The sequence below is a fragment of the Panicum virgatum genome, chromosome 9K (genome assembly GCF_016808335.1).
Source record: "Panicum virgatum strain AP13 chromosome 9K, P.virgatum_v5, whole genome shotgun sequence".
NCBI lineage: Eukaryota > Viridiplantae > Streptophyta > Magnoliopsida > Poales > Poaceae > Panicum > Panicum virgatum.
The window spans coordinates 36,495,743-36,639,921 of NC_053144.1; the positions used below are offsets into that span (position 1 = coordinate 36,495,743).

Consider the following 144,179-nt stretch of genomic DNA (forward strand, 5'->3'; position numbering starts at 1 on the left):
GTTAGGAGCCTCAGCCGCTGACTCGGCCGTCACGTGGTTCACTCTGCCCTGTGCTGGCGCCCTGGGCTGAGCTGGGCGCCCCTGCTGTCCCGCCTGCGCCTTCCGGGGGCAGCGTTGGCGTAGTGCCCCGGCTGGCCGCAGTGAAGCAGGTGCGAGGGGGTCCCTGAGCCTGCTGTCCAGCAGGAGGAGCTGCCTGTCGTGGAGCCTGCGGTGCTGGCGGAGCTGGTGGAGCACGAGCCGGAGGTGCCGGTAACCTCAGGCCCTGACCTGCCTGTTGCTGCTGCTGTCGAGGCGGGTACTGCTGCGGCCTCGGCTGGTACTTCTGTGGCGGCTGAAGGCGAGGACGAGTGTTGCTGCCGGAAGCAACAGGGACAATCTTCCTCTTCTTGTCCTCCATCTCCAAGTGCTTGCGCTCCGTGTGGAGCGCGCTGTCAACCAGATGGTTGAAGTCGTCGAAGCGGAAGTTGAGCAGCGCGTACTGGAGGTAGTCCTCAAGACCCTCCATGAAGTGCTCCTGCTTCTTGCGGTCATCCGCAACATCGGCAGGGGCGTAGCGAGCAAGTTGCAGAAAGCGATCACGATACTCCGTGACCGACATAGTCCCCTGCTTCAGTGCAAGGAACTCCTTCTGCTTCATCTTCATAACGCCCACGGGGACGTTGTGACTGCGGAACTGCTCCCGGAACTGGAGCCAAGTGAGAGCCTCGCGGTCCTGAACTCGTGGGACTCCCACCAGTCCAAAGCTGCCCCTCGCAGCTGTCCTGCTGCGTACAAGACGCGCTCACGATCATCACATTGGGCGATGTCCAGCTGGCGCTCCACTACACGGAGCCAGTCGTCAGCCTGAAGAGGGTCGGACGTGTGAGAAAACATCGGCGGGTGACCCCTCAGGAACTCAGCACGCCTGTCGCGGGGCTGCGCGGTGGAGGAGGCGGAGGCTAAGTGTGAGCCTGCTGAAGAGCCTGAACAGTTGTTCAGGGTGGCCATCATCTGCATCTGGAGCTGGAAGTACTGCTCCGGAGTCAAAGGCGGAGGCATCGGGATCCGGTCCCCTGGGTGTTCTGACCCTGGTTGTTCTGCCCCTGCTGGTCAGAACCACGCCTGGTGTTCACCATCTGATTTTGGACAAAAGATTTCACGAGTAAGGATATTGCAGGAATAAATTCAGATGGATATCATAACTCTTTGCAGAAAAAGACTCAGTCATGATAAGGTAGACAGGATAGAGTAGACGGTTTTTACCCCCCAATGATCTAATCCATTTTATTAATTAGTTAACTTAACATAAGAGTGATTTTCTTTAAACAAATTTAAACTACTAAGCTATGCAATCATTCAAAAATCCAAATCAAACATGTAGCATAATAACAAGCATACAAATTTCACAACTTAGCCGAGTTTAACAAACGACTCGACTAACACATCGCGTCGCAGAACGTACTACCGTATTATTATAAAAGGGTCACCTAGCTGATACTCATGGTGGTCAGATGACTAATTCAGGCCAAAATCTACGGAACTATTCTTTAGAGAGAGAAATCAAGGTAGGACGAGTAAAAGTCATAGAAGTCAAGGGTATAATAGTAAAATAGTTTCAGCAGACAAGGATTGGAGAGAAGAAGTCCTACAACTCAACCAGTTCGATCTAGGCTTCGTCCTACAGTCGATACGGCTCTGATACCACTCTGTAACACCCGGTTTATAAAAGATCATAACCGAGCAATCATATAAGTGCCAGGATCAAGTCACACGTATACAAACAGAATGAACAGTATATCATAGCACATATCACGTAAAAGACATAATAAAGTGAATACGAATATTATTTATTACATTAATGACAAAATGTCTGATACAGCGGAAGCGAAGTACAAGTACGATAACTCTCCGAAGCTGAGCAGGGCGCCACAGGGACGTCGACTGGGAGACGAACGCCTAGAAGTCCTCGTAGTTCTGGTAGCTGAGCGAACTCCCTCGTGTCGGCAGGAATTGAGCAGCAGTAGCATATCCAAGGGGAAAAAGTAGAGAGAGGCAAGAGTGAGTACACAACTTGTACTCAACAAGTATAACACAAACTATGAGGCTCTAGGTTGCCTGACTGACTGCATTAGCTTTTAAGTCTTGGAAAATTTTTATTAAAGCTATTTACTACAAGTTGATGAATTACCATAAACCCAATTACATAGTAATTAATCAAGATTAATCATATTACTACTGAGTACCAAACCAAAACCACCAAGGTAACCCCGAGAGGCACCTCCCTCGTCGGAAGGAGATAACCCCACTAATCAAAAGGAGGATCTGGGCCGCTCATGACCGTGAGCACAGCTAGTATACCAATTTTATACTCTGCAGAGGTTGCACATCTTTACCCACAAGTCATGAGCTACGCTAGTTGTTCATAACACTTCCTTAGGTGAGATGGCTAGCAAACTCACTACGAGGCCGTTACAAAGGACACGTTGGTAAGGTGTAACCGCTAAGGATTCAGTCAATACAATGATAGGGCCCACCTCGAGGGGGTACAAGACCACACAGACCAGCCTCGTAGCGTAGGGACCATTGAAGCTCGATTCCCCTCTTGCCCCGCAGGTAAGTTACTCCCGAACTAAAATGGCCTAATTAGTAAGCCAAGACCGTCCCATTCCAGTCTTGTGGTAGCGCTGTTGTCCCAGGTTGTCGCTCTAAACCGGTCCTTATGGAGAGTGGCCAACCCAGCAGTAAGCACCGTGCTGGCCCCCTAAACCATGTTTCTAACAAAAACCAATTTTAACGAGACGTGAGCCACTCAAGCCACACAGAGGGCCACTCTCAGAATTAAGTTGCATATACCATTAATCAAATTAATTAAAAAGGACCATTATGTGTTATAGCGCGGCACCTAGCACAACTAACCAAAATGCAACCCAAAGGATATATAAAGGATATAAGTGGCTAGGAAATCCTTATAGGCATACAGTATTAAAATGCAGTATGAAATTGTATTTAAAAGTGATAGGTTGTTCATGTTATACTTGCCTTCCTCGTACTGCTCCTGCTGCTGCTCAAACTGGTCAGAAGACGGCTGCTCTGGGTACTGGGACTGGGGCTCCTCAGATGGATCAGCGTCTACTCACGAACACATGGCCAAAACAATGCACAACAATAAGCATACAAGCAAACACTAATAAAAACTAAGAAACAGTACATCAATACATAAAAACAGTAAGAAAAACTAAGCTAAAACTATTCTATGTGTTACAATGATCGCATGGACATAAAGAACGCCTAAAACGGAGCTAAAACGCATAATCTAGGCTAAAAACAAGTTCTAGGGGCTTATCTGCGAGAAAAACTAAGTTCCAGGGGGTTTTCTATGCAAAAACCGAGGGCCTAAACATAATTAACGTTAAATCTAAGGGCTAACAAGCAAAACCGAAGTCTCTGGACGGCGGGCGCTAAAACCAGGAAGGTCAGGGGGGTTTTGGTAAAAACCGGGCCTAATTGTAATTATTTTTGAATGGCTGTGGACCGTGGGTTGATAAAAGAAAACCTCAGGGTCTCTTTAACAAAAGTGCCAGGGCGAACCGTTATGTTTGATTCAAGATGCTTGGATCTGGATCTAACGGTTCAAGGCGGCTTGATCTCAGATCTAATTTAGGCCGTTGCTTACAGATCTGGCGGTCCAGGGCAAAGGGGAGCGCGGCGGCGGCGGGACTCGCCGGACTTGAGTCCCCGCGACGGCGCTTCGCCGGGAGCTCGTCGGAGAGGCGGCCTGGGCGCTACAGGCGGTATTTGGGCTGCGGTTTGGCCGTGGAGCTTGTGCGCGGCGCGGCTAATCCACCTAGGCACTCAGAACGGCCGATTAAGGGCTGGGCGTGGCTCGCCACGGCGAGGGGCGGCGCTGCGGCGAAGGTGCTCGCCGGGGCAAGTGTTCTGGGCAATGAAAAGGCTACGGGCTAAGAGATCTAGTGCAAACGAAACAAGAAGTCAGGCAGAGGCTCACCAAGGGGTTGGATCGAAGAACGAGTCCGGCGCAGGGGGTCGACGGCGATGTCCGACGGCGGAGCAGGGGCAGCACTCGCGGAGGGGGTTCTGTGGCAGTTCTCCGGGCGCCTAGACCCCGTAGTTTGGCTCGGGGTGCTCCAGCGATGGTCAGGGAGGTCCGAGAGTGGCCGACGGCGAGGTAATTTCTCGAACCTGATCTCACCTGCGGCGGCGGTTCCGGTGGAATTCCCGAGCGGGCGGGCTTCGGAGTCGTGAGCAGGGAACTCGGTGGGCTTCAGGGCGACTATGCGGAGTTAGACCGAGGGCCTTCCGGGGTGGAGCTGTAGCGGGACGGCCGGGCCACGGTGGCACAGCGCGCTGGGCACAGCGGAGCGGAGCAAGGCAGCAGCGCTGGTTCAAATCTGGCTAGGAAAGTGGGCAAGGTGCGGCGCAAAGGTTTGGGGAAGGGGAGAGGTTTAAAAAGAGGGGAGCCGGGGATCCTGGGTGTGCGTGCCCGGCGTGATCCCGGCGAGAATCGCGGGATTGACATCCGCGTGCGGTGAAGGCGGACGTGCCAATGGCCTGGCAGAAATCCCGGCTCAGGGCGTGTTTCTAGAAGGGAGGTGATGTGCTCGGGCTGGCCAACGTGTCCACGCGTGGCGTGGGGTGAAGCGGGGCCACGGGCAGGGAGGGTGCGGGGGCGAGCGGGTTTCGCGAGCAGAGGAACTCCGGCGCGGGAAGGAAGGAGGAGCTGACGAGGTGGGGCCGGCGTGTCAGCGAAGGGGGAAGAGAAGGCTTGTAGCGGGCCGAGCAGAGGGAGAGGCTGGGCCGGTGTGGGTCGTTGGGCCGCGGTGTGCTGGGTTGAGGCTATGGGTTTTTTGGGCTGGGCTAGTGCTAGGATTTGGGCTCCTTTTCTAATTCTTCTTCTCTTCTATTTCTAATTCAAACCAACTATTTGAATTCAAAACAAAACTTTGAATTCCACAACCTTATGCACACAAGCAAAATAAATGCTCCAGCATGAATGCAACACTAAAGTAAGCCTATGATAAAATTTTAATTACTTAAGGAACAAAATTTTAGATTAAATGCAAGTCTAACACAATAAACCTTAGAAAATTAAATAAAGCCAATTAATTTATTATTAAATGCTGGAATTTAAATTAGGTGTTTACACTTGTGTAGTCTATAGGCTTAGTTGAGTTTAGGAGAAGTTTAGTAGTCATCGAGTCGCTGGAGTTGCTCGGGAGTTCTGGTATGGGTTCATCTCTTGCTCTCTCTTGTAATACTCGGTCGTAGTTGTAATATAATTAGACTATGGTTACCGATATCTTCTTGAAGTAGGTTCTGAGTTATCGGATATATGCTTCATGATCTGGTTGTGTTATCATTCGATGCTTGCATTGCATGATCGTCCTGTGCTTGCGATGGTCAACAAATCGGCCTTAGAACTCTATCAACTGCTCCAATGTTCGTATGTTTTCTCTAGTGCGATGTCTATTCATCCGGAGGGTGGGGGCTCTGCGCGAGATACTAGAGTATCACTTACAAGTGTAGACATGGTGTCTAGATTAGCTAAGTGTTGCTGGATGTCAACTATACCCATGGTTTGTAGAGGTAGCCGGCAGGTGGTGACAGCCCTGTTCGAGCCCTAGTAATCCTCCACATTCGGTTTGGGGGGTAGGAGGTGCATAAAGCCGCCGGGGTGTATGGGCTTCTCCTGTTGCTTCAATTGCGGTCTCCCTATTGTGTAGTTTAATCTCTGATAATATAACCACAAGATAGCATAGATATAACTAGCCTAGCACAGTTGACTCAAGCTCTAACTTCTGCCTTGCTGCCGGCCTATAGCATCTTATTTTCTTTTATTTATCTTGAGGGTAGTTGTGTGCGTGTCACACTACCTCCTACCATGTTATCTATTTTACCCCTGTTTATGCAATCGAGATAAAGTTCATCAACTAGTCTATATCTCTTCATTCACCGCCTTCCCTGCGGAAATATAATGGCACCCCAGTATACTCCCGGGTAAAATGCTATAGCGGTATTCCGTGCGCTTGCCGATTTATTCGTGGTTCATGAAATACCTGTGTTGGCGCCTACCAGCTTCACCACAGGGAAAACAGCGATGATGCCCGCAGACGCCAATTTGGGGTGGCACAGAATACCGCTGTAGCATTTTACCCGGGAGTATGCCGGGGTGTCATTTATATTTTTGCAGGGAAGGTTGAGTAAGAGATATGGACTACTTGATGAACTTAATTTAGATTGGATATTCTCTTGCATAAATAGGGGTGTTGATGGCTACTAAGTACCAAATTTAGGCCGTCAACTCCTGCATAAATACATAAAATGTGAGCGTCAACCTAGTGGCAGGAGTTTATTACTGACCAATTCCACGAGTGTTGGTAAATATTTGTATGTAGATGAATTAAGAGAGAAAACACACATTATGAGCAAGGAAACACACTCCACAGATCAATGCAAAAGGCGCAACACCTCAGAGAACACGATTCAGGCTCAATTGGATCAAAAGGGGCCCATGCACCCAAGCAAACCAGTTTAGGACAGGCCGTGACCCATGGGATTAGGACAAGGGACACCAGGACAGCCCAAATACCAAGATTGGGGACGGTTGGTGACAGTGGGCCGTCGGCCGACCACCATGGTCGGCCGACCAGCCCACTGCACCAACCGACTTCAATCTTCGACGTGGCAGCTCCTCATTGGTCCTAGATGTCAGATCTTGAAGGATCACTAGCTAAAACTTACCTTGCTGCCCATGGCTTCCTCCTATAAATATGCGAGGAGGGGGTAAGAATCAAGACACACCACCAAGTTGGGTCTCACATCCATCAAGTGCTCACTTCAATCCTTCTCTTGGTTTAGAGTTGTCTTAGAGTAGGGAGAGGGTAGAGGTACTCAGGAGGGGCGCTGGTCTTCGGCACTCTTCTCCATTTTTTACCTCTACAAGAGTGAGGGAGTAGTTCAGGAGAAGTGCCGGGGTGTCGGCACTCTGCTCCCAGCTTGTACCTCTACGGATGCTGCTACATTCTTCGGGTTTAGTAAGTATTCGTGGTTCCTATGTCTAGTATTCTACTTGGTATAGTATATGCTAGTACTGCTTGTAGTTGAGTGAGATCAGTTGTCTTACTCGTGAGTTCGTCGCTCTGTATTCATACAGAGTGCTGTAGGCTGCTACGGGTCGACATACGTAGTTAGACTACAATAGTAATCAATAGCGTAGACGTGGTGTCTAGACTAGGGGTTATCCTTCGTTTGCCTTATATCCCACGGTTTGTTAGAGGTAGGCCGTAGGTGGTGACAGCCCTATTGGTCCTTCGTAATCCTCCACATTCGGATATAGTGTAGAGCTGTTGGCCAGAGTCGACTGGCAGACCAGTTGTAAGCCGGTGCCCGAAGTGAGTATTGTGCCCGAGAGATTGACCTTTAACTCAGCAGTAGCGCTATCTAGGAATCCTCTCTTGGCTTCTACCTATCTTGGTGTGTCCTTGGACCGACTAGAATAGAAGAGAGTGCACACACATTCCCTGTGGATTCGATAACCCTTGGAATACTCTGAGGTGAAAGCTACAACGGTATCCATGCGCTTGCGGATTTATTCGTGATGCTAAAATACCCAACAAGCTTTCTGGCGCCGTTGCCGGGGAATGGTTGCTGTATCTTTCTTTGAACCTAGTCGTCCTCGTATCCTTTGCTTTTCTTTTCTTCTACCTTGACCCCCGCTACCCATAGAGGAGCTATCCTTTAAAAGCTTCTCTACCCTACGGGACTTATCCCATATCATTTTTAATTTCCTTTCTGCTATCTCCACCCTCGCTACCCAGGGAGAAGCCATCCTTTCATAGCCTCTCTACCTCAAGGGGCGAGTTCAATGAGCTCCTCTTCCACATCTGGCTATGAACCTTGTCCCGACCTTATCGCTATGGTTCGGGAGCTTTCCTTCTTTGGATTAAGTAGCGAGAACCCAGACCACCATCTGCGAGAGTTCGAGCAGCTTTGTTCACGCTTTACCTCTGCAAGCATGAAACAAGATGTCCTCCGATGGAAGTTGTTTCCCCTCTCCCTTAAAGGGAAGGCAGAGCAATGGTACATGTCTTATACATATACCACCAAGGGCAGCTAGGACACCTTGAAGACGACATTCTCTATCGTCTTCTTCCAGCAGAATGAGAAGGAAACTTTAGGCGCAACCTGGGCCAGATTTTTTCTTCTAGTGAAGTCCGACCCTACCATGTCAACACTCGGTCCTTTAGTCCTTTGGAAATTGAAGAGGAGTCTCGATAAGGAATCTGCCAATCATCTCAACTCAATCACCGGAGGAGTACCCCTCCATAAGTATACCCCCTTGTCAGCCGAGTCTGATCCTCTGCAAGAGGAGTGTGAGTTGACCCATGAGGACTTTCTAGAAGCTGAACCCAATCCTTCATTTCCCATATCCTCAAATTCAGCTGTAGAACCCTTACCCAAACCAAGAACATCGGAGGAAGAAGAAATTCGACCCCCGAAGTTCCATTCCCGATTCGAGGATGATACGTCTGGAACCCATAAATACACCTCGAATCTCATAAATGCCCAAGTTGGGGAGGAACTTTCTTAAGTCCATGTCGATCAATCTTAAAATTCCTTAACAGAACCTTCCTTTAGGCCTATTGTACCTCCTTCTCCTCTTGATCCCCGTAATGAAGCACCTCTCGAGGAAGCCATGAAGGAGGAATGGTCAGATAGAGAGAAACATTTTTCTGAAGCAATTTGGATTACCTCACCCTCCGCGATCACTCCTTGCTCAGTAAGGGGAACCACCGTAGAATCCCACATTAACCCCATCATGGAGGTTAATGTTTTGCCATGGCACTAAGCGTACACTCTTCTAGGCAATGTTACGCTAAGACCATCCAACACGCTATTAAAGAGTTGTCCCTTGGGACAAATCCTTAAATGCAGGGGGATTGCAAGTGCCATGCTACTCACAATAGACAAAATCGAGGTCAACTTAGATTTCCATATCTTATAGACAAAATCGAGGTCAACTTAGATTTCCATATCTTCGATATCCTTGAGTTTGATCTTCTCCTAGGCTCCCCATTTAAAAAACTTCTCACATCTCAAGGGGTCTAGATAAAAAGCTTAGGAAAACCGCTTCTGCCACTATCTCTTGCTTAGGAAATTCTATGGTGAAGCATTTTCCCGAGTCAAACCCACTCAAGGAAATGATGCATGAATCTCCGTTAATAACATTCGAGTCCATTCTCTTCGAGGTTACAAAATCTGCTGCTTCCGAAGAGCACGACTCGGAAGTTACCCTTCACTTTTGTGAAGACGAACGATCATTATCCCTCTTGTGCGAGTTTGAGCCTCTTCCCTCTGGCCCCGAGAAATTTTTTCTCGACAACGATCGAGATCCAACTATGATTTGCCACGATGAATCTCTTGAGATGGAGAATCGATGGGCCATGGAATTTTGTGAGGCGCCGACTCTAGAGGCCAATAAAAAGGATTCCACAGATGAGCATGGGCCTGTCATCTTTGAAATACCATGCTCATTCAAGGCAACTCCAGAGTCAGGCATGCTTAGTGCATCGTGCACACATGAGGACTACAACCACCTTATGGTTCTCTTCTATAAAACTTTCAGGAGGTTGGTTGTAGATGCATTTGTTTATCGTAAACATTGCAGATTTCATGGGTGCACCATGGCACTAACCTTGTAGCTAGCTTCAATAATTGGTGGTGAAACAATGACCCATCACCAATGATGGCTGCAAGAGTTATCATGGTAGAGCTTATGACCATAAAAACAAAGCACTACCGGGAGATAGCCCAGACTATCAGATGCTTATTTATTTCCCTTTCAATAAAAGCAAGAGCATGCTCTAGGACATAGTTTTCCTTCGGGTATTTTTGGTCACTAACCATTCCTGGTGGAGACCAAAGAGAATGACGGATAGGCAATGCCTATGAACATGGGAGCAACACCAACTTCAACATCTTGATACATCTTTGCAAGGGAACAACTACAAAGGGAGCTTGAACTCCACACACTTGAAGTTTTGTTGCCCAGCAATGCAAACTCCAAGTGTGGGGGAGGTATGTGAGGACCCCAAGTAAGATCTCTCTTGCTAATTCTTATCTTGGTTTGGGAATGGTGTTAGTTCGTGCATCTTGCTCTATATATAAAAAATTTAAAAAAATTAGAGGAGTTTCCATGGTGACAATTTTGAGTTCTCATTAACAAAACATCATGGTAAGTACTCTCAGTGTCCTGCTTTTGACATTAAACAAAGCCCTTCCGGGAGGTTGCCCGAGAATCGCCAGAGTAAGTATCATGGTGAGATTAATATTTAGTTTGAATAAATTTTAGGGCTCCCTAGTTCTTAAAACTAGCAGAGCCATTATTTTGTTTCCACCATCACGTTGAATACAACACCATGTACAAGTACAAGTGTGGGGGAGACCTCTCAAGATTATCATTGTCATACACATTCGAGATCACCCACATATGTATTGCACAACATTGTCTGCACAAATAGGACAAGGGACAAGGCAAGGACACCAGAGTCAGTCAGTCACCTGATGGTTTGGCTGAATCACCACTGCCTTGATCCCCATCTTCTTCAAAAAAGTGATGGTTTATGCATCCTCTACCTCTCAACTCTCTTTGATTCAAGAGTTTGAATGGTTTTCAAATCTTACTCACTAAAACCAAACTCAAAGTGAATCAATGTGTTGCACCTGCTCTGCAAGTTTCCTATGGTTGGCTTGCATATGTTTTATTCCACGCTTATCACCTTGATGCTTGTGAACAAAAATCCTTAGGAAAACATGCTTATCTAAGTAGTTGACGTCTGAGATATGGTTTGAATGATATGATCTTCGCTCTTTATTGTTTAAGTGCTTGGCAAATTTATTTGAAAACCTTTGCAAAGCTCCTCTTTGATATGCCAAAGTCCTACCAAAGTCATATGATGATACTTCTTGCAAACCATATACACATATGCTGCTTGTTTTTGCATTGAGCTTTGTCAAATTGTTGTGACCCTTGAGAGAATTCTTTTCATGATTTCATGATCAAGATTCATGTGCACACCATATACCCCCTTGCTATGCTTCTTTGAGAAGTTAGCATTGTACCATCCACTCATTCTACAAAATAAATGCTCCACTATATGTGTTGGTCTCTCTCTCCAGTTTTTGTTAAAATAAGAAGAAAGAAGAGAGGCATGGGCTATCAAGAAAAAAAATATATGGACACATGAAAGTCCAAGTACTGAAAATAAAGAAAGAAAAAAACTGTGGGCACATGATGGTTCATGAAAAAAAAGATAGCGATGCTCTCAAAAGAATTTATATAGGGAGAGAGATCATACAAAAGGAGTTTCCATTCCATCCATCACAATCCATACACGTGCACATCTTGATCTGATCGTATGACTTGTTTTTCTCTTTGGATCCGGTCTTTGACTTTGCAATACATGTGATACAAGTATGCATTATCATTCCTACCCTACCTTGAGCACCACATATAACCATAACTAGAAGTAGGATGAAGAGAAGGCAAGTGAAATGCCTTGGTAAGGACACATACACATTAAGCGATCTGAGAGAATCAAATGAGGAGCTAAGCAAGGTTGGTTTTGAAACTTTATTGAAAAATCCTGAGCTACTTGACATGAGGAGCAGAAGTGACGATTCAATACCGTTCCATGCCTCAACTACCCAAGATGGCATGATAGACACTTCAAAGTCCACAAGTGCAAGGTATGGGTTGGAATATCTCTTATGCTCACTTCATATCTTTGGAAGTCATGTTCTACCTTAGTCCTTTCTGCTTTACTCGAGGACGAGCAAAGGCTAAGTGTGGGGGTGTTGTTGATGACTACTAAGTACCAAATTTAGGACGTCAACTCCTGCATAAATACATAAAATGTGAGTGTCAACCTAGTGGTAGGAGTTTATTACTGATCAATTCCACGAGTGTTGGTAAATATTTGCATGCAAGTGAATTAAGAGAGAAAACATACTTCACGAGCAGGGAAACACACTCCACAGATCAATGCAAAAGGCGCAACACCTCAGAGAACACGATTCAGGCTCAATTGGATCAAAAGAGGCCCATGCACCCAAGCAAACCAGTTTAGGACAGGACGTGACCCATGGGATTAGGACAAGGGACGCTAGGACAGCCCAAATACCAAGATTGGGCATGGTTGGCGGCAGTGGACCAGCGGCCGACCACCATGGTCGGCTGATCAGGCCACTGCACCAACCGACTTCAATCTTCGACGTTGCAGCTCGTCATTGGTCCTAGATGTCAGATCTTGGAGGATCACCAGCTGAAACCTACCTTGCTGCCCGTGGCTTCCTCCTATAAATATGAGAGGAGGGGGTAAGAATCAAAACACACCACCAAGTTGGGTTTCACATCCATCCAGTGCTCACTTGCCTTCTCTTGGTTTAGAGTTGTCTTAGAGTAGGGAGAGGGTAGAGGTACTCAGGAGGGGCACCGGTCTTCGGCGCTCTTCTCAATTTTGTACCTCTACGAGAGTGAGGGAGTAGTTCGAGAGAAGTGCTGGGGTGTCGGCACTCTATTCCCAGCTTGTACCTCTACGGATGCGGCTACATTCTTCGAGTTTAGTAAGTATTTGTGGTTCCTGTCTCTAGTATTCTACTTGGTATAGTATATGCTAGTAGTGCTTGTAGTTGAGTGAGATCAGTTGTATTACTCGCGGGTTCGTCGCTCTGTATTCATACAGAGTGCTGTAGTTTGCTATGGGTCGACATACGTAGTTAGACTATAGGCTAGGGGTGTGACACCTCAGGTGTCAGTACACTTAAATACAGATCACTGTACTCAATTAAAACTTAAAAGAAAAATGTGGGAAATTAATTCAAAGAGGAGAGGTCAAATAAAAGTCAAAGTATACAAAAGAAATTAAAAGAGAAATAAAAATGAGTGAAAAGCTACTCAAAATCCAATTAAAAAATGTGCACAAAAATTTAGTTGGCTCATGAGAGGTACTTTAAATGACATGTGCTCATTGAACTTCAGCCAAAAACCACCCAAAAACTGAATAAAACCAAAGCCCTTTTGTGCAATTTTGAAAATTTAAAAATAGTTCAAAATGTGAGTTTCAAATGAAAATTTGCATAACACAAAAGCTGTAGATCTTGAAAAGTTATGCAAAATTGGTATTCAACACTTTTTCATTTGAGCCCTCTAAGAAGGAGATATTTTTAGTTTACCGAGAGGTCCCTGAACTTTTAGAAATCACAGATAGGCCCTCACCTCCATCTCTCCCCTCTCTGCTGCTTTGTTTCGCCACACCGCCCCGCCATGCAGCTCGAAGCCTGCTCCCTCTGACAGCTCGCCGTCGAGTCGCCCCAGACCAAATCAACCTTCCCCAGACGCCGCTCCCCTTGCTCAGGACTCCTCTCGCCTATAAATAGCCCCAGAACCCCGTCGTCGCGCGACTTCCTCTCTTTCTCCCTTCTTCCACCGTCTGCCATGGCTGGCGAGATTTAGCTCCCGCGGACCGGCCACCACCGACCCACATTGCTCCATTCAACCACCCCAGCAGCTTCGCCACACTCCAGTTAAGCTCCACGTGCGCTGAATCGAGCCCAAACCCATCCCCGTCGCCGTTCCCCTTCCGCGCCGCCGCAGGCGAGCTTGGGCTCACCGCGGACCGGCCCACCCAGAGGGAGACCGTGCACGAAAGCTACCCCAAGAGCTTCCTCACGCTCTCGCGGTGCTCGTGCGCACGACATTCCTCTACCCCGAGCCCTGCTTCGCCTACACCACCGGCGACCGAACTTCTTCTCCGCCATTAGCGCCGATGAGTTCGTCTCCGGCCATCTTCCACTTGAACGTCTACAAGGGTGGGTGTTCCTCGAACTCCTCTCTATCACGTGCCTCCCCGTTGTAGCCCCGGTAAGCCCTGCCTACCAGAACACCACCGGCAAGATGCAACGGCGGAGAAGGCCGGCGAAGGACCCGATTGTAATTTATTTTTTTCGCTCGAGGATGTGTTTACAAGTTTTCCAGTGTTTGGCAGTGAACTTCTAAAATGCATAACAAATCACAGAAAAATCGTAAAAATGCAAACTCAACTGATATGGAATCCTTGTAACAAGATCTAAAAGTTTTGTAACAGTTAAATCTGCAGAAACTCTACCAAATTTAATCTATGAAAAAAATAAGAAAACCAACCCATGCATGTTTAGGAAGTTCCACTCAACAAAGGACATTGATTTTTGAATATGTTATCACTGATGGAATTTTAAGCTCACAGTAAAAATATGGCACCCAACTAAAACTTTTATCTTATTGGAACAATCAAGATTCTCAAATCTGTTAATAACTTTCAAGATTTAATACTGGAAAATATATACATGAACTTGCTTTGGAATTTCTACTACATGCATGTGTAACTGAAACCATGTTAATCCATAAATTTCAGAATTATTAGAGTTCATTTGCTATATACCATGATTAATGCTTGTTTAATCAACTTAATTCATCTTATATAATTGTTTTGCTCAGAAAATCTACAATTATTTCTGAAGTCTCATTTTGGTTCTGCAAGCATGTATGTCGAGTTTAAGCTCCAACTACTAAATATTTCTTTAGATAAAAATCATGTTTAGTATCTCTTGGTTAGAATTACCATTTTTGTTCCAAGCAAAATAGGCCATATCTGATCATGATTTTTGGACATGTTCTTAGTTATAGTATATTCTCGCTATAATAAAAAGTTCACATGCAGTACTGATCAAATGGACTTTGAAAAATTATGCTAACTCATGTTAAGTTAAATGCATAACTAATTTACCTGGTTGATATAAAGCTTGATAATTTTTATGGATTATGGTTAGCTCATGACTAGGCTCTGGTAAAAATTTGAGAACCATATCCCTAGTATAACTCTCTGTAGAATTAATCTTTTTTAATTGCTTGCTAAATTTGTTCATTTTGTCACCTCTGATGTATAAGTATATAAAATATGGAAAAATTACAGTACTGAGTAGAAGCTATGTAGATGCTTCCGTAAAATTTGTAGCACCACAACCTATGTAAAACGTTATGTGCAAAAAGGTGAAGCAACTAGAGTAATCTAATTACATGAATTGTTATGGTTAATTGCTTTATGATTAGATGCTAAAATTTATACCATAGATGCTAGAATATCTGATCTGTGTTACATTAATTTTTCATCACTAGCTCTTGAGTAAATTTGTTGTCATGAAATAGTGAAAGCATGCTATGTTTTAATGATAAAAATGAAGATCAAACCCCACACTCATTCATGAAGAAACATAGTTGTGATTACTACTCCATAAATGACTGCCCAAGGAATAAAATTTTGAGATCATCACTAAATTAACTTTTGTTGGACTACAACTTTATCGCGAAGGAAAGAAAAATCATATCCTGTCATAATAACACATCTTTGCATTCTCATATAGAATCGGTTAATCTCGCAGACGGTGAATACGAATTGGTGCCTAAGGACTCTTGTATTGATCAGGAGGTTAATTTGAACTGTGCTAACGTAGGTCAAGACCTGGTGTAAGGATCGATGGACCAAGAGGGGGGGTGAATTGGGCCTTTTTCAAAATTCTAAAGCAATAAAACAACCTTAACCTATGCAAGGCTAGTAAGGCTCAATTCACCAACCGGCTAAACAAAGCAAACTACACAAGCTAACAAAGATATGAAACTAAGCAAGGTAGAGCTAAGCTATGATCTCTAAGGTCAAGCACATGAAAGAAAGCATGAAAGTAAGTGCTTGAAATGAAAGAGAGTGCAAGAGACAACCGGATTTTTTCCCGTGGTGTCGATGTGTTGGCACACACCCCTAATCCACGTTGTGACACTCACTAAGAGTCTTGTCACCTCCCATGTCACCGAGACTTGGGCGCTCACTAAGAGTCTCCGTTCACCATCCCGGCGTGGTGGAGCTCAAGCCACGTACAATCTTCTTCTCCGGGCTCCCACAATCCTTGGCAAGCTCCGCGAGAAACACTTCGATCACCAAGATCGTCTAGGTGCTGCCAAACACCAAGAGTAACAAGTTCCTAAGCCTTCACTTGACCTACACTCAGTTGGCCCTAGCTCAAGCACACTTGCTACACTTGCAATGGATGAGTTCTTCAAGGTTGAAGCACAAACTAAGCACTAGATCTTCTCTCTTTTGCTCAAAGCTCTACTCTTCTTCTCAAGGGTGGCCTCAGGTTTTCAAGGTGTCAAAGGCAACTGAAATGAACCAGGGGGTACCCTTATATAGAGTGGAGGAGGTCACATAGCCGTTGGAGGTTTTCTGCAGAAAAACCGTGACCACCGGAAGAACCGACGGTATAGAAAATATGGGCATCGGTTCAACCGGTCTCTCTGTGTCAAAGAAGTAGCCGTTGGAGTTCTGACACAGTATCCACGCTTGCGTCATTGCACCGGTGCATGCTCCGTAGGGGCATCGGTTCAACCGGTGCTGAAGAGGTTCGCTGATCAACTCAAACAAGCGTTCTGGAACAAAGTACATCCAATGCACCGGTGCTTTGTTTCTGAACCATCGGTTCAACCGGTGCTGAAGAGAAGTTGGAGTCCATCAAACATGCTCTCTGGAACAAAGGACTTCCATTGCACCGGTGCTTTGATTTCGGAGCGTCGGTTCAACCGGTGCTGAAGAGAGGTTGAAATCCATCAAAACATGCTCTCTGGAACAAAGGACTTTCATTGCACCGGTGCTTATCTTCTTGACCATCGGTTCAACCGGTGCTTTACTTGATATCTGCCTTCATCCAGAGAAGATGGACCGACAGGGCATCGGTCCTTCCGCCATGCATCGGATGCTCCGATGCTTGTGCACCGGTTCAACCGGTGCTACTGATTTTCTTTGTTTTCAGCTGTTTTGACTTGGATTCGAATGTGACTTTGATTGTTTCTTCTTCCAAGAGTTGTGTTGACTTCTATTGACCATCTTTTGCTGTTTTTGAGTGAGTGTGTAATATGTCTAGGGCCAACTCAAGTTTGATCAAGCTACTAACTCATGAACCCCTCTTAATAGTGCGATCACTACAAAACTATAAAACCTATACTAACCTAAGTGTCCTTCTCAACCTTGTGACACTTAGGACTAGAAAGATCCTTAGCCTTGACAAATATAAGTTAAAAGCCGAGATCGCCTTTTTGAATGACCGAAATTGAGGGGCCTCTTTTGACATACGACCAAATGAGCGATAATGATCTATTAAGCTGCACAAACTCATTAGTCACAATAATGGTTGTCATTAATCACCGAAACATACCTTGAGGGCCTAGATGCTTACAATCTCCCCCTTTTTGGTGATTGATGACAACACAACCATAAATAACGAGAGAGCGAGAAAGATAAAGCAAGATAAACACAAGCGAACTCGAAAAGAAGGACCAAAGAGCTCAACGGCTCAAACGAAATTCATAGATATGTCTCAAAGCACGGCATACTCAAGCGACAAATGTACATATCCATGAATTAACACCAAATGTGATACAAAGAATCAAAGTCCTGATAACTACGAGCTCTCTCTCTAGCTCTACCCTCCCCCTAACTCTCTACCCTCCCCCTAACACCTCCCCCTTTGGCAACAAGGCACCAAAAAGGAAGGCGATCTAATCCTGAGCAGGAGAAGGCGGGGTCTTCCGGCTGGGTCCGGTGGAGAACTGAGCGGCGGAGTCGTCGGCGTCGTCGTCTGTCCAGTCGTCGTCGACCGAAGAAGACTTCTGCTCGACCGGAGTCGTCGGAGCAGCAGAAGTAGCTGGAGTAGCGGTAGAAGCTGGCGCGGCGACGATCGTGGAGTCCGTCGGAGGAGCAGACGTGACGGGAGTCAGGTCTGGCTGAGTGGGGCGCACGACAGACGGACGGAGCACCTCGGGCTGAGAAGGAGAGTCGAACGTGAGTGACTGAGCCGAGGGGTGCTGGAGCTGGTGTAGGATCTGCTGCTGTCTATGAAACTCTGCACGCTGCTCGGCTGTCCAGACACTAGGCTGTGGAGCAGGAACCGGGGCAGCAGTGGGGATAGGACTGGCAAACAACCCGGTCGGTAGAAGTGGTGACACTGGGAAAGATGACAAGGGTGTCTGCATGAAACCGCCAGCAGGTGGAGGAGGAGCAGTGGGGTCGAACTGGAGCTGCTGGGGTGTAGGGAGCTGAGGCTCAGGCAGTCCAGTGTGTCGGTACAGCTGACCGAAGCATCCCGAGAAGAAGGTAAACATCTGCTGCTGGATCTGGGACTGCTGCTGAAGCTGTAACCTCATGGCCTCCTGCTGCTGCCGAATCCCCTCAAGCACTAGAGTCTGGGCCTCCTGCTGGCGAGCCTGCTCGGCCTGCATGCTCAGCTGAGCTGCTGCAAATCTGTCCTGCTGATCTGAGAGCCGAGTAAGAATAGCAGCGAGTGCATCGGGCTGAGTGACCTGAGCGGTGGAGACTGGAGGAGCGGGGGCTCGTGCTGCACCAGAAGATCCTGCCTCATCATCATGAGCTCCTCGAGGGACGGTAACAGTGGGAATGAACTCCTCGTCATCCTCCGAGTCCTCTGAGTCAGTGATCAGGTAGTGTGGGAGCTGGGCCTCTGCAGCTGCTAGTGAAGCGTCCTCGGCTGCTGTCGGATCATCTGCAACTCTGCCCTTAGCCAAGAAACGCTCATCCAGAACCCGCTGTGCTCGGCGCTGGCCTCTCGAGCCACGACGACCGTCTCGAGGAGTAGCTGGTGAGTAAAAACTGAACTGTGTCCTCGAGTGCTCCAGCTCATCCATATGCTCATTCTGACTTAGCTGAGCCAGAATCCAACAGATCCAATGAGCAAACGGATGACGACGGTGAACTGTCATCCCATCCAGAATCACATCCTCTAGCTCGCAGATAAAAAAGTCGACTAGGTCAAAGTCACGACCTGTCATGATATAAAGTAGAAGCCACTGCTGCAGAGCTGTGATCCCCTCGTTGTATCCAATCCGAAACAACAAGCTCTTCCTCAAGGCTAGATGGATAGTGTGTGCCATGGGAGTCAGCCTATCTGGAGTCCTCGGTGTGCCAGGCAGGAAAGGCTGCTGAAACAGAACACTGATCTCCTCATCAGATGGAACGTGAGACTCGTGAGGACGACGAGGAGGTACCGTGCTGCCATAAGCCTGATAGTGTATGAAGTGTGGCTCCTCGGCAATCTGAACTCCAAGATAGGTAGCCAGTCGTGCTCGGGTCAAGCGATAGTGCCTTTCCTGGAACATGAAGTCTATAAACTGCCGGTCCTCCTCAATAAACAGAGTGGCGTAGAAGACTCGAACCCACTCTCGAATATACCTGGACCTCTCACTGAGTAGAGCAGGCAATCCAACATATCTCTCAAAGAGAGGAAGCACTGGAGTCCCACCTGCTGCTACACACATAGCTACCCAGTGGAGCATCTTGTGCTCACTAATCTTGATGTCCAACTGGCAGTAGGTGTGGTAAAAAGACTCCTGAAGCAGAGTGTAAAAACGACGATCAACTCCGACATCCCTCTGCTCGGGAAACCACTGCTCCGGGGTCACATAACGCAGTCTCTTGACCCTAGGTCCTGGAATACCCCTGAGATCGAACAACTCAACCTCGGGCAGCTCCTCACCACTGTCCTGACCACCTGCCTGAGTCTGACTGTCGGTGTGCTGCTGTGGTGCATGACCTGCTCCCCTCTGAGTGCCACCACCTTGAGTACGTGGACGTGAACGGGACTCAGGTGTGGCCTGAGCTGTCTGAGTACGTCCTGAGCGACGTAACTGCTGCTGTGGCTCCCCCTGAGCCTGAGGATCCCTGATCCTGAGTGAGCCCTGCCTGTCAGCTGCGTCTGCCACTGCCTCAGCCTGCTCTCGCTCGCGGTCCTCACGGGTGCGCTTCTTCTTCTTCTGCACAACCATCTTGCTCTTGCCCTTCTTGTCACTAGCCATCTGACATAGAGCCAAAACATGGATTCGTTTTGAGCTTATGATAAGAAATCTAGTGGATTAACCTTTAAAAGAACAAACTAATATAGATCATATCAAGTCAAGGTCCAAGATGTGTGAGTGAGAGGCAAGGGTCATATGTGAACATGTGTGTCAAGGATGAGAAAGCTAAGATACAACACATGCTTAAGAGTGTGTAGACATACCCTTGCAAAACAGGGGCGAAAACGACGAAAAGCCTAAGAGTCAATTCCTCGAACACCTTGAGGGCGCCTAAGCAAAAGGTGGAGGGATCAAATCGATCTTGAAAGCTTGAGCGTGGGAGGCTGATTGGAGCAGGGGAGGCTGCGCGTGTGTGGAGAGTGCGTGCTGGTGCTGCAGGCGGCGGCGCAGGTTGGATGGCGGCGGTCTGGTGGTCAGCGGCGCACAGGTGGCGCAGGCACGGCGTGGGCGCGCGAGCGACTGCGGAGCAGCAGCGCAGGAGAGGTGGGCTCGCGCGCGGGCGGTGGCGCAGTGGAGAGCTCAGGCGCGGCGGCGGCTTGGAGTGGCGAGCAGGCGGCGCGTGAGCGGCGGCGGCAGAGCGGTGTACGGGCGCGGGGTGCAGGGCGGCTGTTTCGCGAGGAGGAAGAGAAACAAGAGTGAGACTGACGCGTGGGCCCGCGGAAGGATTAAGTGAAAACAGAACGGACAGGCCCGCCAACCCTAAGCACCGGAAGGTCCGATGGTGCAGAGAAAAGACCGTCGGTGTAATCACCGGTGTAAGTTTGACCAGATCTGAACGAGATTGAAACGTGGTCAGAAGGGCACCGGAAGATCCGCCACTGAGGCACCGGAACATCCGATGGGCGTCGGTGTACCTGCAGGAGTAAGGTCCAGAGGCTATGCAAGGCCCATTTACTCCACGCAGTAGCACCGGTTGAACCGATGCTGAAGCGTCGGTTCATCCGCCATACATCGGAAGCACCGGTGATCCATCGGAGTAACGGCCGGAGGTTGTTCCAGAGGCGTTGCAGAAACCTAGCCACGAAGACTTAAGCACCGGTTGAACCGATGAGATGAAAAACACGGCGTCGGTTTAACCGGTGGTTAAAGAAATTTTCTGCTGAACTACAAGCTCTACTTCTGATCCAAAAACTCAAAGCCAAAGCCATAAACACTCAGTTTTGGATCATTTTCGAGAGACAACCTCACCCCTCAAACACTCAAACTAAATGCTCGCAAGCTTTTATATTAACTTAGGCAAATTAAGAACCAAGCGAGGTTTAAACACAAAAACCAAATGTATGAGCCACTTTGCCTATGAACTTAGAGATTTAAACTTTAAGTTCGATAGGACGTGACTCAATAGGCATGAAAGCACAACATTGATCTTATCACTCTTGTGGAGATGATATATCATATTTAGCATGAATATCTTTCTCGAAGTGTGATTTGCTCCCTTGTGATGCTACTAACGTGATGCAATGCCAATGCAAAGCGTGAAATTAAACATGGATGCATTCTATATGACAAGCACATGCATTGCAAAATTTAAATCTATCTTGTCAAGTTTGAACCCTCGTCAAGCTTCTTCATGATGAACCATTCTTCATGCCATGAGCAAAACCAAGACCACCGGCTCATGCAAGACCCATGTTCATCACTATCTTGACAAGGTTAGACAAGCCCCTAGCACATGTACATATGAAATGCATCTATATGACAAGGCAATTATATGACGTTAGAAGCATCTAGAACGTTAAGCTCACTCCTTAGCCTAACAAAAGTACTCTCGTCTAAAGGTTTTGTGAATATATCCGCCAATTGCTCCTCGGATCTCACACCTTGTAGAGATATATCTCCTTTGGCTTCGTGATCACGCAAGAAGTGATGGTGAATATCAATGTGCTTTGTGCGAGAGTGTTGAACCGGATTTTTGGCAATTTTTACGGCACTTTCATTATCACAAAGGAGCGGGATCCTATCTAGTTTCACACCAAAGTCCAAAAGGGTTTGCTTCATATATAGGATTTGGGCACAACATGCACCGGCCGCTATATATTCCGCTTCCGCGGTGGACAAAGCCACGGAATTTTGCTTCTTACTCGACCAAGAAACTAGAGAACGCCCAAGCAAGTGGCAACCCCCGGAGGTACTCTTGCGATCCACACGGCTTCCGGCAAAATCCGAATCCGAGTATCCCAAGAGATCTAAACTAGCGCCTTTGGGGTACCACAAGCCTATGCTAGGAGTGTGCTTGAGATACCGAAGGATCCTATTCACAGCCGAAAGGTGTGACTCCTTTGGGTTAGCTTGAAAGCGGGCACACAAGCACACACTAAACATTATATCGGGCCTAGATGCGGTAAGGTAAAGCAAAGACCCTATCATTGAACGATAGAGGGATTGATCAACCGGTTTACCGTCCACATCCAAGTCGAGATGCACATTGGTTGCCATGGGTGTCTTGATTGGCTTGCACTCATCCATCTTGAACTTCTTCAAGATATCTTTAGTATATTTTTCTTGATGGATGAATGTCCCTTCCTTCATTTGTTTGACTTGAAAACCAAGGAAGAAGGTCAATTCGCCAATCATGGACATCTCGAATTCCCTAGACATCATGGTAGCAAACACATGGCTTAGTAAATCATTAGTTGAGCCAAAGATAATATCGTCAACATAAATTTGACAAATGAAAAGATCCCCGTTGACGTCTTTTGTGAACAACGTGGTGTCCACCCTCCCGATCTTGAAGCCTTGCATGATTAGGAAGTCACGAAGCCTCTCATACCAAGCCCTTGGAGCTTGTTTTAGCCCATAGAGTGCCTTGTGCAACCTATAAACATGGTTAGGATTCCTCGGATCTTCAAACCCGGGAGGTTGCTCAACATAAACAAGTTCGTTAATAACGCCATTTAAGAATGCACTTTTCACATCCATTTGATACAACTTAATGTTATGATGTGAAGAGTAAGCAAGAAGGATACGGATAGCTTCAAGTCTTGCGACCGGAGCAAAGGTTTCACCAAAATCCAAACCTTCGACTTGAGAAAACCCTTTTGCCACAAGTCTTGCTTTGTTGCGTATCACCACCCCATGTTCATCTTGTTTGTTTCGAAAGACCCACTTGGTGCCGATGATGTTCTTGTCTTTTGGAGGAGCTTCGAGGACCCATACTTCATTGCGGGTGAAGTTGTTCAATTCTTCTTGCATGGCCATCACCCAATCCGAGTCCTCAAGCGCTTCCTCTATGCTAGTGGGTTCAATACAAGAAACAAACGAGTGATGTTCACAAAATGAAGCATGCTTAGAGCGAGTTCTTACTCCCTTGGAAGGACTACCAATGATTTGACCAATTGGATGATCCTTGGAGATGCGACCATGCTTCACTAGCGGTATTTGCGTGGATGCTTGTTGGGGTGGATCTTGTGTGACTTGTGCTTGTTGTGGAACACTTTGCTCTTCTTGTTCTTGAACTTGGGGTGTTGGCGTTGGCACATCTTCTTGAGGTTGTGTATCATCTTTTTCTTGATCTTCATCCATTTGGGGCGCCGTGGAGGTGCTTGGTGTGGATGAGGAAGGTCCTCCCCCTTGATCATTGCCTTCATGCACCTCTTCTGGCTTGATATCCCCAATGGACATCTTCTTCAAAGCTTCATCAATCTCCTCATCACCTACATTTTCATAGCCAACAACCTCCTCTTGGGAGCCATTAGATTCATCAAACTCCACATCACATGTTTCTTCAACTAACCCGGAGGTTTGATTGAATACTCTATATGCTTTGGAGTTTGATGCATAACCAAGAAAGAAACCTTCATCACATCTACTTTCAAACTTACCGAGCCTTTTCTTCTTGTAGATGAAGCATTTGCAACCAAAGACTCGAAAGTATGATATATTTGGTTTCTTCCCGGTGATGAGCTCATATGGAGTTTTCTTGAGGAGTCGGTGGGGATACACTCGGTTGGATGCATGACACGCCGTGTTGATTGCTTCCGCCCAAAACTTCTCGGACGTGCCATAATCATCCAACATTGCTCTTGCTAGGGTGATGAGTGTCTTGTTCTTTCTTTCCACCACTCCATTTTGTTGAGGCGTGTAGGTGGCGGAAAACTCATGCTTGATGCCCTCTTCATCGCACCATTCTTCAATCTTCATGTTCTTGAACTCGGTGCCGTTGTCACTCCGGATCTTCACAATTGGGGAGTTGTACTCCCTTTGAGCTCTTCTTGCAAATGTCTTGAAGATTTCCGGAGTTTCACCCTTATCGCCTAGAAACATAACCCAAGTGTAACGTGAAAAATCATCCACGATTACTAGGCAATAGAGGTTACCACCAATGCTCTTGTATGTAGTTGGACCAAAGAGATCCATGTGAAGTAGCTCGAGCGGCTTGGAGGTAGACAACATCGTCTTGATGGGATGATGTGTTGCAACTTGCTTCCCGGCTTGACATGCTTTACATAGCTTGTTCTTGTCAAAGGTGACGTCCTTCAAGCCGGTGATCATCCCTCTCTTGTGGGCTTTCTTGAGGTTGCTCATGCCAATATGAGCAATTCTTCTATGCCAAAGCCACCCAAGAGAAGACTTGGTGAAGAGGCATGTCATGGTGCTTGTTTGCTTTGAAGAGAAGTCCACTAAATAGATGTTGCCATGCCTAAATCCCGTGAATACCATTGACTTGTCTTCTTCAAGAGTTACTACAACACCATTCTTGTCAAAGGTACACGTTAGTCCAAGATCACATAATTGAGCAATAGAAATGAGATTAAAACTAAGTGCTTCTACAAACAAAACATTTGAAATAGATAAATCTTTAGAGATAGCTATTCTACCCAAACCTAAGACTTTCCCCCTTGAGTTATCACCATAGGTGACATGTTCATGATCGCCGGGGTCTTCAAGAGAGGTGAACATGCTATCATTGCCGGTCATGTGTTGAGAGCAACCGCTATCAAGTACCCAATGTTTTCCACCGGCTTTGTAGTTCACCTACACACATGAGAATTCACTTTTGAGTTTTGGGAACCCAAACAAGCTTTGGGCCTTGCAAATGTGTGACAAGAGCTTTTGGGACCCAAAGTTGCTTGGGGAGCTTTTTCTTTGACTCCTTAGTGAGTTTGCCAATAAACTTGGCCTTCACCTTGCCCTTCACTTTACTCAAGAGAAAATGGTTATTTTGAAACATTGAAGAGTAATTCTTGGGTAAATTAGGAAGAGGACGTGATGGTAAAGTGCACTCCCTAGTGTGGTGCCCGGTGACTTGGCAATGTTGGCAATATGATCCAACTTCCTTGATGAAGCTAATCTTGATCTCCGGAGAAGGAGTAGTGCCTTGATTTGGCTCCGGAAATGAACCAAGACCTCTCTTGCCATAGTCACGTGCATTGTTGAAGAGAATTTCCTTGTGGATGTATTCTCCTCTTGAGAGCTTCTCCACACTACTCTTGAGGCTTGCCACTTGATCCATCAATTCCTTTTCCCTAGAAGGTACAAGCTTGGGCAAAGCATTAGTGGCATTTGCATTAATGAGTAGGTCATCACATGAAGTAGAAGCATTGACCTTCTCAATAGTTTCATGAGCAAAGTTCTCAAGACTTGGGTCAATTGCTTCATAGGCAAATTCAAGTTCTTGATATTTGTGAGCCAACTCCCTATGCTCTTGTTTAAGCTTTTTGTGGCTCTCTTCAACTTGCTTAGCAAGTACAAGTGACTCATTGTGCTTTTTGAGCAAGTCATTGTACTTGCCAAGCAAGTCGGAGTGGGCAAGCTCTAACTTGGCATGAGTGCTCTCAAGAATCTTGACTTTGCCCTTTTCCCTCTTGATGACGGATGTGTACTCATTAATGAGATTAGTGAATTCATAAGGATCAAGCTCTTCATCACTTTCATCTTCACTATCTACCTCACATACCTTGGTGTTACCTTTTGCCATGAGGCACATTGGAGGTGGAGGTAGTGATGGTTCTTCATTTGTGAGGGCGATGGTGACTATGTCTTCTTCATCACTTGAATCTTCGCTTGATGAGACATCGGTCACCCATTCTTGTTTTTCCACCAAGAAGCTTCTCTTGGTGTGCCCTTTCTTCTTTGGGAAGAGCTTGGTCTTCTTGTCATGGCTCTTCTTCTTCCCAAGCTTCTTGTTCTTGTTCTTCTTCTCATCTTCTTCATCATCACTTGAATCATGGCGATGTTTGCCTTTGTTGTCCTTCTTCCTTTTGTCCGGCTTGGGGCAATCGGGAGAGATGTGGCCTTTTTCTCCACAATTATAGCAAGTTTTGTTCTTGACATCTCCCCATGGCCGGAACATTCTTCTTTTGGGGTCAAAGTTGAAACCCTTCTTGTTGATCTTGTCATTCAAGCGTGTGAACTTCCTCATCATGAGAGCAAGTTCTCCATCATCTTCTTCATCGGATGAGCTCTCATGATGATCCTCTTCTTCATTGCTTGAGCTTGATTCTTGCTTGACCATCTTGAGCTTGCGGGATTTGTTAAGCCTTGGTTTTGAGAGCAATTGACTTGCTTGTTGTTGGCTCTTCGGTTATACCAAGGATACTCATTTCATGAGCGCGAATTTCGCCCACAAGCTCTCCCACTTCCATTGTATCAAGATTCTCCTTTTGAAGCATAGCATTGATAATGTTGTACTTGGGCTTCGGAAGGAGCATGAGAATCTTGCGGTTGATGGAGCCACTGTCAATTTTGGAAACTTCAAGAGCATTAATGTCCTTGACAATGACATTCAAGCGGGAATACATATCATTGCAATTTTCATGAGCAAGCATTTTAAAAGAATCATATTTTGCTCTAAACAAGTGATATTTTTGTTCACGGACTTTTGTGGAGCCTTCATGAATTTCAATTAGCTCTTTCCATATATCACTTGCTAAGTCCATGCCATTTACTCTAGCAAAGACTTCCTCACTAATGGCTTCGAAAATTGCATTTCTAGCCTTTGCATTCCATTTTAATTGCTCCGTGGTGGGAGTTCCGGTGAACCCGGTCTTTGTTGCCAACCACACTTCGGGGGCAATCGCATCAAGGTATGCGGCCATACGAACTTTCCAATAGGCAAAGTTCTTGCCCTCGAAGTGAGGCGGCGAACCTCCCATCTTGGCCATAGCTCTAGGCGGTGAAGCCTAATGATCCAAATGAGCAACGAGGCTCTGATACCAATTGTAAGGATCGATGGACCAAGAGGGGGGGGTGAATTGGGCCTTTTTCAAAATTCTAAAGCAATAAAACAACCTTAACCTATGCAAGGCTAGTAAGGCTCAATTCACCAACCGGCTAAACAAAGCAAACTACACAAGCTAACAAAGATATGAAACTAAGCAAGGTAGAGCTAAGCTATGATCTCTAAGGTCAAGCACATGAAAGAAAGCATGAAAGTAAGTGCTTGAAATGAAAGAGAGTGCAAGAGACAACCGGATTTTTTCCCGTGGTGTCGATGTGTTGGCACACACCCCTAATCCACGTTGTGACACTCACTAAGAGTCTTGTCACCTCCCATGTCACCGAGACTTGGGCGCTCACTAAGAGTCTCCGTTCACCATCCCGGCGTGGTGGAGCTCAAGCCACGTACAATCTTCTTCTCCGGGCTCCCACAATCCTTGGCAAGCTCCGCGAGAAACACTTCGATCACCAAGATCGTCTAGGTGCTGCCAAACACCAAGAGTAACAAGTTCCTAAGCCTTCACTTGACCTACACTCAGTTGGCCCTAGCTCAAGCACACTTGCTACACTTGCAATGGATGAGTTCTTCAAGGTTGAAGCACAAACTAAGCACTAGATCTTCTCTCTTTTGCTCAAAGCTCTATCTCTTCTTCTCAAGGGTGGCCTCAGGTTTTCAAGGTGTCAAAGGCAACTGAAATGAACCAGGGGGTACCCTTATATATAGTGGAGGAGGTCACATAGTCGTTGGAGGTTTTCTGCAGAAAAACCGTGACCACCGGAAGAACCGACGGTATAGAAAATATGGGCATCGGTTCAACCGGTCTCTCTGTGTCAAAGAAGTAGCCGTTGGAGTTCTGACACAGTATCCACGCTTGCGTCATTGCACCGGTGCATGCTCCGTAGGGGCATCGGTTCAACCGGTGCTGAAGAGGTTCGCTGATCAACTCAAACAAGCGTTCTGGAACAAAGTACATCCAATGCACCGGTGCTTTGTTTCTGAACCATCGGTTCAACCGGTGCTGAAGAGAAGTTGGAGTCCATCAAACATGCTCTCTGGAACAAAGGACTTCCATTGCACCGGTGCTTTGATTTCGGAGCGTCGGTTCAACCGGTGCTGAAGAGATGTTGAAATCCATCAAAACATGCTCTCTGGAACAAAGGACTTTCATTGCACCGGTGCTTATCTTCTTGACCATCGGTTCAACCGGTGCTTTACTTGATATCTGCCTTCATCCAAAGAAGATGGACCGACAGGGCATCGGTCCTTCCGCCATGCATCGGATGCTCCGATGCTTGTGCACCGGTTCAACCGGTGCTACTGATTTTCTTTGTTTTCAGCTGTTTTGACTTGGATTCGAATGTGACTTTGATTGTTTCTTCTTCCAAGAGTTGTGTTGACTTCTATTGACCATCTTTTGCTGTTTTTGAGTGAGTGTGTAATATGTCTAGGGCCAACTCAAGTTTGATCAAGCTACTAACTCATGAACCCCTCTTAATAGTGCGATCACTACAAAACTATAAAACCTATACTAACCTAAGTGTCCTTCTCAACCTTGTGACACTTAGGACAAGAAAGATCCTTAGCCTTGACAAATATAAGTTAAAAGCCGAGATCGCCTTTTTGAATGACCGAAATTGAGGGGCCTCTTTTGACATACGACCAAATGAGCGATAATGATCTATTAAGCTGCACAAACTCATTAGTCACAATAATGGTTGTCATTAATCACCGAAACATACCTTGAGGGCCTAGATGCTTACACCTGGGCCAATGTAACACCCGGTTTATAAGAGGACATAACCGAGCAATCATATACGTGCCAGGATCAAGTCACACGTATATACAACAGAATGAACAGTATATCACAGCACATATCACGTAAAAAGATATAATAAAGCGAGTACGAATGTTATTTATTATAATCATGACAAAATGTCTGATACAGCGGAAGCGTAAAATACATATACAAGAAACTCTCGGAAGTAGGGCGCCACAGGGACATCGACTGGGAAACGAATGCCTAGAAGTCCTCGTACTCCTGGTAGCTCTGGGTGAACTCCCTTGCGTCGGCAGGAACTGAGCAGCAGTAGAGTATCCCCAAAAAGGACAAGAGGAAAAAGAGTAGAGAAGGCAAGTGTGAGTACACAACTTGTACTCAACAAGTATAACACAAACTATGAGGCTCTAAGGTTGGCTGACTCAACTGCATTAGCTTTTAATCTTGGCAAAATTTTATTAAAGCTATTTACTACAAGTGGATGAATTACCACAAACCCAGTTACATAGTAATTAATCAGAATTAACATGAACTACTGAGAACCAAACCAAACCAAGCCACCCGGGGAAACCTGCCTCGTCAAAGGAAGATAACCCCACTAATCAAAAGGAGGATCTAGGTCGCTCATGACCGTGAGCACGGCTAGTATACCAGTTTTACACTCAGCAGAGGTTGCACATCTTTACCCACAAGTCGTGAGCTACGCTAGTTGTTCATCACACTTCCTTAGGTGAGATGACTAGCAAACTCACTACGAGGCCGTTACAAAGGACCACGTTGGTAAGGGGTAACCGCTAAGGATTCAGGCAATGCAACGATGGGGCCCACCTCGAGGGGGTACAAGATAACACAGACCAAGCCTCATAGCGCAGGGACCATTGAAGCTCGACCCCCCTCTTGCCCTGTCGGTAAGTTACTCCCGAACCAAAATGACCTAATTAGTAAGCCAAGACCGTCCCATTCCAGTCTTGTGGTAGCTGCTGTTGTCCCAGGTTGTCGCTCTATGAATCGGTCCTTATGGAGAGTGGCCAACCCAGCACTAAGCACCGTGCTGGCCCCTAAACCATGTTTCTAGAAAAACTCATTTTAACGAGACGTGAGCCACTCAAACGGGCCACTCCCAGAATTAAGTTGCATATACCATTAATCAAATTAATTAAAAAGGACCATTATGTGTGAGAGCGCAGCAACCTAGCACAACTAATCAAAATGCAACCCAAGGGATATATATAAAGGATATAAAGTGGCTAGGAAAGTCCTTATAGGCATACAGTATTACAATGAAGTATGAAAATGTATTTAAAAGTGATGGGTATTGTTCATGTTATACTTGCCTTCCTCAAAGTTCTCTTGCTGCTCAAACTGTTGTGAAGACGGTGGCTACTCCGGGTACTGGTACTCTTCCGAAGGATCAACGTCTACTCACGATCGCAACGCCAAAACAAGTCCAGCACATACACATACATGCAAACAAAGGCAAACACTAAGAAATAGTACACAATACATCAAAACCGCAAACTAAACTAAGCTAGAACTATTCTACGTGTTACAATGATCGCGTGAGCGCAAGAACCAATAAAAACGGAGCTATAAATAAAAAGATATAAGCGTTATAAGATACAAGGGTTTATCTGAAATACTGCGCAAATAACAGGGATTAAACTGTAACAGGCGTACTGTAGCACAAACAGTACCCGAAAATAATACAAAACATGTACTGGGGTGTCTTGCATACAAGGTTTATGGTCAAAACAGTGATTAACAAGGTATTCAGGGGCTAGAAGGCAATATTAGCATGACACAGAAAAGTTGTGCCGCAATAACAACTAAGGGCAGGGACTGAAACGAAAAAGTGGCATGTGTACAACAGCCTTCACGTTGGGATATGGTTGTGTACTGTGCTGTGAACTCGGTCTACGGAATCTATGGACCAGAGAGCTATAACTGCAGTCTACGGTGAACCGGGTCCACGAAGGGGTATGAAACACATCTATTATGGACCATAGATTTCAGATCCAAGGGCTCATACTGCTTCTTCTACCTCTGGTCATCAGAACGTGATGAACAGGCACACACTCCATGAACGCACCTACAGAGGCTCTATGCTACAACCCGAGATCGATCTACGCTCCACGGAAAACGCCCGGAAGCGGCCAAACAGAAAGCTCTCGGCATGGGGATCTCACCTAGGGCACTGGGGAGAGCTGCGATGGCGCGGGCTGATCGCAGGACATGTAGAGCTCGAACTGGGAACTTCCTGGAATGGCGACAACGAGCGACGTCGAGCGGTGGCGGTTCCTTCTGGCGGCAAGGTCGACGCAGAGCTCGCGGAGGTGGTCGCTGCAGAGGCTCCCCGAGCTGCTGGACTCCACGGATCAACTCGTTGATGTCCGGTGGTGGTCCTGAGCAATTCCGGCAGCCGCAGGGGCTAGGAGTCGGGGTAGCGGGCTCAGGAAGATTCCTGGAGTCGCGGCAGAGCTAAGGCGGGGTCTGCGAGGGTGCAGGCGTAGTAGGGCATCGGGTCGGCGGTGGCGCAGGACCACATCACGGCGGGGCTACGCAGAGGCGGTGGAGCTGGGGTGCAGGAGTGGCGGCGTGGTGAGGTTCGGGGCACAGAGGTCTCAGGGAAAGGTTTAAAGGCATGCGGGGCAGTGATCGTGGCGTGTGGGCGAGGAAGGGATTCCCCGGTGATCTCGCCGGTGATTTCGAGTGTGGGCGGAGCGGATCGCGCCAACTACCCGGCGTGATCCGGGCTCGGGGGGTGGAGCTTCTAGAAGGTCTGGGGTGTGCACTGGCTGACGTGCGGGCCACGGGGCAGAGCTGGCCCATGGTGCAGCAGCGGGGTGAACTGGGCCGGCGTGCTGGGAAACTGGGCCGGTGCGAGGGGAGCGCGTCCGCGCGGGGCTTGCTGGCTGCCAGGTGGGGTTAGGCTGGCTGGGTGAAGGGCGCACGCGGTGGCTAAGCCACTGGCAGGTGGGCCTGCTCGGTTGGGTGAAGGGTGCGCTCGCTGGTTTCTGGTGCTTGTCGACTGCCGGTGGACCAAGGGTGCGTGGGACACTGAGTTGTGGGGCCAAAAGGGATGCGGGTAGTGAAGTTCGCGTGCGGTTGCTGCTGCGTCTGCGGGGAGGGGCGCTAACAGGTGGAGCCACTCGGTCAGGGAAGCAGGGCGCGCTGCGCGGGGGAAAGAAAGTGAGCAGCTGCAAATGGGACCGGCCGTAGGGAGGAGGGTGTTGCGCGTGCGCTTGGTGTGCTGGCACCAGGGAGCGGAGCGGGCTGCGGGAAGAGGGAGTGAGCTGGGTCCGCGTGGAAGAGGATTGGGCCAGCTGGGCTGCTTTGCTGCTGGGTTTAGGTTTTCTATTTCCTACCTATCCTTTCTTCCTTTCTATTTCTTTCTCCTTTCCTATTTCAAACTAACTCAAACTAAAACTATTTGAGTTCAAATTCAAATTTGAATTCAACCCTAGCACTCAAACAAAAAGAACAATGCACCAGCATGAATGCAACAATAAAACTTAAACTTAGACAAATTTTAATTACTTGTGAAACAAAAATTAGATTAAATGCAAGACTAAGCAAATTAAATCCTAGAAAATTAAATAAAGCCAATTAAATTTATTATTAAATAGGAAATTTAAATTAGGGTGTTACAAATCCTACCCCCTTACAGGAATCTCATCCCGAGATTCTGGGCTGGCTAGCAAAGAGATCCGGATATGTCTTCATCAACTACTCTTCCTTCTTCTGGCAAGTCCTCCGGAAAGACATCCGGGAATTCAGACACCACGCGAATAACATCCGTGGGTCTAGCCTCCATCTGATGAAGAAAACTAGAAGGCTCTGTAGCACTGACTGTCACCTCTTGGCCATCAGATGCTGACAAGTGAACTGTCCGCTGAGCACAATCAATACGGACTCCCCATCTGATAAGGGTCTCCATGCCCAAAATCACATCTATACCCTTGGTGTCTAGCACCATCAGATTTGCACTGAACTCTACGCCCCCTATGGAAACACTAACTCTGGGGCAGAAGATATGAGACCTCAATTGTCCTCCAGGTGAAGATACTAACATGCACCTCTTTAATGTGCTAGTACGAATACCATGATGCTCGACAAAAGGCTGTGTAATAAAGGCATGCATAGCACCAGTATCCAAAAGCACTGTAGCTGGATATGAGTTGACCATGAACGTACCAATAACCACGTTCGGAGACTCGGCCGCTGACTCGGCCGTCACATGGTTCACCTTCCCCTGTCGTGGGTTGGGCTGGGCGCCCCTGCTGTCCTGCCTGCCGTGGAGCCGGTGAAAGGCGCTTCTGTGGACAACTTTTGGCATAATGACCTTTTTGCCCGCACTTGTAACACTTGCGGTGGTGGTGAATGGCGCTACTTGGTTGACCTCCCTGTGAACTTAACATCACATCTTGCATTATTTCTGCTGCTTGCTTTCTTTGAACTCCTGGCGACCGCATGGCTGAATCACATTCATAGTGATAGTCAACCCATCAACATAATCATAGAGTGCTTGGTTCTTGACCTGTGTATCTCTAGAGCACTCAGGATCCTTTCTCTTCTGGATGGTCTGTAGCTCATCGACCGATGGGGAGTCAAGGAAAAGGGAATCCTCTGCTAGCTGCTCTTGATGAGACCACTTTCTCTTTGTACCGGAGAACAACCTCTGGTTCCTCCTAGTTATGGCTTCATCTTCAGTCACACGAACTTGACGATAGGGAACACCATAGAATTGGCAACACGGACAAGCTTTCTGACCATTCTTCGGGTGGTATGTTGTTTGCGAAGACTGATCTTGTAACGTCATCGGCTGCTCCACGGAAACTTTTGCATGAACACCATCACCCATTGCACTGTCTTCAAGGCCTTTTTGTTCTGCCGACATCTGAGCTGGGATAAAAGGAAGCATAGATTGGTAAGGTCAAAGAAGAGAGAAAACCTAACTATGTAAGGTTCTATCTTATTTGGACAACACTACCCATGCATCACTGCTGCTAACTCCAGATAGATGTCACATAAACCCGAAAAAGAGAACTATAGAATAACTCTTCTGCCTCATCTGAGAGATTCTCAAATTCTCCAGTACTATCTGTAGGCCGGGGTGTCACATCCCTACTCCCTTACAGAAACCGACGTCCTCGTCGGTGAATCTCTGGATATCACCTCCTCTTTGCGCTATCCTTCTTCTCAACAAAAGACAGATGCCCAAGGCATGATAAGGTAGAGAGGATAGAGTGGATGATTTTACCCCCAACGATCTAACTCATTTTATTATTTAATGAACTTTAACTTAAGACTGATTTTCATTAAACAATTTAACTACTAAGCTATGCAATCAACCAAAAATCCAAATCAAACATGTAGCATAATAACAAGCATGATGGTCAGACGACATACTCCAGGCCAGAATCTACGGATACTATTCTATAGAGAGAAATCAAGGCAAGACGAGTAAAAATCTTAAAGTTCAAGGAGTATAATATCAAAATAGTTTCAGTAGACAAGACTGAGAGAGAAGAAGTCTTAAAACTCGACCAGTTCTATTTAGTCTTTCATCCTACAGTCAAACCTGGCTCTGATACCACTCTGTAACACTCGGTTTATAAAAGGACATAAACCAAGCAATCATATACGTGCCAGGATCAAGTCACACGTATATACAACAGAATGAATAGTATATCATAGCACATATCACGTAAAAAGATATAATAAAGCGAATACGAATGTTATTTATTATAATCATGACAAAATGTCTGATACAGGGAAGCGTAAAATACATATACGAGAAACTCTCGAAAGCAGGGCGCTACAGGGACATCGACTAGGAGACGAATGCCTAGAAGTCCTCGTACTCCTAGTAGCTGCGGGTGAACTCCCTCGCGTCAGGCAGGAACTGAGCAGCAGTAGAGTATCCCCAAAAAGGACAAGAGGAAAAAGATTAGAGAAGGCAAGTGTGAGTACACAACTTGTACTCAACAAGTATAACACAAACTATGAGGCTCTAAGGTTGGCTGACTCAACTGCATTAGCTTTTAATCTTGGCAAAATTTTATTAAAGCTATTTACTACAAGTGGATAAATTACCATAAACCCAGTTACATAGTAATTAATCAGAATTAACATGAACTACTGAGAACCAAACCAAACCAAGCCACCCGGGGAAACCTGCCTCGTCAAAGGAAGATAACCCCACTAATCAAAAGGAGGATCTGGGCCACTCATGATCGTGAGCACGGCTAGTATACCAGTTTTACACTCTGCAGAGGTTGCACATCTTTACCCACAAGTCTTGAGCTACGCTAGTTGTTCATCACACTTCCTTAGGTGAGATGACTAGCAAACTCACTACGAGGCCGTTACAAAGGACCACGTTGGTAAGGGGTAACCGCTAAGGATTCAAGCAATGCAACGATGGGGCCCACCTCTAGGGGGTACAAGATAATACAGACCAAGCCTCGTAGAGCAGGGACCATTGAAGCTCGACCCCCCTCTTTCCCCGTCGGTAAGTTACTCCCGAACCAAAATGACCTAATTAGTAAGCCAAGACCGTCCCATTCTAGTCTTATGGTAGTGCTGTTGTCCCAGGTTGTCGCTCTATGAACCGGTCCTTATGGAGAGTGGCCAACCCAGCACTAAGCACCGTGCTGGCCCCTAAACCATTTTTCTAGAAAAACTCATTTTAACGAGACGTGAGCCACTTAAACGGGCCACTCCCAGAACTAAGTTGCATATACCATTAATCAAATTAATTAAAAAGGACCATTATGTGTGAGAGCGCAGCAACCTAGCACAACTAACCAAAATGCAACCCAAGGGATATATATAAAGGATATAAAGTGGCTGGGAAAGTCCTTATAGGCATATAGTATTACAATGAAGTTTGAAAATGTATTTAAAATTGATGGGTATTATTCATGTTATACTTGCCTTCCTCAAAGTTCTCCTGCTGCTCAAACTGTTGTGAAGACGGTGGCTGCGCAAATTGTTGTGAAGACGGTGGCTGCGCAAACAAAGGCAAACACGAAGAAACAGTACACAATACATCAAAACCGCAAACTAAACTAAGCTAGAACTATCCTATGCGTTACAACGATCGTGGGAGCGCAAGAACCAATAAAAACGGAGCTATAAATAAAAAGATATAAGCGTTATAATAAACAAGGGTTTATCTGAAATACTGCGCAAATAACAGGGATTAAACTGTAACAGGCGTACTGTAGCACGAACAGTACCTGAAAATAATACAAAACATGTACTGGGGTGTCTTGCATACAAGGTTTAGGGTCAAAACAGTGATTAACAAGGTATTTAGGGGCTAGAAGGCAATATTAGCATGACACAGAAAAGTTGTGCCGCAATAACAACTAAGGGCAGGGACTGAAACGCAAAAGTGGCATGTGTACAGCAGCCTTCACGTGGGGATATGGTTGTGTACTGTGCTGTGAACTCGGTCTATGGAATCTATGGACCAGAGAGCTATAACTGCAGTCCACGGTGAACCGGGTCCACACGAAGGAGTATGAAACACATCTATTATGGACCATAGATTTCAGATCCAAGGGCTCATACTGCTTCTTCTATCTCTGGTCATCAAAACTTGATGAACAGGCGCATACTCCATGAACGCACCAACAGAGGCTCTATGCTACAACCCGAGATCGATCTACGCTCCACGGAAAACGCCCAGAAGCGGCAAAACGGAAAGCTCTCGGCATGGGGATCTCACCTAGTCCACTGGGGAGAGTTGCGACGGCGCGGGCTGATCGCAGGACGTGTAGAGCTCGAACTGGGAACTTCCTGGAACGGAGACAACGAGCGACGTCGAGCGGCGGCGGTTCCATCTAGCGGCAAGGTCGATGCAGAGCTCGCGGAGGTGGTCGCTGCAGAGGCTCCCCGAGTTGCTGGACTCCACGGATCAACTCGTTGAAGTCCGGTAGTGGTCCTGAACAATTCTGGCAGCTGCAGCGGCTGGAAGTCGGGGCAGCGGGCTCGGGAAGATTCCTGGAGTCGCGGCAGAGCTAAGGCGGGGTCTGCGAGGGTGCAGGCGTAGCAGGGCGTCGGGTCGGCGGTGGCGCAGGACCACGGCACGGCGGGGCTACGCAGAGGCGGTGGAGTTGGGGTGCAGGAGCGACGGCGTGGCGAGGTTCCGGGCACAGAGGTCTCAAGGAAAGGTTTAAAGGCCTGCGGGGCGGTGATCGTGGCGTGTGGGCGAGGAAGGGGATCCCCGGTGATCTCGCCGGTGATTTCGGGCGTGGGTGGAGCGGATCGCGCCAACTGCTCGCTGTAATCCGGGCTCGGGGGGTGGAGCTTCTAGAAGGTCTGGGGTGAGCGCTGGCTGACGTGCGGGCCATGGGGCAGAGCTGGTCCATGGTGCAGCGGCGGGGCGAAATGGGCCGGCATGCTGGGAAACTGGGGCGGTGTGAGGGGAGCGCGTCCGCGCGGGGCTTGCTGGCTGCCAGGTGGGGTTAGGCCGGCTGGGTGAAGGGCGTGCGCGGTGGCTAAGCCGCTGGCAGGTGGGCCTGCTCGGTTGGGTGAAGGGTGCGCTCGCTGGTTTCTAGTGCTCGTCGACTGCCGGTGGACCAAGGGTGCGTCGGACACTGAGTTGTGGGGCCAAAAGGGACGCGGGTAGTGAAGTTCGTGTGCGGTTGCTGCTGCGTCCGCGGGGAGGGGCGCTAACAGGTGGAGCCACTCGGTCAGGGAAGCAGGGCGCGCTTCGCGGGGGAAAGAAAGTGAGTAGCTGCAAATGGGACCGGCCGTAGGGAGGAGGGTGCTGCGCGTGCGCTTGCTGGGCTGGCACCAGGGAGCGGAACGGGCCGCGGGGAGAGGGAGTGAGCTGCGCCCGCGTGGAAGAGGATTGGGCCAGCTGGGCTGCTTTGCTGTTGGGTTTGGGTTTTCTATTTCCTATCCTTTCTTCCTTTCTATTTCTTTCTCCTTTCCTATTTCAAACTAACTCAAACTAAAACTATTTGAATTCAAATTCAAATTTGAATTCAACCCTATCACTCAAACAAAAAGAACAATGCACCAGCATGAATGCAACAACAAAACTTAAACTTAGACAAATTTTAATTACTTGTGAAACAAAAATTAGATTAAATGCAAGACTAAGCAAATTAAATCCTAGAAAATTAAATAAGGCCAATTAAATTTATTATTAAAAAGGAAATTTAAATTAGGGTGTTACAGCCAAGCCCCAGAGGTTTCTCTGCCTGACAGTGTGTAACACCCTAATTTAAATTTCAGCATTTAATAATAAATTTAATTGGCTTTATTTAAATTTCTAAGGTTTTTTATGTATAGTCTTGCATTTAATCTAGTTTTTGTTTCACAAGTAATTAAAATTTTCTTAGGTTTAACTTTGTTGATGCATTCATGCTGGTGCATTGTTTCAATTGTTTGATTTCATAGGGGTTTGAATTCAAATTTCTTTTGAATTCAAATAGTTGAGCTTGAGTGAGAAATAGAATTAGAAAAGAGAAGTATAAAGGAAAACAAACCCAGTTTCCCAAACCCGACTGGGCCTAAACCCAGCACCCCAGGCGATCCAGCCCAGATGGCCCGCCACCCTTTCTTCCCCGCAGCCCAATCCCGCTCAGCCAGTTTGGCCCAGAAATCTCCACCTCGGCCCGTTCTCCTTTTTCATTTTTTTTTTCTTCCAGCGCCCGGCCCAGTCCAGCGCTCCGCTTCCCCCGCGGCCCGCTCGCCCCGCTCCCACGCTCCCAGGCCACCTCTCTCAGCTGCGTCCCCCCCCCCGTGACGGACAAGCCGGCCCCGCTTGTCGGCGCCACTTCCCCGCTCAGCCGCTCGCACGCCCCGCGTCCCCCTCTCCCACCGACGCCCCGGGCCCGCTGTCAGCCCCATCTTCCCCGCGACGCGCTCGCGCAACAGAAGCCGCTGACCTCGCCGTGATCCCCGTAGCCTCCCTTCCCGAGCCCGGATCCCGAGATCCTCGGCCCTGCCCCTTTTAACCACCCGCGCCGTACCCCTTCGCCCTGCACATTTTGCATAAGAGCCCCTGTTCTTTCCTGTTATCAACCCGCGGTCCAGCCTTAGTCAAAAATAATTACAGTTAGGTCCCGGTTTTTACCCAAACCCCCCTGACCTTCCTAGTATTAGTACCCGCCATCCAGAGCCGTCGGTTTTGCACGTTAGCCCTTAGATTTAATGGTTAATTACGTTTAGGCCCTCGGTTTTTGCAGAAAACCCCCTGGAACCTCAGTTTTCTTACAGATAGGTCCCTGAATCTTGTTTTTACCCTAGATTTTGCGTTTTAGCTCTGTTCTAGGCGTTCTTTATATCCACGCGATCGTTGTACCGCGTAGAATAGTTTTAGACTAGTTTAGTGTGCTGTTTTTATGTATTGATGTACTGTTCCTTAGTGTTAGCATTTGTTTACATGTATGCTTTTTGTTGTGCATTGTTTTGGCCATGTGTTCGTGAGTAGACGTTGAGTTACCGGAGGAGCCCCAGTACCAGTACCCGGAGCAGCCGTCTTCTGAGCACTTTGAGCAGCAGCAGGAGCAGTACGAGGAAGGCAAGTATAACATGAACAACCTATCATCTTTAAATACAATTTCATACTGCATTTAATACTGTATGCCTATAAGGACTGTCCTAGCCACTTTATATCCTTTATATATCCTTTGGGTTGCATTTTGTTTAGTTGTGCTAGGTTGCTGCGCTATAAAACACTCTTGTCCTTTTTAATTAATTTGATTAATGGTTTACTTGAACTTAATTCTGAGAGTGGCCCTCTGTGTGGCTTGAGTGGCTCACGTCTCGTTAAAATTGGTTTTTGTTAGAAACATGGTTTAGGGGGGCCAGCACGGTGCTTAGTGCTTGGTTGGCCACTCTGCATAAGGACCGGTTCATAGAGCGACAACCTGGGACAACAGCACTACCACAAGACTGGAATGGGACGGTCTTGGCGTAATAATTAGGTCTTTTTGGTTTGGAGTAACTTACCTGCGGGGCAGGGGCGGTAAGCTTCTATGGCCCTAGTGCTGAGTGGCCTCGTCTGTGCTTCGTGTCTTGACGCCCACTAGACCTGCTCCATAGTCGCCGATCCACCCTCGCGGTTACTCCCTACCAACGAGATTCGTTGTAAAGGCCTCGTAGTGTTCTTGCTAGCCATCTCACCTAAGGAAGTGTGATGAACAACTAGCGTAGCTCACGACTTGTGGGTAAAGATGTGCAACCTCTGTAGAGTGTAAAACTGGTATACTAGCCGTGCTCACGGTTATGAGCGGCCCAGATCCTCCTTTTGATTAGTGGGGTTATCTTCCTTTGACGAGGCAGGTTTCCCCGGGTGGCTTGGTTCTGGTTTGGTACTCAGTAGTTTCTGAATTAATTCTGATTAATTACTATGTAACTTGGGTTAATGGTAATTCATCAACTCATAGTAAATAGCTTTAATAAAATTTTGCCAACACTTAAAAGCTAATGCAGTTGAGTCAGCCAACCTTAGAGCCTCATAGTTTGTGTTATACTTGTTGAGTACAAGTTGTGTACTCACTCTTGCCTCTTCTCTACTTTTTCCTCTTGGCTACGCTACTGCTGCTCAGTTCCTGCCGACACGAGGGAGTTCGCTCAGCGCTACCAGGACTACGAGGACTTCTAGGCGTTCGTCTCCCAGTCGACGTCCCTGTGGCGCCCTGCTCAGCTTCGGAGAGTTTTTATCGTATTTATACTTCGCTTCCGCTGTATCAGACATTTTTGTCTTTAATGTAATAAATAACATTCGTATTTCGATTTATTATGTCTTATTCGTGATATGTGCTGTGATATACTATTCATTCTGTTGTATATACGTGTGACTTGATCCTGGCACGTATATGATTGCTCGGTTTATGTTCTTTTATAAACCGGGTGTTACAGAGTGGTATCAAAGCCGTATCGACTGTAGGACGAAGCCTAGATAGAACTGGTCGAGTTTTAGGACTTCTTCTCTCCAATCCTTGTCTGCTGAAACTATTTTACTATTATACCCCTTGAATTCTATGACTTTTACCCTTCTTGCCTTGATTTCTCTCTCTGAAGAATAGTTTTCGTAGATTTTGGCCTGAATCAGTCATCTGACCACCATGAGTATCAGCTAGGTGACCCTTTTATAATAATACGATAGCACGATCCGCGATGCGTTGTGTTAGTCGAGTCGTATGTTAAACTCGGCTAAGTCGTGAAAATTGTCTGCTTGTTATTATGCTACATGTTTGATTTGGATTTTTGAATGATTGTATAGCTTAGTAGTTTAAATTTGTTTAAAGAAAATCACTCTTATGTTAAGTTAACTAATTAATAAAATGGATTAGATAGTTGGGGGTAAAACAGTCCACTCTATCCTGTCTACTTTATCATGGCTAAGTCTTTTTCCGCAAAGAGTTATCATATCCATCTGAATTTATTCCTGCAATATCCTTACTCGTGAAATCTTTTGTCCAAAATTAGATGGTGAACACCAGGCGTGGTTCTGACCAGCAGGGGCAGAACAACCAGGGTCAGAACACCCAGGGGACCGGGATCCCGATGCCTCCGCCTTTGACTCCGGAGCAGTACTTCCAGCTCCAGATGCAGATGATGGCCACCCTGAACAACACTGTTCAGGCTCTTCAGCAGGCTCACACTCAACCTCCGCCTCCTCCACCACCGCAGCCTCGCGACAGGCGTGCTGAGTTCCTGAGGGGTCACCCGCCAACGTTCTCTCATATGTCCGACCCTCTTCAGGCTGATGACTGGCTCCGTGCAGTGGAGCGCCAGCTGGACATCGCCTAGTGCGATGATCGTGAGCGCGTCTTGTACGCAGCAGGATAGCTGCGAGGGGCAGCTTTGGACTGGTGGGAGTCCCACCCAGTTCAGGACTGCGAGGCTCTCACTTGGCTCCAGTTCCGGGAGCGGTTCCGCAGCCACAATGTCCCCGCGGGCGTTATGAAGATGAAGCAGAAGGAGTTCCTTGCACTGAAGCAGGTAATCACAGATATAATCTTTCAGCGTTTCCTTTTGAGCTAATGCCCCCCTAAACTATCCTTATGAATCTTGAGTTAATCTTTCGATATCTATCTGTCTTTGTCACTTCAGGGGACTATGTCGGTCATGGAGTATCGTGATCGCTTTCTGCAGCTCGCTCGCTACGCCCCTGCTGATGTTGCGGATGACAGCAAGAAGCAGGAGCACTTCATGGAGGGTCTTGAGGACTACCTCCAGTACGCGCTGCTCAACCTCCGCTTCGACGACTTCAACCATCTAGTTGACAGTGCGCTCAACACGGAGCGCAAGCACCTGGAGATGGAGGACAAGAAGAGGAAGATTGTCCCCGTTGCTTCCGGCAGCAACACTCATCCTCGCCTCCAGCCGCCTCAGTAGTACCAGCAGCAGCAGTACCGGCCTCCCCAGCAGTACCAGCCGAGGCCGCAGCAGTACCCTCCTCGACAGCAGCAGGCAGGTCAGGGCCCGAGGTTACCGGCACCTCCGGCTCGTGCTCCACCAGCTCCGCCAACACCTCAGGCTCCACGGCAGGCAGCTCCTCCTGCCGGACAGCAGGCTCAGGGACCCCCTCGCACCTGCTATCACTGTGGCCAGCCGGGGCACTACGCCAACACTCGCCCCCGGAAGGCACAGGCGGGACAGCAGGGGCGCCCAGCTCAGCCCAGGGCGCCAGCACAGGGTCAGGGTGAACCACGTGACGGCCGAGTCAGCGGCCGAGGCTCCTAACGTGGTTATTGGTACGTTCATGGTCAACTCTCACCCCGCTACAGTGCTTTTCGATACTGGTGCTACTCATTCTTTCATTTCCAAGTCATTTGCCGAGAAGCATGGTATACCAGTTTCTTGTATGAGGACAGCTATTGTCATAAAGGGGGTAGAATTCCGCACTGGCTTGATAGTTATTGACTCCTCGGGGATAGATGTGATTTTGGGCATGGAGACACTTACCAGATGGGGAGTCCGTATTGATTGTGCTCAGCGGACAGTTCACTTATCGGCATCGGATGGCCAAGAGGTGACAGTCAGTGCTTCAGAGCCTTCTGGATTTCTTCATCAGATGAAGGCTAGACCCACGGACGGTATTCGCGTGGTGTCTGAATTCCCGGATGTCTTTCCGGATGATTTGCCAGGTATGCCGCCTGAACGCGCCATTGAGTTTTGTATTGATCTCTTGCCTGGCACAGCTCCTTTTGCAAAGCGGCCCTACCGTATGGCACCTATAAAGCATGAAGAAGTCAAGAAAACTATTGATGAGTTGCTAGCCAAGGTCTATATCCGTCGCAGCTTCTCTCCTTGGGCTTTTCCATTATTGCTGGTAGATAAGAAGGATGGCTCGAAGAGGATGTGTGTCGATTATCGGGAGCTGAATGCAGTCACTATCAAGAACAAGCCTCCACTGCCCCGTATTGAGGATCTCTTCGATCTGCTTCGAGGTGCTCGTATATTCTCGAAGATTGATCTTCGTTCGGGTTATTTTCAGCTGAGGATCCGTCCTGGGGATATTCCGAAGACGGCATTCACCTGCAAGTACGGGCTATATGAGTACACGGTCATGTCCTTCGGCTTGACTAATGCTCCAGCTTTCTTCATGCATCTGATGAACATGGTTTTCATGGATTATCTAGATGTCTTTGTGGTGATTTTCATTGATGATATTCTGATCTTCTCCAAGACAGAGGAAGAGCATGAGGAGCATCTGAGACTCGTATTGCAGAGACTGAGGGAGCATCAGTTGTATGCTAAGTTCAGCAAGTGCGAGTTCTGGATTGACGATGTTCCATTCCTCGGTCATGTTATCTCTCAGGGAGGCATTGCTGTTGATCCGAGCAAGGTGAAGGATGTACTCGAGTGGGAGACACCGCAGACAGTAAAGGAAGTCAGGTCATTCTTTGGCTTAGCAGGATATTATCGGAGGTTCATTGAGAATTTCTCCAAGATCGCGAAGCCTTTGACTTCTTTGCTAGAGAAGAATGCGGCATTCATATGGACAGATGAGCGTCAGAAGGCCTTTGATGAGCTGAAGAAAAGGTTGACTACGGCGCCAGTCCTGACTCTGCCAGACTAGACCAAGAGGTTCACGGTATATTGTGATGCTTCGAAGGATGGTCTTGGGTGTGTTCTGATGCAGGAAGGCAGAGTGATTGCTTATGCTTCACGGCAGTTACGTCGGCATGAGCTGAACTATCCTACTCATGATCTTGAGTTAGCCGCAGTTGTGCATGCTCTGAAGATTTGGAGGCATTACTTGTATGGACAGCGATGTGATATCTACACTGATCACAAGAGCCTCAAGTACATTTTCACGCAGAATGAGCTGAACATGTGGCAGAGAAGATGGCTAGAGTTGGTCAAGGATTATGACCTGGAGATTCACTATCATCCGGGTAAGGCCAATGTTGTAGAAGATGCTTTGAGCAGGAGAAGCTATGTCAACATGGCCGTGGCTTTCCAGATGCCTCCAGAGTTATGTGAGGAGTTCGAGCAGATGAGTCTGGGCTTCTTGCATCATACTTCCAGTGCATCATTCGAGGCAGTACCGACTCTAGAGGCAGAGATCAGGCAGCATCAGAAAGAAGATGAGAAGCTGCAGGAGATTCGTGAGCTGCTCAAGAAGGGCAAGGCTCCACATTTCAAAGAGGATGATCAGGGTACCTTGTGGTACAAGAACCGGATCTGTGTGCCAGATGTGAAGGATCTCCGGAAGTTGATTCTGAGTGAGGCCCATGATACAGCATACTCTATTCATCCGGGCAGCACGAAGATGTACTATGATCTCAAGGAACGTTTCTGGTGGTATGGTATGAAGCGTTCAGTGGCAGAGTACGTGGCTATTTGTGACACCTGTCAGCATGTCAAGGCTGAGCATCAGAGGCCAGCAGGTCTGTTACAGCCTTTGAAGATTCCAGAGTGGAAATGAGAGGAAATCACCATGGACTTCATTGTTGGATTGCCTCGTACTCAGAAAGGGTACAACTCCATATGGGTAGTAGTGGATCGATTGACGAAGGTTGCTCACTTCATTCCAGTGAACACTACTTACTCCGGTGCTAGACTTGCAGAGTTGTACATCTCTCGGATTGTCTGCTTGCATGGTGTGCCCAAGAAGATCATATCTAACAGAGGGTCTCAGTTCACTTCTCGATTCTGGGAGCAGCTCCATGATTCGTTGGATACAAAGCTTCGTTTCAGTACGGCTTATCACCCTTAGACAGATGGGCAGACAGAGAGAACCAACCAAGTGTTGGAGGATATGCTGAGAGCTTGTGCCATTCAGTATGGTACTAGTTGGGATAAGTGCCTATCTTATGCTGAGTTCTCATATAACAACAGCTATCAGGCCAGTCTGATGAAGTCCCCCTTCGAGGCATTGTATGGCAGAAAGTGCAGGACTCCTCTGTATTGGGATCAGATTGGTGAGAAGCAGCTCTTCGGCCCTGAGATCATAGATGATGCAGAGCAGATGGTTCAGGCTGTGCGAGAAAACTGAGGATTGCACAGAGCAGACAGAAGAGCTATGTAGATGGCAAACGGAAAGACCTGACTTTCAGTGTTGGTGATCATGTATACCTGAAGGTGTCTCCGATGAGAGGAATCCGCAGGTTTAATGTCAAGGGGAAGTTAGCACCTCGGTATGTTGGTCCATTCAAGGTGCTAGAGCGGAAAGGCGAAGTTGCTTATCGCCTGGAGTTACCTCTCAGCCTCTCAGGAGTTCATGATGTCTTCCATATATCTCAGCTGAAGAGGTGTCTGCGAGTACCCGAGGAGCAGGCACCACTAGATGGAGTAGATGTGCAGGAAGATCTGACCTATACTGAGCATCCGGTGAAGATTCTGGAGACATCAGAGAGGGTTATGCGGAACAAGCGCATCAAGATGTGCAGAGTTCAGTGGAGTCATCACACTGAAGCTGAGGCTACATGGGAGCGAGAAGATGAGCTGAGGAAGACCTATCCCGATCTCTTTGCTAGCCAGCCCAGCTAAATCTCGGGGACGAGATTTCTTTAAGGGGGTAGGGTCTGTAACACCCTAATTTAAATTTCAGCATTTAATAATAAATTTAATTGGCTTTATTTAAATTTCTAAGGTTTTTTGTGTATAGTCTTGCATTTAATCTAGTTTTTGTTTCACAAGTAATTAAAAGTTTCTTAGGTTTAACTTTGTTGATGCATTCATGCTGGTGCATTGTTTCAATTGTTTGATTTCATAGGGGTTTGAATTCAAATTTCTTTTGAATTCAAATAGTTGAGCTTGAGTGAGAAATAGAATTAGAAAAGAGAAGTATAAAGGAAAACAAACCCAGTTTCCCAAACCCGACTGGGCCTAAACTCAGCACCCCAGGCGATCCAGCCCAGATGGCCCGCCACCCTTTCTTCCCCGCAGCCCAATCCCACCCAGCCAGTTCGGCCCAGAAATCTCCACCTCGGCCCGTTCTCCTTTTTCATTTTTTTTCTTCCAGCGCCCGGCCCAGTCCAGCGCTCCACTTCCCCCGCGGCCCGCTCGCCCCGCACCCACGCTCCCAGGCCAGCTCTCTCAGCCGCGTCCCCCCCCCATGACTGACAAGCCGGCCCCGCTTGTCGGCGCCACTTCCTCGCTCAGCCGCTCGCACGCCCCGCGTCCCCCTCTCCCACCGACGCCCCGGGCCCGCTGTCAGCTCCATCTTCCCCGCGACGCGCTCGCGCAACAGAAGCCGCTGACCTCGCCGTGATCCCCGCAGCCTCCCTTCCCGAGCCCGGATCCCGAGATCCTCGGCCCTGCCCCTTTTAACCACCCGCGCCGTACCCCTTCGCCCTGCACATTTTGCATAAGAGCCCCTGTTCTTTCCTGTTATCAACCCGCGGTCCAGCCTTAGTCAAAAATAATTACAGTTAGGTCCCGGTTTTTACCCAAACCCCCCTGACCTTCCTAGTATTAGTACCCGCCATCCAGAGACGTCGGTTTTGCACATTAGCCCTTAGATTTAATGGTTAATTATGTTTAGGCCCTTGGTTTTTGCAGAAAACCCCCTGGAACCTCAGTTTTCTTACAGATAGGTCCCTGAACCTTGTTTTTACCCTAGATTTTGCGTTTTAGCTCTGTTCTAGGCGTTCTTTATATCCACGCGATCATTGTAATGTGTAGAATAGTTTTAGACTAGTTTAGTGTGCTGTTTTTATGTATTGATGTACTGTTCCTTAGTGTTAGCATTTGTTTACATGTATGCTTATTGTTGTGCATTGTTTTGGCCGTGTGTTCGTGAGTAGACGTTGAGTTACCGGAGGAGCCCCAGTACCAGTACCCGGAGCAGCCGTCTTCCGAGCACTTTGAGTAGCAGCAAGAGCAGTAAGAGGAAGGCAAGTATAACATGAACAACCTATCATCTTTAAATACAATTTCATACTGCATTTAATATTATATGCCTATAAGGACTGTCCTAGCCACTTTATATCCTTTATATATCCTTTGGGTTGCATTTTGTTTAGTTGTGCTTGGTTGCTGCAATTAGGTCTTTTTGGTTTGGAGTAACTTACCTGCGGGGCAGGGGCGGTAAGCTTCTATGGCCCTCGTGCTGAGTGGCCTCGTCTGTGCTTCGTGTCTTGACACCCACTAGACCTGCTCCATAGTCGCCGATCCACCCTCGCGGTTACTCCCTACCAACGAGATTCTTTGTAAAGGCCTCGTAGTGTGCTTGCTAGCCATCTCACCTAAGGAAGTGTGATGAACAACTAACGTAGCTCACGACTTGTGGGTAAAGATGTGCAACCTCTGCAGAGTGTAAAACTAGTATACTAGTCGTGCTCACGGTTATGAGCGGCCCAGATCCTCCTTTTGATTAGTGGGGTTATCTTCCTTTGACGAGGCAGGTTTCCCTAGGTGGCTTGGTTCTGGTTTGGTACTCAGTAGTTTCTGAATTAATTCTGATTAATTACTATGTAACTGGGTTAATGGTAATTCATCAACTCGTAGTAAATAGCTTTAATAAAATTTTGCCAACACTTAAAAGCTAATGCAGTTGAGTCAGCCATCCTTAGAGCCTCATAGTTTGTGTTATACTTGTTGAGTACAAGTTGTGTACTCACTCTTGCCTCTTCTCTACTTTTTCCTCTTGGCTACGCTACTGGTGCTCAGTTCCTGCCGACACGAGGGAGTTCGCTCAGCGCTACCAGGACTACGAGGACTTTTAGGTGTTTGTCTCCCAGTCGACGTCCCTGTGGCACCCTGCTCAGCTTCGGAGAGTTTTTATCATATTTGTACTTCGCTTCCGCTGTATCAGACATTTTTGTCTTTAATGTAATAAATAACATTCGTATTTTGATTTATTATGTCTTATTCATGATATGTGCTGTGATATACTATTCATTCTATTGTATATACGTGTGACTTGATCCTGTCACGTATATGATTGCTCGGTTTATGTCCTTTTATAAACCGGGTGTTACACAGTGCCCAAGAAGGCAAGCCCCGGTGCATAATCCCATTATTTTATGCATTATATTCATCTAACTATTTGTATATGTTGTAATAATTTTATTGCGCATTTACGTTTTCTAGGAGTTGATCGAAAGTTTTAGGTGCATGATCCCTAGGTACCTATGTTTGTTATCCGGATCTTTTTCTCGACTAGTTGCCCCGCTAACTAGGTATGGTAGAAGTCGGGAGGTTTCCTGCCTTTCGCGAGATTGTAGGAGTTGACTGACTTTAATTCCTGCTAAAATATAAGGACAACAGGCGGGGTTGTGTAGTTGTGATTCCCCGCTGGTGTAGTCGAAAATGGTTAAAGTCACAGTGTGTGGCTCATTTCGTTAAGCGTTTGAAAGGACTAGCCACATGCCGGGAAACATGGTAATCGGTAAGCTTAAGTACCTGATTGGACCGGCGAGTGGAACGACCATTCACCCTCTTGGTAGAAGTAGGTTTTATTTTTGTCCGGACATACGGGTGCAGAGTAGTTGGACTCTATAGTCAGGGAGGGTGACTCGGATCCACGGACTGGAAAGAAAGGGGAAAATTTGCGTGGGTGAAAGCGACGTCGATCCCCATGCGTGTGTGTTAGGTTCCCCTGGCGAGGTTGAAATTCGATTCAGAATCGTCCGCCTCTCACAGCATGAGATTGCTTAACGTTTTCGGTCACATAGAGTAACAAGAGCAACTTGATGATGATAATACTGCTGTATGGTTAAATGATTGCTCTACCATGTTTGTATAGAGTTAGATGCAAACTTAGAATGGTTAATTCAACTAGAATATGGTAAAGTTAAAATTTGAAAATAAGGATCAACTCTTAGTGGCGTTTTTGGCAAAACAAACCCCAGCAACCAAAAAGCCTTGCATGTCTAGTTATCGGACTATGTTATATCCGGTGACGGGTAAGTCTTGCTGAGTATTAGTATACTCAGCCTTGGTTGTGGCACTGTTTTCAGGTATTAACTTTGAAGATCTGTTTGCGAGTCTTACTTGGCCGGGTACCTTCCCTCCGGGCTGGTCTGTTGAGTGGGATGGCCCTTCAGCTGGTGCTGAACACCATCCCACGGAGTGACGCTTTTCGTACGGGCTTTATCGATGCGTCACACTTTTCGCTAGTAGTCGTTTACTCCTTCCGCTGCAATAATAAGACATGAATAATTTGTGTAGTTCAGACTTCTGTAGTACTTTGCTACTCTGAACATGGTTTGTAATAAATTTCCTTTCCGCTGCAAACTCTGAGATGTATGAGATGATCTGTGTTGTAATCTTTGGGCTCACCTTCGTGTGAGTGTTGTCTGTGCGATCCTGGAATAGCGTGTCTTTTATCGAGGCTTCACTCGAGGAACTACCGGTGAGTGCCAATTTGGGTCAGAGTTGCTTAGCAATAAAGATCAGTGCACCCGGGCCTAGTAGTTTTGGGTGGTTCCGCCACAGCTGGCATCAGAGCTCTCAGACATCAGAGCTCTCAGACAGCCTACCAGAGATGACAGCCTCGGTTTTCAAAACAATAAATTAAAACTTGACTTCAAACTACTAAAGTTTTTGAAAGAGTCCAGGATCTCTAAGGACAAGTTTAGAACGTAAAAGCCCTAAGGGATCTTATGAGTATAATCAGGTGGCTTATATTGTATGGCTAACTTCCAGCACATTACTTTTTAGTATTTAAATTCTGCAACTACTTCGTCGCTGCGGAGGTATGCTTGCTCAGTCAGCTGAGGGAGTCTGACCTTCCCGTCGATGATGCGAACCGAACACTGGAGCTAAAGTAGTGGCCTACTTGAGCTGCTGCCCATATACCAACTCCGGTTGATTATATGGGGAGTAGTGGTTCGAAATTGGAATTCAATTCCCCGTCAAAGACGGTACTCAGTCAATACGTTGTTTCGATGACGTATGCTTAACGTTGTCCATACGGCGGGAATTGTATGGATGCCGGTTCTATAGTGATCGGTAATGAATGGGAACACTTTCTTGAGTGCTGGAACGAAAGGTTCATTTTATATACTGTCAATTTTCTGCAGGTACGCTAACTCGAAATCGAATCCTAGGCTATCTAGCTATATCAAGTAGCTACATAGTGAGAGACGTAATATGTATGCCACCAAAGTCATTTGCGTAAGACCAAGGTTACTTGGCAATTATTTTCCTTGGTGAGGACGGATAGGTTCTACATTCATCCTCAAAATTGTCAGCAAAGAAATCTTTGTAAGAAATCGCAATCAAATCGGCTAAAACCCTATCCTAAGGAGCATCTAGATAGTCTGCAAATTCAGGGAAATTGGTTTCCACGAATTTTAACCCTCTGTTAAATTAATCAAATCAACCTGGGGTAGTAAGATGAAATGATGTTCCCTAAGTTATCAAACTTTTGTAAAAATTTGAGAATTTTTTAAGCCTTCTAGCTTGGTATTTGTGAATTTAGATCAATCCTGTGTAAAGCTGTCAACTCTGAACAGTCTGTACAAACTGAATTTTTTCGACCTTCTTAAGTTCCTCAAATGAAAAATCGTTCAACACAAAAGTTGTATATAACTAAATGATGAACTTACCATAAAAATTTTAATTATTTTAGACAGGTGGTTTGGGAGTTATGGTCAAAATACACCCTCTCTGGACACCCAGTTTTCCTGGTTGACGTCACTCTGAAAACCTGAGCATATTCCCCCCTGGAGTCCGAATTGATTTTAGTGATGACTAGATGAATTGTTACTTATTCTCATAGGGATCTTGTGTAAATTTTTGAGAATTTTAGGAGCATATTATCTATCATTTTGGCAATTTCTTTCACTGTCCAGAATCAGCTATTCCTTGTTTACCATCAGCTGATCCATCGGTCTTTTGTTGGGACAGATGGAAGGGCTGCTGGTTGTTGACGAGTAGGGGCACGTGTACTCCGCTTGCTTGCACTGGGACGGATTTCCTTGCCGTCTTTGGGGGCTTTTGAGTGCAGCCGGTTACCTCCAGCCACTGATTTACGATGGCCACGACTTTGTGGAGGACGGAGTTCGTCGCTACAGTGTGATGATGGTGATCCCGCAGCACCGGCTCAACGGGTGGGAGCCGATCATGACTCAGATGGTCGGTCACCATCTGCTTGACACTTGGGAGCTTACCGCCATGAGGGCGATGACCACTTTTTGCTCTTTGCACCCTCTGGAGGTGGTTCTGACCGCGTTCGGGTTGTTCCCTGAACGCGACCCGGCAGACCCGCTTTGGCTTGACCGGATGGCACACGTGGACGTAGTCGCTACCCTTGACCCGGTCAGGGCACTTTGGACGAAAGTGATGTGCTTAGATGGTCTCTATAGACTTCACACATTTCAGAGTTACGCCGTCGCTCAATTGGTGGACCAGGCTCAGGCCTTGCACCTGACTGTCCAGCTGACAGACGAGCAGCTTCAGGAGGCTAGTGCCGAGCTTGAGAGCAGGGCTGCCCTTATCATCCAGCTCCACGGCCAGGTTCACTAGCTTCAGGACTCGGTGACGGATTGTGACGCTACGATCATCTTCCTGGAGGACCAGTTTCACGACCTTCAGCTTGACTTGGACGACGCTCAGGCTCGGCTCCACTAGATGCAGGTTGATCCACCCGCACCACCCGGCCCGATGCAAGTGGATGGCGAGGAGGAGGAGCCTCAGGAGATCCAGGGCATTTCGGAGATGGACTTTGAGGACCAGGCGCCACAGCCCGCACCGGTTGAGGTTCACACTCCCGTGGCTAGTGAGGCATCGGTCAATATGTAGACCGAGGCGCTGTTTTCTTAGCTTTTCTAGACTCCTCTTAGTGTAGCCTACTTTTGGATCATGGCTACTAGGCTAACTTAGAGTTGAGTAACCCCCTTAGTACTGATGTTAGAAGTAACCAAGTGGAAATGAGAGGATGATGAATGTAATGAACCTCTAATGCTACTAATGTGAAATATCGGTGATCTGTGAAAAGCTAAATGCAGCAGCTAGTTCGAATTTTTATCCTCTTTTCCTTTCTGAATTAGCTCCTGAGTTGAATACCAAAGTTGTTCCAAATTTTATCGTTGAAATGCTCACAAATTTCAGCTCAAACTGATTTGTATCGCAGGAGATAATCGCAAATTTCAGAAGCTCTGTTTTCTGTAAAACAGAAAACCAGAGGAGGAGTAAATGAATTTTTCGACTAACCTACTATGGGAATCTGACTTTGTGATGACTACCAAAGTTGTAGCTCATGAAATTATATATCTCATGTAAAAGTTTCAAGTTTATATCATGTACAGAACTCCAGTTATGCGCGATTTCGTATCACCGGTTTTTCTGCACAACATGATTTAAGCGATTCCTATTACTTCCATGTCATTTTGAGTTGTATGTTCCATTTGAAATGATGATAATGTTGAGCCTAATGCAAAAGTACTCACATTTCAGATGGTTGGATCAACTCGAGGTACCCCTAGTGGTTTTGGAGCCGGGGGGAATGGCAATCCACCTCCACCTCCTCCACCAGTGGGTATCGCTGAGGTTCTTGCCGCCCAGACGGAAATTTTGCGGCCGTTGGTTCAAGCTTAGCAACAACCGTGGGGTGGGCATCATGCTCATCAAGCACAAGAAGTGAGCTACCAAGATTTCCTCAGTACTCAGCCTCCGCTATTCACTAAAGCGGATGAGCCTCTAGACGCGGACGCTTGGATTCGCACAATCGAGTCCAAGTTTTCTCTATTGACTACTCCTTGTTCAGAAGCGAACAAGACTCGCTACGCCGCGCAGCAGCTTCGCGGATCAGCTCATATGTGGTGGGATCATTACCACGGGATGCTACCGGCTCATCATGTGGTGAATTGGAATGAGTTTAAAATAGCTTTTCGGGCTCATCATATTCCAGCTGGACTTCTTGACCGTAAGCTCAATGAGTTCTTGGCCTTAACTCAGGGCACTCGTACTATATTGCCGTATGCCCAGGCATTCAACCACTTGTGTCAGTATGCTGGTCATCATGCGAATATTGACGCTAAGAAGCGCGAATGCTTCCGTCGAGGCCTTGGTACCAAGCTTCAGGAAAGATTAAATCTTGTGCGAGCGGACTCTTTCAATGATCTGATGAATCTAGCCATCACTCAGGAGGATCTTATTATGGCCCATCGTGCTGAAAAGAAGCGCAAGGCACCTGCTGGACCCTCGAGTGCCTCTGCACCGAGGTATCGCCTTGTGCAAAATAACCCACCCGCACCCTCTCAGAAGGCCCCTCAGCCAGGGCGTTGGATTATTCGTCCTCCTCAACAGCAGCAGCAGACTCGATTCGGGCTACCTCAGCAAGCTCGATTTGCACCTCAGCAGCAGTAGACCGGCCCTAGGCCGAATACTTAGCAAGCTGCTCGCCCTGACAACAATAACTGCTATTTCGAATGCGGGAGTCCGGATCACTTTGCCAAGATGTGCCTGTAAGGATCACCGGGGTGTCTGACCCTAGAGGGGGAGGGGGTGAATAGGGTCGCTAATCACTTTTTAACCTAGGGCTCAATCTAATTGCATAAGATAAACCTAACACGTCCTACACATGCTAGTTATGACTAAGGTTTATCTATGCTACCCTCTACTTACCCCAAAAGACTTGCAACCTATAGCCAATCCTAATCAAACTAACTGGGAAAGTAAAGGTACGCAAGATAGAGTAAATGCGGAAACGTAATGCGGTAAGTAAAGCGGTAAGGGAGAGGATATGCAAACTCCCGTGAAGACACCAAGACACACGATTTAACGTGGTTCGGTTAGGACACTAAAGTCCCTCCCTACGTCCACGGCCTCTCGTCCAACACGAACAAGTGTGATGCCGAGTCTCTTCGCTTGATCACCGTCTTGCCACGCCTCCAAGGCTCCCGACAAGCAAAGGCTAAGTGACGCCAAGTCACAAAGACGAGGTCACCGCCACCATCTATCTCCAAGCGTCACCACGGCACCGTCTTCACTATCTTGGAGCTTTAACACCAAGTAGGGGCCTCCTTCCCCACACAAAGTGTCGTTGCCACTCCACACCAAGTCGGAGGGTCACACGACGAGTACACAAGGTGCTTGCCGCAGCAAGGCTTTCTCACAAGCTAGTTCTCTCAAGAACTAAGCCTAAACAAGCACTAAGCACTCTCACAAGTGTGCTTAAGCCTATATGATGTACAATGAAGCTCTATGGTGGTTGGAGATGATCTTTAGCTCTTGTATACTTCCTTGAACTCCAGCACTCTCAAATGACCCGGCCTTGGGGGTATATATAGGCAGCACAAGCAAATATAGCCGTTGGAGAAAAGCTGCCAGAAATGTGCTTAACGCCGGTTAATCCGACGTACCCCAAAAGCCATCATCGGTTTAACCGGTGTATGTAAACTGCCACTTGAAAAACTAGCCGTTAGCAATTAACCGGTGTATCGCCGGTTTAACCGATGCAATCAACCGGTGTATCGCCGGTTTAACCGATGCAATCAACCGGTGTATGTAAAATTAGCGTCGGTTTAACCGGTGATAGCAAAATGCCTCAATTCTTCTCCCTTGGACCGAAGAGCTAACCGGGTAGCGGAACCCCTGTAGGGGTGGCCCTTCGGGCCTAGCTACGCTTATCTTCTCTTTGTCATCACTTGAACCTAAAAGCCTGTGAATGTTCATCTTAACAATCATATTAGTCCAAGTGTTGTGTGTGTCATCAATCGCCAAAACATTATATTGAAATATGGCATGAGAGGCCATTTTCGCTACAATCTCCCCCTTTTTGGTGATTGATGACAACACAACCAAAACAAGCAAGATGAATTGCAAGAATATGAAATTGATACCAATTTGAAAAGTTAGAAACTACTTAGCTTGCTTGGATGACATTTCAATGCTCATTTTAAAAAGCCCTTGATACCAAATGTAGAAAGAATTGTGGAACAATGGCTTGTGTGTGGTTTGAACCATATGAGCAATGAAAGAATTTGTACCTTAGTCCATGGGATCATCAAATTGCACTTCTCCCCCACATTGACTAAGTACCTCCCCCTATCACCATGCATCCTTTTGCATTGCATTTTCCATTCCTCCCCCTTGCTAATGGCATCATTTGCTTGCTTTTAGGGTATATTTCTCCCCCTTTGTCATCAAACACCTAAAAGCTTCATAACCACTAGCAACAAGGAGCATTAGTAGCAAAAGAATTTTACTAGTGATAGAGTGTTTTACCTAGCCATGCCTCCCTATATCATTTATCTCTTTAACTCTTGGGAGTTGTGGCTTGGTCTTCTTCCCTTGTCCAATCTTTTTTTGATCAATTGATACCAATTTGTAAGGTAAATTGCAATGTGCATCATCTTGATATCGAAGGATTGAGTGCATTATCATGTGGACTAAGGGAGTGTGACTACAACAAATATCACTTTGAAAACATGTTAGTCACAAAAACACAAGCTATAGAGTTAGCTCCCCCTAAATGTGTGCAATAGTGTTTGAATCACTTAATCAAATGTATGCACTTGTAATTCACATAATGGGGATCAAACTCTATAACTTGAATAACATGACAACAAATGAATACCAAAAATAGGATTGATACCGATTGTAGACTTTGGTATTTTCTTTCGAAAATATGTGTCATGGAGAAGCAACGATTTTTCGCCCATGTAGGTTGCACTAGATAAGAAGTTAGTACCAAAACAACCTACCATATTATATTTCTAGGAAAGCATATCAAATAAAAGATACCAAAAGTAAATACCAATTGTAATGATAAGATCATGCATTCCTAGAGAGGCATTGAGCTACAATGATGCATGAAGGATATCAAATGAAATTGAGATCATCTTTTTACCTTGCTCATTACCTCATATGTAGGGGAGGGGAATTTGGGTAACTAATCTTTAATCCACAACTTGGCTTTAATTCAAAAACTTTGCATGATGCATCCCTACTCATGCATCCAAACCTTGTCAAGCCTCCAAATTCCCCATAGCTTGGATGCTTACCACCATCCAATGATGGCTTGGCCTCCCTCTAAAACCATGATTCCCCCTTTGATTCTCCCTTAAGACTTGATTCACTTAGGTATTTCTCCCCCCCTTTGATTCTCCCTTAAGACTTGATTCACTTAGGTATTTCTCCCCCTTTGGGATATGCTTCCTCTCCTTGAGAAAATACCTTGCTTTGATCCTCATTTCTCCCTCTTTGGAATCAAATCACTTAAAAGGTCTTGCTTCTAAAAGGTCTTGCAAAACAATATAGCTCAAAAGAAGATTAGTATCCTAGGGAGTTAGTTCCATGACTCATGATCCAAATGTATGATATCAATGAAGATACCAATTGAGAATTTACTATGGTGGATCACAAAATCATGAAACTAGCATGACATGAGCTAAGCTTTCCACAAGTATGTGCACAAAATGATAATGTGAAAATCAAGTGCACAACTAGACGTTATAGCTAGAAAGCTTAGATCATATCATGCACGGAGGTAGCTCTAAAAAGGATAAGAAATTGACAAATATACCAATTGAATGAGTTTAGAACCTAGCATACCTCCGGGGGAAGCAACTTAGTTTACCTTGCATGTACCAAATTGAAAGTGACTTGCAACCAATTGAAAGTCTTTGAAAGAAGAGTACTTGGTACACCAAGGTTGAGCAAATGTATGAGCACATAGCCTATGAACTTAGATATGAGCATTTAAGTTCAATAAAGCATGGCTCAATATGCATGAAAGCACAATTTATCTAACCACTCTTATAGAGTTGTTTGTTCACATTGATTGTGAGAAACATTCTCTTAGAGTGTTAACTCCACGTGAGACTACAAAAGATAAGCTAGCAAACATGTTAGTCTCAAAATCACAAGCTATAAAGTGAACTCCCCCTAAATGTGTGCATTTAGTGTTTGAATTACCAAGCAAATGTATGCACATTGATTTTGACACAATTGGGAAGTTTACCCTATAGCTTGTGTTCATAGTACACATATGAAATATATACCTCATGAAGTCCATGTACCATGAAAGGTAACCTTGTGTAGCTTTCTACACACTTATCAAACCATGTAGGTTGCTCATGGGTTAGAGTCATGGCACAAGCAACCCACCATATATATAACACTAGGAGATGCAAAACAAGCAATCATCCTAGCAAAAGCAATGGAGCTACATGATGCTTGAATTGAAAACTAGCTACCATTACCTTATGGGGGACTTGGGCAACAAATGTCCAAGTTGTGAGCTTAGCTTGTTTTGGCTTGAACCTTCACTTTAACTTGTAAGCTAAGCATCCAAATCCCCCGTTGCACTTGTTTGGTGCCTACATCTTAGGAACCCAAACCTTTTGAGAGCCATCCATGGTATGAATAATATCCTTGGGCACCCAAATAGGTCGGTTCCATCCATATGTTCTCCACCCCATGACATGAGCCACCACCTTGCCATTCTTCTTCTTTTCAATTATGTAGTGGTTGCTTTTTTTCTTGTTCTTGTGGGTGGGCTTGGTGTACATGTAGGACGCCTTTAAGTATGGAGATGTGTTTTTCTTGATCCCCTTAGCCTTCTTGTTCTTGTTCAAGTTCTTGGGCTTGCTATTTTCTTTGCCCTTTGTTTTGTCCTCTTTCTCCTTGCATTGGTAGGACTTGTGGCCTTCTTTGTGACACTTGAAGCAAGTCACGGTTTCTCCCTTCTCAAGCTTCTTCACGCCTGCGGAGGTGTTATCTTGAGAAGGTTGGACTTGCTCTTGAGTGTACTTTCCTTTGAGCCGCCTCAAGTCCGTCATTAGCCTTTCTACCTCTTGTTTAAGCTCACCATTTTCCTTAGCAATGAGATCATCACATGTTTCTACAATCACATTCTCATTGCAAGGGGTTAGATCACAAGAGGTAGACGCATCTACCTTGTCAAAAGAGATAGCACAAGGAATATTGCAAGGAAATGATTTATCCGATGATGATTCACTTTTAGACTCAAGACTCTCATATTTCATTTTAAGTTCTTTATGCTCATTGTCTAACAAATTGAATTTGTTTAGCAAGTTCTCATATCTTGAGACAAATGAAGCATGAAGTTTTTCTTTACTCTTGGGAGCTTTGATTTCTTCATTTTGTTTAATGAGATATTCTTGTTGATTATGGAGGAGTGTCATCATCTCACAAATGTCATTGGTTTCAACATCGGATTCATCATTTGAGGAGGAGTCATCACTTACATCGTTATTACCTAGTGCCATAAGACACATGGGTGGTGGTGATAATCTCCGAGGGCGATGGGTGGTGGAGCTCTTGGAATTTTTCTTGTGACTTGAGCTTTCACCACTTTTCTTGGGGTTGTAGATGGCGGAGAGAGCTTGAGGTTTTGATTTGTTCTTTTTCTTCACCGTCTTCTCCATCCCAACCGCACTCCCTTTAATGAGTGTTTTGTACCCAAGCTCATAGAGCTTATGTACATGCTCGGCAATCTTGCGGTGATGGTATAGCACGGCCCTTGGATATTCTTTATCACTTGAGCTTGATTCATCATCACTCTCATCCTCTTCTTCTTCTTCACTTGAGCTTGATGAGTCTTGTCGCCTTGGTTGATGCTTGCATGAGTGCTTGGCGGCGAGACTCTTTTTGCTTGAAGAAGTGGACTCTTGCTCTTTCTTCTTTGTCATCCCCATACTATAGAGTCGGCATGGGTGATGCTGCCTAATCTCTGACTCTAGAGTCGGCACTGCCTCAAATGCTGCACTGGAAGTATGATGCAAGAAGCCCAGACTCAACTGCTTGAACTCCTCATATAACTCCGGAGGCATCTGGAAAGCCACGGCCATGTTGACATAACTTCTCCTGCTCAAAGCATCTGCTACAACATTGGCCTTGCCCGGATGATAGTGAATCTCCAGGTCATAAATCCTTGACTAACTCTAGTCATCTTCTCTGCCGCATGTTCAGCTCATTCTGTGTGAAAATGTACTTGAGGCTCTTGTGATCAGTGTAGATATCACACCGCTGTCCATACAAGTAATGCCTCCAAATCTTCAGAGCATGCACAACTGCGGCTAACTCAAGATCATGAGTAGGATAGTTCAGCTCATGCCGACGTAACTGCTGCGAAGCATAAGCAATCACTCTGCCCTCCTGCATCAGAACACACCCAAGACCATCCTTCGAAGCATCACAATATACCGTGAATCTCTTCGTCTGGTCTGGCAGAGTCAGGACTGGCGCCGTAGTCAACCTTTTCTTCAGCTCATCAAAGGCCCTCTGACGCTCATCAGTCCACACAAAAGCCACATTTTTCTCCAGCAAAGAAGTCAAAGGCTTCGCGATCTTGGAGAAATTCTCAATGAACCTCCGATAATATCCAGCTAAGCCCAAGAATGACCTGACTTCCTTTACTGTCTGCGGTGTCTCCCACTCTAGCACATCCTTCACCTTGCTCGGATCAACAGCAATGCCCCCCTAAGAGATAACATGACCCAGGAATGGAACCTCGTCAATCCAGAACTCGCACTTGCTGAACTTGGCATACAACTGATGCTCTCTCAATCTCTGCAATACGAGTCTCAGATGCTCCTCATGCTCTTCTTCTGTCTTGGAGAAGATCAGAATATCATTAATGAAAATCACCACAAAGACATCCAGATAAGATAATCCATGAAAACCATGTTCATCAGATGCATGAAGAAAGCCGGGGTATTAGTCAAGCCAAAGGACATGACCGTATAGTCATATAGCCCGTACTTGCAGGTGAATACCGTCTTCGGAATATCCCCAGGACAGATCCTCAGCTGAAAATAACCCGAACGAAGATCAATCTTCGAGAATATACGAGCACCTCGAAGCAGATCGAAGAGATCCTCAATACGGGGCAGTGGATGCTTGTTCTTGATAGTGACTGCATTCAGCTCCCGATAATCCACACACATTCTCTTCGAGCCATCCTTCTTATCTACCAGCAACAATGGAAAAGCCCAAGGAGAGAAGCTGCGACGGATATAGCCCTTGGCTAGCAACTCATCAATAGTCTTCTTAACTTCTTCATGCTCTATAGGTGCCATGCGGTAGTGCCGCTTTGCAATAGGAGCTGTGCTAGGCAAGAGATCAATACAAAACTCAATGGCGCGTTCAGGCGGCATACCTGGCAGATCATCCGGAAAGACATCCGGGAATTCAGACACCATGCGAATACCGTCCGTGGGTCTAGCCTCCATCTGATGAAGAAATCCAGAAGGCTCCACTGCACTAATAACAACCTCTTGGCCACTGGAAGCTGATAGCAAGACTGTCCTCTGAGCACAATCTATCCGGACTCCCCACTTGGCCAGAGTCTCCATTCCCAGAATGACATCAATGCCCTTGGTGTCTAGCACCATCAGATCAGTACAGAACTCTACTCCCCTCAAGGAAACACTGACTCTCGGGCAGTAAGTGTGAGACCTCAACTGTCCTCCCGGTGAAGATACTAACAGGCACCTCTTTAATGTGCTAGTATGAATACCATGATGCTCGACAAAAGACTGAGTAATGAAGGAATGCGTAGTACCAGTATTGAAAAGCACTGTAGCTGGATATGAATTAACCATGAACGTACCAATAACCACGTTGGGAGCCTCGGCCGCTGACTCGGCCGTCACGTGGTTCACTCTGCCCTGAAGTGGCGCCCTGGGCTGAGCTGGGCGCCCCTGCTATCCCGCCTGCGCCTTCCGGGGGCAAGCGTTGGCGTAGTGCCCCGGCTGGCCGCAGTGAAAGCAGGTGCGAGGGGGTCCCTGAGCCTGCTGTCCGGTAGGAGCTGCCGGACGTGGAGCCTGCGGTGCCGGTGGAGCAGCACGAGCCGGAGGTGCCGATAACCTCTGGCCCTGTCCCGTCTGCTGCTGCTGTCGAGGCGAGTACTGCTGCGGTGGCCTCTGCTGGTACTGCTGAGGAGGCCGGTACTGAGGCTGCTGGTACTGCTGGGGCTGCTGGAGGCGTGGACGAGTGTTGCTGCCGGAAGCAACGGGGACAATCTTCCTCTTCTTATCCTCCATCTCCAAGTGCTTGCGCTCAGTGTTGAGCGCGCTGTCAACCAGATGGTTGAAGTCGTCGAAGCGGAGGTTGAGCAGCGCGTACTGGAGGTAGTCCTCAAGACCCTCCATGAAGTGCTCCTGCTTCTTGCGGTCATCCGCAACATCAGCAGGGGCGTAGCGAGAAAGCTGCAGAAAGCGATCACGATACTCCGTGACCGACATAGTCCCCTGAAGTGACAAAGACAGATAGACATCGAAAGATTAACTCAAGGTTCATAAGGATAGAACAAGGGGCATTAGCTCAAAAGAAACCGCTGAATGATTATATTTAAGATTACCTACTTCAGTGCAAGGAACTCCTTCTGCTTCATCTTCATAACGCCCGCGGGGACGTTGTGGCTGCGGAAACGCTCCCTGAACTGGAGCCAAGTGAGAGCCTCGCGGTCCTGAACTGGGTGGGACTCCCACCAGTCCAAAGCTGCCCCTCGCAGCTGTCCTGCTGCGTACAGAACTCTCTCCCGATCATCGCACTGGGCGATGTCCAGCTGACGCTCCACTGCACGGAGCCAGTCGTCAGCCTGAAGAGGGTCGAACGTGTGAGAAAACATCGGTGGGTGACCCCTCAGGAACTCAGCACGCCTGTCGCGAGGCTGCGGCGGTGGAGGAGGCGGAGGCTGAGTGTGAGCCTGCTGAAGAGCCTGAACCGTGTTGTTCAGGGTAGCCATCATCTGCATCTGGAGCTGGAAGTACTGCTCCGGAGTCAAAGGCGGCGGTATCAGGATCCCGGTCCCCTGGGTGTTCTGACCCTGGTTGTTCTGCCCCTGCTGGTCAGAACCATGCCTGGTGTTCACCATCTGATTTTTGGACAAAAGATTTCACGAGTAAGGATATTGCAGGAATAAATTCAGATGGATATGATAACTCTTTGCGGAAAAAGACTCAGACCTGATAAAGTAGACAGGATAGAGTGGACTGTTTTACCCCCAACGATCTAACTCATTTTATTAATTAGTTAACTTTAACATGAGTGTAATTTTCTCTAAACAAATTTAAACTACTAAGCTATGCAATCATTCAAAAATCCAAATCAAACATGTAGCATAATAACAAGCAGACAATTTTCATAACTTAGCCGAGTTTAACATACGACTCGACTAACACAACGCGTCGCAGAACGTACTATCGTATTATTATAAAAGGGTCACCTGGCTTACTCATGGTGGTCAGATGACTGATTCGGGCGAAAAGCTACGAAAACTATTCTTCAGAGAGAGAAATCAAGGCAAGACGGGTAAAAGTCATAGAAGTCAAGGGGTATAATAGTAAAATAGTTTTAGCAGACAAGGATTGGAGAGAAGAAGTCCTAAAACTCGACCAGTTCTATCTAGGCTTCGTCCTACAGTCGATACGGCTCTGATACCACTCTGTAACACCCGGTTTATAAAAGAACATAAACCGAGCAATCATATACGTGCCAGGATCAAGTCACACATATATACAACAGAATGAACAGTATATCACAGCACATATCACGAATAAGACATAATAAATCGAAATACGAATGTTATTTATTAGGGAAAATTCGATTCATGCCACCACAACTCCGTGAAATTGGGTTTCACGTTGAAAATCATGCCACTCAATGGCATGGATTTCAACATGAAATCCAACTTCGTGAAATTGTAGTGGCATGGATCCAACTGACCCTATTTATTACATTAATGACAAAAATGTTTGATACAGCGGAAGCGAAGTACAAATACGAATAAAGCTCTCTGAAGCTGAGCAGGGCACCACAGGGACGTCGACTGGGAGACGAACGCCTAGAAGTCCTCGTAGTCCTGGTAGCACTGGACGAACTCCCTCGTGTCGGCAGGAACTGAGCTGCAGTAGCGTAGCCAAGAGGAAAAAGTAGAGAAGAGGCAAGAGTGAGTACACAACTTGTACTCAACAAGTAAAACACAAACTATGAGGCTCTAAGGTTGGCTGACTCAACTGCATTAGCTTTTAAGTGTTGGCAAGATTTTATTAAAGCTATTTACTACGAGATGATGATTTACCATTAACCCCGTTACATAGTAATTAGTCAAATTTAATCATGATTCTACTGAGAACCAAACTAAAACCAAGCCACCAAGGTAACCCCGAGAGGCACCTCCCTCGTCGGAAGGAGATAACCCCACTAATCAAAAGGAGGATCTGGGCCACTCATAACCGTGAGCACGGATAGTATACCAGTTTTACACTATGCAGAGGTTGCACATCTTTACCCACAAGTCGTGAGCTATGCTAGAGGTTCATCACACTTCCTTAGGTGAGATGGCTAGCGACTCACTACGAGGCCGTTACAAAGAATCTTGTTGGTAAGGCGTAACCGCGAGAGTTAGGTCAGCGACGATGGGGCCCACCTCACGGGGGTACAAGCACAGGTACGCAAACCAAGCACAGACCAGCCGGAGGAGCAGGGACCATTGAAGCTTACTACTCTTGCCCCACAGGTAAGTTACTCCAAACCAAAAAGACCTAATTAGTAAGCCAAGTCTATCCCATTCTAGCCTTGTGGTAGCGTTGTTGTCCCAGGTTGTCGCTCTATGAACCGGTCCTTATGGAGAGTGGCCAACCAAGCACTAAGCACCGTGCTGGCCCCCTAAACCATGTTTCTACAAAAACCATCTTTTAACGAGATGTGAGCCACTCATCCACACAGAGGGCCACTCTCAGAATTAAGTTCAAGTAAACCATTAATCAAATTAATTAAAAACGACCACAGTGTGTTATAGCGCAGCAACCTAGCACAACTAACCAAAATGCAATCCAAAGGTATATATAAAGGATATAAAGTGGCTATGAAATACTTATAGGCATACAGTATCAAATGCAGTATGAAATTGTATTTAAAGTGATAGGTTGTTCATGTTACACTTGCCTTCCTCGTATTGCTCCTGCTGCTGCTCAAAGTGCTCGGAAGACGGCTGCTCCGGGTATTGGTACTGGGGCTCCTCCGGTAACCCAGCGTCTACTCACGAACACATGGCCAAAACAATGCACAATAATAAGCATACAAGCAAACACTAACAAAAACCAAGAAACAATACATCAATACATAAAAATAGCACACTAAACTAGTCTAAAACTATTCTACGTGCTACAACGATCGCGTGGACATAAAGAACGCTTAAAACGGAGCTAAAACGCATTTTCTAGGCTAAAAACAAGGTTCAGGGGCTTATCTGCGAGAAAAACTAAGTCCCAGGGTGTTTTCTGCAAAAACTGAGGGCTAAAACATAATTAAACGTTAACTCCAGGGTCTAACTCATAAAAGAACCAGGGCTGGACAGCGGGTACTAATTTGGGAAAGCTCAGGGGCTTAAGTGAATAAAACAGGCCTAATCTGTAATTATTTTTGAATGGCTGTGGACCGCGGGTTGATTTAGAAGAAACCTAGGGTCTCTTTAGCAAATTTGCCAGGCGAAAGGGTATCTTCAGATCTGATCCATTGGATCGAGATCTGAGGGCTCAGGTTTGATGGCCTTTAGATCTAATCGTGGCCGTAAGATTCGGATCGGGCGGCTTAGATTGAAAGGGGCGACGGCGGCGGCGCGGGTCGCCGGAGACGAGCTCCCGCGGCGGCGGCTCACCGGGGTTCACCGTTTCTGGCACTCCGGGGGTGGGTTTGACTCGGGCTTGGGCCTAGGATGACCAGCGCGCTATGGTGGACTCGCCTGGGCGATGAATCAGGATCGGGGATGCTCTGGGCAGCGTGTGCGCCGGCGCCGGCGGCTCTGCACGGCAAAGCTCGCCGGCGTGCACGCGCTAGGCTGCTCTAAGGTCCGGGTCTGGGTGCAAAAGTGTCGGGGCGTGTGTGCAGTGCTGGCGCAAGCAAGAATGGGGCCTGTGCGGGGCTAGGCTGCGTTGCAGGGTGCACGCCGCGGCGGAGCGGCGGCGGAGGAACGCCGGCGGCGGCATACCAGGCACCTAGAGCGCGGTACGGCCTACAACATCTAGCACAAAAGAGACCTGGAGGTAACGCGGTGCTCACCGAGCTTGGAATCGGACGGGGAGGTGGCGCGAGGTGGTCGGCGAGGTGGAAACGCGGCGGCGCAGGGGTGGATCGGCGGCGCTTCTCCACGAAGATTCACGTGCGCAGCGGGGCCGAGGGTGGAGAAGAAGGGCTCGAGGATGATCCTGGTCCCACGGTGATGCTCCTGCGTGACTTGGCCGGGACTCTGGTGCGGCGGAGCGGTGTGGTCGTGGTGGCGCGGGGCTCTGCTCCGCTCGGAGCTCGGAGGGCAGCGGCGGCTAGGTTTAGAGATGGCGTCTGCTGGGTGGGTTAGGGTTAGGAGGGTGCGGCGCGGCGTGATTTAAAGGGCCGGGGTGATCCTAGGCGTGTGTGCCCAGGGGAAATCCCGGCGGAGATTGCAGGCGGGACGGTGCTGCGCGAGCGGCGGTTGCGGGAGGAAGGGGAAGGGCCGACAGGTGGGTCCGAGTGCTCAGCGAGAGCGTGACGCGGTGCGGCGAGCAGGCCGTGGGGGAGGCGTCTGACGCGCGGGGCCCAGGGGACAGGCGGGTGAGCGGGATGCGGCGACGCGTTTGCGGGCTGATGCAGTGGGGAGAGAGGCGGGGTTGGGCTCGCGGCTCTGGGCCGGACGCGGGGAGCGGAGGGGAGTTGGGCCCACGTGGGGTTCAGCTGGGCCAGGGATTTGGGTTGGGTTTCTAGGGGAGGTGGGATTGGGCCTGGGTCGAGGGTTGGGCTGCTGGGCTAGTTTGAGTTGGGTTTGGATTTTCCATTTTCCTTCTCTTTTCTAAATCTAGCTCCTATTCAAACTCAACCAAAACTAATTGAATTAAAACTTGAATTTGAATTCCACTCCAAAACTCAAACAATTAAAACAAATGCAACAGCATGAATGCAACAACAAAAATTAAACCTATGATAAAATTTTAATTACTTATAGAACAAAAATTTAGATTAAATGCAAGTCTAACACAATAAACCTTAGAAAATTAAATAAAGCCAATTAAATTTATTAATAAATGCTGAAATTTAAATTAGGGTGTTACAAGCCGTGGTCAGCTCCCCGGGATGACTCTTGCATCGGCTTTAAAGAGCCGATCGAGTCCCGGTGTCAGATTGGATCTGTATCTATCCGGATATTGATAAATAAAGCAAATAGCTGTAAAGGTGCTTCAATTAAATCTAATTAATCTAATCCACGATGGTAAAAGCTTCACTGCTAGATCGGAACATCCTACACGTGACTGGGCCTAATGAACGTAACAGATAACTAAACCATAACCCAAAACAGAGGCCTAAGAACTAGCAAGAGCCGATTCCCAGAACAATCCCTATTAAGGCTAAGATAAAGCATCTAGTACACCACCGGATCATCCAACCCGTTTGCAAGGCCTAATTTAACAGATATTACGCCAACTCTTAGAGATAAGAGCAAACCATAATAGATTAGATCTACTAGACATAAAAGAAGCAGGGTGTTGCCTTTACACAGCTAACTCTATGCAACAAGAGCTAGTATAAGATGATGACATGATCACGTAAAGACAACATTATATTCGTAGATGATAAGCAACAAAGCACAACAGATCTGCTAAAAGCCATGCTACGAACATCAAGATAACTAGTACTACTCGCCATCAAAAATACTTCAGTACGAGTAATACCAAGGTAAAAGCAAGAACAACGCTGCCCTGATCGCGAGAAGAGATCAGGGCAGCATGGCGCTTACTTGGATGAAACCCTAGGATTAGGGGTGGCGATGCGCCGAGATTGTTGTTTGTGAGACGTGATGATGTCCTTTCATGAATAACATAGGGTACATATTTATAGTCCGGAGACTTGGGAAACAATCTAAACTAATCTTGTCCCGATCGGACTCTATCTCTAATCTTAAACTAAATCTAAAGATACATGACCCATGTGGCCCAAATGCTCATGCAGGAGCCGATATACAAGCCTTCTTCAATCTTCTTGGGAGGGAGCCGACTCCTCCGAAGAGATCGACTCCTCCTCCAGCGATGACACGGCGGCAGGAGGAAACCCCCACCAATTCCTCAAAGCCCCCACGGAGGGAAGCGAAGAAGGAAGCAGCAGCGGCGGCGGACGAAGCAGCACCAGTGCCGACGACAACGACAACAGCAGCAGCGACGGCAATGATGACGACGGCGGAGATGCATCGGTGTGAAGCCCCAAGCGCCGTAGACACTCAGATACCTACGATTGGTAGATGTAGGTAGCATCGTAGGGGTAGGATCACAAAGCCGAAGGATTAATTCCTTTGTAACAATCGGCTTTCCCTTGTAAGAAACCTTTCTTTCAATGAAATCAATTTCCTTAAATTCCGTGTGTCTGATGTTTACTTTCCAAAAAGCCGATGGCAACGCATCAGGCTTCTATAAATATCCAAGAGCCGATGAAATTCAAACTAGAAGCAACCCGCATAAGAGTAGAGTAACACTTCCACCTTGAACTGAACTCGAAACAAGCTCTCAAATCTGAGCATAATTCGAAAACCCAGCTCTACAAATTCGAGCAAGAACTCTTCAAGCATCCGGAATTCGAATCAGAACCCACAGCAACCAAACCCCAAGTCAACGGATCTGAACCATGGCAGACTCTGCAACTCAGACGATAAATTCAACAATCGGTGATGCGGCAATCTGCAGCCTGAAGGTAATATTCGGCCTAATCTTTTAGTTTCCCTCAGCTTATTAAGCCTATGAAACACTAAACTCTGAAACATGACACCATATGCATACTTCTAAATTTCTGAACTTCAGGTGTCAGACATCCTTCTGCCGTATCCTTCCAATCCAAAATCTTTCTGTCTTGGCCCACGAACTTATGAAAATCCCATTGATTTGATCTCCTATGAAGCAAATAGGATCCCTTTTGTGAGTCAAAACATCGATTTGAACCTCTGGTCTGATTGCTTAAGAGCCTGGCCAAACCCTCCTGAAAGCTGGATTACATGGTACAGCAGAGTAGCGAAAGCTTATATGCCCTTGTGGCAGGATTTGAACATAGCCGATGCACTTAGCTTATCATTATCACCCCTTGACAAAGATGAAATCCTTCTGAAAACCATCGGCTATTTCTGGTCCGATGCTCTGAACTGTTTCCTCTTTGGTCATGGACCCATGACTCCCACTCTGCTAGATGTCACCATGATCACTGGGCTCGACAATGGATCTCCTAATCCAGCTGCCCACAAAATGGCAGAAGTCCCCTTCAAACTTTCTTCCAAGGTTAACTGCACAAACTGGGTGTAACACCCGGTTTATAAAAGAACATAAACCGAGCAATCATATACGTGCCAGGATCAAGTCACACGTATATACAACAGAATGAACAGTATATCATAGCACATATCACGTAAAAAGATATAATAAATCGAAATACGAATGTTATTTATTACAATAATGACAAAATGTCTGATACAACGGAAGCGAAGTACAAAAATACGATAAAGCTCTCCGAAGCTGAAGCAGGGCACCACAGGGACGTCGACTGGGAGACGAACACCTAGAAGTCCTCGTAGTCCTGGTAGCGCTGAGCGAACTCCCTCGCGTCGGCAGGAACTGAGCAGCAGTAGCGTAGCCAAGAGGAAAAAGTAGAGAAGAGGCAAGGGTGAGTACACAACTTGTACTCAACAAGTATAACACAAACTATGAGGCTCTAGGCTGGCTGACTCAACTGCATTAGCTTTTAAACATTGGCAAAATTTTATTAAAACTATTTACTACGAGTTGATGAATTACCATTAACCCAGTTACATAGTCATTAATCAGAATTAAATTATACTACTACTGAGAACCAAACCACGACCAAACCACCAAGGTAACCCCGAGAAGCACCTCCCTCGTCGGAAGGAGATAACTTCACTAATCAAAAGGAGGATCTGGGCCGCTCATAACCGTGAGCACGGCTAGTATACCAGTTTTACACTCTGCAGAGGTTGCACATCTTTACCCACAAGTCGTGAGCTACGCCAGTTGTTCATCACACTTCCTTAGGTGAGATGACTGGCAAACTCACTACGAGGCCGTTACAAAGGACACATTGGCAAGGTGTAACCGCTAAGGAATCAGGCTCCGCAACGATGGTAACCACCTCGAGGGGGTACAAGACACACAGACCAGCCTCGTAGCCTGGCCACCATTGAAGCTCACCACCCCCCATGCCCCGTCGGTAAGTTACTCCCGAACCAAAATGGCCTAATTAGTAAGCCAAGACCGTCCCATTCCAGTCTTGTGGTAGCGCTGTTGTCCCAGGTTGTCACTCTATGAACCGGTCCTTATGGAGAGTGGCCAACCAAGCACTAAGCACCGTGCTGGCCCCCTAAACCATGTTTCTAACAAAAGCCAATTTTAACGAGACGTGAGCCACTCAAGCCGCACAGAGTGCCACTCTCAGAATTAAGTTCAAGTAAACCATTAGTCAAATTAATTAAAAAGGACCAGAGTGTGTTATAGCGCAGCAACCTAGCACAACTAACCAAAATGCAACCCAAGGGTATATTTAAAGGATATAAACTGGCTAGGAAATCCTTAAAGGCATACAGTATTAAAATGCAGTATGAAATTGTATTTAAAGATGATAGGTTGTTCATGTTATACTTGCCTTCCTCGTACTGCTCTGGCTGCTGCTCAAAGTGCTCGGAAGAAGGCTGCTCCTGGTACTGGTACTGGGGCTCCTCAGATGGATCAACGTCTACTCACGAACACATGGCCAAAACAATGCACGAAAATAAACATACAAGCAAACATTAACAAAAACTAAGAAACAGTACATCAATACATAAAAACAGCAAGAAAAGCTAAGCTAAAACTATTCTACGCGTTACAACGATCGCGTGGATATAAAGAACGCTAAAAACGGAGCTAAAACGCATAAGCTAGGCCTAAAACAAGGTTCAGGGGCTTATTTGTAAGAAAACTGAAGTTCCAGGGGCTTTTCTGCTAAAACCGAGGGCTAAAACATAATTACTGAAAAGATCCAGGGGCTAACACGCAAAAGGACTAAGCCTGGACGGCGGGTTCAAATTCTAGGAAGCTCAGGGGTGTTCTTGCAAAGTTTTGGGCCTATCTGCGATTATTTTTCAAAATAGGTGGACTGCGGGTTGATTCTGGGAGAACTGGGGGGTTCTTTAACAAAATGCCAGGCGAACCGGTATCCTTGGATCCAAGCCGTTGGTTTTAGATCTGGCGGTCTAGATCTGTTCGCATCGGGTTCTAATCGCGGCCGTCGATCCGAGATCGGGCGGCCAGGGTGGTTCGGGCGCGTGGGGGCGGCGCGGCTCGCCGGGAACGCAAGCCCCGCGGCGGCGCTTCACCGGAGGAAACCAAATCGGCGTCCCCGTGGCCGATTTAGGCTGCGGATTGGCTCTGGAGCCTGTCCGTGACATGCGTAATCCACTGGAAGTGGATTCGCGGGGCTGCAGGGTGCGTAGCGTGGTGCTCGGCGATGAGGGCGACTCGGGGCGGTGAGCCTCGCCGGCGCGCGGTGCCTGGGCACCTAAGGCGCGCCAGGGCCTACTACAACTAGTGCAAAGAGGACAGGAAGGGCTCGGGTGCTTACCAAGGGCTTGGGTCGGGTTGGAACACGGCGCAGAGTCGTTGGCGTGGAGCTCCTGCGGCGGCGCTGGGACGGAGTTCGGGGCCTGGCCGATGGAGGGCTGCTCTGGGCGTCCAGGCTCCACGGATCGAGTCCTGGGGGTGCTGCGAAGCAGGATCGAGGGTCAGGGCGGTCCGGTGCTCTACGACGGTGAGCAATTGCTCAAGAACCATGTACCTGCGGTGGCGATTCCAGAGGCGAAATCACGGCGTGGTTGTGGCGGAGGCCGAGGGCAGCGGTCTCGGGGTCGTTCTTGGTGCTCGGGCAGAGCTCCGGCAGTGGCTCGCGGTGGCTGAGGTGAAGCGGGGCGGCGAGACCACGGCGGCGTGGAACCTCTGCACGGTGGAGCTAGGCAGGGGTAGAGGGACTCGGACGGCGGCTGCGGCGTGGCGTCGTGGTTCACAGGGGGGTTCACGGGCCACTTAAGGAGGGGTCCGGGGTTCTTGGGCGGCCGTGCCGGGCGCTGGCGTGGCGCGGGGATCGCGGGCATGATTGCTCGCGAGGAAATCGGATCGCGGAACGGCTTCGGTGTGATCCGGCTCCGGGCGAAGCTTCTAGAGGGAAAAAGGGTGCGGTGTGGCTGGCCGGTGGGTCTCGGGCGCGCGCACGGTGAGGAGCGGGGCCACGGGACAGCGGGGTCGCGGCGCTGCGGAACGGAGGCGCGGGCGTCACGGCGGGGAAGAAGGTGCTGCCAGGTGGGGCCAGGCCGTCAGTGGGGGAGGAGAGGGGCGACGCGCGGCTGAGAGCGGGCAGGGTGCGCTGGCAGGTGGGGCCGGAGCGGGCGTTGCGCGGGAGCAGGCCGGTGTGGGCGGACCGAGTGCGGGAGGGAGTGGGCCTAGGATCTTGCTGGGCCGAGCGGGGGAGTGGCGAAACGGGCCGGGCGCAAGTCGCTGGGCTTTGCGGGATGGGCCGCTGCGGCGTTTGGGCCAAGCTGGGTCGGGTTGCTTTGGGTATTGCTGGGCTGACAGGGTTTGGGTTTGGGCCTTTTCCACTCCTTTCTAATTTCTATTTCTACTTCAAACAAAGTTTGAATTCAAATCAAAATTTGAATTCAAACCACACTCAAAACAATTAAAACTATGCATCAGCATGAATGCAACACAAATTTTTAAACTTAAACAAATTTTTAATTACTTGTGAAACAAAATTAAATTAAATGCCATACTAAACACAATAAACCTTAGAAATTTAAATAAAGCCAATTAAATTTATTAATAAATGCTGGAATTTAAATTAGGGTGTTACAGACCCTACCCCCTTAAAGAAATCTCGTCCCGAGATTTAGCTGGGCTGGCTAGCAAAGAGATCTGGATAGGTCTTCTTCAACTCATCTTCTCGCTCCCATGTAGCCTCAGCTTCACTGTGATGACTCCACTGAACTCTGCACATCTTGATGCGCTTGTTCCGAGTAACCCTCTCTGATGTCTCCAGAATCTTCACCGGATGCTCAGTATAAGTCAGATCCTCCTGGACATCTACTCCATCCAGGGGTGCCTGCTCCTCGGGTACTCGCAAACACCTCTTCAGCTGAGATATATGGAAGACATCATGAACTCCCGAGAGACTGAGAGGTAACTCCAGGCGATAAGCAACTTCGCCTTTCCGCTCTAGCACCTTGAATGGCCCCACATACCGAGGTGCTAACTTCCCTTTGACATTAAATCTGCGGATTCCTCTCATCGGAGACACCTTCAGGTACACATAATCACCGACACTGAAAGTCAGGTCTCTCTGTTTGCCATCTGCATAGCTCTTCTGTCTTCTCTGTGCAATTCTCAGATTTTCTCGCACAGCCTGAACCATCTGCTCTGCATCATCTATGATCTCAGGGCCAAAGAGCTGCTTTTCACCAATCTGATCCCAATAGAGAGGAGTCCTGCACTTTCTGCCATACAATGCCTCAAAGGGAGACTTCTTTAGACTGGCCTGATAGCTGTTGTTATATGAGAACTCAGCAAATGACAGGCACTTATCCCAACTAGTACCATACTGAATAGCACAAGCTCTCAGCATATCCTCCAACACCTGGTTGGTTCTCTCTGTCTGCCCATCTGTCTGAGGGTGATAAGCCGTACTGAAACGCAGCTTCGTATCCAGAGAATCATGGAGCTGCTCCCAGAACCGAGAAGTGAACTGAGACCCTCTGTCAGATATGATCTTCTTGGGCACACCATGCAAGCAGATAATCCGAGAGATGTACAACTCTGCAAGTCTAGCACCGGAGTAAGTAGTGTTCACTGGAATGAAGTGAGCAACCTTCGTCAGACGATCCACTACTACCCAAATGGAGTTGTACCCTTTCTGAGTACGAGGCAATCCAACAATGAAGTCCATAGTGATTTCTTCCCATTTCCACTCTGGAATCTTCAAAGGCTGCAATAGACCTGCTGGCCTCTGATGCTCAGCCTTGACACGCTGACAGGTGTCACAAATAGCCACGTACTCTGCCACCGAACGCTTCATCCCATACCACCAGAAGCGTTCCTTCAGATCATAGTACATCTTCGTGCTGCCCGGATGAATAGAGTAAGCTGTATCATGGGCCTCACTCAGAATCAACTTCCGAAGATCCTTCACATCTGGAACACAGATCCGGTTCTTGTACCACAAGGTACCCTGATCATCCTCTCTGAAATGAGGAGCCTTGCCCTTCTTGAGCAACTCACGAATCTCCTGCAGCTTCTCATCATCTTTCTGATGCTGCCTGATTTCTGACTCTAGAGTCGGTACTGCCTCAAATGCTGCACTGGAAGTATGATGCAAGAAGCCCAGACTCAACTGCTCGAACTCCTCGCATAACTCTGGAGGCATCTGGAAAGCCACGGCCATGTTGACATAACTCCTTCTGCTCAAAGCATCTGCTACAACATTGGCCTTGCCCGGATGATAGTGAATCTCCAGGTCATAGTCCTTGACTAACTCTAGCCATCTTCTCTGCCGCATGTTCAGCTCATTCTGCGTGAAAATATACTTGAGGCTCTTGTGATCAGTGTAGATATCACATCGCTGCCCATACAAGTAATGCCTCCAAATCTTCAGAGCATGCACAACTGCGGCTAACTCTAGATCATGAGTAGGATAATTCAGCTCATGCCGGCGTAGTTGCCGTGAAGCATAAGCTATCACTCTGCCCTCCTGCATCAGAACACACCCAAGACCATCCTTCGAAGCATCACAATATACGGTGAACCTCTTCGTCTGGTCCGGCAGAGTCAGGACTGGCGCCGTAGTCAACCTTTTCTTCAGCTCATCAAAGGCCATCTGACGCTCATCAGTCCATACAAAAGCCACATTCTTCTCCAGCAAAGAAGTCAAAGGCTTCGCGATCTTGGAGAAATTCTCAATGAACCTCCGATAATATCCTGCTAAGCCCAAGAAAGACCTGACTTCCTTTACTGTCTGCGGTGTCTCCCACTCGAGCACATCTTTCACCTTGCTCGGATCAACAGCAATGCCTCCCTGAGAGATAACATGACCGAGGAATGGAACCTCGTCAATCCAGAACTCGCACTTGCTGAACTTGGCATACAACTGATGCTCTCTCAGCCTCTGCAATACGAGTCTCAGATGCTCCTCGTGCTCTTCTTCTGTCTTGGAGAAGATCAGAATATCATCAATGAAAATCACCACGAAGACATCCAGATAATCCATGAAGACCATGTTCATCAGATGCATGAAGAAAGCTGGGGCATTAGTCAAGCCGAAGGACATGACTGTAAACTCATATAGCCCGTACTTGCAGGTGAATGCCGTCTTCGGAATATCCCCAGGACGGATCCTCAGCTGAAAATATCCCGAACGAAGATCAATCTTCGAGAATATACGAGCACCTCGAAGCAAATCGAAGAGATCCTCAATACGGGGCAGTGGATGCTTGTTCTTGATAGTGACTGCATTCAGCTCCCGATAATCCACACACATCCTCTTCGAGCCATCCTTCTTATCTACCAGCAATAATGGAAAAGCCCAAGGAGAGAAGCTGCGACGGATATAGCCCTTGGCTAGCAACTCATCAATAGTCTTCTTGACTTCTTCATGCTCTATAGGCGCCATACGGTAGGGCCGCTTTGCAATAGGAGCTGTGCCAGGCAAGAGATCAATACAAAACTCAATGGCGCGTTCAGGTGGCATACCTGGCAGATCATCCGGAAAGACATCCGGGAATTCAGACACCACGCGAATACCGTCCGTGGGTCTAGCCTCCATCTGATGAAGAAATCCCGAAGGCTCTGAAGCACTAACTGTCACCTCTTGGCCATCAGATGCTGTCAGGTGAACTGCCCGATGAGCACAATCAATTCTGACTCCCCACTTGGCAAGAGTATCCATTCCCAAAATCACATCGATACCCTTGGTGTCTAGCACCCTCAGATCAGCACTGAACGTTGCCCCCCTTATGGCTACACTGACTCGGGGGCAAACAATATGGGATCTCAACTCCCCTCCCGGTGAAGAAACTAGCAGACAGTTCTTTAATGCAGTGGTAAAGAAACTATGCTCCTCAACAAATGACTTGGTGATGAAAGAATGAGTAGCACCAGTATCGAAAAGCACTGAAGCTGGATGGGAGTTGACCATGAACGTACCAATAACCACGTTGGGAGCCTCGGCCGCTGACTCGGCCGTCACGTGGTTCACTCTGCCCTGAAGTGGCGCCCTGGGCTGAGCTGGGCGCCCCTGCTATCCCGCTTGCGCCTTCTGTAACACCCGGTTTATAAAAGAACATAAACCGAGCAATCATATACGTGCCAGGATCAAGTCACACGTATATACAACAGAATGAACAGTATATCATAGCACATATCACATAAAAAGACATAATAAAGCGAATACGAATGTTATTTATTACAATAATGACATAAATGTCTGATACAGCGGAAGCGAAGTACAAAATACGAAAAAGCTCTCCGAAGCTGAAGCAGGGCGCCACAGGGACGTCGACTGGGAGATGAAGCACCTAGAAGTCCTCGTAGTCCTGGTAGCGCTAGACGAACTCCCTCGTGTCGGCAGGAACTGAGCAGCAGTAGCGTAGCCAAGAGGAAAAAGTAGAGAAGAGGCAAGAGTGAGTACACAACTTGTACTCAACAAGTATAACACAAACTATGAGGCTCTAGGCTGGCTGACTCAACTGCATTAGCTTTTAAGTGTTGACAAATTTCTATTAAAACTATTTACTACGAGTTGATGAATTACCATTAACCCAGTTGCATAGTAATTAATCAGAATTAATTATACTACTACTGAGAACCAAACCACGACCAAGCCACCAAGGTAAACCCCGAGAAGCACCTCCCTCGTCGGAAGGAGATAACTTCACTAATCAAAAGGAGGATCTGGGCCGCTCATAACCGTGAGCACGGCTAGTATACCAGTTTTACACTCTGCAGAGGTTGCACATCTTTACCCACAAGTCGTGAGCTACGCCAGTTGTTCATCACACTTCCTTAGGTGAGATGGCCAGCGACTCACTACGAGGCCTTTAAAAAGAATCTCGTTGGTAAGGCGTAACCGCGAGAGTTAGGTCGGCGACGATGGGGCCCACCTCTGGGGGTACAACCACAGGAGCGCAATCCAAGCACAGACCAAGCCGGAGGAGCAGGGACCATTGAAGCTTACTACTCTTGCCCCGCAGGTAAGTTACTCCAAACCAAAAAGATCTAGTTATTACGCCAAGTCTATCCCATTCTAGCCTTGTGGTAGCGCTGTTGTCCCAGGTTGTCGCTCTATGAACCGGTCCTTATGGAGAGTGGCCAACCAGGCAGTAAGCACCGTGCTGGCCCCCTAAACCATGTTTCTAAAAAAAACATCTTTTAACGAGAAGTGAGCCACTCAAGCCACACAGAGTGCCACTCTCAGAATTAAGTTCAAGTAAACCATTAATCAAATTAATTAAAAAGGACCAGAGTGTGTTATAGCGCAGCGACCTAGCACAACTAACCAAAATGCAACCCAAAGGTATATATAAAGGATATAAAGTGGCTAGGAATGTCCTTATAGGCATACAGTATTAAAATGCAGTATGAAAATGTAATTAAAAGTGATAGGTTGTTCATGTTACACTTGCCTTCCTCGTACTGCTCTGGCTGCTGCTCAAAGTGCTCGGAAGACGGCTGCTCCGGGTACTGGTACTGGGGCTCCTCAACTGGATCAGCGTCTACTCACGAACACATGGCCAAAACAATGCACGGAAAATGAGCATACAAACAAACATTAACAAAAACTAAGAAACAGTACATCAATACATAAAAACAGCACACTAAACTACTCTAAAACTATTCTACGCGTTACAACGATCGCGTGGACATAAAGAACGCTAAAATCGGAGCTAAAACGCATAATCTAGGCTAAAAACAAGTTCTAGGGGCTTATTTGTAAGAAAACTGAAGTTTCAGGGGCTTTTCTGCTAAAACCGAGGACTAAAACGTAATTAAAGGATAAACCTAGGGTCTAACGCGTAAAAACAGCAGCCATGGACTGCGGGTACTAAATCTAGGAAGGTCAGGGGGCTAAGCGCTAAAAGGAAGGGCATACTTGGAAATACTTCTCACCAGAGATGGACTGCGGGTTGAATCTCGGAAAACTAAAGGGCTCTTTAGCAAAAAGTACCAGCCGAATCGGTATCTTTGATTCTGGGCCGTCAGATCACGATCTGGCGGATCAGATCGGATCGGCCCTCATTCTAATCGGGGCCGTTGATTCGGGATCTAACGGCTCCGGGCGAAAGGGCGAGCGGCCGGCGGCGGGAGTCGCCGGTGACTCTGCTCCGCGGCGGGAGATCGCCGGAGTGCTGCGATTCTGGGGTTCCCGGGCTTGATTTCGACGCGGCTTTGGCCTAGGAGCATCTACATGGCATGAGTAGTCCTCCTGGACACTCAGGAGAGGGAAAAAGGGCGCGGGACGGGGTGCTCGTCGGCGAGGGAGTATCTGGGCGGCGCACCTCGCCGGCGTGGGCACGTTCTAGGGGTTCTGGTGGTCTACTGGGGACGATATAGGGTGCAAAAACATCAGGGAAGCAGGCCGAACTTTACCAAGGCGCGGGGTGGTCGAAGTAGCAGCGGAGTGGCGTCGGCGGCGGCGTCTAGCGGCGGCGCTCGGATGGCGTCGGGGGAGAGGTCGAAGCAGAGGCTTGCCGGGCTCCTAGATTGCACGGATCGACTCCAGATGTGCCTGTGAGGAAGATGCGGCAGTCAGCGTGATCGGAGGGGCTCCAACGGCGTTGAATTTCCACGGCGAGACTTGTCACCGGCGGCGGGTCGCGGAAGGAAAATCCGGCGCAGCTCGGGCTGAGCCTTCGATCCAGCTGCACGGAGCGGTGCGGGACGGTGAGACGGAGCAGGTGTGGGGTCCTGGCGGGCGGTGCTGCGGTGGAGCGGCGGAACCGCGGTGACGCAGAGGTCCCTTGGCGGCGGAGCTAGGTGTGGCGGTGGGAAACGGGTTCTGGTGGCGCTGGAGTGCAGGGGTGGCGGCGCAGGGGGTGTGGCTGGGTTTAAGAAGGGGAAACCAGGGATCTCGGGCGGGATTCGGGCGCGGGGCTCGCCGGGGATCGCGGCGGTTTCCGTTGCGCGGGCGAGCGGCTCGGGAGGAAGACGGGGCTGACGGCATGGGCCCACCGGTCAGCGGGAGAGCGGGCGACGCGAGCTACAGGCCGAGCGGGGTGAGGCGGGGTGCGGGCTGAGCGGAGGGGAGCGCTGCGCGGGCTGGGCCGGCCGGGTGAAAGGGAGAGAGAGGAGGGGGCGGACCGGGCTGGGCTCGGGAGAGCTGCTGGGCCCGCGCAGAAGGTTGGGCCGCGGGGAGAGTGGGCCGGGGGAGAGGGTTGGACTGGGCTGAGGTTTGGGTTTGCTTTGGGTTTTCTGTTTTCTCCTTCTCTTTTCTAAATCTAATTCAAACATAGTTTGAATTCAAATTTGAATTTGAATTCAAACCACACTCAAATAAAATTATGCACCAGCATGAATGCAACAAAAATTTAAACCTATGATAAATTTTAATTAATTAAGGAACAAAAAAATTAGATTAAATGCCAACTAAACACAATAAACCTTAGAAATTTAAATAAAGCCAATTAAATTTATTAATAAATGCTGGAATTTAAATTAGGGTGTTACAGACCCTACCCCCTTAAAGAAATCTCGTCCCCGAGATTTAGCTGGGCTGGTTAGCAAAGAGATCTGGATATGTCTTCTTCAACTCATCTTCTCGCTCCCATGTAGCCTCAGCTTCACTGTGATGACTCCACTGAACTCTGCACATCTTGATGCGCTTGTTCCGAGTAACCCTCTCTGATGTCTCCAGAATCTTCACCGGATGCTCAGTATAAGTCAGATCCTCCTGGACATCTACTCCATCCAGGGGTGCCTGCTCCTCGGGTACTCGCAAACACCTCTTCAGCTGAGATATATGGAAGACATCATGAACTCCCGAGAGACTGAGAGGTAACTCCAGGCGATAAGCAACTTCGCCTTTCCGCTCTAGCACCTTGAATGGCCCCACATAACGAGGTGCTAACTTCCCTTTGACATTAAATCTGCGGATTCCTCTCATCGGAGACACCTTCAGATACACATAATCACCAACACTAAAAGTCAGGTCTCTCCGTTTGCCATCTGCATAGCTCTTCTGTCTGCTCTGTGCAATCCTCAGATTTTCTCGCACAGCCTGAACCATCTGCTCTGCATCATCGATGATCTCAGGACCGAAGAGCTGCTTTTCACCAATCTGATCCCAATAGAGAGGAGTCCTGCATTTTCTGCCATACAATGCCTCAAAGGGAGACTTCTTTAGACTGGCCTGATAGCTGTTGTTATATGAGAACTCAGCAAATGACAGGCACTTATCCCAACTAGTACCATACTGAATAGCACAAGCTCGCAGCATATCCTCCAACACTTGGTTGGTTCTCTCTGTCTGCCCATCTGTCTGAGGGTGATAAGCCGTACTGAAACGCAGCTTCGTATCCAACGAATCATGGAGCTGCTCCCAGAACCGAGAAGTGAACTGAGACCCTCTGTCAGATATGATCTTCTTGGGCACACCATGCAAGCAGACAATCCGAGAGATGTACAACTCTGCAAGTCTAGCTCCGGAGTAAGTAGTGTTCACTGGAATGAAGTGAGCAACCTTCGTCAGACGATCCACTACTACCCAAATAGAGTTGTACCCTTTCTGAGTACGAGGCAATCCAACTATGAAATCCATCGTGATCTCCTCCCATTTCCACTCTGGAATCTTCAAAGGCTGCAACAGACCTGCTGGCCTCTGATGCTCAGCCTTGACACGCTGACAGGTGTCACAAATAGCCACGTACTCTGCCACTGAACGCTTCATCCCATACCACCAGAAACGTTCCTTCAGATCATAATACATCTTCGTGCTGCCCGGATGAATAGAGTAAGCTGTATCATGGGCCTCACTCAGAATCAACTTCCGGAGATCCTTCACATCTGGCACACAGATCCGGTTCTTGTACCACAAGGTACCCTGATCATCCTCTCTGAAATGTGGGGCCTTGCCCTTCTTGAGCAACTCACAGATCTCCTGCAGCTTCTCATCATCTTTCTGATGCTGCCTGATCTCTGACTCTAGAGTCGGTACCGCCTCAAATGCTGCACTGGAGGTATGATGCAAGAAACCCAGACTCAGCTGCTCGAACTCCTCGCATAACTCTGGAGGCATCTGGAAAGCCACGGCCATGTTGACATAACTTCTTCTGCTCAGAGCATCTGCTACAACATTGGCCTTGCCCGGATGATAGTGAATCTCCAGATCATAGTCCTTGACCAACTCTAGCCATCTTCTCTGCCGCATATTCAGCTCATTCTGCGTGAAAATGTACTTGAGGCTCTTGTGATCAGTGTAGATATCACACCGCTGCCCATACAAGTAATGCCTCCAAATCTTCAGAGCATGCACAACTGCGGCTAACTCAAGATCATGAGTAGGATAATTCAGCTCATGCCGGCGTAGCTGCCGTGAAGCATAAGCTATCACTCTGCCCTCCTGCATCAGAACACACCCAAGACCATCCTTCGAAGCATCACAATATACCGTGAACCTCTTCGTCTGGTCTGGCAGAGTCAGGACTGGCGCCGTAGTCAACCTTTTCTTCAGCTCATCAAAGGCCATCTGACGCTCATCAGTCCATACAAAAGCCACATTCTTCTCTAGCAAAGAAGTCAAAGGCTTCGCGATCTTGGAGAAATTCTCAATGAACCTCCGATAATATCCAGCTAAGCCCAAGAAAGATCTGACTTCCTTCACTGTCTGCGGTGTCTCCCACTCGAGCACATCCTTCACCTTGCTTGGATCAACAGCAATGCCTCCCTGAGAGATAACATGACCGAGGAATGGCACCTCGTCAATCCAGAACTCGCACTTGCTGAACTTGGCATACAGCTGATGCTCTCTCAATCTCTGCAATACGAGTCTCAGATGCTCCTCATGCTCTTCTTCTGTCTTGGAGAAGATCAGAATATCATCAATGAAAATCACCACAAAGACATCCAGATAATCCATGAAGACCATGTTCATCAGATGCATGAAGAAAGCCGGGGCATTAGTCAAGCCGAAGGACATGACTGTATACTCATATAGCCCGTACTTGCAGGTGAATGCCGTCTTCGGAATATCCCCAGGACGGATCCTCAGCTGAAAATAGCCCGAACGAAGATCAATCTTCGAGAATATACGAGCACCTCGAAGCAAATCAAAGAGATCCTCAATACGGGGCAGTGGATGCTTGTTCTTGATAGTAACTGCATTCAGCTCCCGATAATCCACACACATCCTCTTCGAGCCATCCTTCTTATCTACTAGCAGCAATGGAAAAGCCCAAGGAGAGAAGCTGCGACGGATATAGCCCTTGGCTAGCAACTCATCAATAGTCTTCTTTACTTCTTCATGCTCTATAGGTGCCATACGGTAGGGCCGCTTTGCAATAGGAGCTGTGCCAGGCAAGAGATCAATACAAAACTCAATGGCGCGTTCAGGCGGCATACCTGGCAGATCATCCGGAAAGACATCCGGGAATTCAGACACCACGCGAATACCGTCCGTGGGTCTAGCCTCCATATGGTGAAGAAATCCAGAAGGCTCTACTGCACTGATAACAACCTCTTGGCCGCTGGAAGCTGATAGCAAGACTGTCCTCTGAGCACAATCTATCCGAACTCCCCATTTGGCCAGAGTCTCCATTCCCAGAATGACATCAATGCCCTTGGTGTCTAGCACCATCAGATCAGTACAGAACTCTACTCCCCTCAAGGAAACACTGACTCTCGGGCAGTAAGTGTGAGACCTCAACTGTCCTCCCGGTGAAGATACTAACAGGCACCTCTTTAATGTGCTAGTATGAATACCATGATGCTCGACAAAAGACTGAGTAATGAAGGAATGCGTAGCACCAGTATCAAAAAGCACTGTAGCTGGATATGAATTAACCATGAACGTACCAATAACCACGTTGGGAGCCTCGGCCGCTGACTCGGCCGTCACGTGGTTCACCCTGCCCTGTGCTGGCGCCCTGGGCTGAGCTGGGCGCCCCTTCTGTCCCGCCTGCGCCTTCCGGGGGCAAGCGTTGGCGTAGTGCCCCGGCTGGCCGCAGTGAAAGCAGGTGCGAGGAGGTCCCTGAGCCTGCTGTCCGGTAGGAGCTGCCGGACGTGGAGCCTGCGGTGCTGGTGGAGCTGCACGAGCCGGAGGTGCCGGTAACCTCTGGCCCTGACCTGCCTGCTGCTGTCGAGGCGGGTACTGCTGCGGTGGCCTCTGCTGGTACTGCTGAGGAGGCCGGTACTGAGGCTGGTACTGCTGGGGCTGCTGGAGTCGAGGACGAGTGTTGCTGCCGGAAGCAACGGGGACAACCTTCCTCTTCTTGTCCTCCATCTCCAGGTGCTTACGCTCAGTGTTGAGCGCACTGTCAACCAGATGGTTGAAGTCGTCGAAGCGGAGGTTGAGCGGCGCGTACTGGAGGTAGTCCTCAAGACCCTCCATGAAGTGCTCCTGCTTCTTGCGGTCATTCGCAACCTCGGCAGGGGCGTAGCGAGCAAGCTGCAGAAAGCGATCACGATACTCCGTGACCGACATAGTCCCCTGAATTGACAAAGACAGATAGATATCGGAAGATTAACTCAAGATTCATAAGGATAGAACAAGGGGCATTAGCTCAAAAGAAACCGTTGAATGATTATACTTAAGATTACCTGCTTCAGTGCAAGGAACTCCTTCTGCTTCATCTTCATAACGCCCGCGGGGACGTTGTGGCTGCGGAAACGCTCCCTGAACTGGAGCCAAGTGAGAGACTCGCGGTCATGGACCGGGTGGGACTCCCACCAGTCCAAAGCTGCCCCTCGCAGCTGTCCTGCTGCGTACAAGACGCGCTCACGGTCATCGCACTGGGCGATGTCCAGCTGACGCTCCACTGCACGGAGCCAGTCGTCAGCCTGAAGAGGGTCGGACGTGTGAGAGAACGTCGGCGGGTGACCCCTCAGGAACTCAGCACGCCTGTCGCGAGGCTGCGGCGGTGGGGGAGGCGGAGGCTGAGTGTGAGCGTGCTGAAGAGCCTGAACAGTGTTGTTCAGGGTGGCCATCATCTGCATCTGGAGCTGGAAGTACTGCTCCGGAGTCAAAGGCGGCGGCATCGGGATCCCAGTACCCTGGTTGTTCTGACCCTGCTGCTGGCCAGAACCGGAACCGGTGCTCCTGGTGTTCACCATCTGATTTGAACAAAAGATTTCACGGGTAAGGATATTGCAGGAATAAACTCAGAGGGATATGGTAACTCTTTGCGGAAAAAGACTCAGCCATGATAAAGTAGACAGGATAGAGTTGACTGTTTTACCCCCCAACGATCTAACTCATTTTATTAATTAGTTAACTTTAACATCTGAGTGATTTTCTTTAATCAAATTTAAACTACTAAGCTATGCAATCAGTCAAAAATCCAAATCAAGCATGTATCATAATAACAAGCAGACAATTTTCACGACTTAGCCGAGTTTAGCAAAAGACTCGACTAACACAACGCGTCGCAGAATGTGCTATCGTGTTATTATAAAAAGGTCACCTAGCTAACTCATGGTGGTCAGATGACTGATTCAGGCCAAATTCTACGAAACTATTCTCCAGAGAGAGAAATCAAGGCAAGACGGGTAAAAAGTCAAAGAAATCAAGGGGTATAATAGTAAAATAGTTTCAGCAGACAAGGATTGGTGAGAAGAAGTCCTAAAACTCGACCAGTTCTATCTAGGCTTCGTCCTACAGTCGATATGGCTCTGATACCACTCTGTAACGCCCGGTTTATAAAAGAACATAAACCGAGCAATCATATACGTGCCAGGATCAAGTCACACGTATATACAACAGAATGAACAGTATATCATAGCACATATCACGTAAAAAGACATAATAAAGCGAATACGAATGTTATTTATTACAATAATGACATAAATGTCTGATACAGCGGAAGCGAAGTACAAAATACGAAAAAGCTCTCCGAAGCTGAAGCAGGGCGCCACAGGGACGTCGACTGGGAGACGAAGCACCTAGAAGTCCTCGTAGTCCTGGTAGCGCTGGACGAACTCCCTCGTGTCGGCAGGAACTGAGCAGCAGTAGCGTAGCCAAGAGGAAAAAGTAGAGAAGAGGCAAGAGTGAGTACACAACTTGTACTCAACAAGTATAACACAAACTATGAGGCTCTAGGCTGGCTGACTCAACTGCATTAGCTTTTAAGTGTTGACAAATTTCTATTAAAACTATTTACTACGAGTTGATGAATTACCATTAACCCAGTTGCATAGTAATTAATCAGAATTAATTATACTACTACTGAGAACCAAACCACGACCAAGCCACCAAGGTAAACCCCGAGAAGCACCTCCCTCGTCGGAAGGAGATAACTTCACTAATCAAAAGGAGGATCTGGGCCGCTCATAACCGTGAGCACGGCTAGTATACCAGTTTTACACTCTGCAGAGGTTGCACATCTTTACCCACAAGTCGTGAGCTACGCCAGTTGTTCATCACACTTCCTTAGGTGAGATGGCCAGCGACTCACTACGAGGCCTTTAAAAAGAATCTCGTTGGTAAGGCGTAACCGCGAGAGTTAGGTCGGCGACGATGGGGCCCACCTCCGGGGGTACAACCACAGGAGCGCAATCCAAGCACAGACCAAGCCGGAGGAGCAGGGACCATTGAAGCTTACTACTCTTGCCCCGCAGGTAAGTTACTCCAAACCAAAAAGATCTAGTTATTACGCCAAGTCTATCCCATTCTAGCCTTGTGGTAGCGCTGTTGTCCCAGGTTGTCGCTCTATGAACCGGTCCTTATGGAGAGTGGCCAACCAGGCAGTAAGCACCGTGCTGGCCCCCTAAACCATGTTTCTAAAAAAAACATCTTTTAACGAGAAGTGAGCCACTCAAGCCACACAGAGTGCCACTCTCAGAATTAAGTTCAAGTAAACCATTAATCAAATTAATTAAAAAGGACCAGAGTGTGTTATAGCGCAGCGACCTAGCACAACTAACCAAAATGCAACCCAAAGGTATATATAAAGGATATAAAGTGGCTAGGAATGTCCTTATAGGCATACAGTATTAAAATGCAGTATGAAAATGTAATTAAAAGTGATAGGTTGTTCATGTTACACTTGCCTTCCTCGTACTGCTCTGGCTGCTGCTCAAAGTGCTCGGAAGACGGCTGCTCCGGGTACTGGTACTGGGGCTCCTCAACTGGATCAGCGTCTACTCACGAACACATGGCCAAAACAATGCACGGAAAATGAGCATACAAACAAACATTAACAAAAACTAAGAAACAGTACATCAATACATAAAAACAGCACACTAAACTACTCTAAAACTATTCTACGCGTTACAACGATCGCGTGGACATAAAGAACGCTAAAATCGGAGCTAAAACGTATAATCTAGGCTAAAAACAAGTTCTAGGGGCTTATTTGTAAGAAAACTGAAGTTTCAGGGGCTTTTCTGCTAAAACCGAGGACTAAAACGTAATTAAAGGATAAACCTAGGGTCTAACGCGTAAAAACAGCAGCCATGGACTGCGGGTACTAAATCTAGGAAGGTCAGGGGGCTAAGCGCTAAAAGGAAGGGCATACTTGGAAATACTTCTCACCAGAGATGGACTGCGGGTTGAATCTCGGAAAACTAAAGGGCTCTTTAGCAAAAAGTACCAGCCGAATCGGTATCTTTGATTCTGGGCCGTCAGATCGCGATCTGGCGGATCAGATCGGATCGGCCCTCATTCTAATCGGGGCCGTTGATTCGGGATCTAACGGCTCCGGGCGAAAGGGCGAGCGGCCGGCGGCGGGAGTCGCCGGCGACTCTGCTCCGCGGCGGGAGATCGCCGGAGTGCTGCGATTCTGGGGTTCCCGGGCTTGATTTCGACGCGGCTTTGGCCTAGGAGCATCTACATGGCATGAGTAGTCCTCCTGGACACTCAGGAGAGGGAAAAAGGGCGCGGGACGGGGTGCTCGTCGGCGAGGGAGTATCTGGGCGGCGCACCTCGCCGGCGTGGGCACGTTCTAGGGGTTCTGGTGGTCTACTGGGGACGATCTAGGGTGCAAAAACATCAGGGAAGCAGGCCGAACTTTACCAAGGCGCGGGGTGGTCGAAGTAGCAGCGGAGTGGCGTCGGCGGCGGCGTCTAGCGGCGGCGCTCGGATGGCGTCGGGGGAGAGGTCGAAGCAGAGGCTTGCCGGGCTCCTAGATTGCACGGATCGACTCCAGATGTGCCTGTGAGGAAGATGCGGCGGTCAGGGTGATCGGAGGGGCTCCAACGGCGTTGAATTTCCACGGCGAGACTTGTCACCGGCGGCGGGTCGCGGAAGGAAAATCCGGCGCAGCTCGGGCTGAGCCTTCGATCCAGCTGCACGGAGCGGTGCGGGACGGTGAGACGGAGCAGGTGTGGGGTCCTGGCGGGCGGTGCTGCGGTGGAGCGGCGGAACCGCGGTGACGCAGAGGTCCCTTGGCGGCGGAGCTAGGTGTGGCGGTGGGAAACGGGTTCTGGTGGCGCTGGAGTGCAGGGGTGGCGGCGCAGGGGGTGTGGCTGGGTTTAAGAAGGGGAAACCAGGGATCTCGGGCGGGATTCGGGCGCGGGGCTCGCCGGGGATCGCGGCGGTTTCCGTTGCGCGGGCGAGCGGCTCGGGAGGAAGACGGGGCTGACGGCATGGGCCCACCGGTCAGCGGGAGAGCGGGCGACGCGAGCTACAGGCCGAGCGGGGTGAGGCGGGGTGCGGGCTGAGCGGAGGGGAGCGCTGCGCGGGCTGGGCCGGCCGGGTGAAAGGGAGAGAGAGGAGGGGGCGGACCGGGCTGGGCTCGGGAGAGCTGCTGGGCCCGCGCAGAAGGTTGGGCCGCGGGGAGAGTGGGCCGGGGGAGAGGGTTGGACTGGGCTGAGGTTTGGGTTTGCTTTGGGTTTTCTGTTTTCTCCTTCTCTTTTCTAAATCTAATTCAAACATAGTTTGAATTCAAATTTGAATTTGAATTCAAACCACACTCAAATAAAATTATGCACCAGCATGAATGCAACAAAAATTTAAACCTATGATAAATTTTAATTAATTAAGGAACAAAAAAATTAGATTAAATGCCAACTAAACACAATAAACCTTAGAAATTTAAATAAAGCCAATTAAATTTATTAATAAATGCTGGAATTTAAATTAGGGTGTTACACCTTCCGGGGGCAAGTGTTGGCGTAGTGCCCCGGCTGGCCGCAGTGATAGCAGATGCGAGGAGGTGCTGGAGCCTGCTGTCCGGTAGGAGCTGCCGGACGTGGAGCCTGCGGTGCCGGTGGAGCTGGTAGAGCAGTACGAGCCGGAGGTGCCGGTAACCTCGGGCCCTGACCTGCCTGCTGCTGTCGAGGCGGGTACTGCTGCGGTGGCCTCTGCTGGTACTGCTGAGGAGGCCGGTACTGAGGCTGGTACTGCTGGGGCTGCTGGAGTCGAGGACGAGTGTTGCTGCCGGAAGCAACGGGGACAACCTTCCTCTTCTTGTCCTCCATCTCCAGGTGCTTACGCTCAGTGTTGAGCGCACTGTCAACCAGATGGTTGAAGTCGTCGAAGCGGAGGTTGAGCAGCGCGTACTGGAGGTAGTCCTCAAGACCCTCCATGAAGTGCTCCTGCTTCTTGCGGTCATCCGCAACCTCGGCAGGGGCGTAGCGTGCCAGCTGAAGAAAGCGATCACGATACTCCGTGACCGACATAGTCCCCTGAATTCACAAAGACAGATGGATATCGGAAGATTAACTCAAGATTCATAAGGATAGAACAAGGGGCATAAGCTCAAAAGAAAACGCTGAATGATTATACTTAAGATTACCTGCTTCAGTGCAAGGAACTCCTTCTGCTTCATCTTCATAACGCCCGCGGGGACGTTGTGGCTACGGAAACGCTCCCTGAACTGGAGCCAAGTGAGAGCCTCGCGGTCGTGAACTGGGTGGGACTCCCACCAGTCCAAAGCTGCCCCTCGCAGCTGTCCTGCTGCGTACAAGACGCGCTCACGGTCATCGCACTGGGCGATGTCCAGCTGACGCTCCACTGCACGGAGCCAGTCGTCAGCCTGAAGAGGGTCGGACGTGTGAGAGAACGTCGGCGGGTGACCCCTCAGGAACTCAGCACGCCTGTCGCGAGGCTGCGGCGGTGGAGGAGGCGGAGGCTGAGTGTGAGCGTGCTGAAGAGCCTGAACGGTGTTGTTCAGGGTAGCCATCATCTGCATCTGGAGCTGGAAGTACTGCTCCGGAGTCAAAGGTGGCGGCATCGGGATCCCAGTACCCTGGTTGTTCTGACCCTGCTGCTGGCCAGAACCTGAACCGGTGCTCCTGGTGTTCACCATCTGATTTGACCAAAAGATTTCACGAGTAAGGATATTGCAGGAATAAATTCAGATGGATATGATAACTCTTTGCGGAAAAAGACTCAGCCATGATAAAGTAGACAGGATAGAGTTGACTGTTTTACCCCCAACGATCTAACTCATTTTATTAATTAGTTAACTTTAACATCTGAGTGATTTTCTTTAAGCAAATTTAAACTACTAAGCTATGCAATCATTCAAAGATCCAAATCAAACATGTAGCATAATAACAAGCAGACAATTTTCACGACTTAGCCGAGTTTAGCAAAAGACTCGACTAACACAACGCGTCGCAGAACGTGCTATCGTATTATTATAAAAGGTCACCTAGCTATACTCAGGGTGGTCAGATGACTGATTCAGGCCAAAATCTACGAACCTATTCTTCAGAGAGAGAAATCAAGGCAAGAAAGGTAAAAGTCATAGAAGTCAAGGGGTATAATAGTAAAATAGTTTCAGCAGGCAAGGATTGGAGAGAAGAAGTCCTAAAACTCGACCAGTTCTATCTAGGCTTCGTCCTACAGTCGATATAGCTCTGATACCACTCTGTAACACCCGGTTTATAAAAGAACATAAACCGAGCAATCATATACGTGCCAGGATCAAGTCACACGTATATACAACAGAATGAACAGTATATCATAGCACATATCACGTAAAAAGATATAATAAATCGAAATACGAATGTTATTTATTACAATAATGACAAAAAATGTCTGATACAGCGGAAGCGAAGTACAAAAATACGATAAAAGCTCTCCGAAGCTGAAGCAGGGCACCACAGGGACGTCGACTGGGAGACGAACACCTAGAAGTCCTCGTAGTCCTGGTAGCGCTGAGCGAACTCCCTCGCGTCGGCAGGAACTGAGCAGCAGTAGCGTAGCCAAGAGGAAAAAGTAGAGAAGAGGCAAGGGTGAGTACACAACTTGTACTCAACAAGTATAACACAAACTATGAGGCTCTAGGCTGGCTGACTCAACTGCATTAGCTTTTAAACATTGGCAAAATTTTATTAAAACTATTTACTACGAGTTGATGAATTACCATTAACCCAGTTACATAGTCATTAATCAGAATTAAATTATACTACTACTGAGAACCAAACCACGACCAAACCACCAAGGTAACCCCGAGAAGCACCTCCCTCGTCGGAAGGAGATAACTTCACTAATCAAAAGGAGGATCTGGGCCGCTCATAACCGTGAGCACGGCTAGTATACCAGTTTTACACTCTGCAGAGGTTGCACATCTTTACCCACAAGTCGTGAGCTACGCCAGTTGTTCATCACACTTCCTTAGGTGAGATGACTGGCAAACTCACTACGAGGCCGTTACAAAGGACACATTGGCAAGGTGTAACCGCTAAGGAATCAGGCTCCGCAACGATGGTAACCACCTCGAGGGGGTACAAGACACACAGACCAGCCTCGTAGCCTGGCCACCATTGAAGCTCACCACCCCCCATGCCCCGTCGGTAAGTTACTCCCGAACCAAAATGGCCTAATTAGTAAGCCAAGACCGTCCCATTCCAGTCTTGTGGTAGTGCTGTTGTCCCAGGTTGTCACTCTATGAACCGGTCCTTATGGAGAGTGGCCAACCAAGCACTAAGCACCGTGCTGGCCCCCTAAACCATGTTTCTAACAAAAGCCAATTTTAACGAGACGTGAGCCACTCAAGCCGCACAGAGTGCCACTCTCAGAATTAAGTTCAAGTAAACCATTAGTCAAATTAATTAAAAAGGACCAGAGTGTGTTATAGCGCAGCAACCTAGCACAACTAACCAAAATGCAACCCAAGGGTATATTTAAAGGATATAAACTGGCTAGGAAATCCTTAAAGGCATACAGTATTAAAATGCAGTATGAAATTGTATTTAAAGATGATAGGTTGTTCATGTTATACTTGCCTTCCTCGTACTGCTCTGGCTGCTGCTCAAAGTGCTCGGAAGAAGGCTGCTCCTGGTACTGGTACTGGGGCTCCTCAGATGGATCAACGTCTACTCACGAACACATGGCCAAAACAATGCACGAAAATAAACATACAAGCAAACATTAACAAAAACTAAGAAACAGTACATCAATACATAAAAACAGCAAGAAAAGCTAAGCTAAAACTATTCTACGCGTTACAACGATCGCGTGGATATAAAGAACGCTAAAAACGGAGCTAAAACGCATAAGCTAGGCCTAAAACAAGGTTCAGGGGCTTATTTGTAAGAAAACTGAAGTTCCAGGGGCTTTTCTGCTAAAACCGAGGGCTAAAACGTAATTACTGAAAAGATCCAGGGGCTAACACGCAAAAGGACTAAGCCTGGACGGCGGGTTCAAATTCTAGGAAGCTCAGGGGTGTTCTTGCAAAGTTTTGGGCCTATCTGCGATTATTTTTCAAAATAGGTGGACTGCGGGTTGATTCTGGGAGAACTGGGGGGTTCTTTAACAAAATGCCAGGCGAACCGGTATCCTTGGATCCAAGCCGTTGGTTTTAGATCTGGCGGTCCAGATCTGTTCGCATCGGGTTCTAATCGCGGCCGTCGATCCGAGATCGGGCGGCCAGGGTGGTTCGGGCGCGTGGGGGCGGCGCGGCTCGCCGGGAACGCAAGCCCCGCGGCGGCGCTTCACCGGAGGAAACCAAATCGGCGTCCCCGTGGCCGATTCAGGCTGCGGATTGGCTCTGGAGCCTGTCCGTGACATGCGTAATCCACTGGAAGTGGATTCGCGGGGCTGCAGGGTGCGTAGCGTGGTGCTCGGCGATGAGGGCGACTCGGGGCGGTGAGCCTCGCCGGCGCGCGGTGCCTGGGCACCTAAGGTGCGCCAGGGCCTACTACAACTAGTGCAAAGAGGACAGGAAGGGCTCAGGTGCTTACCAAGGGCTTGGGTCGGGTTGGAACACGGCGCAGAGTCGTTGGCGTGGAGCTCCTGCGGCGGCGCTGGGACGGAGTTCGGGGCCTGGCCGATGGAGGGCTGCTCTGGGCGTCCAGGCTCCACGGATCGAGTCCTGGGGGTGCTGCGAAGCAGGATCGAGGGTCAGGGCGGTCCGGTGCTCTACGACGGTGAGCAATTGCTCAAGAACCATGTACCTGCGGCGGCGATTCCAGAGGCGAAATCACGGCGTGGTTGTGGCGGAGGCCGAGGGCAGCGGTCTCGGGGTCGTTCTTGGTGCTCGGGCAGAGCTCCGGCAGTGGCTCGCGGTGGCTGAGGTGAAGCGGGGCGGCGAGACCACGGCGGCGTGGAACCTCTGCACGGTGGAGCTAGGCAGGGGTAGAGGGACTCGGGCGGCGGCTGCGGCGTGGCGTCGTGGTTCACAGGGGGGTTCACGGGCCACTTAAGGAGGGGTCCGGGGTTCTTGGGCGGCCGTGCCGGGCGCTGGCGTGGCGCGGGGATCGCGGGCATGATTGCTCGCGAGGAAATCGGATCGCGGAACGGCTTCGGTGTGATCCGGCTCCGGGCGAAGCTTCTAGAGGGAAAAAGGGTGCGGTGTGGCTGGCCGGTGGGTCTCGGGCGCGCGCACGGTGAGGAGCGGGGCCACGGGACAGCGGGGGTCGCGGCGCTGCGGAACGGAGGCGCGGGCGTCACGGCGGGGAAGAAGGTGCTGCCAGGTGGGGCCAGGCCGTCAGTGGGGGAGGAGAGGGGCGACGCGCGGCTGAGAGCGGGCAGGGTGCGCTGGCAGGTGGGGCCGGAGCGGGCGTTGCGCGGGAGCAGGCCGGTGTGGGCGGACCGAGTGCGGGAGGGAGTGGGCCTAGGATCTTGCTGGGCCGAGCGGGGGAGTGGCGAAACGGGCCGGGCGCAAGTCGCTGGGCTTTGCGGGATGGGCCGCTGCGGCGTTTGGGCCAAGCTGGGTCGGGTTGCTTTGGGTATTGCTGGGCTGACAGGGTTTGGGTTTGGGCCTTTTCCACTCCTTTCTAATTTCTATTTCTACTTCAAACAAAGTTTGAATTCAAATCAAAATTTGAATTCAAACCACACTCAAAACAATTAAAACTATGCATCAGCATGAATGCAACACAAATTTTTAAACTTAAACAAATTTTTAATTACTTGTGAAACAAAATTAAATTAAATGCCATACTAAACACAATAAACCTTAGAAATTTAAATAAAGCCAATTAAATTTATTAATAAATGCTGGAATTTAAATTAGGGTGTTACACTGGGGCACTTTCATGAATCAGCACATGAAAACAAAAGGTCCAGTGACTGAGAAGGAACACACAGCCTTCTTAAATCTTTGGCTAGAGCACTTCATCTTTTGTGGCCCTTCTTTAGCTCCAACTAAGAACTATCTTCCTTTGGCCTATCACCTGGCCCATGGCAATCACACCGGCCTAGGCAAACTTTTTCTTGGAGAAACCTACAGATATCTCCATTTGATGACATCTAACTTGCTTAACCAAAAGAAACTGAGAACTGGAGGCCCATGGTGGTTTATTCAGTTGTGGGCACAACTGTACTTTTAGCATCAGATTCCGAACTTCCAAGGCCTAACCAAGAACTCTTTTCCTGATGAGAGTGGCAAACCAATTAGATGTACTAGCTATGGCCAAGCTTTATTTAGTCTACCTAGCAGTAAACTGAATTCAGCAGATGCAGCAAACTGGTTCAGAATCTTCTACAAGGGACTGAATAATCCACTCTATTTCCCATTCACTGAATCTGAATCCTTTGAAAACCCAACTGCCTTCAGATTAGATTACTTTGCCGATGACAACAGCACTCGGCATTTATACTCTTTAATGATCCGACCTGGCTTCCTTCCTGTTGGCATTAGCACCTCTAATAGAATTATCAAGCCAGGTTATGAATCTTACCAACCAGTCAAAGTAGCTCGGCAATTTGGCCTAGGACAGGTCCCTCCCCACTTCCATATTCACCACTTGGTGGAGAGCAGAGCCGATCTGCCTGATGGTCTCACCAGCTCAAGATGCTACAGCATGTTCGATAGCCTCCACATTCCAATACCAGCCGATCTATCCTTTGATCCTTCATCGATCGATTTTAGCACATGGTGGGGAATGTGGAAAACCCATGTTTTCAGAAAAGCTCTAGGTCCTCGACTGCAGCAAATTGATCCTGAATATGTAATCCCCGAGGAAGAGGTACTGAATTTATGCACTTCACTCTTTCTAAATCAGCCATTCCTTTACTTGACTAATCCTGCTCACCCTGTTAACAGCAACAGGATGGTCCAGAACCTATGACCTGCAACGGGTAGCCATTCCACTTTCTTCCAACTGCTCCTGATGTACTCTTCTGCAAAGGATCATCATCAATGAAGAAAGTGATAATGACTATTCAGCCAGACTTACTTCAATCAGCTACCAAACAAAGACAAACTTCTGCAAGCATTGCCCCCCGAGTCTTGACCAAGAAAAGGAAGATGATCACGAGGCATGTCATCAAGAAACTAGCACCAGCTTCCCCGAGTCCATCAGAGTCCAACACCAACCAGGTAATTCATCATTCTAAAACTTCTTCTTTATTGCATACATATGTACTCTGGTTGACTATAATTCTATTTCCAGGACGCAGCTTCTGCAAGCGTTGCCCCCCGAGTCTTGACCAAGAAAAGGAAGATGATCACGAGGCATGTCATCAAGAAACTAGCACCAGCTTCCCTGAGTCCATCAGAGTCCAACACCAACCAGGTAATTCATCATTCTAAAACTTCTTCTTTATTGCATACATATGTACTCTGGTTGACTATAATTCTATTTCCAGGACGCAGCTCAAGACATCCTTGAAACCAGTAGCCCAGCACAACACGAAGTCATCGTTCATGAAGCTGACACTGGAGCAATTGAGACTTCAAATACTCAGACGGATGTGCATGACGAACAGGCTAACACAGTCGAAGCCCCTATTGTCACCTCCAATCCAACCGGATCGGCTACACCTGAACCGATCATTACTTCTTGTTCAGAACAGGTAACTTTTATGAGAACCAATTCTAAACTAGCCGATAGCTTCATAAATGCATCTCGCTCTAACTTCATATATGTCTATAGGGCTTTGATATTTCAGGTTTGCTTTCCTTTGACCCAGCATCAATGGGTCTGACTGTCCCTAGAGCAGAAACACCATCTTTGCAGCAATCGGCTAACTTGGCAAATCAGCTTCAACTCATCAAGGATCTATTATCTGCTCCGATCACTGCTCTGGTTGATGATTCCAGCAAGATAAAACTCATCATTTTGTGGCCGGCATCTGCTTTGATCAATGTCTCTGCAACAGGCATCGGGTACTCGTCCTTCGGCGTCGCTCTGTTGAGATCTCTAAAATCGACGCAGACACGCCATGGGCCATCTTTCTTTTGTACCGGTACCACGCTAGAGATCCATTCTGCATACCGGCACGGCCTGATGAACCCAGCATCCAACATCTTCTCCACCTCTTTCTTGACTTCTTCTAGGACTTTAGCCTTCATCTGACGTGCTCGTTGCTGGAACGGCCGAAACCCTTTCTTGAGCGGGAGTCGATGCTCGATGATGCTTCTGTCTAGACCGGGCATCTCAGTGTAATCCCATGCAAAACAATCCCGGTACTCTTTCAGCAGTGCAATCATCTCCTCACGCAAGACTGGATCCAACTTCTTGCTGATAAATGTCGGCCACGGCTTATCCCCAGGACCGATGTCAACCTCTTCCAAATCATCAGCTGACGTGAACCTGTATCCCAGCTTGCCGTCGTCTGAAAAACTAGCTGCGAACGCAGGCGAGTCTTCGTTATCCACAAGATCAGCGGCAAACACAGGGAGATGACAAGAAAAATTATTTGGCCAACCGCACGGGCTGGCCGCTTCTATACTTCGATTATTATCCGAAACCAAATAGTCGATGAGTGGCCAACTACTAGAGCAGGCCATCGTATGTACATGATGTAACAATTCCGACCCCAAACATGATTTTTCTATTTTTTGGGGCCGGTCGCTGGGACCGGCCTCTCTATCTCTATTACACCCCGTAGCATGCCAGGATGCGTCTACTCTGTGTGGCCAGTGGATAAGACCAGCCTCAGTCCATTTTTCGTCGCTTCGATCCGATCACAATCTTCCAGGGCGATCCCTGAAATCGGCTCTTGCCCTTCCGCATCCCAGGCATTCATGTCTGCGAGCGAGACCTCGCTAGAGTCCTCTGCACGGACCACCTCCACTTCATCGCCATACCATTGGACGAGATACTGATGAATTGTGGAAGGGATACAATAGTTGGCGTGAATCCAATCCCTCCCAAGCAATACCGTGTATGTACTCTTGCTGTTGACGATGAAGAACGAAGTCGGGATCGTCTTGCGGCCCACTGTCAACTCCACATTAAGAACCCCCATTGCCTCTAATGGTTGTCCGTTGAAGTCATTGAGCATCACATTGGTCTTGATTAGGTCGGCAGAAGAACGCCCCAACTGGCGCAGCACCGAATATGGCATCAGGTTGACTGCAGCACTGGTGTCAACCAACATCCTGTTAACGGGTTTACCATTGATGAAGCCCTTGAGATACAGCCCCTTCAAATGTTCGTAGCTTTTTTCCTTTGGCTTCTCGAAGATGATCGGCTGGGGGCCAAGATCCAACTGTGCAACAGGCAAATCCTCCGGTTGGGGTGCCCAGAACTCTGATGGGAGCACGAACACCATGTTCACATTAGCCGATGGCTTCTCATCGGCTTTTGTCTGCCTGGGGCGCCACTCTTTTCTTGGAGGGCGCCTTTCCACCCTTCGCGGGTGCTTGACTTGTTCCGCGAGATCCGGACGCGCCTTCCACAGCACGTCAAGGTACTTTGCTTCTGCCAATTCTAGATTGCGCAAGCATTGTACTCTGCGCTTTTGCGAGCGATTAAGACCGTCAGAACACCACCGTGGGCGACAATACCTGTCTTCTTCTTCTGGCTCAGAATCACCCCTGATCGACCGCTCAACATGTTCATTGTGACGCACTTTGGGCCCCAAGCGTCGAAACACCGAAGTATCGCCTGACTGGCGTGTCCGAGGCTTGCACTCCAGACAATCATCTATAGTGGGCAATCGGCTCATGCCGGAATTCCAGCAGTACCAGAAGAACGGGCAATGCCAGTGGTCGCGTACAGCCTGGCGCCTTCCCAGCGTCCTCCCTGTGCAGTACTCGTACTCCTCTTCTTCCGATTGATATCGGCGATGCAACTTGTGCTGATATTCATACTTTTCCAGAAGCCGATCGGAAGCTGGAAGCTGATTGCGGATGTAACGCACTTGCTCTTCAGTAATATGCTGTCGCCCTGGCTCATTTTGATCCTGGGGCCGTTTGCCAGAAACGGCCTCTCTCCTTTGCTCGTCACGACGGCGTACAGGCCCGGCCATGTTGATCTGGAATGAAAAATTCTGGCTCGTAGGAGTGAAGTCTGACAACTCTACCACGTTGGCTTGTGGGAAGGGCTTCGTGTTGACCTTCATCGTGTGTTGAGCCAGAATTAATCGGCCTTGCTCGATAGCTGATTGGATCTGACGACGCAGCTCCTTGCATTCACCCGTGGCACGAGTGAACGAGTGGTGCCATTTGTAGTACAGCCTTCCCTGCAGCTCTTGTGCCGTCGGTAGCTTGTGATTCTCTGGGAGCTCCAGCTATTTTTCTTTGAGGAGCATATCAAATATCTGCTCTGCTTTGGTCACGTCGAAGTCGAAGCCCTTCACAAGCGCCTGCTGTTTGACCCACTTGCACGGGACAGGATTTGCCCCCCGAGTCCACTCTGCCACGGCCACTTCTTGCTCCTCGCCAGAGTCATCAGATTCATCCGCCTGGGCAATGTGTTACAAGGTGCTTGAACTTGTCCTGGTATTGCTCAGGATGGTAAAGCTCATATGCTGTAAGCTTCTGCACCATGTGTGCCAGAGAGGTGAATTCCAACTGAAAAGCCAGATCCTTGATCGGCTTAGCGAGTCCCATAACAGCCAAATCGACTGCCTCCTTCTCTGTGATGCGCGATGAGTAGCATCGGTTCTAGACTTCTCTGAAGCGCTGTATGTATTCCGACACAGACTCTCCTCGCTTCTGCCTAACTTGGGCGAGGTCAGCAATCCCAGCTTCTGCAGCCTCTGAGTGATACTGGGTATGGAACTGATCTTCCAGCTGCCTCCAAGTTCGAATTGAATCTGGAGCCAATGACGCGTACCATTCAAAAGCCGGGCCTGTAAGAGATTGGCTGAAGAATCGGACCCTCAGAGGATCCAATACTGAGATCATCCCAAGCTGCGCTAAGTATCGGCTCACATGCTCTATGGAGCTGGCTCCTTCTGACCCGCTGAACTTGCTGAACTCAGGAAGCCGATATTTGGGAGGCAACGGGATCAAGTCGTAGTCATTTGGATATGGCTTGGAATAGCCAATCGCTTTTCTCTTGGGCAGGATGCCGAACTGGTCTCTCAGTATTGCACTAACCTGCTCCACACTAAGAACTCCTGGGGCCGATGGCTCAGCATTCGGCCCGGTAGCGTACTTTGCCAACCATGCTTGTTTCTCCACGTCTGCTCCAGAAGCTCCTGGGTTTACCAACTGCACCGAGCATGTTGGACTGACATCGTCTGGAATGTATGTGCACGTGTAGCCGTGCGGGATCTCCTTGGGTGGCTCGGTGAGGAACTGGCCTTCTCCAGGATCACCGCCGATCTTGTGGACGACGTAGATCGGCGAATTCTGCTGTATTGCTGCCGCGAGCGAGTAGGACACTGGCGGCTTGGTTTGCAATGCAGCTTCCCCCCTGTGACTCCCTAGAGTTGGTCCTGATGGGGAGTACTGGTTCTTGATTACCTCCTGGACAACGCGATGTGCCACGCGCTCAAGCTCGTTCACCAGGCTTTTTGAGTGCCGATGGAGCGTGTGAGCCACCATGTAGTTCATTTCCTGGCGTAGGGCCCTAGTACGCTCCTCTGACGGCACAGACAGATCAACGTTGTCGAGAGAGCCTTCTGGTGAGAACACCTTCCGCCTGATGCCATGGTTGCGGGTCCTCTCAAAAGAGCCGATGAGATCGGCTTCGAACTGAGCTTTGGCCTCATCGTATTTTTGCTTGTGTTCCAGAGTCAGTTCTTCATACGTGACAGGTTTGGTGACCGGCAGAACTGATGCTTGGTCCTGAGCTCCTGTCATCTCTGCGGCAGGCGTTGTTGTTGATGAATGTCCCACCAGGTGTGCCAGAATGTGTTGTCGGTCGGAACCCACCGGCGAGCAACGACAGGCAACACAAAGAGCCGGGAGGTTGCCGGGGCACTGGCAGGCACTGCTCCCTCGTCGACGGCCCACAATTCCAGCACACACCACGGCTTGTGAAGACGCAGGGCGTGCCACCTGAGCTATACCCGATCAGGAAGGTGCGAACGTGCTTGCAACGATTTGCCTGCATACACAAACACGTGGAAACATAAGTCCGAGCCGTGGTCGGCTCCCCGGAATGACTCTTGCATCGGCTTTAAAGAGCCGATCGAGTCCCGGTGTTAGATTGGATCTGCATCTATCCGGATATTGATAAATAAAGCAAATAGCTGTAAAGCTGCTTCAATTAAATCTAATTAATCTAATCCACGATGGTAAAAGCTTCACTGCTAGATCGGAACATCCTACACATGACTGGGCCTAATGAACGTAACAGATAACTAAACCATAACCCAAAACAGAGGCCTAAGAACTAGCAAGAGCCGATTCCCGGAACAATCCCTATTAAGGCTAAGATAAAGCATCTAGTACACCACCGGATCATCCAACCCGTTTGCAAGGCCTAATTTAACAGATATTACGCCAACTCTTAGAGATAAGAGCAAACCATAACAGATTAGATCTACTGGACATAAAAGAAGCAGGGTGTTGCCTTTACGCAGCTAACTCTATGCAACAAGAGCTAGTATAAGATGATGACATGATCGCGTAAAGACAACATGATATTCGTAGTTGATAAGCAACAAAGCACAACAGATCTGCTAAAAGCCATGCTATGAACATCAAGATAACTAGTACTACTCACCATCAAAAATGCTTCAGTACGAGTAATACCAAGGTAAAAGCAAGAACAACACTGCCCTGATCGTGGCAGCATGGCGCTTACTTGGATGAAACCCTAGGATTAGGGGTGGCGATGCACCGAGATTGTTGTTTATGAGACGTGATGATGTCCTTTCATGAATAACATAGGCTACATATTTATAGTCCGGAGACTTGGGAAACAATCTAAACTAATCTTGTCCCGATCGGACTCTATCTCTAATCTTAAACTAAATCTAAAGATACATGGTCCATGTGGGCTGGGGCGTTTAAGAAGGCATGTAAATCGGCTCCTGCGTGAGCATTTGGGCCACATGGGCCATGTATCTTTAGATTTAGTTTAAGATTAGAGATAGAGTCCGATCGGGACAAGATTAGTTTAGATTGTTTCCCAAGTCTCCGGACTATAAATATGTACCCTATGTTATTCATGAAAGGACATCATTACGTCTCACAAACAACAATCTCGGCGCATCGCCACCCCTAATCCTAGGGTTTCATCCAAGTAAGCGCCATGCTGCCCTAATCGCTTCTCGCGATCAGGGCAGCGTTGTTCTTGCTTTTACGTTGGTATTACTCGTACTGAAGCATTTTTGATGGCGAGTAGTACTAGTTATCTTGATGTTCGTAGCATGGCTTTTAGTAGATCTGTTGTGCTTTGTTGCTTATCATCTACGAATATCATATTGTCTTTACACGATCATGTCATCATCTTATACTAGCTCTTGTTGCATAGAGTTAGCTGCGTAATGGCAATACCCTGTTTCTTTTATGTCTAGTAGATCTAATCTGTTATGGTTTGCTCTTATCTTTAAGAGTTGGCGTAATATCTGTTAGATTAGGCCTTGCAAACGGGTTGGATGATCCGGTGGTGTACTAGATGCTTTATCTTAGCCTTAATTGGGATTGTTCCGGGAATCGGTTCTTGCTAGTTCTTAGGCCTCTGTTTTGGGTTATGGTTTAGCTATCTGTTACGTTCATTAGGCCCAATCACGTGTAGGATGTTCCGATCTAACAGTGAAGCTTTTACCGTCATGGATTAGATTAGTTAGATTTAATTGAAGTAGCTTTACAGTTATTTACTTTATTCACCAATATCCGGATGCAAACAGATCCAATCTGACACCGGGACTCGATCGGCTCTTTAAAGCCGATGCAAGAGTCATCCCGGGGAGCCGACCACGGCTCGGACCTATGTTTCCACGTGTTTGTGTGTGCAGGCAAATCGTTGCAAGCACGTTCACACCTTCCTGATCGGGTATAGGTCAGGTGGCACGCCCTGCGTCTTCACAAGCCACGGCGTGTGCTGGAATTTTGGGCCGTCGACGAGGGAGCAGTGCCTGCCAGCGCCCCGGCAACCTCCCGGCTCTTCGTGTTGCCTGTCGCTACTCGCCAGTGGGTTTCGACCAACAACACATTCTGGCACACCCGGTGGGACATTCATCAACAACAACGCCCGCCGCAGAGATGACAGGAGCTCAGGACCAAGCATCGGTTCTGCTGGTCACCAAACCTGTCACGTATGAAGAACCGACTCTGGAACACAAGCAAAAATACTATGAGGCCAAAGCTCAGTTCGAAGCCGATCTCATCGGCTCTTTTGAGAGGACCTGCAACCATGGCATCAGGTGGAAGGGGTTCTCACCAGAAGGAGCTCTCGACAACGTTGATTTGTCTGTGCCGTTAGAGGAGCGTACAAGGGCCCTACGCCAGGAGATGAACTACATGGTGGCTCACACACTCCATCGGCACTCAGAAAGCCTAGTGAATGAGCTTGAGCGCGTGACACATCGCGTTGTCCAGGAGGTGATCAAGAACCAGTACTCCCCATCGGGACCAACTCTGGGGAATCACAGGGGGGAAGCTGCATTGCAAACCAAGCCGCCAGTGTCCTACTCGCTCATGGCAGCAGTACAGCAGAATTCGCCGATCTACGTCGTCCACAAGATCGGCGGTGATCCTGGAGATGGCCAGTTCCTCACCGAGCCACCCAAGGAGATCCCGCACGGCTACACGTGCACATACATTCCTGATAGCGTCAGTCCAACATGCTCGGTGCAGTTGGTAAACCCAGGAGCTTCTGGAGCAGACGCGGAGAAACAAGCGTGGTTGGCAAAGTACGCTACCGGGCCGAATGCTGAGCCATCGGCCCCAGGAGTTCTTAGTGTGGAGAAGGTCAGTGCAATACTGAGAGACCAGTTCGGCATCCTGCCCAAGAGAAAAGCGATCGGCTATTCCAAGCCGTATCCAAATGACTACGACTTGATCCTGTTGCCTCCCAAGTATTGGCTTCCTGAGTTCAGTAAGTTCAGCGGGTCAGAAGGAGCCAGCTCCATAGAGCATGTGAGCCGATACTTAACGCAGCTTGGGATGATCTCAGTATCGGATCCTCTGAGGGTCTGGTTCTTTGGCCAATCTCTTACAGGCCCGGCTTTTGGATGGTACGCGCCCGTTGGCTCTAGATTCAATTCGAACTTGGAGGCAGCTGGAAGATCAGTTCCATACCCAGTATCACTCATAGGCTGCTGAAGCTGGGATTGCCGACCTCGCACAAGTCAGGTAGAAGCGAGGAGAGACTGTGTCGGAATACATACAGCGCTTCAGAGAGGTCAAGAATCGATGCTACTCATCACGCATTATAGAGAAGGAGGCAGTCGATTTGGCTGTTCTGGGACTCGCTAAGCCGATCAAGGATCTGGCTTTTCAGTTGGAATTCACCTCTCTGGCACACATGGTGCAGAAGCTTACGGCATATGAGCTTTACCATCCTGAGCTGTACCAGGACAAGTTCAAGTGCCATGTGAACATGGCCCAGGCGGATGTATCTGATGACTCTGGCGAGGAACAAGAAGTGGCCGTGGCAGAGTGGACTCGAGGGGCAAACTCTGTCCCGTGCAAGTGGGTCAAACAGCAGGGGCTTGTGAAGGGCTTCGACTTCGACGTGACCAAAGCAGAGCAGATATTTGATCTGCTCCTCAAAGAAATCAGCTGAAGCTCCCAGAGAATCACAAGCTGCCAACCGCACAAGAGCTGCAGGGAAGGCTGTACTGCAAATGGCACCACTCGTTCACTCATGCCACGAGTGAATGTAAGGAGCTGTGTCGTCAGGTCCAATCGGCTATCGAGCAAGGCCGATTAATTCTGGCTCAGCACACGAAGAAGGTCGACACGATGCCCTTCCCACAAGCCAACGTGGTAGAATTGTCAGACTTCACTCCTACGGGTTAGAATTTTTCATTCCAGATCAACATGGCGGGGCCTGTACGCCGTCGTGACGAGCAAAGGAGAGAGGCCGTTTCTGGCAAACGGCCCCAGGATCAAAATGAGCCAGGGCGACAGCATATTACTGAAGAGCAAGTGCGTTACATCCGCAATCAGCTTCCAGCTTCCGATCGGCTTCTGGAAAAGTATGAATATCAGCACAAGTTGCATCGCCGATATCAATCGGAAGAAGAGGAGTACGAGTACTGCACAGGGAGGACGCTGGGAAGGCGCCAGGCTGTACGCGACCACTGGCATTGCCCGTTCTTCTGGTACTGCTGGAATTCCGGCATGAGCCCTTCCACAATGCATCAGTATCTCGTCCAATGGGATGGCGATGAAGTGGAGGTGGTCCATGCAGATGACTCCAGCTTTGTCTCGCTCGCAGACATGAAAACCTGGGATGCAGAAGGCCAAGAGCCAATCTCAGGGATTGCCCTGGAAGATTGTGATCGGATCGAAGTGACAAAAAATGGACTGAGGCTGGTCCTATCCACTGGCCTCACAGAGTAAACACGTCCTGGCATGCTACGGGGTGTAATAGTGATAGAGAGGCCGGTCCCAGCGACCGGCCCCAAAAAATAGAAAAAATCCTATTTGGGGTCAGAATTGTTACATCATGTACATACGATGGCCTGCTTTGGCAGTTGGCCACTCATCGACTATTTGGTTCCGAGTGATAATGGAAGTATAGAAGCGGCCAGCCCATGCGGTTGGCCAAATAATTTTTCTTGTCATCTCCCTGTGTTTGCCGTTGATCTTGAGGATAACGAGGACTCGCCTGCGTTCGCAGCTGGTTTTTCAGACGATGGCAAGCTAGGATACGGGTTCACGTCAGCTGATGATTTGGAAGAGGTTGACATCGGTCCTGGGGATAAGCCACGGCCGACATTTATCAGCAAGAAGTTGGATCCGGTCTTGCGTGAGGAGATGATTGCACTGCTGAGAGAGTACCGGGATTTTTTTGCATGGGTGTACACTGAGATGCCCGGTCTAGACAGAAGCATCGTTGAGCATCGGCTCCCGCTCAAGGAAGGGTTTCGGCCGTTTCAGCAACGAGCACGTCAGATGAAGGCCGAAGTCCTAGAGGAAGTCAAGAAAGAGGTGGAGAAGATGTTGGATGCTGGGTTCATCAGGCCGTGCCGGTATGCAGAATGGATCTCTAGTGTGGTACCGGTGCAAAAGAAGGATGGCCGATGGCGTGTCTGCGTCGATGTAACACCCTAATTTAAATTTCAGCAATTTATAATAAATTTAATTGGCTTTATTTAATTTTCTAAGGTTTATTGTGTTAGACTTGCATTTAATCTAAAATTTTGTTCCTTAAGTAATTAAAATTTTATCATAGGTTTAAATTTTGGTGTTGCATTCATGCTGGTGCATAGTTTTAATTATTTGGGTGTGGTTTGAATTCAAATTTGTATTTGAATTCAAACTTTGTTTGAATTAGAATTAGAAAAGAGAGAGGAATAGAAATAGGAAAGAACCCAAACCCCAAACCAGCCCAAAACCCAAATGGCAACCCATCCCAGCAACCCGAAGCGGCCAGCCGCGTTTCTTTTTCTTCCCTGGCGGCCCACTCCTTCTCACCTTTTTCCCCCGTGGCCCAAACACACCCCAGCTCCACTCACGTGACACGGCCCAGCGCACCCCGCCCGCTCTCAGCCGCGCGTCGCCCCTCTCCCCCGTCGCTGACACCGCGACCCCCTCGTCAGCGTCCACCTTCCTTTCTTCCACCTCGCGCCCGACTCCCCTGCTCCACTCCGCCCGCACCCCCCGCTGCCCGTGGCCCCACTCCGCCCCGTGCGCACGCTCGAGACCCACTGGCTAGTCACAGCAGGTCGTTCCTCCTTCTAGAAACAGCAGCCAGAGCCCGGGATCGCTCAATCCGTTGGCCGCGATCCGTTTTCCCCGCGCAGAATCCCGCTGAGATCACCGGGGCTCACCTCCATCATCCTGCGCCTAGGATCACGGCCTCACCCTTAATTAACCCCCGCGACCATCCCTGTGCACACCCACGCCATCCCACCACCACCTCAGCGCCCAGAGACACCTCCATCTCGCCATTGCTGGCCCCAAGCTCCGCGCCGCCGTGGTCCCACCGCTCCACTGCCCTTTAGCCGTGCCAACCATCGCAGTAGCTTCGCCGTGGCCCCAGGGATCTCCCCAAACTCTTTGCCCCGGAGCCTAGGCGCTGCCTCGCCTGAATTTCGTCGGGACTATTCAACGGTGAGACCTCTGCGCCGCCGCAATTTCTCGCCGCTGGTGCAGTACAGCCCGCGCTGGCCCCCGCTCTGACTTTGTAGGAGCCTCCCGTGTTGGATCGTGGCGCCCAAGAGCCCGGAGGACCAACCCAGCATCTGGACCGCGAGATCCACCTACCTCCGCCACCGGTCAACGTCGTCAGCACCCCTGCACGCTGCATCTGCCCATTCCAAGCCCTGGGTAAGCACCCCAAGTCCTCCCGGCTCCCTTGCGCTAGATCCCGTAGACCCTGGCACGCTCTAGGCGCCCAGGCACCGCGCTCCGGCGAGCTCCGTGGCCGCCGAGCCGCCCTCGCCGTCGAGGAGCCCGTTCCCAGCCCCGCACCACCTGTCTGAGCTCACCAGTGGACTACACATGCCACGGCGGTGCTCCACGGCCAAACACCGGCCCGGATAAGCCCCCAGAGCGCCGGATTGCTCAACGCCGGCGATCCCCCGCCGCGGAGAACTCCCTCCGGCGAGTTTCCGCCGCCGCCCACGCGCCCGAATGCCCTGGGCCGTCCGATCGAAGTTCAACGGCCCAGATCTGATCGGGCCGAAGTCAAAGAACTCAGAAAACGGTCAGCGTCGGCTGTTTTGCAGAAACCCCCCTATGTTTTACTAATATGAACCCGCAGTCCTAGTGTGTTCAAAAATAATTACAGTTAGGCCCCGGTTTTTACCAAGACACCCCCGAGACTTCGGTTTTGCTTATTAGCCCTTAGATTTAATGGATCATTATGTTTAGGCCCTCGGTTTTTGCAGAAAACCCCCTGGAACTTAGTTTTTGTCGCAGATAAGCCCCTAGAACTTGTTTTTGGCCTAGAATATGCGTTTTAGCTCCGTTTTAAGCGTTCTTTATATCCACGCGATCGTTGTAATGCGTAGAATAGTTTTAGACTAGTTTAGTGTGCTATTTTTACGTATTGATGTACTGTTTCTTAGCTTTTGTTAGTGTTTGCTTGTAAGCTTATTATTGTGCATTGTTTTTGCCATGTGTTCGTGAGTAGACGTTGAGCTACCGGAGGAGCCCCAGTACTAGTACCCGGAGTAGCAGCCGTCTTTCGACCAGTTTGAGTAGCAGCAGGAGCAGTACGAGGAAGGCAAGTGTAACATGAACAACCTATCACTTTTAAATACATTTTCATACTGCATTTAATACTGTATGCCTATAAGGATCTCTTAGCCACTTAATATCCTTTATATATATCCTTTGGGGTTGCATTTTGGTTAGTTGTGCTAGGTGCCGCGCTATAACACATAATGGTCCTTTTTAATTAAATTGATTAATGGCATATGCAACTTAATTCTGAGAGTGGCACTCTGTGTGGCTTGAGTGGCTCACGTCTCGTTAAAAATTGGTTTTGTTAGAAACATGGTTTAGGGGGCAGTACGGTGCTTAGTGCTTGGTTGGCCACTCTCCATAAGGACCGGTTCATAGAGCGACAACCTGGGACAACAGCGCTACCACAAGACTGGAATGGGACAGTCTTGGCTTACTAATTAGGTCTTTTTGGTTTGGAGTAACTTACCTGCGGGGCAAAGGGTGGTAAGCTTCAATGGTCCCTGCTCCTCCGGCTTGGTCTGTGCTTGGTTTGTGCACCTGTGCTTGTACCCCCATGAGGTGGGCCCCATCGTCGCCGAACCAACTCTTCGTGGTTACGCCTTACCAACGAGATTCTTTGTAACGGCCTCGTAGTGAGTTTGCTAGTCATCTCACATAAGGAAGTGTGATGAACAACTAGCGTAGCTCACGACTTGTGGGTAAAGATGTGCAACCTCTGCAGAGTGTAAAACTGGTATACTAGCCGTGCTCATGGTCATGAGCGGCCCAGATCCTCCTTTTGATTAGTGGGGTTATCTCCTTCCGACGAGGGAGGTGCCTCTCGGGGTTACCTTGGTGGTTTTGGTTTGGTTCTCAGTAGTTTCTTAATTAATTTTGATTAATTACTATGTAACTGGGTTAATGGTAATTCATCAACTCGCAGTAAATAGCTTTATTAAAATTTTGCCAAGACTTAAAAGCTAATGCAGTCAGTCAGCCAACCTTAGAGCCTCATAGTTTGTGTTATACTTGTTGAGTACAAGTTGTGTACTCACTCTTGCCTCTTCTCTATTTTTTTCCTCTTGGCTACGCTACTGCTGCTCAGTTCCTGCCGACACGAGGGAGTTCGCTCAGCGCTACAAGGACTACAAGGACTTCTAGGCGTTCGTCTCCCAGTCGACGTCCCTATGGCACCCTGCTCAGCCTCGGAAAGTTCTTTTCGTATTTGTACTTCGCTTCCGCTGTATCAGACATTTTTGTCATTAATGTAATAAAAAACATTCATATTCGCTTTATTATATCTTTTTACGTGATATGTGCTATGATATACTGTTCATTCTGTTGTATATATGTGTGACTTGATCCTGGCACGTATATGATTGCTCGGTTTATGTCCTTTTATAAACCGGGTGTTACAGTCGATTTTAGAGATCTCAACAGAGCGACGCCGAAGGATGAATACCCGATGCCTGTGGCAGAGACATTGATCAATGCAGCTGCCGGCCACAAAATGATGAGTTTTATGGATGGTAACGCCGGCTACAACCAGATCTTCATGGCCCCAGAAGACGTGAACAAGACCGTGTTTAGAGTACCAGGCGCAGTCGGCTTGTTCGAATATTTGGTTATGACCTTTGGACTGAAGAATGCCGGTGCAACGTACCAATGTGCCATGAATTACATTTTTCATGATCTCATTGGCAAATTGGTAGAAATTTATATTGATGATGTCGTGGTCAAATCGAAATCAGCTGGGGGGCATCTAGAAGATCTGCGTCAAGTCTTGGAGTGGACTCGAAGGTTTGGGCTCAAAATGAACCCAAAGAAATGTGCCTTTGGAGTATCGGCCGGTCAATTTTTGGGATTCCTGGTGCACGAACGGGGAATTGAGATCGGCCTGAAGAGTCAAGAAGCTGTGAAAATGATGAAGCCACCTACTACGAAGAAAGAATTGCAGAAGCTCATCGGTAAAATTAACTTTGTCAGACGATTTATTTCTAATCTGTCTGGGCGCATTGAACCGTTCATGGGATTAGTGAAGATCAAATCCGATGATGAGTTTCGCTGGGGGGCAGAACAGCAGCAAGCTTTCGATGAAATCAAAGAATATTTGTCAAAGCCTCCAGTGTTGGTTCCTCCTCAGCAAGATTGGCCGTTCTACGTGTACCTATCCGTGGGTTAGTCCAGAAGCACGACGGCCAGGAGAGGGTGGTTTTCTACCTCAGCAGGCGCATGTTAGACGCCGAGACCAGGTATCCTGAAATCGAGAAGCTTTGCCTTTGCTTATTCTTTACATGTACAAAGCTTCGTCATATTTTGCTCTTGGCGGAAACAATTGTCATATGCAAATCGGATGTCATAAAGCACATGCTGTCGACTCCTGTCCTGAAAGGCCGGCTTGGAAAATGAATGTTTGCATTGTCAGAGTTCGATATTCGATATCAGCCTGCAAAAGCAGTCAAAGGACAGGCACTGGCGAATCTTGTTGCAGACAGGATCAGCACTGATATTGCTGCACTATTTATTCGTGCTTGGGCTATGTTTTTTGACGGATCGGCTTGTGATGATGGATGCGGTGTGGGAATTCTGTTGGTGTCACCTCGAGGGGCGACTTACTCTTTTTCCATCAGGATGACTGCCCCATGCACCAATAATTTGGTGGAATATGAAGCCGTTCGCAAAGGGATGGAACTGCTCCTCGAAGCTGGTGCAGAAGCGGTGGAAATTTTTGGAGATTCGAAGCTGGTGATTTCTCAGCTCACGGAAGAATATAGATGTGAGAGCGAGGCTCTTTTTCGATATGGATGCAGTGCCGTGAGTTGATATCACAATTCAGGTACATCAATTTCCACTGGATACGCAGGACTCTAAATAATGAAGCCAATGATTTGGCACAGATGGCTTCTGGATACAAGAAAACGGCCGATGGAGTCGATGTGGAGGTTCAGTTTCTAGAACCCGGAGACTGGAGAGCCGATATCTTCAATTACTTGAAGGATTCGGCTCGGGGGGCACCTAGGAGGATAAGACTAAAGGCTATGAAGTATGTTCTGATAGGGGATGACATGTTCTACAGAACCTTGGAAGGACTACTGCTTAAATGTCTAGGACCTTCAGAGTCAAATCGGCTCTTGCATGGGGTTCATGAAGGAGCCTGCGGTACTCATCAATCGGCTCATAAGATGAAGTGGCTGATTAGGCGATCGGGTTATTACTGGCCCACTATGCTTGAAGATTGCTTCAAATATTACAAGGGATGTCAGGCATGTCAGAGGTTTGGCAAAATTTAGATAGTGCCAGCATCAGTAATGAATCCTATCATCAAACCATGGCCATTTAGAGGATGGGCCATGGACATGATTGGTCAGATCAACCCGTCATCTAGCAAGGGTCACCAGTGGGTCTTAGCTGCTACAGATTATTTCACAAAGTGGGTAGAGGCAGTGCCCATGAGGACAGTGGCGTCAAGAGATGTGATCAGCTTTGTCAAAGAACACATCATTCACAGATTTGGGATTCCTCAAACTATTACAACCGATGGAGGATCGGTTTTTATATTAGAGGAATTCAGGAAGTTCGCCGATGACATGGGAATTAAGCTGATCAGATCATCTCCATACTATGCCCAAGCTAATGGACAGGCTGAGGCATCCAACCAGAGCCTCATTGTAACACCCGGTTTATAAAAGGACATAAACCGAGCAATCATATACGTGCCAGGATCAAGTCACATGTATATACAACAGAATGAATAGTATATCATAGCACATATCACGTAAAAGATATAATAAAGCGAGTACGAATGTTATTTATTACATTAATGACAAAATGTCTGATACAGCGGAAGCGAAGTACAAATACGATAAAAACTCTCCGAAGCTGAGCAGGGCGCCACAGGGACGTCGACTAGGAGACGAACGCCTAGAAGTCCTCGTAGTCCTGGTAGCGCTGAGCGAACTCCCTCGCGTCGGCAGGAACTGAGCAACAGTAGAGTATCCCCAAGAGGAAAAAAGTAGAGTAGGCAAGAGTGAGTACACAACTTGTACTCAACAAGTATAACACAAACTATGAGGCTCTAAGGTTGGCTGACTGACTGCATTAGCTTTTAAGTCTTGGCAAAATTTCATTAAAACTATTTACTACAAGTTGATGAATTACCATAAACCCAGTTACATAGTAATTAATCAAGATTCAACAGGTTACTACTGAGAACCAAAACGAAACCACCAAGGTAACCCCAAGAGGCACCTCCCTCGTCGGAAGGAGATAACCCCACTAATCAAAAGGAGGATCTGGGCCGCTCATAACCGTGAGCACGGCTAGTATACCAGTTTTACACTCTACAGAGGTTGCACATCTTTACCCACAAGTCGTGAGCTACGCCAGTTGTTCATCACACTTCCTTAGGTGAGATGACTAGCAAACTCACTACGAGGCCTTTCCCCGCAGGTAAGTTACTCCAAACCAAAAAGACCTGATTATTACGCCAAGACCGTCCCATTCCAGTCTTGTGGTAGCGCTGTTGTCCCAGGTTGTCGCTCTATGAACCGGTCCTTATGGAGAGTGGCCAACTAGGCAGTAAGCACCGTGCTGGCCCCCTAAACCATGTTTCTAACAAAAACCAATTGTAACGAGATGTGAGCCACTCAAGCCACACAGAGGGCCACTCTCAGAATTAAGTTGCATATACCATTAATCAAATTAATTAAAAAGGACCATTATGTGTTATAGCGCGGCACCTAGCACAACTAACCAAAATGCAACCCAAAGGATATAAATAAAGGATATAAAGTGGCTAGGAAATCCTTATAGGCATACAGTATTAAAATGCAGTATGAAATTGTATTTAAAAGTGATAGGTTGTTCATGTTATACTTGCCTTTCTCAAAAGTTCTTCTGCTGCTCAAACTGCTCTGAAGATGGCTTCTGGTACTGGTACTGATGCTCCTCCGGTAGCTCAACGTCTACTCACGATCGCAACGCCAAAACAAGTCCACAACATAAACATACAACCAAACAAAGGCAAACACTAAGAAACAGTACAACAATGCATGAAAACAGCATACAAAACTAGGATAGAACTACTCTACGTGTTACAACGATCGCGTGGATATAAAGAACGCCTAAAACGGAGCTAAAACGCATAATCTAGGCTAAAAACAAGTTCTATGGGCTTATTTGCGAGAAAAAACTAAGTTCCAGGGGGTTTTCTGCAAAAATCGAGGACTAAAACGTAATTAAACTAGAACTCTGGGGTCTAACTCGCAAAAACAACAGACCTGGACGGTGGGTTCAATTTCCAGGAAGCTCAGGGGGTTAACTGCTAAAAACTGGGCCAAACCGTAATTATTTTTCAACACTCTAGGACTGCGGGTTCATTTTAGTAAAACATAGGGGGGTTTCTGCAAAACAGCCGACGCTAACCGTTTTCTGACTTTTTTGACTTCGGCCCGATCAGATCTGGGCCGTTGATCTTCGATCGGACGGCCTAGGGCATTTGGGCGCGCGGGCCGGCGGCGGGAGCATTGGCACGCGGCGGCGCACGGCGGTGGGGTCACCGGTGTTCGGCTAAACGGCCCTCCAAGGCTCGGTTTGCGCCGGGGTTTGGCCGTGGACGCTCCTCACGCCATGCGTGATTCACTGGCAGTGCCAGAAGGGCAGATCGTGGTTCCGAGCGTGGCGCTCGTCGGAGATGGCGGCTCGGCGGCGTGGACTCGCCGGGGTTTACCGAATTGGCAATCCCGGGGTCAAACCGAGCGGGGTTTGGATTGGGCATGGGCAGCGGGCCAGGGCGAACGTGCCTGGGCACTCGACAGGGTATGCTCGGGCTCGGGACATGGGTGCGGCGGCGCAGGCGGCGAGCCTCGCCGGGGCGCGGCGCGCAGGGTCCGCGGGGTGGCCTACGGGCTCTAGTATCTAACGCAAAAGAGAGAGGAGGTGGAGACGGTCCTCACCGTGGCCCGAATCGGGTGGAGATGAAGCGCAGTGGGGTCAACGGCGAGTCCGGGAGGAGGCGGCGCGGCGGAGCTCGTGGAGCGGCCGCTGGAGGGGTACGCCGGGCTTCTGAATCCGTCGAGGAGACACGCAGAGGTGCTGTGGAGCAGGAACTGGGGTCAGAGGGATCCGAGGACCGACGGCGGCGAGCAATCGGGGTGGCGGAGCCTCTTGGCGGCGGCGAGTATTTGGTGAAATCCCGGCGCTGGGGAGGCTGTGCTCGACCTACAGAGGCTTCGAGAGGTCCTGGATGACGAGGCAGAGCTTCTGCGGTGCTTGCCAGGGCCTGGGAGGCGGCGGGGCGGCGTGGCCGCGGCGGCGAGATGCTCTGCTCCGAGCAGAGGCAGGGCGGAGCGGCTAGGGTTTGGGCGCAGTGCTGCGGGGCGAGGATGGGGGAAACGGGGTCGTAGGGTGGTTTAAAGGGGAGGCACCGGAGATATCGGCGTAGTTGGGGAAGGCAATCCCCGGCGAGGATTGCGGGATGACGCGGCACGGCCGTTGCTCGAGCAGGGGCGCAGGGAAGGGGATGACTGGTGGGGTCGGGCGGTCAGCGGCACAGAGCGGCGCGCAGGCACGAGCGGGTGATCGGGCCATGCGTGCGGAGAGGGAGCGGGCCGAGAGGAGGGAAGTGCTGCGCGGGCACTCGGGCTGAGCGGGGCGTCGCGCGGAGCAGGCCGAGTGCGGGAAAGAAAGGAGCTAGCGTGGGGAGAGGACCTGGGCTGAGCACGAGTTGGGCCGCGCGGGAGTGGGGTAGGCGGGAGGCTGGGCCGGCTTGAGTTTGGGCTGGGCTGAGGTTTTGGGCTGGGGAAAAGGGAAGTGGGTTGGGCCTCTAACTGGGTTTGGGTTTGGTTTCTTCCTCTATTTTTTTTCCTACTTCAAACCAAACTAATACTATTCGAATTCAAATTCAAATTTGAATTCAACACTAACACTCAAACAAATAAAAGAGATTCTCCAGCATGAATGCAACAAACATTTTGACCCTAAGATAAATTTTAATTACTTATGGAACAAAAATTAGATTAAATGCAAGACTAAGCAAATAAATTCCTAGAAAATTAAATAAAACCAATTAAATTTATTATTAACTAGGAAAATTAAGTTAGGGTGTTACAAATCCTACCCCCTTACAGGAATCTCGTCCCGAGATTCTGGGCTGGCTAGCAAAGAGAAACAAGGATGGGATTAAGTTCTACTCACTCCTGAGTCGGATTCTCATACCCACATGACTTGAGTTGGACGTATGTTGAACCTCAAGCTCAATTTGCTCTCCTGACGAGGTATGGACCTTCACCACTCTTTTGGTAGGCTGCATCACAAGTTTGTTTCGATCTGACCAATTTTGACCTAGAATAATGTCGATCCCTGTCGACTCCATCACAATAAGGTCCTCAGGGAAGGTTGCCTCGCCTATCCTCATGCTGACTCGAGGACATATGTATCTGGAGATCTGTTCTTTTTCTGATGATTTGACGACCATTCTCTTCCTCATGGGAAGCTTCAATATCTCATGCTTAGCAGCAAACTGCGTGCTGATGAATGAATGTGTAGCACAAGGATCTTTCAACACTGAGGCTGGGAAAGAGTTGACCAGAAGCATACCAAGAATGACTGGACTATTATCCCTAATGGTTTCTGCTGACACATGGTGAACTCTACCCTGGAGATATTCTTTTGGTCCCTTCTTGGATTGCTCATGCTTCTTACGATCACTGCTCACTGGTATCACCTGCTGCTGATCATTCCGGGCATCCTGCTTGGAGCAGTTCTCGGAAATAAGGTGGGTCTCGTTACCACTGGTACGCGGGATTGGTGAAGGGTCCTGGACTGGTGCTACTGGTGACAGCTGATTCTGAGGACAACTTTTGGCATAATGACCTTTTTGCCCACATTTGTAGCACTTGCGGTGGAGTTGAATGACGCTACTTGGTTGACCTCCCCGTGAACTTAACATCACATCTTGTATTACTTCTGCTGCTTGCCTTTTGGGCTCCTTGCGGCCACGTGGTTGAATCACATTCATAGTGATAGTCAACCATCCACATAATTATAAAGAGCTTGATTCTCGACCTGTGTAACTCTAGAGCACTCAGGATCCTTTCTCTTCTGGATGGTCTGTAGCTCATCGACCGATGGACCGTCGAGGAAAAGGGAATCCTTTGCTAGCTGCTCTTGATGAGACCTCTTCCTCTTTGTACCGGAGAACAACCTCTGGTTCCTCCTAGTTGCGGCTTCATCTTCCGTCGCACGAACTTGACAACAAGGAACGCCATAGAATTGGCAACACGGGCAAGTTTTCTCACCATCACCCATTGCACTGTCACCAAAGCCTTTTTGTTCTGCCGACATCTGAGCTGGGATAAAAGGAAATACAGATTGGTAAGGTCAAGGAAGAGAGAAAAACTCCAGATAGGTGTTACATAAATCCGAAAAAGAGAACTATAGAATAACTCTTCTGCCTCATCTGGGAGATTTTCAAATTCTCCAGTGCTATCTGTAGGCCGGGGTGTCACATCCCTACCCCCTTACAGAAACCGACGTCCTCGTCGGTGAATCTCTGGATATCACCTTCTCTTCGCACTATCCTTCTTCTCAACAAGCAAGACAAGGGAAACCCAAGGCACGATAAGGTAAAGAGGACAGAGTAGATGGTTTTACCCCCAACGATCTAACTCATTTTATTATTTAATTAGCTTTAACTTAAGATTGATTTTCATTAAACAAATTTAACTACTAAGCTATGCAATCACTCAAAAATCCAAATCAAACATTTGCATTAGCACAAGCATTCAAGATTTCACACTTCAGCCGAGCTTAACACACAGCTCGACTAACACAACGCGTCGCAGATCGTTCTATCGTATTATTATAAAAGGGGTCATCTAGCTTATACCTATGATGGTCAGATGACTGATTCAGGCCAGAATCTACGAAAACTATTCTATAGAGAGAAATCAAGGCAAGACGAGTAAAAGTCATAGAATTCAAGGGGTATAATAGTAAAAATATAGTTTCAGCAGACAATGATTGGAGAGAAGAAGTCCTAAAACTCGACCAGTTCTATCTAGGCTTTCGTCCTACAGTCGATACGGCTCTGATACCACTCTGTAACACTCGGTTTATAAAAGGACATAAACCGAGCAATCATATACGTGCCAGGATCAAGTCACACGTATATACAACAGAATGAATAGTATATCATAGCACATATCACGTAAAAGATATAATAAAGCGAGTACAAATGTTATTTATTACATTAATGACAAAATGTCTGATACAGCGGAAGCGAAGTACAAATACGATAAAAACTCTCCGAAGCTGAGCAGGGCGCCACTGGGACGTCGACTGGGAGACGAACGCCTAGAAGTCCTCGTAGTCCTGGTAGCGCTGAGCGAACTCCCTCGCGTCGGCAGGAACTGAGCAGCAGTAGAGTATCCCCAAGAGGAAAAAAAGTAGAGTTGGCAAGAGTGAGTACACAACTTGTACTCAACAAGTATAACACAAACTATGAGGCTCTAAGGTTGGCTGACTGACTGCATTAGCTTTTAAGTCTTGGCAAAATTTCAATAAAACTATTTACTACAAGTTGATGAATTACCATAAACCTAGTTACATAGTAATTAATCAAGATTAAACATGTTACTACTGAGAACCAAAACGAAACCACCAAGGTAACCCCGAGAGGCACCTCCCTCGTCGGAAGGAGATAACCCCACTAATCAAAAGGAGGATCTGGGCTGCTCATAACCGTGAGCACGGCTAGTATACCAGTTTTACACTCTGGAGAGGTTGCACATCTTTACCCACAAGTCGTGAGCTACGCCAGTTGTTCATCACACTTCCTTAGGTGAGATGACTAGGAAACTCACTACGTGGCCTTTACAAAGAATCTCGTTGGTAGGGAGTAACCGCAAGGGTTGGATCGGCGACCATGTAGCAGGTCTAGTGGGCGTCAAGAATACCACAGACGAGGCCACTCAGTATGAGGGACATAGAAGGTTACCACCCTTTCCCCGCAGGTAAGTTACTCCAAACCAAAAAGACCTGATTATTACGCCAAGACCGTCCCATTCCAGTCTTGTGGTAGCACTGTTGTCCCAGGTTGTCGCTCTATGAACCGGTCCTTATGGAGAGTGGCCAACCAGGCAGTAAGCACCGTGCTGGCCCCCTAAACCATGTTTCTAACAAAAACCAATTGTAACGAGACGTGAGCCACTCAAGCCACACAGAGGGCCACTCTCAGAATTAAGTTGCATATACCATTAATCAAATTAATTAAAAAGGACCATTATGTGTTATAGCGCGGCACCTAGCACAACTAACCAAAATGCAACCCAAAGGATATAAATAAAGGATATAAAGTGGCTAGGAAATCCTTATAGGCATACAGTATTAAAGTGCAGTATGAAATTGTATTTAAAAGTGATAGGTTGTTCATGTAATACTTGCCTTCCTCAAAAGTTCTTCTGCTGCTCAAACTGCTCTGAAGATGGCTTCTGGTACTGGTACAGATGCTCCTCTGGTAGCTCAACGTCTACTCACGATCGCAATGCCAAAACAAGTCCACAACATAAACATACAACCAAACAAAGGCAAACACTAAGAAACAGTACAACAATACATGAAAACTAGGATAGAACTACTCTACGTGTTACAACGATCGTGTGGATATAAAGAACGCCTAAAATGGAGCTAAAACGCATAATCTAGGCTAAAAACAAGTTATAGGGGCTTATCTGCGAGGAAAACTAAGTTCCAGGGGGTTTTCTGCAAAAACCGAGGACTAAAACATAATTAAACTAGAACTCTGGGGTCTAACTCGCAAAAACAACAGACCTGGACGGCGGGTTTAATTTCCAGGATGCTCAGGGGTTTAACTGCTAAAAACTGGGCCAAACCGTAATTATTTTTCAACACTCTAGGACTGCGGGTTCATTTTAGTAAAACATAGGGGGGTTTCTGCAAAACAGCCGATGCTGACCGTTTTCTGAGTTTTTTGACTTCGGCCTGATCAGATCTGGGCCGTTGATCTTCGATCGGATGGCCCAAGGCATTTGGGCGCGCGGGCCGGAGGCGGGAGCACCGGCGCGCGGCGGCGCACGGCGGCGGGGTCACCGGTGTTCGGCTAAACGACCCTCCAAGGCTCGGTTTGGGCTGGGGTTTGGCCGTGGATGCTCCTCACGCCATGCGTGATTCACTGGCGGTGCCAGAAGGGCAGATCGGGGTTCCGAGCGTGACGCTCGTCGGAGAAGGCGGCTCAGCGGCGTGGGCTCGCCGGGGTTTACCGAATTGGCAATCCCGGGGTCAAACCGAGCGGGGTTTAGATCGGGCATGGGCAGCGGGCCAGGGCGAACATGCCTGGGCACTCGACAGGGTACGCTCGGGCTCGGGACATGGGTGCGGCGGCGCAGGGTCCGCGGGGTGGCCTACGGGCTCTAGTATCTAACGCAAAAGAGAGAGGAGGTGGAGACGGTCCTGTAACACCCTAATTTAAATTTCAGTATTTATTAATAAATTTAATTGGCTTTATTTAATTTTCTAAGGTTTATTGTGTTTAGTTGGCATTTAATCTAATTTTTGTTCCTAATTAATTAAAATTTATCATAGGTTTAAATTTTGTTGCATTCATGCTGGTGCATAATTTTACTTGAGTGTGGTTTGAATTCAAATTCAAATTTGAATTCAAACTTTGTTTGAATTAGATTTAGAAAAGTAAGAGAAATAGAATGGCAAAACCCAAAACCCAAACCCACCAGCCTATCTCAGCAGCCCAAGTCGGCCCAAGCCTTGCCGCGGCCCACTCCCCTCCTTCTTCCGACCCAGCTCCCAGCGGCCCAGTTTCGCTCGGCCCAAGCGCGGCCCAGCGCTCGGCTCACCGGGCCCGCTCCACCCCGGCCCGCTTCGCCTCCCGCTTGGCCCCGCTCCGCACGCCCCATCCCGCGCAGGCCAGCTCGCCAGCGCCCAAGCCGCCCCGCACCGCCTGACAGCCCGACCCCACCTGGCGGCGCAAGCCAGCCCGCTCGCCCGCTCACCCGCTCGCCCGCTCAGCCGCTCGCAGCACGCCCCGCCGCTGACCCGTGGGCCCAGCCTGCCAGCGTCGTCTTCCCCCTCGCGCAACTACCGCCGAGCCTCTCGCCGAAGATCTCGCGCCGCGCCCTCCACGGTGCGCATCCCCAGGATCCCCGCCGGCCCCTTTAATTGCCCCTGCGGCCTCCCTGGACCCCGTCATCACCCCCACCGCCGCCACAAAACCCTAGCCCGCCCGCCTCGCCTTGCTTCGCCGAGCAGAGCTCTCACGCCTCCACGAACCCGCCACCGCGAAGGTCAACTCCGGCCCCTGCGCCATACTGGAGCACCGCACGGAGGAGGAGTTCGCCTGCAGCCGCCCCCCACGCCCTCTACCCCGCGCTCTGCACGGGGATTGCTCACCGGAGCAACACGTCGCCGCCACCGGTAAACACCTCCGCCCCTCAATTCCTCGCCGCCGCCGCATCTCTGGCCACGCTGACCCCTCCGCTGCCGCCGCAGGAGCACCCCGCGTCGACCTGAGGCGTCCAGGAGCCCGGCGCACCCCTTCCTCGACCTCGGACGCGAGCCCCGTTCCCCTCCGCCGCCGGTCCACGCCGCTGAACACCCTGCGCCACGTTCTTCCCCGATCCCGACCCTAGGTGAGCACCCCATGGTCCCTGTCCTCCTTCTGCGCTAGATTTGGACCGCCCTGGCACACTCTAGGTGCCCAGTCCTCGCACTCCGGCGAACCCCGTGGCCGCCGAGCCGCCCTCGCCGTCGAGGAGCCTGCTCCCAGCCTTGCAGCTCCTCCCTAGGTACCCCAGTGGACAACCCATGCCGAGCTCGTCATTTTGCACCCAACCGCAACCCAAATGATCCACTGAAGCGCCAGAACGGCCAGCTCCGGCGAGCTCGCCGCCGCGGAGCTCTGCTCCGGCGGTTTGCGCCGCCGCCCCGCACGCCCAAACCCCCCCAGCCGTCCGATCCGTGGCCAACGGATCAGATTAGATCCCGTTTCCATCCGCTCCAAGCCGTTAGATCCAGATCCAGCGGTCTGGATCCACGCGTACCGGTTCAGCCTTGGAATTTTGTTAAAGAGACCCTGGGGTCTTTCAGATTCAACCCGCGATCCTATATAGTGTAAAAACATTTACAGTTTGGCCCAAATTTTAGCGCTTAGCCCCCTGACCTTTCTAGATTTAGTACCCGCAGTCCACGCTTGACGTTTTTGCGAGTTAGACCCTAAAGCTTTAGTTTAAATACGTTTCAGTCCCTGGTTTTTGTAGAAAAAGCCCCTGGAACTTCAGTTTTCTTACAAATAAGCCCCTGAACCTTGTTTTAGGCCTAGTTTATGTGTTTTAGATCCGTTTTTAGCGTTCTTTATATCCACGCGATCGTTGTAACGCGTAGAATAGTTCTAGAGTAGTTTTGTGCGCTGTTTTATGTATTGATGTATTGTTTCTTAGTTTTTGTTAGTGTTTGCTTGTATGCTTATTTCTGTGCATTGTTTTGGCCATGTGTTCGTGAGTAGACGCTGATCCAGTTGAGGAGCCCCAGTACCAGTACCAGGAGCAGCCTTCTTCCGAGCAGTTTGAGCAGCAGCCAGAGCAGTACGAGGAAGGCAAGTATAACATGAACAACCTATCATCTTTAAATACAATTTCATACTGCATTTTAATACTGTATGCCTTTAAGGATTTCCTAGCCAGTTTATATCCTTTATATATACCCTTGGGTTGCATTTTGGTTAGTTGTGCTAGGTTGCTGCGCTATAACACACTCTGGTCCTTTTTAATTAATTTGACTAATGGTTTACTTGAATTTAATTCTGAGAGTGGCACTCTGTGTGGCTTGAGTGGCTCACGTCTCGTTAAAATTGGCTTTTGTTAGAAACATCGTTTAGGGGGCCAGCACGGTGCTTAGTGCTTGGTTGGCCACTCTCCATAAGGACCGGTTCATAGAGCGACAACCTGGGACAACAGCGCTACCACAAGGCTAGAATGGGATAGACTTGGCGTAATAATTAGATCTTTTTGGTTTGGAGTAACTTACCTGCGGGGCTAGAGTAGTAAGCTTCAATGGTCCCTGCTCCTCCGGCTTGGTCTGTGCTTGGATTGCGCTCCTGTGCTTGTACCCCCGGAGGTGGGCCCCATCGTCGCCGACCTATCTCTCGCGGTTACGCCTTACCAACGGGATTCTTTTTAAAGGCCTCGTAGTGAGTCGCTGGCCATCTCACCTAAGGAAGTGTGATGAACAACTGGCGTAGCTCACGACTTGTGGGTAAAGATGTGCAACCTCTGCAGAGTGTAAAACTGGTATACTAGCCGTGCTCACGGTTATGAGCGGCCCAGATCCTCCTTTTGATTAGTGAAGTTATCTCCTTCCGACGAGGGAGGTGCTTCTCGGGGTTACCTTGGTGGCTTGGTCTTGATTTGGTTCTCAGTAGTATCATAATTAATTCTGAATAATTATTATGTAACTGGGTTAATGGTAATTCATCAACTCATAGTAAATAGCTTTAATAAAATTTTCCCAACACTTAAAAGCTAATGCAGTTGAGTCAGCCAGCCTAGAGCCTCATAGTTTGTGTTATACTTGTTGAGTACAAGTTGTGTACTCACCCTTGCCTCTTCTCTACTTTTTCCTCTTGGCTACGCTACTGCTGCTCAGTTCCTGCCGACACGAGGGAGTTCGTCCAGCGCTACCAGGACTACGAGGACTTCTAGGTGCTTCGTCTCCCAGTCGACGTCCCTGTGGCGCCCTGCTTCAACTTCGGAGAGCTTTATTCGTATTTTGTACTTCGCTTCCGCTGTATCAGACATTTTGTCATTATTGTAATAAATAACATTCGTATTCGTTTTATTATATCTTTATACGTGATATGTGCTATGATATACTGTTCATTCTGTTGTATATACGTGTGACTTGATCCTGGCACGTATATGATTACTCGGTTTATGTTCTTTTATAAACCGGGTGTTACAGGTCCTCACCGTGGCCTGAATCGGGCGGAGATGAAGCGCAGTGGTGTCAACGGCGAGTCCGGGAGGAGGCGGCGCGGCGAAGCTCGGGGAGCGGCCGCTGGAGGGGTACGCCAGGCTTCTGGATCCGTCTAGGAGACGCGCAGAGGTGCTATGGAGCAGGAACTGGGGTCAGAGGGATCTGGGGACCGACGGCGGCGAGCAATCGGGGTGGCGGAGCCTCTTACCGGCGGCGAGTATTGGGTGAAATCCCGGCGCTGGGGAGGCTGTGCTCGACCTACATGGGCTTGGCGAGGTCCTGGATGACGAGGCGGAGCTTCTGCGGTGCTTGCCAGGGCCTGGGAGGCGGCGGGGTGGCGTGGCCGCGGCGGCGAGATGCTCTACTCCAAGCAGAGGCAGGGCGGAGTGGGTAGGGTTTGGGCGCGGTGCTGCAGGGCGAGGATGGGGGAAACGGGGTCGCAGGGTGGTTTAAAGGGGAGGCGCCGGAGATATCGGTGTAGTTGGGGAAGGCAATCCCTGGCGAGGATTGCGGGATGACGCGGCGCGGCCGTTGCGCGAGCGGGGGCGCGGGGAAGGGGATGACTGGTGGGGTCGGGCGGTCAGCGGCACAGAGCGGCGCGTAGGCGCGAGCGGGTGATCGGGCCGTGCATGCGAAGAGGGAGCGGGCCGAGAGGAGGGAAGCGCTGCGCGGGCGCTCGGGCTGAGCGGGGCGTCGCGCGGAGCGGGCCGAGTGCGGGAAAGAAAGGAGCTGGCATGGGGAGAGGACCTGGGCTGAGCGCGAGTTGGGCCGCGCGGGGAGTGGGGGAGGCGGGAGGCTGGGCCGGCTTGAGTTTGGGCTGTGCTGAGGTTTTGGGCTAGGGAAAAGGGAAGTGGGTTGGGCTTCCAACTGGGTTTGGGTTTGGTTTCTTCCTCTATTTTTTTTCCTACTTCAAACCAAACTAATACTATTCGAATTCAAATTCAAATTTGAATTCGACACTAACACTTAAACAAATAAAAGAGATGCTCCAGCATGAATGCAACAAACATTTTAACCCTAAGATAAATTTTAATTACTTATGGAACAAAAATTAGATTAAATGCAAGACTAAGCAAATAAATTCCTAGAAAATTAAATAAAACCAATTAAATTTATTATTAACTAGGAAAATTAAGTTAGGGTGTTACACTCATCAAGCTCATAAAGAGAAAGATCGATGAATATCCTAGGCGCTGGCATGAGGTGTTGTCAGAAGCTTTGTGGGCGTATCGTATTTCATGTCACGGGTCCACCAAGACATTGCCGTACCATTTAGTCTACGGCCAAGACGCTGTGTTACCATGGGAGATCACGGCCGGATCAAGGCGTGTTGAGTTTCAGAATGATCTATCTGCTGAACAGTATGCAGCCTTGATGAACGATAATGTGGAGGATCTGACAGAGCTAAGGCTTTGGTCGCTGGAGAAGATCAAGGAAAATAAGGCTAAAGTTGCTCATGCGTACAACAAGAAGATCAAGCCAAAGAATTTTTAGGTTGGAGTCTTGGTTTGGGAGGCAGTATTGCCATTGGGAACTAAAGATAAAAAGTTTGGTAAATGGTCTCCAACTTGGCACGGGCTGTACAAGGTTGAGCAGGTTTTGCCTGGGAATGCATACATGCTTGAGGAGCTGGATGGTGTCAAGTTTCCTGTCGATGTCAATGGCCAACACCTCAAGAAGTATTTCCCGAGCATGTGGGAAAGCGAGTAACAAGAGCCGATGAGATCCATCTGGCTGTAATCATGAAAAGGCCAACACGTTGAGTTGGCCAGTAAAAAAAACGGCCAACACATTGAGTTGGCCAATAAAAAAAATCATGACAGGCCAACACCGTTGAGTTGGCCGGTAAAAAAAATGAATGAGAGACCAACACGTTGAGTTGGCTAGTAAAAATACATATGAGAAGCAAGACAGCCGATGTGTAACCATTGACTTAAGGGGTTTTAAATGAGTACAAGTTTTAGGTTTTACAGGCAACATCAAATGTTTTCTGAATAAGTTCTACTAGTTTAGGAATCCTTCTATGGCATGGATGGCTTCTGCATGTACAGCGTCAGCTCTTGCAATGATTTCTTCGTCGTCCTTGTCATCACCTGATATTATCTGCCGACTCAAGGTGCTTATCTCTGCAAACTCTGCCTGTATTTGTTCAGTCAATTCTTGGGCTTGCTGCTTGGAGTTTGCGATCGTAGCTTTCTCCTCTTGGATTAGTCTTTGGGTATTGCGGACATTTTCTTCAAGTTCCATCAGTTCCTTTTCCAAGAGGTTGAGTCGTCTTATGTTCTCGGAGATATCAGCTTTAGTATCCAGAGTTGCTTTCTTTTGGTTGAGGGCTTGCACTTTTGAGCTATGTCAGTTTTCAGAGAGACTTGAGAACGACGTGCTCCTATTCTTTATTGAGCTGCCTTCACCTCTGCCCGAAAGAAAGGAAGATGGCCGGCTGGCCAAAGTTTGACTCGAAGTAATTCTGGAAGCTGGGATTCTATCTACTCAAGAATTTCTTTTATCTTGATGGAACCATCAACCAGAGCAGTGATCAGAGCAGATAGTAGATCCTTGATGAGCTGAAGCTGATGTGCCAAATTTGCCGATTGCTGCAAAGATGGTGTTTCTGCTCCAGGGACAGTCAGACCCAGTGATGCTGGGTCAAAGGAAAGCAAACCTGAAATATCAAAGCCCTATGGGCATATCTGGAGTTAGAGCGAGATGCATTTATGAAGCTATCGGCTGATTCAGAATTGGTTTTTGTAATGTTACCTGTTCTGAAGAAGAAGCGTTGGGCGGTTCAAGAGCGATCGTCCTGTTAGAGCTTGTGTCGACATCAAGAACATTGACTGTATCGGCTTGCTCCTCGTTTGCCTCCATCAGTACATTAGGAGTTGCAGTCATTTCATGTTGTACTGGACTTTCTGTATTGGGGATTTCTTCAGCTACATCCTGAAAATAAAATTATAGTCAACCAGTGTATATATGTATGCAATAAAGAAGAAGTTTTAGAATGATGAGTTACCTGGTTGGTGTTGGACTCTGATGGACTTCGGGAAGCTGGTGCTGATTTCTTGATCATTCGCCTCGTGATCATCTTCCTTTTATTGGTCAGGACTCGGGGGGCAACGCTTGCAGAAGCTTGTCTTCGTTTGGAAGCCGACTGAAGTAAGTATGGCTGAATAGTCATTATTACTTTCTTCATTGATGATGATCCCTTGCTGAAGAGTACATCAGGGGCAGTTGGAAGAAAGTGGAATGGTTCCCCGTTGCTGGTCATAGGTTCTGGACCATCCTGTTGCTGCTAACAGGGTGAGCAGGATTAGTCAAGTAAAGGCATGGAGGACTTAGAAAGGATGAATGTATAAATTCAGTACCTCTTCCTCGGGGATTACATATTCAGGATCAATTTGCTATAGTCGAGGAGCTAGAGCTTTTCTGAAAACATGGGTTTTCCACATTCCCCACCATGTGCTAAAATCGATCGATGAAGGATCAAAGGACAGATCAGCTGGTATTGGAATGTGGAGGTCATCGAACATGCTATAGCATCTTGAACTGGTGAGACCATCAGGCAGATTGGCTCTACTCTCCACCAAGTGGTGAATATGGAAGTGGGGAGGGACCTGTCCTAGGCCAAATTGCCGAGCTGCTATGACTGGTTTGTAAGATTCATAACCTGGCTTGATAATTCTATTAGAGGTGTTGATGCCAACAGGAAGGAAGCCAGGTCAGATCATTAAAGAGTATAAATGCCGAGTGCTGTTGTCATCGGCAAAGTTATCTAATCTGAAGGCAGTTGGGTTCTCAAAGGACTCAGATTCAGTAAATGGGAAATAAAGGGGATTCTCTAAGCCTTTATAGAAGACTCTGAACCAGTTTGCTGCATCTGTTGAATTCAGTTTACTGCCAGGAAGACTAAATAAAGCTTGGCCAAAGCTAGTACATCTAATTGGTTTGCCACTCTCATCAGGAAAAGAGTTCTTAGTGAGGCCTTGGAAGTTTGGGATATGGTGCTGAAAGTACAGTTGTGCCCACAACTGAATAAACCACCAAGGGCCTCCAGTTCTCAGTTTCTTTTGGTTAAGCAAGTTAGATGTCATCAAATGGAGATATCTGTAGGTTTCTCCAAGAAAAAGTTTACCTAGGCCGGTGTGATTGCCATGGGCCAAATGATAGGCCAAGGGAAGATAGTTCTTAGTTGGAGCTAAAGAAGGACCACAGAAGATGAAGTGTTCTAGCCAAAGATTTAAGAAGGCTGTGTGTTCCTTTTCAGTCACTGGGCCTTTTGTTTTCATGTGCTGATTCATGTAAGTGCCCCAGTTTGTGCAGTTAACCTTGGAAGAAAGTTTGAAGGGGACTTCTGCCATTTTGTGGGCAGCTGGATTAGGAGATCCAATGTCTAGGCCAGTGATCATGGTGACATCTAGCAGAGTGGGAGTCATGGGTCCATGACCAAAGAGGAAACAGTTTAGAGCATCGGACCAGAAATATCCGATGGTTTTCAGAAGGTTTTCATCTTTGTCAAAGGGTGATAATGATAAGCTAAGTGCATCGGCTATGTTCAAATCCTGCCACAAGGGCATATAAGCTTTTGCTACTCTGCTGTACCATGTAATCCAGCTCTCAGGAGGGTTGGGCCAGGCTCTTAAGCAGTCGGCCCAGAGGTTCAAATCAATGTTTTGACTCATGAAAGGGATTCTATTTGCTTCACAAGAGATCAAATCTATGGGATTTTCATAGGTTCGTGGGCCAAGACAAAAAGATTTTGGATTGGAAGGATGCGGCAGAAGGATGTCTGACACCTGAAGTTCAGAAATTCAGAAGTATGCATATGGTGTCATGTTTCAGAGTTTAGTGTTTCAGAGGCTTAATGAGCCGAGGGAAACTAAAGGATTAGGCCGAATATTACCTTTAGGCTGCAGATTGCCGCATCACCGATTGCAGAATTTGTTGTATGAGCTATAGAGTATGCCATGGTTCAGATCCGTTGACTTGGGGTTTGGTTGCTATGGGCTCTGATTCGAATTCTGGATGCTTGAGGAGTTCTTGCTCGAATTTGTAGAGCTGGGTTTTCGAATTACGTTCGGATTTGAGAGCTTGTTTCGAGTTCGGTTCAAGGTGGAAGTGATACTCTACTCTTATGCGGGTTGCTTCTAGTTTGAATTTCGTTGGCTCTTGGATATTTATAGAAGCCTGATGCATTGCCATCGGCTTTTTGGAAAGTAAACGGATATACAATAATTTAAGGAAATCGATTTCATTAAAAGAAAGGTTTTTTACAAGGGAAAGCCGATTGTTACAAAGGAATTAATCCTTCGGCTTTGTGATCCTACCCCTACGATGCTACCTACATCTACCAATCGTAGGTATCTGTGTGCCTACGGCGCTTGGGGCTTCGCGCCGATGTGTCTCCACCGTCGTCATCGTCGTTGTCGCTGCCGCTGTTGTCGTCATCGTCGGTACTGCTGCTGGTTCATCCGCCGCTGCTGCTGCTTCCTTCTTCGCTTCCCTCCGTGGGGGCTTTGAGGAATTGGTGGGGGTTTCCTCCTGCCGCCGTGTCGTCGCTGGAGGAGGAGTCGATCTCTTGGGAGGAGTCGGCTCCCTCCCAAGAGAAGCCGTCGTCTTCGCTGTTCTCCAGTTCCTCTTGGAACAGGAACTGGAGGTCTTCCTCTCCTTCAGTTTCGGGCTCGTCCTCCTCGGAGACAGTCCCGAAGTCGAACTCCTCTGCATCCCAGTGCAGAGGAGCCGGTGCCTCGTAGGCTGCTGTTGGGTCCCATTCGGGAGTCGGCTCTCGGCTCTCCGAGATAGAATCGATGGAGGAGGCGGAAAGGGAAGAAGAAGAAGAGGGAGAAGAGGAAGAAGAGGAATCTCCGAAGGAGTTGGAGCCAGAGGAAGAAGAGATCGCCATGGCTGGCAGAGGAGTGGGGTTTTCTGCGCTATTTGGCTTTGGGAGGAAGGAGTTTGCCGTGAAGAAGAGCCGATTCGGGGTGAGATTAAATAGTGAAAAGATGGAAGACGGATCGGCCGTTTCACGTTCTATGAGGAGCCAGTTGCAGAGACGTTGCGTCTTCCTTGGTAGTTGCAGTGTGTTTTAATGAGCATTAATGGGAAGATGAAGCGACGGAGTGGTTTTGGAACTATAATTGCCAAAACCAGGGGGGCATGTGTTATCGCCATAAATTAATAGGATTAATTTATGGGCCGAAAGCAAGATGGGCTTACAGCAGAAGATTGAAGAAGGCTTGTAAATCGGCTCCTTCGTGAGCATTTGGGCCACATGGGCCATGTATCTTTAGATTTAGTTTAAGATTAAAGATAGAGTCCGATCGGGACAAGATTAGTTTAGATTGTTTCCCAAGTCTCCAGACTATAAATATGTACCCTATGTTATTCATGAGAAAAAGAACATCATCACGTCTCGCAAACAACAACTATTGGCGCATCGCCACCCCTAATCTTAGGGTTTCATCCAAGTAAGCGCCATGCTGCCCTGATCGCTTCTCGCGATCAGGGCAGTGTTGTTCTTGCTTTTACCTTGGTATTACTCGTACTGAAGCATTTTTTATGGCGAGTAGTACTAGTTATCTTGATGTTCGTAGCATGGCTTTTAGTAGATCTGTTATGCTTTGTTGCTTATCATCTACGAATATCATGTTGTCTTTACGCGATCATGTCATCATCCTATACTAGCTCTTGTTGCATAGAGTTAGCTGCGTAAAGACAATACCCTGCTTTTTTTATGTCTAGTAGATCTAATCTGTTATGGTTTGCTCTTATCTTTAAGAGTTGGCGTAATATCTGTTAGATTAGGCCTTGCAAACGGGTTGGATGATCCGGTGGTGTACTAGATGCTTTATCTTAGCCTTAATAGGGATTGTTCCGGGAATCGGCTCTTGCTAGTTCTTAGGCCTCTGTTTTGGGTTATGGTTTAGCTATCTGTTACCTTAATTAGTCCCAATCACATGTAGGATGTTCCGATCTAACAGTGAAGCTTTTACCGTCATGGATTAGATTAGTTAGATTTAATTGAAGCAGCTTTATAGTTATTTACTTTATTCACCAATATCCGGATGCAAACAGATCCAATCTGACACCGGGACTCGATCGGCTCTTTAAAGCCGATGCAAGAGTCATCCCGGGGAGCTGACCACGGCTCGGACTTATTTTTCCACGTGTTTGTGTATGCAGGCAAATCGTTGCAAGCACGTTCGCACCTTCCTGATCGGGTATAGGTTAGGTGGCACGCCCTGCGTCTTCATAAGCCACGGCGTGTGCTGGAATTGCGGGCCGTCGACGAGGGAGCAGTGCCTGCCAGCGCCCCGGCAACCTCCCGGCTCTTCGTGTTGCCTGTCGCTACTCGCCGGTGGGTTTCGACCGACAACAACTCCATTACAATAAGGTCCTCAGGGAAGGTTGCCTCGCCTACCCTCATGCTGATTTGAGGACATATGTAACTGGAGATTTGTTCTTTTCCTGATGATTTGACGACCATTCTCTTCCTCAAGGGAAGCTTCAATATCTCATGCTTAGCAGCAAACTATGTGCTGATGAATGAATGTGTAGCATGAGGATCTATCAACACTGAGGCTGGAAAAGAGTTGACTGGAAGCATACTAAGAATGACCGAACTATCATCCCGAATGGTTTCTGCGGACACATGGTGAACTCTACCCTGGAGGTACTCTTTTGGTCCCTCCTTGGATTGCTCATGCTTTGTACGATCACTACACACTGGTATCACCTGCTGCTGATCCTGATCATTCTGGACACCCTGCTTGGAGCAGTTCCCGGAAATAAGGTGGGTCTCGTCACCACTGGTACGCGGGATTGGTGAAAGGTCCTGGACTGGTGCTACCGGTAACAGATGATTCTGTGGACAACTTTTGGCATAATGACCTTTTTTCCGCATTGGTAGCACATGCGGCGGCGGTGAATGGCGCTACTTGGTTGACCTCCCAGTGAACTTAACATCACATCTTGCATTATTTCTGCTGCTTGCTTTTTGGACTCCTTGCGACCGCGTGGCTGAATCACATTCATAGTTATAGTCAACCCATCAACATAATCATAAAGTGCTTGGTTCTTGACCTGTGTATCTCTAGAGCACTCAGGATCCTTTCTCTTCTGGATGGTCTGTAGCTCATTGACCTATGGGGAGTCAAGGAAAAGGAAATCCTCTGCTAGCTGCTCTTGATGTGACATCTTTCTCTTTGTATTGGAGAACAACCTCTGGTTCCTCCTAGTTGTGGCTTCATCTTCAGTCATACGAACTTGATGACAAGGAACGCCATAGAATTGGCAACACGAGCAAGCTTTCTCACCATTCTTCGGGTGGTATGTTGTTTGCGAAGATTGATCTTGTACCGTTATCGGCTGCTCCACGGAAACTGTTGCATGAACACCATCACCCATTGCACTGTCTCCAAGGTTGTTTTGTTCAGCTGACATCTGAGCTGGGGTAAAGAGGAAACATAGATTGGTAAGGTCAAAGAAGAGAGAAAACCCCACTATCTAAGGTTCTATCTTATTTAGACAACACTGCCCATGCATCATTGCTGCTAACTCCAGATAGGTGTTACATAACTCGAAAAAGGGAGCTATAGCATAACTCTTCTGCCTCCTCCAAGAGATTCTTAAATTCTCCTGTACTATCTGTAGGCCGGGGTGTCACATCCCTACCCCCTTACAGAAACTGACGTCCTCGTCGGTGGATCCCTGGATATCACATCCTCTTCGCAATATCCTTCTTCTCAACAAGCAAGACAGGAGAAACCCAAGGCATGATAAGATAGAGGGAAACAGAGTGTATGGTTTTACCCCCAACGATCTAACTCATTTTATTAATTAATTAACTTTAACTTAAGACTGATTTTCATTAAACAAATTTAACTACTAAGCTATGCAATCAACCAAAATCCAAATCAAACATTTGCATAATCACAAGCATACAAATTTATACTTTAGCCGAGCTTAGCACACAACTCGACTAACACAACATGTCGAAGAACGTTCTATCATGCTATTATAAAGGGGTCATTTAGCTTACACCTATGATGGTTAGTTGACTTACTTTAGGCCAGAATCTACGTAAACTATTCTATAGAGAAAAATCAAGGCAAGACGAGTAAATATCTTATAATTCAAGGAATATAATAGCAAAATAGTTTCAGCAGACAAGGCTAGAGAGAAGAAGACCTAAAACTCGACCAGTTCTATCTAGGCTTTCGCCCTACAGTCAATATAGCTCTGATACTACTCTAAAAGAACATAAACCGAGCAATCATATACATGCTAGGATCAAGTCACATGTATATACAACAGAATGAACAATATATCATAGCACATTTCACGTAAAAAGATATAATAAAGCGAGTACGAATATTATTTATCACATGAATGACAAAATGTCTGATACAGTGGAAGCGTAAAAACAAATACAAAAACTCTCGGAAGCTGGGCGCCACAAGGACGTCGACTAGGAGACGAACGCCTAGAAGTCCTCGTACTCCTGGTAGCTCCGGGTGAACTCCTCCACTTTGGCAGGAACTGAGCAGCAGTAGAGTATCCCCAAAAATAACAAGGGAAAAAGGGTAGAGTAGGCAAGAGTGAGTACACAGCTTGTACTCAACAAGTATAACACAAACTATGAGGCTCTAAGGTTGGCTGACTCAACTACATTAGCTTTTAATCTTGGTAAAATTTTATTAAAGCTATTTACTACAAGTTGATGAGTTACCATACCCCAGTTACATAGTAATTAATCAGAATTAATTATGATACTACTGAGAACCATACCAAACCAAACCACCCGGGGAACACCCCTAATCAAAGGAAGATAACCCCACTAATCAAAAGGAGGATCTGGGCCGCTCATGATCGTGAGCACGGCTAGTATACCAGTTTTACATTCTGCAGAGGTTGCACATCTTTACCCACAAGTTGTGAGTTACGCTAGTTGTTTATCACACTTCCGTAGGTGAGATGGCTAGCAAACTCACTACGAGGCCGTTACAAAGAATCTCGTTGGTAAGGCGCAACCGCGAAGAGTTGGATCCGCGACGATGGGCCCACCTCACGGGGGTACAAGACACGAAGCATAGACCAAGCCGGAGGAGCAGGGACCATTGAAGCTTACCACCCTTGCCCTGCAGGTAAGTTACTCCAAACCAAAAAGACCTAATTAGTAAGCCAAGACCGTCCCATTGCAGTCTTGTGGTAGCGCTGTTGTCCCGGGTTGTCGCTCAATGAACCGGTCCTTAGGGAGAGTGGCCAACCAAGCACTGTGTTGGCCCCCTAAACCATGTTTCTAGAAAAAGCAATTTTTAACGAGACGTGAGCCACTCAAGCACAGATCACAGAGGGCCACTACCAGAATTAAGTTGCATATACCATTAATCAAATTAATTAAAAAGGACCAAGTGTGTTATAGTGCGGCACCTAGCACAACTAACCAAAAAATGCAACCCAAGGGATATATATAAAGGATATAAAGTGGCTAGGAAAATCCTTATGGGTATACAATATTTAAATGCAGTATGAAATTGTATTTAAAAGTGATAGGTGGAGTTCATGTTATACTTGCCTTCCTCAAAGTTCTCCTGCTGCTCAAACTGCTGTGAAGACGGTGGCTGCTCCGGGTACTGGTACTCCTCCGAAGGATCAACGTCTACTCACGATCGCAATGCCAAAACAAGTCCAGCACATACACATACATGCAAACAAAGGAAAACACTAAGAAACAATGCAACAATACATAAAAACAGCAAACAAACCAAAGCTAAGACTATTCTACGTGTTACAACAATTGCGTGGACATAAAGAACACCTAAAACGGAGCTAGAACGCAAAAACTAGAGCTAAAACAAGGTCTAGGGGCTTTTCTGCAAGAAAAACAGAGATTCCAGGGGTTTGCTGCAAAAAACCAGGGATCTATACATAATTAATGGGTAGATCCAGGGGCTAACACGCAAAACTACATTGGCTGGACTGCGGGTTCAAAAAGGGACAACAGCAGGGGTCTAAACATTAAAAACTGGGCCTTTCTGGAAATTCTTTTGAACTGAGAAGGACCGCGGGTTGATTCGGGAAGAACCCGAGGGCTCTTTAGCTAAAAGACCGGCGAAACGTTACGCTAGATCTAATCTGGCGCGTCCGTTGCCGATCGGACGGTTCGCGTGCGGTGTGTGCGAGGGAGGGCGGCATTAGTCGCCGGAGTCCGGGGTTCCGCGGCAGCGCAGCTCGGAAGCTCACCGGAGTTCGGCGTTTCTGGTGTTCTGGGCTTCAATCTCGAGTGAGGTTTGACCTGGGATGGAGTACGCGCGACGGCGAACCATTCTGGGCACTCGAGGGAGCGGGTCAGAGCCCGGGTGTGGCGTGCCGTGGTGAGGGGCGGCACTGGGTTGCCGGCGAGCTGCGTTCACGCAGTTCTGGCCCCGCTTCGGGCTTGATTCGGCACTAGAAAGCATCTACGCGTTGAAACTAACCTTTCCAGGGCTATGGATTGGCATGGCCGTGTGCGGAGCAGTGCGGCCGCTATGGCGTGGCGGCGCTGTCAACTATGGCGAGGCATTCTACGCGCACGGAGGGATAAAGCAAGGGAACGAGGGGTCCGGTGTGTCCCTTACAACCACGGGAAGTTGCAGCGGGACCACGTTGATGTAGAACATTGACGCAGCACTGGAATTCTGGCGGCGGAGATGCGGCTCGACGGAGCGTGCACACGGAAATTCCCATGCAGTGCAGGGTCGGGGTCGGGGAAGAAGAGGTCGATGGCGCTCCTGACTCCAAGGCGAAGCCGCGGCGTCGACTTGCGGAGGCGGAGCGGTGGTGGAACAGCAGTGGAACAGTGGGACCACGACGGCGCTGGTCCCCTGCTCCAACTTCGGGAACGCAGCAGTTCTGTGCTAGGGTTGTGGGGCAGCGGATGTGAGGGTTGGGGTTCCAGGGGTTGCGGGCTGGGGCGTTTAAGAAGGCAAGGGCCCGTGGATCCTCGGCGTGGACGCCGGGATGATGTGGCGCAGTGCAGCGGGGCGCGGAGTGGGGATCTCAGCGAGAGAGACGGAGATGTCAGGTCGGTCCGGCTCATCAGCGGGTCGCGGGGCTAACAGGCGCGCTCGGTCTGAGAGAAGAAGCGCGGTTGACGCGTGGCTGCGGGTGAACGGGCGCCGACAGGTGGGGCTAGTTGGACGGGGAGACGCGCGGCGTCGCGGCTGGGCTGAGTGAGCGGGAAGCGCGGGTGCTGGTGAGCGCGCACTGCTGGGCATAGGCGGAGCGCAGAGCAGGTCGAGGGGGGAAAGGGCCACGGCGGGGTGTGGGACGCAGGAGCGGGCTGAGGCGGGGGCATGGGGAAAAACTGGGCCGCGCCAGGGAAGAGAGGGAGAGAGGTGGAGCGGGTCGAACGGGGAAAAGGAAAGGAGCGGGTTGGGCTGGAAGGGTTTCCAGGCTGGGCCACTGGGCTAAACGGGCTGGATGCTGGGTTTACTGTTCCTATTGGTTTTCCTTTATTTCCTATTCTTTTCCTTTTCTTTTTGAAACACCACTCAAACTATTTGAATTCAACTCCTATGCACTCAACCAAATAAAACTTATGCACCATCATGAATGCAGAAACATTTTAACCCTATGATAAATTTTACTTACTTAGGAAAGAAAATTAATTTAAATGCAAGACTAAGCATATAAACCTTAGAAAATTAGATAAAGCCAATTAAATTTATTATTAAATACTGAAATTTAAATTATGGTGTTACAACAATGCATGATAAAAAGGAAATAAAGCACTAAATATTTATTTTATTTTTGAAGTTTTTATCAAATTATATTCATAAAATAGATAAAGGATACAGTTGACTTAGGGGAGGGAACCTCCCCCAAGCTAGCTTTTGATTTAGGGTCGAAAAAGCAGGACCTTTCTCCATACCTGATCAGGTTGAGGTCGTTTCGTCCGTACCTGGAGAAGTAGTAGCAGTCGATGACGTCTTTTTCTTCTAGCGCCATACCTTCTTGTTCTTCTTTGGTGGCATAGACGGCACAGGAATAGAATCCTCGGGCATAGGATAGACGATTTCCAGATCTTCACATACTGTATTGGTGATGAAATCAGGGATCTTCTGGTCGTCTTCCACTGGCTCAGCTGGGGGAGTATGGATCTCCCAATCTTCCCAGGCAGGCTTGGAAGGAGAGTGATGGTCTTGATCATTCTAGCTGGGTTCTGCCCATAACCCCTGTTTCTTGCTATCCTCATGAATCAGGAATAACTCCCTTTTATTTTAAAATTTGAACTTCATGGTCTTTCCCATGATGCAGAGGCTGATTTTTCTTGCTCCTACATCAATTCTGGCATTTGTGTGCTTGAGGAACGGGCGCCCAAGTATGAGCGGGATCCCAAGATCTCCTTCCATATCGAGGACTACGAAGTCCACTAATATGAAGGCATTCCTGACTTTCACCATAAGATTTTCTACCACTCCTTCGGGATATCTCACGGTGGAGTCTGCCAGCTGAACAACATGGTAGTAGGGGAAAGTGATGGATAGCATAACTTCTCGAATGTTACCTTGGGCATGATGTTGACGCTGGCTCCAAGGTCGCATAGAGCATGATCAAATTCACAATCAAAGATTGAGCAATTGATCACTGGGCTTCCAGGATCTTGTCGTACTGTAGCTGCTAATTCTCCCCACGCACCTCTTCTGGGGCATGTAAGCTTCTTTGCATAGCTGAGGGGTGTCCTGCTAAGTGGTTCTTTCCACATAGCATTTATGACATTGACACTCTCTAGAGTTGATTCGAGTTGCCCCGGAATCTTCCCTAATTCAGTAGCAGGGGTAGCAGCAGCTAGTTGAGCCAATTGAGTTTCGAGCATCTTGTTGAAACTCAGCTGGTTCTTGATGGCAGTGGAGAATCCGTCCATCTTGGCATGGATGGCCTCCATAGATTTGTCTGTAGTGGCCAACTTCTTCTGAAAGGACTCATTGATCTTCGCTTGGCCGTAGACAACATCTCTCAAGGTAGGTTGTTAGGATTAAAAAAATTTGAATTGCCATTACCTCCTTGATAATATGGGCGTGGTTGATTCCACCCCTGACCTTCTTGTGGACGAAACCTATTGTTGTTACCATTGAGATATAATGCTTCTTCTCAGGTTTCCGAGCAATTATCACCCGAAAGTCCAACATTCCCGCATACCTCGCATGTCATGGGAGTTTTCAAGGCTTGAAGTGTTTGCATTTGAGCCTTATCTTGGGAATAATCCTCGAATTTCTTGAGGAGGAGATCAATTTTCATAGCGAGCATGTCGGCCTCCTTGACGGAGTGCGTGCCTCACTGTCTAGTTGGAGGCGATCATCGCTCCAACCTTGGTTGGACACCATCTTCTCGATTAATGATGTAGCTCTTTCAATTGTCAGCGAGAAAAAAGCACCACCTGCAGCTTCATCCACATGATCACGGGATGATTGAGTCAACCTATCGTAGAAGTTCTGAAGGATGAGCCATTTGTTTATTCCATGGTGCGGACACACCAGAATGTACTCCTGAAGTCTCTCCCAAGCTTCAGGAATTGACTCATTTGATGCCTGATGGAAGTTCGAAATCCTTCCACGAAGAGCATTGGTTTTGCCCGTCGGGAAGAACTTCGCGAGGAACGCCATGGCACATTTGTCCCAAGTGTCCACAGCGGCCTTGTAAGCATAAAACCATTGCTTCGCTCTCCCCAAGAGAGAGAACGGAAACAGATGGAGCCGGATTGCATGTTGCGATACACCCTTGATAACAAAAGTACTGTAGAGCTCCACAAACTGTTGGAGATGAGCGCTGGCATCCTCATTGTCCTTACCACAAAAAGGGCTGGCCTGCACCATCGTAATGAGACCCGTCTTGATCTCGAAAAATTCCCCTCCGGTGTTAACCTGGTTAGCAAACGGAGCAGAGTAATCACGAAGTGTCTTCTGGGCCATAGCTTGCGAAGCTGACGACGATGTGATGACTAGTTCGGTTGCCGAAAGTGGTCTCCGAGGTGATATGAGACGAGCTCGAGTCCTCCTCAAAAGTGACTTTGGATCGGAATGAAAGTTTTGCGGCAAGTCGAAACCGGTCATACACTACCCTGTTTTCTTATCAACAAAGACATGAAAACAAAGCCAAGTTAGCATGTTTAGCAAGCGAATACCAATTTTGATTTTGTTCATAACTTTGTCTATATACTTCAATCCGTGCCTCCCCCGTCAATGGCACCAAAAATGCTTGTTGGCGCCTACCAGCGTCACCACCGGGAAAACAGCGATGACTCCCGCAGACGCCAATTTGGGGTGGCAGGCATTTCATGATCCACGAATAAATCCGCAAGCACAGGGAATACCGCTGTAGCATTTTACCCGAGAGTATACCGGGATGTCATTTATATTTCCACATGGAAGGCGGTGAGTGAAGTGATATAGACTAGTTGATGAACTTTATCTAGATTGGATATTCTCTTGCATAAATAGGGGTAAGATAAATAACATGGTAGGAGGTAGTGTGACACACACACAACTGCCCTCAAGATAAATAAAAGAAAAGAAGATGCTATAGGCCGGGAGTAATGCAGAAGTTAGAGCTCGAGTCAATTGTGCTAGGCTAGCTATATCTATGCTATCTTATGGTTAGATCATCAGAGATTAAACTACACAACAGAGAGACCGCTATCGAAGTAACGAGAGAAGCCCGTACACCCCGGCGGCTTTATGCACCTCCTACCCACCATACCGAACAATGAGGATTACTAAGGCACGAACAGGACTGTCACCACCTGCCGGCTACCTCTACAAACCGTGGGTATAGTTGACATCCAGCAACTCTTAGCTAATCTGGATACCATGTCTACACTAGTAAGAGATACTCTAGTGTCCCGCGCGGAGCCCCCACCCTCCGGATGGGCTGACATCACACTAGAGCAAACATATAAATACTGGAGCAGTTGATAGAGTTCTAAGGACGATATGTTAACCATCGCAAGCACAGGGCGATCACGCAATGTAACCATCAAATGATAACACAACCAGATCAAGAGGCATATATCCGATAACTCAGAACATACTTCGAGCAGGTATCGGTAACCATAGTCTAATTCTATTACAAATGACCGAATATTACAAGAGAGAGCTAGAGACGAACCCATACCAGAACTCTCGAGCAACTCCGGTGACTCAATGACTCCTAGACTTCTCCTAAACTCCACTATGCCTAAAGGCTATACAAGATAAACTTGAGAAGAGAGGTGAGTGTGTGTCTCTAATCACTACCCCCCTTGTATTTATAGGAGGGAGCCACGGCATCTTCCTTGCAGAACCGACATGGGGTAAGGAGTAAGGCGGTGGGGCCCACTGGGCCGTCGGCCGACCAGGGTGGTCGGCCGGCCACCCAGTGGTGCCAACCACCCCCAACCTTTCACTACTGGGCTTGTCTGGGCCTTCTCTTGTCTGAACAATGGGGTAGAGCCTGTCTTAAGTGGATTTGCTAAGGTTCTTGGGCTACACTTGTCCATTTGAGCCTAAATCTGTGCTCTGATATTTTCTATAATTTTATGTCAGGCCAAAGTATGCTTGAAACCTGCATATTAGCTCAAAAACACAACTTGCATTTTCTAGAAGGTGAACTATGGTTTAGAGACTTTATTGGATAAAGATGCGTATAAGAAATGCAAACTCTCATGATTTTCTGATCAAGTTTACGCCTAGATATGGTCGTTAGTGAGCGTCAACATCCTGCCACCCCAATTGGCGTCTACGGACATCATCGCTGTTTCCCGGTGGTGACGCTAGTAGGCGCCAACATGTATGAAGGCAGCCACTGATTCATCATTCCTCTGCCTTAAACTTGTTAAATCTGTCAACTTCAGCTCTGTAACTCCAGAGGTGAAGAACTGATGGAATTGCTTCTCCAAATCGGCCCAGTACAATATAGAATTAGCTGGAAGCGTTGTAAACCAAGCAAAGGCCGATCTAGACAAAGACATGGAGAATAATCGGACTCTGAGTGGGTCCTAATTGGCTGCTTCTCCACACTACAAGATGAATCTATTAACGTGCTCCACAGTAGAAACATCCCCTTGTCCTGAAAACTTGGTGAAATTAGGAACCTTATACTTGTGTGGGAAAGGAATGTGATCATAAGACGGAGGATATGGAGTTCTATACATAATGGACTACTGCTTTGGCCTTAATCTGAATTGTTCCCTCATCACTCCAGCTATTTTGGTAGCCCAGTCAACCTGCTGGTCAACTGCCGGTGCTTGCTGCGGAGAGACCAGAACCGTTGGCCTTGTAGTTGCCACAAGTTGGGGTGAAGTAGGGGTCATCGGTTGATTTGCCGATGCCATCTGTGGTATCTAATGATCCATCTGGTTAGGCGGCTTTTGGTATAGCGTCAATGCAGACGTAGCCGTCTGTTGTGGAGCTGATGGACTAGCTGACTGCTAGGCCGTGGGATCCATGTACGACATGTTGACATGTCGCAATAGTCCTGTCATGTGATCATGAAACACCCAATTCACGCCACCCTGATGAGGAGATCTTGAAATCGGAACCTCTGTAGGAGTCTTGGGTTGAAGGAATAGTGCAAGATGTTGCTGTGGAGTCATCGGCAATGGCGCTGATGCGTTGAACTGTGCGGCCATCTGCGGAAGTAATGTGTTCTGTGATGTAGGCTGTACTGCCGGCGGTGCACTCTGCTGATGAACCATCGGCTGAGTAGCCGATGCACCAAATTGTCCTATCGATGACGGAATAAAGAATTCCGGCGGCATGCCAATTCCAGTCATCGGATCCCATCCGAGTGGGAATCCCGAGGCAGATCCACCTTGAACCTCTGTGGTAACCGGTGGTGCAGTTGAGAAAACAGGATTTGTTTGGGGCAATGATGTCACACTGATAGTTTGCGAGGACACCTGACCATTGTTTTCTTCCGATCGGCCAGCTGAGGCTGATGGAGCTATTGTGGTAGTTGACCCTATAGGAGCAAAATTCATCTGACTAGGCTGTATGTAGCGTGGTCCTTCGTAGCCTTGGGTTGCCCCAACCATCTTGAGCACCGCATTGTGCACAGTTTTTGTCACGACAGGTGCACTATTGATGAATGCTTAACCCATGGCTTGATAAACCATGTCTATCATCTTGTTGTCACGTTGTGCTTCTATCAATGGCTGAGGTACTGGGAACTCAAACTTCTTAATAACCTCACCAGATCCGGTAACACTGTATGACTTGAGACATTCGTGCTTGAACTTTTCTACGAAGTCATACAGTACCTGCTTTTGCTCTTCTTTAAGCTTGTCCTCGTCAACAGAGACATAGTTGTCCTCACTGACACCAGCTACATCTGCGGGTTTCGTCATGTTGAAGTTTCTTGTCCTACCGGGCGTGCCAAAAGATGTTTTGATGCAAAAAATTAACACACTGGAATCCAAAGGCATCTGTTCGCCAAGCTCCGAAAAGTAAACCAAGCGTGCCAGTCAATTTGACCTGCAATTGACAACGAATAAGCAAACGTTAAATTGGAGAGCGTATCGGCTGGAATTCCGAATAACTCTCGTGTGGACATATCAGCAGGCTTTGCCGATAGAGAAAACAACAAAAAGATACTTAATGCGGGCACAAGGTAGAGAGGTGTATCAGGGAATCGACTGATACAGAAAATGACTGTAACACCCGGTTTATAAAAGGACATAAACCGAGCAATCATATACGTGCCAGGATCAAGTCACACATATATACAACAGAATGAACAGTATATCACAGCACATATCACATAAAAAGATATAATAAAGCGAGTATGAATATTATTTATTACATTAATGACAAATGTCTGGTACAGCGGAAGCGAAGTACAAATACGATAAAAACTCCCGAAGCTGAGCAGGGCGTCATAGGGACGTCGACTGGGAGATGAACGCCTAGAAGTCCTCGTAGTCCTGGTAGCGCTGAGCGAACTCCCTCATGTCGCAGGAACTGAGCAGCAGTAGCGTATCCAAGAGGAAAAAATAGAGAAGAGGCAAGAGTGAGTACACAACTTGTACTCAACAAGTATAACACAAACTATGAGGCTCTAAGGATGGCTGACTCAACTGCATTAGCTTTTAAGTGTTGGCAAAATTTTATTAAAGCTATTTACTACAGGTTGATGAATTACCATTAACCCAGTTACATAATAATTAATCAAAATTAATTAAGAACTACTGAGAACCAAACCGAACCAAGCCACCCGGGGAAACCTGCCTCGTCAAAGGAAGATAACCCCACTAACCAAAAGGAGGATCTGGGCCACTCATGACCGTGAGCACGGCTAGTATACCAGTTTTACACTCTGCAGAGGTTGCACATCTTTACCCACAAGTCGTGAGCTACGCTAGTTGTTCATCACACTTCCTTAGGTGAGATGACTAGCAAACTCACTACGAGGCCTTTATAAAGAATCTCGTTGGTAGGGAGTAACTGCGAGGGTGGATCGGCGACTATGGAGCAGGTCTAGTGGGCGTCAAGACACGAAGCACAGACGAGGCCACTCAGCACGAGGGCCATAGAAGCTTACCGCCCCTACCCCGCAGGTAAGTTACTCCAAACCAAAAAGACCTAATTATTACGCCAAGACCGTCCCATTCCAGTCTTGTGGTAGCACTGTTGTCCCAGGTTGTCGCTCTATGTACCAGTCATTATGGAGAGTGGCCAACCAAGCACTAAGCACCGTGCTGGCCCCCTAAACCATGTTTCTAACAAAACATATTTTAACGAGACGTGAGCCACCCAAGCACGAAGCACAGAGGGCCACTCCCAGAATTAAGTTGCATAAACCATTAATCATATTAATTAAAAAGGACCAAGTGTGTTATAGCACAGCACCTAGCACAACTAACCAAAATGCAACCCAAAGGATATATTTAAAGGATACAAAGTGGCTAGGAAAGTCCTTATAGGCATACAGTATTAAAATGCAGTATGAAAATGTATTTAAAGTGATAGGTGTTGTTCATGTTATACTTGCCTTCCTCGTACTGCTCCTGCTGCTGCTCAAATTGGTCAGAAGACGGCTGCTCCGGGTACTGGTACTGGGGCTCCTCCGGTAGCTCAACGTCTACTCACGAACACATGGCCAAAAACAATGCACAACATAAACATACAAGCAAACACTAACAAAAGCTAGGAAACAGTACATCAATACATAAAAACAGCACACTAAACTAGTTTAAAACTATTCTACGAGTTACAATGATCGTGTGGACATAAAGAACGCCTAAAACGGAGCTAAAACGCATAATCTAGGCTAAAAACAAGTTCTAGGGGCTTATCTGCGAGAAAAACTAGGTTCCAGGGGGTTTTCTGCAAAAACCAAGGACTAAAACATAATTAAACCTTAGCTGCAGGGGTTAGCACGCAAAACTGCCAAGGGTGGACTGCGGGTTCTAATTTAAAGGAACTCTGGGTGTAAAACGTAAAAGCAGGGGCGGATCTGGGATTATTTTTCAACAGACATGGACTTCGGGTTTATTCTCCTAAAGTGCAGGGGCTCTTTAGCAAAACATCCGGGCCGAAGGGGTATCTTCGGATCTGATCCATTGGATCTAGATCCAGTGACTCAGGTTCGATGGATCTTAGATCTAATCCTGGGCGTCGGTTCAAGATCGGGTGGCCAGGGTGGTTTGCGGGCGACGGCGGCGGCGAAACGCGCCGGAGCTCTCTGCTCCGCGGCGGCGCGACACGGGCTCGCCGGAGTTCGGTCTTGCGGGTGTTCCCGGGCCTAAATCAACTAGGGGTTTGGCCGGGGATGATCAACGTTGAACGCATGATCCACCCGTGGCAACGGCTGGGCTCGGGGAGGGGGTTCGTGGTGGCGCGTGCTATGAGCGGCGGCCCTGCGCGGCGGGGCTCGCCGGCGTGCGGCGCTCTGACCGTCGTAGTGGCCTATAGGCTACAGAAGCTAGCGCAGAAGGGAGATAAGGTCGGTGCGTGTCTCACCGAGGTTCGAATCGGGCGTGGAGGTCGTGCAGGGAGTTCGGCGGCGAAGAGGAACGGAGCTCGAGGATGAACCGCTGCAGGGCACCTCCGGGTCAGCGGGTGCGTCGAGGAGGTCCGCGCGGGCACTGCAAAGGGGCAGCGGGGTTCAGGGCGGCCGGAGCACTAGTGGCAGCGAGAAATTGGGACGGTGGCCGCTTACCTGCAGCTCTGCTCCGGGTCGATTCGGGCGCGAGCGGGGCCGAGGTCGAGAAGGGTTGGCCCGAGGATGGTCTTGGACTCGCGCGAAGCTTCTGTGATGGCTTGCGGTGACCGGGGCGTGGTGGTGTGGCAGAACAGCGGCTGCACCGTGGCTCGGCACGGCGGGGCAGGGCGAGCGGCGTGCTAGGGTTCTGGAGTGGCGGCGGAGGTGGGCACGGGACGCAGGGGGTCGCGGGTTGGTTTAAAGGAGGTGTGCCGGAGATCTCGGAGTCCGGGCTCGGTATGGAAAGTCGCCGGGGATCACGTCCGGACGCCGCGGGCTGGCTGTTTGTGCGAGCGCGTCACGAAGGGGACGAAACTGCCAGTGGGGCCCGGGGTGTCAGTCACAGAGCGGTGGGGCAACGCGGGTGAGACGGGCCTGACCTGTGGGTCGGGCTGGTCAGCGAGAGGAGACACGTTGAGCGGGGGGGTGTTAGCTGTTGGGCCGCGCGGGATGCGGGACACCGGGCTGAGCGGGAGAGCGCGGGCCGGTGCATGGAAGCAGGCCCGGGAAGAGGGCGAAACGGGCTGCGTGGGAGAAGGGAAAGAGGAGAAGGGTTGGGCCGCTAGCTGGGCTGCCTGGGCTGAGGTGGGCCGCAGTGGGTTGGTTTGGTTAGGGTGATGGGCTGGGTTGGGTTGTTGGGCTGGGTTGGCTTTCTATTTCCCCTTTTCTATTTCTAAATCAAACTATCTCACAACTAGGTGAATTCAAATTCAAATTTGAATTCACAACTAGCACTCAAACAAATAAATTAATGCACCAGCATGAATGCAACACCAACAATTAAACCTATGATAAAATTTTAATTACTTGAGGAACAAAATTGGATTATATGCCATACTAAACACAATAAACCTTAGAAACTTAAATAAAGCCAATTAAATTTATTAATAAAAGCTGAAATTTAAATTAGGGTGTTACAATGACAAGATCGGCTCAAAGCAACCGATCACACGTATGTAACAATATAGAAGCTACGAATGTGTAACTTGAATAATGCTACTTGATATCACCTGAAACAAAACTAAACCGGCTTTTATAATATTTATAAGGATATTACAAAGTTAATAGCCGATTTCGCATGTTTCAAGGCAGATAGATCTAATAAAAGCTAAAAATAAAGGAAAAACCTATAAATCTAGCAAATATCGATAAATTGTGAATAAATCTAGATGAGAAAACAATGATGCGCCGGAGATCAAAGCCTAGACAAATTCGATAACTTTTGAATAGATCTTAATGAAGCCACAACGATATGCCCGGAAGCTAAAGCACAGATATACTCAGTAAAACGAGAACTTACTAGCAAATCAAGTCGCTCGAATGTGAGACGTTCTTGATCAGCTTGAAAGAACTCGCCGAAATAAAAAATAGTGAAGTCGCCGACAAAAAAGTAAAGTGCAAGGAAATTGTATATAGTTGTTGTATTGGATGTGTATCAAATTTCTCCGGTCACATTCAACTGATATATATAGCCTACGCTAACAAGTCCTAGCCGATTATGGCAAACACATTGCTTGACTAAAAAGTAAAGAAATTTTCCTAAATAAACTATACTAAATTACAACCAAATCATCAGAATCTTGATCAAATCTAAACTTCCTCTCACCCTCTGACTCATTGGCAACGCTGTCATCGGCCGATAGCCAAACCATGTAGATCAACATCTTCTGGAATATTCCTT

The 144,179-nt window shown here is 48.3% G+C and overlaps 1 non-coding gene across 1 annotated transcript; it reads left to right on the top strand.

Annotated features, from left to right (window-relative positions):
- Positions 1-135,775: 135,775 nt before the first annotated feature.
- LOC120653155 lies at positions 135,776-135,882 on the top strand. Its single transcript, XR_005666835.1, has one exon. It is a non-coding gene; the product is annotated as a small nucleolar RNA R71 (small nucleolar RNA).
- The last annotated feature ends 8,297 nt before the right edge of the window (positions 135,883-144,179 follow it).